The sequence below is a fragment of the Pan troglodytes genome, chromosome 8, assembly GCF_028858775.2.
Source record: "Pan troglodytes isolate AG18354 chromosome 8, NHGRI_mPanTro3-v2.0_pri, whole genome shotgun sequence".
NCBI lineage: Eukaryota > Metazoa > Chordata > Mammalia > Primates > Hominidae > Pan > Pan troglodytes.
The window spans coordinates 91,591,855-91,695,687 of record NC_072406.2 but is presented as its reverse complement, the minus strand read 5'-3'; the positions used below and the strand labels follow the sequence as shown (position 1 = coordinate 91,695,687).

General features: G+C 50.4%; 1 protein-coding gene across 1 annotated transcript; it reads left to right on the top strand.

Annotated features, from left to right (window-relative positions):
- Window positions 1-37,312: 37,312 nt before the first annotated feature.
- On the top strand, window positions 37,313-101,077 carry ZCCHC24 (zinc finger CCHC-type containing 24). The gene is made up of 4 exons (XM_507867.7): window positions 37,313-37,742; window positions 50,187-50,387; window positions 88,926-89,090; window positions 96,923-101,077. Exons 1-4 carry the CDS (start codon window positions 37,497-37,499, stop codon window positions 97,034-97,036), a joined length of 726 nt encoding a protein of 241 aa, XP_507867.2. The 5' UTR covers window positions 37,313-37,496; the 3' UTR covers window positions 97,037-101,077.
- Window positions 101,078-103,833: the final 2,756 nt, after the last annotated feature.

Here is a 103,833-nt window from a genome sequence, read left to right as displayed (position 1 = left end):
CTGATTTTGTTGTAATTTTGGTTAGAGCCATTTTCAGGATTCACATTTATTATAGTGTAAACACTATCGACAGCTGAGACATAAATTATATCACAGTTACTTTTTCTCTTCCAAACAGTATTTTCTCCTCTGGAATTAATCATCATCATTTTGTTCTATTTTTTTTAATGTTTTGTAGACTTCATTTTATCTGCCAAAACACTAATTCAGCTGTGTAAATCTCCTCTCAGTGTGTTCAGCCCTAATTGAGAATCTAGCATTTCTGTCTTTTTAGAAAAATTCCTTCTAGGCCCCTCTGACCAGCTCCTCTTTGGCTGCCTGTCTCCAGGCTCACTGCACAGTTGGCCACAGGGATCTTCTTTCGCCTTTGTTCTTTGTCTCTCTTGTGTTACATCTGTTTTCTGGATGCCAAGTCTTTCTCTTTCTTTGTTTACACCCTCATTTTGGGTGGGGCGCTTCTTCTAGTAGCTCCTGCAAGTGGGGGCTGTTGAGGCAAATACCTAAAAATATTCTTATTCTGCCCTCACACTTGATTGATAATTTTGCTGGACATAGAATTTGAGTTTGAAAATAATCTGCCCTCAAAATTTTGAAGGCATTCCTGCACTGCCTCCTAGCTACTGTGTGCCTGGCAAAGTCTAATGCCCTCGCAATGACTGATTCTTTGTATGTAACCTGTTTGTATCTCTGTCATCTTTAAGCATCTTCTTCTTCCTCCAAATGTTCCAACATTTCATCATCTTGTCTCTTGTTGGGGATCTATTTTCATCAATTGTGCAGGACTCCTGCTGAGTCTTTTTGATCTGGGAATGGATGTCTTTCAGTTCTAGGAACATTTCCTGAGTCATTTTTTGATGACTGTCTTCCCCAGCATTCTCTCTGCTCTGTTTCTGGTGCTTCTATTGGTCAGATGTTGGACCTTGAACTTGTCCTTTGATTTTCTCATCTTTTCTTTCTTGATTTCAATGTCTATATTTTTTTCTCTACTTTCTGACAGAGTTTCTGAATTTCATTTTCCTTTCTAATGAATCTTTTTCTTTCTTAAACTTACACATTCTTGTTTGAAAACTTAACAGATTTTTTTTTTTTTTAAGACAGAGTCCTGCTCTGTCACCCAGGCTGGAATGCAGTGGCACAATCCTGGCTCACCGCAACCTCCGCATCCCGGGTTGAAGCATTCTCCTGCCTCAGCCTCCCAGGTAGCTGGGACTACAGGCGCGAGCCACCAAGCCCAGCTAATTTGTGTATTTTTAGTAGAGATGGGGTTTCACCACGTTGGCCAGGATGGTCTTGATCTCTTTACCTCCTGATCTGCCCACCTCAGCCTCCCAAAGTGCTGGGATTACAGGCGTGAGCCACCACTCCTGGCCAGCAGATCTTCTTTCCAGAGCAGTTTCAAGTTTCCAGACAAATTGAACAGAAAATCTAGAGCTCCCCCACAGCGCCTCTTCCTCCACACACAACTTCCCCAATTAACATCATGCATTAGTGTGGTACGTTTGTCACACCTGATAAGCTAGTATTGCTATATTATTATTAACTAGAGCCTCTAGTTTACATAAGGGCTCACTCTTTGTATTGTGCATTCAATGGGTTGTGACAAATATATGTCATGTATCAACCATTACATACTTCATGCAGAATATTATATTTTCAATCCCCTGAAAAAATGTGTTCTTCCTACTTATCCCTTCCTTCCTCTGACCCCCAAACTTTAGGCAGTTGAAATTATTAGCTTCTCTATAGTTTTGTCTTTTCCAGAATGCCATATTTTGGAATTATATTGTATGTAGCCTGTTCACATTGGCCTCTTTCACTTAGTAATATACATTTACGGTTCCTTCATGTTTTTTCCATAGCTTGATAATCATTTCTTTTTATCACTGAATAATATTCCATTATATGGATATACCACAGTTTGTTTATCAATTCACCTATTGAAGGATAACTCAGTTACTTCCAGTTTTTGGCAATTATGAATAAAGTTGCTGTAAACATTCGTATAAAGGTTTTTGTGTGGACATCAGTTTTCAACTCATTTGGGTAAATACCAAGGAGCTAGATCATATGGTAAGCTCATATGGTTAGCTTTGTAAGAAGCTTCCAGATTGTTCTCCAAAATGGCTATGCCATTTTCCATTCCCACCAGCAATGAATGAGAGTTCCTGTTGCCTCGGTTCTCACCAGCATTTCAGGTTGTGGTGTTTGGATTTTAGCCATTCTAATAGGTATGAAGTGATATCTCATTGCTATTTTGATTTGAAATTCCCTAATGACATATGATGCTGATTATCTTTTCACTTGCTTATTTACCATCCGTGTATCTTCTTTGAAGAGGTAACTCTTCAGGTATTTTACCCATTTTTAAATTGGGTTATTTGTTTTCTTATTATTGAGTTGTAAGAGTTTTTTGAATATTTTGAATATAAGTTCTTTATAGGATATATGTTTGCAAATATTTTCTCCCAGCCTTTGGTATGTCTTTTTATTCTCTTAATCTAGTGAGTTTTTATTCTTATTGTGTGTTTAATTTCCAAGTCTATTTTTGTTTGCTGAATATTCATTTTTACATTTCTTTTTGTTTCAGGTATGCAACAATTTCTCTCGTCTCTCTGAGGATATTAATGACAGTTTTTCTTGAAGTTTTCTTTCCCCTGAACAGCCTCTATTTCTTCCAAGTTGTTTTTCTTTCTTAATAGAAGCTTTCCTCAAATGACAGGTGATTCTTGAGTGTCTTCTTATCTGAAGAAGACACCAAAATATCTTACTGGATTGTGTGTGTGTGTGTGTGTGTGTGTGCGTGCGCGCACACATGCGTTTTGGGGTTGGGGGTGCTTGGTGACTGAGGGCTCCTCTCTAGGGTAATCAGGCTGAGCATTTTGTTAGGGAGGCTGCCTGTATAGTCCTTGCCCAGACCTTATAAGCCTGGCTGCTCATAGTTTGGGATTTGAGTGGGGAAACAAGACTGGAGGTCTCAACATCTAGTAAGTAAACATCTATTTATTTTTATTTTAAAAAATTTTTTAGAGACCAGGTCTTGCTCTGTTGCCTAAGCTGGAGTGCAGTAGCATGATCACAGCTCACTTCAGCCTCCAAACTCCTGGACACAAGCAATCCTCCTGCATCAGCCTTCTGAGTAGCTGATACTACAGGTGCATGCCGCCATGCCCAGCTAATTTTAAAAAAAATTCTTTTTTTTCTGTAGAGACAGAGTCTCACTATGCTGTCTAGGCCAGTCAAAAACACCTGGCCTCAAGCAATCCTTCCACCTTAGTCTCCCCAAATGCTGGGCAGGCATGAGCCACTGTACCTGCCCCCATTATTTTAAAATTTTTATTACTTTTTAATTGACAAAACTATATATATTTATGGCATACAACATGATGTTTTGATTATGCATACATTGCAAAATGGCTAAAACAAGCTAATTAACAGAGGTATTACCTACCATACTTATCATTTTTTTGTGGTGAGAACATTTGAAATCTAGTACCTTAAAAATTTTCAAGTATACCACACATTGTTATTAACCATAGTCATCATGTTATACAATAGATCTCTTGAACATACTCTTCCTAACTCAAATTTTGTATTCTATGACCAACAACTTAATCCTGCCAACCCCCAGTCCCTGGTAACCACCATTCTACCCTGCTTTTATGAGTTCTACTTTTTTAGATTCCACATGCAAGTGAGATTATGTGGCATTTGCCTTTCTGTGCTGGGCTTACACCACCTAATGTAATGCCCTCCAGGTCCATCCATGTTGTTGCAAATAGCAGGATTTCCTTCTTTTTTATGGCTGAATAGTACTCCATTGTGTATATGTACCACATTTTTTAATCCATTCATCTGTTGATGGATGCTTAGATTGCTTCCATATCTTTGCTATTGTAAATAATGCTGCAGTGATCTTGGGAGTTCAGAAATCTCTTTGACATATGATTTCATTTCTTTTGCATATATCCCGGGAAATGAGATTGCTGGATCACATGGTAGCTCTGCTGGTAATTTTCTGAGGAACCTCCATAACTGTTGCCCATAATGGCTGTAGTAGTAAGCCATTACTGCTAGTAGTAAGCCATTGCCCATAACGGCTGTAGTAGTAAGTAGTATTTAATTTATTTATTTATTTGAGATGGAGTTTAGCTATTGTTGCCCAGGCTAGAGTTCAGTGGCATGATCTTGGTTCACTACAACCTCTGTCTTCCAGCTTCAAGCGATTCTCGTGCTTTAGCCTCCAGAGTAGCTGGGATTACAGGCACCTGCCACCACACCTGGCTAACTTTTTTGTATTTTTAGTAGAGAGGGGGTTTCATCATGTCGGCCAGACTGACCTCAAACTCCTGACCTCAGGTAATCCGCCTGCCTCGGCCTCCCAAAGTACTGGGATTACAGGCATGAGTCACCTCGCCTGGCTGTAAACTTCTTTTTAATACGTATTTTTAATACTCCACACCCCTCAATGCTTGGTGTCTTTCTGTCTGTGCACTCCAATGTTATCCTTTCTAGATAATAAGCCTCTAGATTTGGCTGAGGTGGAGTGCAGATTGTTCCTCATCTGTGTGGTGAGGTGAACAGATCTGGGGTTTACCTTCTTCTTAGATTTTTTAGACTTTTGGGGACATAATATATTAAGTTTATTCCAAGGGGGAATTTTCACCTTCCCTCGGTGTTTTAATATTCTACAAGAATGACATCTAATGTCTTTTCAGTTTATTTGTGGACTTAAGTTTTAAAATTAGAAGTAGGGATACTATATACATATGTACTTACTCTAATTTCTAATAATCTATTTTCAAAAAATATAATGGAATTATTTTTATGTCATCCTAAGATAAAATTTACTAAAATTTATTCTTTCTGGTCAACTATTCATCCAGAGATCTAGGTTTATTACCCTCAATCTGTACTTACAAGGAATAAATTTGAGCACAACACTCGTACCAGGAATTTTTTTTTTTTTTTTTTTGAGATGGAGTCTCGCTCTGTTGCCCAGGCTGCAGTGGAGTGGCGTGAACTTGGCTCACTGCAACCTCTGCCTCCTAGGTTCAAGTGATTCTCCTGTCTCAGCCTCCTGAGTAGCTGGGACTACAGTCACCCACCACCATGCCCAGCTAATTTTTGCATTTTTAGTAAAGATGGGGTTTCACCATGTTGGCCAGGCTGGTCTTGAACTCCTGAACTTGTGATCCACCTGCCTTGGCCTCCCAAAGTGCTGGGATTACAGGCATGAGCCACTGCCCCTGGCCCAGAAAACACTTCTATATATTTTAGTGAAGTAGATTGTTCAGGGCATTCTGGGTTTTAGCTAGCATTATTTAGTATTTGTTGTTTCTATTGATTTTTTGAAAATAAACTTTTTATTTAGTAGTCATGTCTCCTTAGCCTCCTCTTGGCTGTGACAGTTTCCCACACCTTCCTTGCTTTTGATGACTTTGACTATTTTAAGGAGTGTTGGTTAGGTATTTTGTAGCATGTCCTTCAATTGGGATTTGTCTGATGTATTTCTTGCGGTTAGACCAGGCTTGTGTGTTCTTGAGAGAAAGACCATAGAGATGCATTATATCAAGCTTACATACTATCAACATGACTTATCACTGATGTGCAACTTTGCTCACCTGGCCAAGATCGTGTTTGTCAGGTTTATCCTCTGTAAAGTCATTCTTTCTACCCCCCACTCCACCGCTTTCCACACTGTATTCATCACAAGGAAGTCACTATGTGCAGCTCACGTTTAAGGACTGGGGAGTTATGTTCTACATCCTTGAGGGAAGAGTATTTCCACAAATTATTTGAGATTTTTCTGAACAGGAGATTTGACTTTTCTCCCGTTTATTTATTAAATCATTATTTATATCAGTATGAGCTCACGGGTATTTATTTTGTACTTTGGATTATAATCCAATACTACTTTATTTAGTTGCTCAAATTGTTCCAGCTTTGGCTATTAGGAGTTCTTTCAGTATGGCGGTTTGACACATACCCATTATTGTGGGTGCATTGTGTGTGTGTGTGTGTGTGTGTGTGTATGTATGTTGTTGTTGTTTAACTGAGCACCTATTTACTTTCTGGTACTACAAGGTCATAAAAACATAAGAGTTTCTATATGTAACCATTGACATGGTATCTGTATTAAGCTAAGCATGAGTTCATATGGTTCACTCCCACTCTAAACCATTAATAAATGGATCATTCTAGCCTCTTCCCCTTGCTGATCTGTAACCTCCCAGTCCAACAGTGAGAAACCAGGCTCCAGCCACTTGCCTAATTGTTCAGTTCTGGTATACATACAGAGCAGTATCAAAATTGTTAGCCTGTGTTCCATGGGAAATAACTGGATTATAACTACAGTACAGTAATTATGTTCAGTTTTTTTCCTTTAGTGTACAGATTCCACTCATTTCCAAAATTACTTGGGTCAGCACCTTTTCCCCTCATCACCTTCAGTCAGCTTGGTTCCTGCATTTGTAACACAGTTAAATTGTTTTGTCACATTCTTCATTCCACTCTGGGATCTGCTGACCTCCTAAATAATTTTTTTCAATTTTGCATAAATTGAGGTTCATTCTTTGTGCTGTAAAGTCTTATAGATTTTGACAACTGCACCATTACAGTATCATACAAAATAGTTTCACAGCCCTAAAAATACCCTGTGCTTTACTCAACCCTTCCCCACTCACTGACAATCACTGATCTTTTTACTTTCTCTATAGTTTCATCTTTTCTAGAATATCCTACATTTGGGATCAAATAGTGTACAGTCTTTTCAAAATTGGCTCTTTCACTTAGCAATATACATTTGAGATTCACTCATGCGTGTTCAAACTTGATAGCTCATTTATTTTTGACAATGAATAATATTTGATTGTATGAGTATGCCACAGTTTATCCATTTACCTATTCAAGGACATCTTGGATGCATCTAGTTTGGAGTGATTAGGAATAAAGCAGCTGTAAACATTTGCATGCAGGTTTTTGTGAGGGCATATGTTTGCAAATCAGTTGGGTAATAAAACACACTTTTGACCAATGATTTTACTTTTTTGGATCCACCATCTTCAGCCCACTTCCAGAGGAAAGGGATACTGCCTGTTCCCAAGCTTTTTGGAGGTTCTGCAATATAAATGAACTTGCTGCATGGCTTTTCACCTACCCAATTATGATTCAGCTTTCTTTGGTCTACTGAGTCAGTTACACTCTTTTGTCATCGTTCCAGGCTGAAAAATTATGTTGCATAACTCCGTTTTCTAGTCTCACTGTTGTGTGGGTTTATACCTTTTCTTGTCCCTTTTTCTGTCATTTTAGTGGGATGGAGTAAAAAGCTAATGCCAGTGCTCAATCCACCAATTTCAACCGGAGGTATCCCCCTTTCCTTTCATAGAGGTTCAGACTTGAGCTCCCTCAGGTTGAGGTTGGTAGAGCCCGCATCAGTAAAGTCACGGCAACTGTGACTCCAAATCTCTCTCCCTGCACCTGTCCCAGTAAAGCTAGGTTCCAACCCTCTGCCCTTAGGGCTTTGAAGGCCCTAACCTATTGAGAAAGGAGAGGAATTGGCTCAACATTCTGAAATGGAGGCCCCAGAGTATGGTGGTGTCTGGATATGGCTCAGCCTGGAGAAAAGACACTGATGGAGCGACACGGAAAAGGGGCAAAGTTGGCAGGAACCCCAAGAATACACTTGAAACTAAATCCTTCTCCAGTCCCTGCTTGTCACCTCCACCCTCATTTCCCTAACAAATAGTGCCTCGCAGCAGACCTTCTGGAGGAAACAACAGAGGTGATAAAGATTAGGATTAGATAGAGTCCATAAAGAAAAGACTCATCATTAAATGGAATCCTCTCCCTCTGCCCACCCCTCACAGCCTCGGCCTTTAACTTTTCTCTCTGTTCACTCTTCTAGGCACCTTCTCCCTGGGTGGTTTCATCCACTCAGCGCCCTCGCTTACAGCCTGTATCCTAAGGACACTCTAGGTGCTACCTGCAGCCGAGTGCCCTGCCTGAACTTTAGCTGAGTGGAGATGGCTTGCCCTGGCTGTACCACCTGCCTCCTGTGACACTCCTTCCCTCTTCAGATCACACCCCTTCTGATTGGGGCTTCTGAAAAAGTCCTCAAAGTTTCTGGCTCGCTTATGGATCTTTTTATTTCTGAAAACTGCTATGTATTTATATGGTAGCTTTTCAATATCTGCTGTAGCTTCGAAGGCCATGCTATGAAGATTGAACCTCTATGTCTCATTGCTATGGTAACAGCAGTAAAAGTGATAGTGCTTTGTGATCTCTTTATTTGGTTGTTACAGCACATCAGGAGCTAGCGTCAAAATAAAATCATGATTATTATAAAGGAAACCTCAAAATTATACCTGCTTTTGAAAATGTGTTAAGAGGTTTAGTTTATGAGATGTATGAAGGAATTAAGTTCAGACTTGAAAATTCATACCTTTATGATACTACAGTATAATTTAAAATTGCCAAGAAAAGAGTTATTTCTTTTTCATAAACTGAACTCTAATTAATTAATTAATTTACTTATTGTTTTTTAAAAATAGGATCTCACTCTGTTGCCCAGGCTGGAGTGCAGTGGTGTAATCATAGCTCACTACAGCCTCAACCTCCCTGGCTCAAGCAACCCACCTGCCTCAGCCTCCCAAGTAGCTGGGACTACAGGAATGCACCACCACAGACAGCTAATTTTTAAAGTTTTTTTAGAGACGAGTTCTCACTATGTTGCCCAGGCTCTTCTCAAACTCCTAACTCCCAGTGATCTTCCCACCTTGACCCCTTTAGAGTGCTGGGATTACAGGGCTGAGCCACCACATCTGGCCCCAGAACTCTTGCTAATGTCTTCTTTTTTTCCCCTTTTAAATTTAGGATTGAATTAAATTTATTCATTTATGACTTCTTCTTAAAATAAGACATGCCCCAATGCCTTCTACTAGCTGGATATTTTATCTATTTAAAGTCCTTTAATTATTTTCTTCAAAATTATTTCTAACCCCTTAGTCTCTCTCTCTCTCTTTTTTTTTTTTTAAAGAGTCTCACTCTGTTGCCGAGGCTGAAGTGCAGTGCTGCGATCTTGGCTCACTGCAACCTCTGCCTCCTGGGTTCAAGCAATTCTCATGCCTCAGTCTCCCAAGTAGCTGGGATTACAGGCACGTGCCACCACACCCTGCTATTTTTTTATTTTTTAGTAGAGTCAGGGTTTCACCATGTTGGCAAGGCTGGTCTTGAACTCCTGGCCTCAAGTGATCCACCTGCCTCGGCCTCCCAGAGTGCTAGGATGTCAGGCATGAGCCACCGCACCCGGCCTAACCACTTAGTCTCTTAAAACTACTTCATGATCTGGACCTTGGAGCTGGCCTCTGCTGCATTCCCTGCCCCGGTCTGGTGGCACTGCTTGTAGTTCCCTAGTTGTTCCATGCTTTAGTCTGGAATGTCCTGCCTCTCTTCTTTGCTAGGTTCACCCCCACACATAGTTGAGTGTCTCTTTGCAAGGCTTTCCCTGACCCTGACGGCCCACTGAAACCTTGACATCCTTCCTGTGAGCTCTTGTAGCAGCAGGACCCAGTGGTGGTGTCTGTTGTAATACTTGCTTCCTTATATTGTAAAAGTCTGTCTCTGTATGTCTCCCCTATGAATAACTCAAGAGATTGGAAAAAATAAAAAAATAACTATCTTTGCTGCAATTTTTTTAGGTTTTGGGGGGTAGACAAGAAGGCTGTGTGACTTGAAATTGGAAGAGCTGTAATTTCTTCCCCTTTTCTGCAGTTCATTTTTGAAGGGCCTGATGGTATTTTGTCAGCCCCTAAACCACCTTCAGATGAGTGAAAATCCCTTCTTTGGGGAAGGATGATTTCCAGTGCCTCACCAGAGCACGGTTTAGGGTCTTACAGCCCCTCGGAAGTTTCTCTTAGTGTTTATTTCAACCTTCGATCTTCCTCCTACATTGTTGGCTCTTCTCTCCCAGGGGTCAACAGCAGCCTCGCAACTCTCTGGTTTCCTCTTTGAAAAATACACTGGAGGATTTGTTCCCATGGGAACAATGGGGTAAAAACCTGGTTCCAAGGATGACTCCACAGTTATGTAACCAAATACCCGGGGATTATGCAATGTTCTCACTGTCCCCAGACCTGCACCAGTAAACTTTTACCACCTACAGGACAGAATCCAAATGTCTTGTCCTATAATTCACGTCATCCAGCATCTGTGACATTAACCTTGTCTCAGGCTCCAAAGAGTCAGCAGCTGTCAGGAGTGTGGGATCTGCAGCTGGACCACCTGGGTTCTCATCTGACTCTGCCATATACTTTCTGTGAGACCTTGGGCAAGTTACTTAACCTCTCTGTGCCTCAGTTTCCTTCTGTGTAAAGGGATAAATGATTGGTAATAGTAGTATGTGCCTCAAAGAGTCTTTAGGAAGACTGAAAGAATTATAAGTGGAAAAGACTCAGGACAGTGCCTGGTGCTTGAAAAGTGCTCAGTAGATGTTAGCCACTGACCCTACCTCCCTCACAGCCCAAGACAGACCCTCCTTCCAGTCAGACCCGACCACTCCCCTCCCCAACTCTAAACTTCTGTTAGCTAAATAGATTGTCAAGGGGCTGGGTACAGTGGCTCACGCCTATAATCCCAGAACTTTGAGAGGCCGAGGCGGGTGGATCACAAGGTCAGGAGTTGGAAACCATTCTGATCAACATGGTGAAATCCCGTCTGTACTAAAAATACAAAAATTAGCCTGGCATGGTGGTGCGTGCCTGTAATCCCAGTTATTCAGGAGGCTGAGGCAGGAGAATTGCTTGAACCTGGGAGGTGGAGGTTGCAGTGAGCCGAGATCCTGCCACTACACTCCAGCCTGGGCGACAGAGTGAGACTCTGTCTTAAAAAAAAAAAACCGTCAAGTGCACAGATGAAATCTTCCTGTTACTGCTCCTTTCCCTCTTTCCTCCTTCTTTTCCTTTTTCTATTATCAAGAAGAGCTACCATTTATTGAACACTTGCTATGTGCTAGCTACTTTTCAAAAGTGATTTTCAAAATCTTCACAATAACCCTGAAAGGCTGGAAACATTGCTCCTGTTTTATAAATAAGACAGAAGTAATGTGTCAAATCACTTAACTGCTAAGTGGCAGAACTGAGAGTTGAACTGTGTCCCTCCTGCCTGACTGTGCCTTCTTCAGCCAGCTGTCACTCCTTCTCTCTTGTTTTTTTTTTTTTTTCTTTCCTTGAGATAGGGTCTCACTCTGTTGCCCAGGCTGGAGTGCAATGGTACAATCACAGCTCGTTGCAGCCTTGACCTCCCGGGCTCAATTGCTCCTCCCACCTCAGCCTCCCTAGTAGCTGGGACTACAGGCATGCACCACCATGCCCAGCTAATTTTTGCATGTTTTGTAGACATGGGGTTTCGCCATGTTGCCCAGGCTGGTCTCAAACACTTGTACTCAAGCATTCCTCCCATCTCGGCCTCTCAAAGTGCTGGGATTACAGGTGTGAGCCACCATGCCTGGCCTCTCCTTGTCTTATCATCAAACATTTACTGTTCACTACACCAGGCTGCAAGGTTATGGTTAGGCCACTCCGTGTTATGAATTATATCACTTACAATGCTTTTGTTTCCAAGTAATAGAAAACTCAACGCAACTCAAGCTGGCTTAACTAGAAAGGAAATTCATTGTTCACAATAATGAAACAGCTAGAGCACAGGCAGACTTCAAGGAAGGGTGGGCCCAAGGGTTTCTCGATGTCCCAAGGAGCCACTTTTCATGTTCTTTCAGCTCTGCCTTCTTCCGTGGTCCTGATCCCATCCTAAGGCTGGCTCCTATTACAGCTTAGGGCAGCCATCAGCACCAGTTCATGTGTCTCACATTAGAGTCTCCCCAGATCCTGAGACAAGGATATGAGGATAAGGAGTTTATTTGGAAACCAATTCCAAATAAACACCAGTTATTCAGAAACACCAGTAGGAACATGAGAAACTGATACAGGGAAGGAAAACAGCCCATAAAGGGCTATCTGGAAAATTACCTCTGTAAAACTAGAGTACAATCTTACTGAGGAATTTCAGGGACCAACATAAAACCATGTGTCAGAGCTGTCCCACTAAGTATGCATGGCACTTTGGGCCTGCCTTGGAGCAGGTGGAGTGGGCTCCAGCAGCCAGTGGGAAAAAAAAGCAAAAGCCAGGCCAGGTGCCTTGGCTCATCCTTGTAGTCCCAGCACTTTGGGAGGCTGAGGTGGGAGGGTCACTTGAGCTTAGGAGTTCGAGATCAGCCTGGGCAACATGGCAAAATCCTGTCTCCACAAAAAAAAAATACAAAAATTAGCCAGGCATGGTGGTGCACACCTGTAGTCAGCGACTCAAGAGGCTGAGGTGAGAGGATGACCCGAGCCTGGGAGGTCAAGGCTGCAGTGAGCCATCATCACACCACTGCACTCCAGCCTGGGTGATAGAGACCCTGTCTCAAAAAAGAAAAAAAAAAGGCCGGGCGCAGTGGCTCACGCCTGTAATCCCAGCACTTTGGGAGGCCAAGGCAGGCAGATCACGAGGTCAGGAGATCAAGACCATCCTGGCTAAGACGGTGAAACCCCATCTCTACTAAAAATATAAAAAATTAGCCGGGCGAGGTGGCGGGCGCCTGTAGTCCCAGATACTCGGGAGGCTGAGGCAGGAGAATGGCGTGAACCCGGGGAGCAGAGCCTGCAGTGGGCCGAGATCGCGCCACTGCACTCCAGCCTGGGCGACAGAGCGAGACTCCGTCTCAAAATAAAATAAAATAAAATAAAAAGCAAAAGCTGGTAATACAAGATAGGAGAATATGAGCAAGGGCACGAGCACGTCTGTCGCACCAGGGCATGTGCTTCCTCCGTCAGGCCAAAGACAGGGGACACTCCCTCCCACCATCATCACACACAAGTCCTGGGCCTTGCTCTGCTTCACCCTGCTGAGCTCCATGCCTCCACCGGAGCCAAAACCTGTGTCCCAGCGAATACTCTATCTGGACTGCCTTGGTCTTCAGGTACTGCCCACCCAGCAGCCACTGTGGCAAGAGATGTGGCTATGCTGATTGATTGAGGCAAACCAGGGCCTCCTCTAGTGCTGGGGGCGGGACCAGCCCCCCACCCCTCCCCACCTAGAACTGCATGGCAGCAGTTCCTGAACATTGGGAGGGTAGGAAGGACACTGAGAAGCCAGAAGCCATGTTCATCACATAATTTGTTTCCCTAAACCAAAAGGTGACAGTGGAGTGGAAATAAAGCTTGCAAGAGGAAGAGTATAGAAACCTGAAAAATCAGGGCTGGAAGAGGACTTCATTTTCTTTTTATTTTATTTTTTGGAGATAGGGTCTTGCTCTGTTGCCCAGGCTTGTGTGCAGTGACATGATCATAGATCACAGCAGCCTCAACTTCCCTCGCTCAAGAGATCCTCCTACCTCAGCCTCCTGAGTAGCTGGGACTACAGACACACACCACCACACCCGGCTAATTTTTAATTATTTTGTAGAACATTTTAAAACTTTCTATGCTGCCCAGCTGTTATCGAACTCCTGAGCTCAAGCGATCCTCTGGCCTTTGCCTCCCAAAGTGCTGGGATTATAGGTGTGAGCCACTGGGCCCTGCCTGGGAGAGGACTTTGAAAGTCTCATAGTTTAATTCACTTGTGTTGCTGTGATTCCTTCCTCATCTGTCGTCCACGGTGACATTCAATCTCAGCTTGTATACCTCAGACCAAGGGGAGCTCACTCCTCCAGAGTAACCCACATTCGTTCTAGAGACGTCTATAAGCCCTGGAAGTCTCTCTTCATATTAAGTCGGAACATTCCTTCCTGTGTCTTCTCCCATGGGCCCAGCCCTCTCCTCTGGGATATCCAGGACACATCTGCTTCATCTGTCCTAAATCTGAGTCCAACAGGAATGTGTAAACAGTGATTGCATTTCCCAAAGACTTCTCTGGAACAAACTGACCACTCACAGGCCTGTCACCTCAAAGATGGTGGTCACAGAAGGGCCCCAACATCTGGAGTGGGGAGCTGGGGAGGCCCTTGAGGAAGCCATCTTGAAGCTGGAGGGCATCCGATGAGCATCTTCCCTGGAAGCATTGGTCGGTCTCCAGGTCAGTCACAGTTTACTGCTTAGAAACAAATGGCCTCAGTCACAGGGAGGAGCCCCAGGCCCCTCACGCATGTGTTTATTGGAAGGATATGATCTCCCACACATAGAAACACTGCCTCCTCCCACCCCATCAGTTCCCACAGAGCTCTGCAGTGCCTAGGGAAGGCCACGTGCCCTGCAGCTTTAGTTCCTGAGGTCTAGGCTGCTCCCATCTGGCCATACACATCCAGTCCCCCCCATCTAGTCCCAGGCCTGATCCCCCACCACCTAAGAGGTCTGCAAAGGGTGGGGCAGTACACCATGATAGAAGGGGTCTGGGCTGGAGTCCGAGCCCTCCAGGGATCCTGCTCTGCTAAGTATGCCTTTCAGAGCCTCAGTTTCCCTTATCTGAAAAACAGTGAAAGGAACTTATTTGAGGAGGTGCTCGGGGAATGGGAAGTACCGAGCACATGGTAGCTTCCTAACAGGTGTGTGTATTATGGTATCTTATTGATGAGGTCTTCCCTACACCTTCCCTGATTTTCAGAATCCGTTGACAGGGTTTCAAATCCCATGTTCTAGCAATCCTGCAATTTGATGGCAAATAGTAACGTTCCTACCATGGAAACACTCCGGAAATCCTGCCTTCCTCCAAGAAGGCCTCACATGTTGATCAGACAGGCTGGTGGTCCTATGCTCTCCTCACCCCCTCTCCCCAGCTTTTATAGACCTTGTAGTAGATGACTGTAGTTGTGCCTTCCCCTCCCCTTCTTGGAAACTGTTCCACCCCATGCACATGCCTATAGAGGGGGCCCTAGCAGTATTATCACCCTTCCCCTGGGGCTTCTTTGACCTCAGGACAAGCTGGATTAGGCAGAGTTCTTCCCTCGGATTCATTGGGTTGGAAGTGGAAGAATCCCAATCCTTCCTTCTCCAGGGTATGCAGGTCTGGAGCTGCTGCCAGTGTGCAGTGCGGGGACAGAGCTGACAGGGAGGGAAACAGAGACAAGAGACGCAGCATATTTGAGTTCCTGGTTTCTGTGTTCTTCAGCCCTGTCTGTCTCCTGCTTAGTGACACAAACCATCCTTAGGATCCAAGAGGAGCAGCCCATTTCCAGCCTCTTCTGAGGTCCAGCTGATCGGACTTCGAGTGGACGTTTGACCAGGGAGAATTAATCCAGAAGCCAGGCAGGTCCACTATCCCCTAGAGCTGGAACATAGAGTGCCAGGGTCGGGTGTTTCCAGGGCTCCACTGGTGAGCCACCGATAAGCAGACAGAACCTTCAGACTGGTCATGAGGATTCTTACATAACAGAGAAAAACAGAAGTCCCTGGAGCCTGAGGAGGTTGGGGCAGAGACAGGAGGGAGGCTGGGAGAGGGGCTGCCTGGGCTCCGGCCAGCTTCCCCCTTTGTGTCTTCACTGCCTTGCAAGTCCTGCCCTGGCTGCCCTCAGGTACCATCAGATATTTCTGCATCTATCTGGCAAATCTTCCCTTTTGCTCAAGCTACTTTGCCAGGGCTCTTGTTGCAGGTCCCTGGCTATCCTGTCCTTCAACATGGAGGCAACAGAGTCTGTGATCCCCCATAGGGGGCGTTGGAGAACAAGTTCTCACAATTGACCAGGGAGTTTACAGCCTTTTTTTTTTTTTTTTTTTTTTTTGAAACAGAGTCTTGCTCTGTCGACTGGACTGGAGTGCAGTGGCTGCAACCTCCGCCTCCCGGTTCAAGCGATTCTCCTGCCTCAGCCTCCTGAGTAGCTGGGATTACAGGTGCACACTACCACTCCAGGCTAATTTTTGTATTTTTTAGTAGAGACGGGGTTTCACCATGTTGGCCAGACTGGTCTTGAACTCCTGACCTCAGGTGATCCGCCTGCCTCGGCCTCCCAAAGTGCTGGGATTACAGGCGTGAGCCACCATGCCCAGCCTGCAGCCTTCTTTTGTTCAATTGAGATATGATTCACATAACATATCACTCACCTTTTTAAAATACAACATTTAGTGTTTTCTAGTGTATTCACAGAGTTGTGCAACCGTTACCACTATCTAATTCCAGGACATTTTCATCACCCCGAAATGAAACCCCATACTCTCTAGTGGTCACTTGCCATTATCCCTCCACCCTCCCCAGCCCCTGGCATCCAACAGGCTGCTTTCTGTGTCTACAGATTTGCCTATTCTGGACATTCATATAAATAGAATCATACAAAATTTGACCTTTTAAGTATGGCCGTTTTCACTTACCATAACGTTTTCAAGGTTTATTTATGTTGTAGCATGCATCAGCACTTTACTTTTTGTAATGGCTGAATAATGTTCACATTTTTTTGTACCCATTCATCCATTGATGGATATCTGGGTGATTTCCACTTTTTGTCTATTGCGAGTAGTGCTTCTATGAGCATTTGTGTACAACTATTTAAGTACCTGTTTGTTTTTAGTCCTTTTGGGTATAGACTTAGAAGTGGGATTGCTGAGTCATGTGGCAATTCTCTGTTTAACTCGTTGAGGAGCCACCAAACTGTTTTCTTTTTTAAAATTTTTTTTAATTTTTTTTTTTTTTTTGAGACAAGACTCTCCCTATGTCACCCAGGGTGAAGTGCAGTGGCACCATCTCGGCTCACTGTAGTTTCCACCTCCAGGGTTCAAGTGATTCTCTTGCCTCAGCCTCCTGAGTAGCTGGGATTACAGGCGCTTGTCACCACGTCTGGCTATTTTTTGTATTTTTTAGTGGAAATGGGGTTTCACCATGTTGGCCAGGCTGGTCTCGAATTCCTGACCTCAAGCGATCTGCCTTCCTTGGCCTCCCAAGGTGCTGGGATTACAGGCGTGAGCCGCTGCCCCCAGCCCCAAACTGTTTTCTATAGTGGCTGCACCATTTTACATTTCTACCATCAATGTTTGAGGGTTCCAATTTCTCCACATCTTTGCCTATCCCAGTGGGTATGAAGTGGTATCTCATTGAGGTTTTGATTTGCATTTCCCAAATGACTAATGATATTGAGCATTTTCTCATGCACCTATTGGCCATTTGTATGTCTTCTTTAAAGAAATATTTGTTTTCCCATTTTAAAAATTGGGTTATTTGATTCCTTTTCATTTGTTTTAATTTTTTAATTTAATTTTTATTAATTAATTAATTAATTTATTTATTTAGAGACTGAGTATGAGATTGGCTAATTTTTGCATTTTTGGTAAAGATGGGGTTTCATCATGTTGCCCAGACTAGTCTCAAACTCCTGGGCTCAAGCCTTGGCCTCCCAAGGTGGTGGGATTACAGGCATGAGCCACCGTGCCTGGCCTTCTTTGTTTTTGACAGAGGGTTTCCTCTGTCACCCAGGGTGGAATCCAATAGCCCAATCATGGCTCACTGCTGCCTTGACTTCCCAGGCTCAAGTGATCCTCCCAGCTCAGCCTCCCAAGTAGCTGAGACCACAGGTGCCCATCACCATGTCCAGATACTTTAAAAAATTGTTTTTTGTAGAGAACGGGTCTCCCTCTGTTGTCCAGGCTCATCTAGAACCCCTGGGCTCAAGCAATCCTCTAGCCTTGGCCTCCCAAAAGTACTGGGATTACAGACATGAGCCACGACATCCAGCCTTTTTTTTTTTTAATCAATGAGTTGTAATAGTTTTTTTTTTTTATGTATTGTGGCTACAGGTCCCTTATCAGATATATGATTTGCAAATATTTTCTCCCATTCTGTGGGTTGCCCTTTCACCTCTTTGATAGTATCCTTTGAAGCACAAATATTTTATTTTAATTATTCTATTTATCTACTTTGTTGTCGTTGCTTGAGTTTTTGGTGTCATATCTAAGATATATGTCTTTTTCCTTAAGTTCACATTCTTTCCATCTGTTGAGTTCTGGATTCTGCCTGATGTTTGCAAATGTCTTTTCTACCACTTGCATTTTGAGCAAGCCTATCTGTCTCAGACTACAAATTTCCCCAGGGACAATGATCAACTCTGAAAAAAAAAACTAAGCCCACACTGTGCAATTAATCGGAACTTTTAATGATGAACACAATAATGACCCAGTGGCCACTAAGTCCTCCCTTGGGTGTAACCTCATATTGCAAAATAAATCCATTCTCTCTTCACAGGTTCTGAGGTGAACTTTGATGTGAAGGCCCCAGAGGATGGTAAGACCCTAGCACAATGGAGGGAGTCAAGAGTGGCTGCCCTGCTTGCAGCAAGACCACCAGTAACAGGGCAGTCCTCTAAGCCTGGCTTCCCACCAAGCAAGAGTGGCACTTTGTCCTAGGGCAATGGTGGTGGCTGGGAGCTGGCACTGCCTCTCTCACTCCATGGGAGAAAATGTACAGTCCCTAGGCAGGATCAAGTCCCTGTCACTATCAGGTCAGGCTGAGATAGTAACACAGGCAGGGCAGGCAGAAAACAGAGAACTGGGGAAGGCGGCTGCTCTGCTGCTGGTCTCCAGGGACACTCTGTGGGCTGTAGTGCTTTCTGGTCAGCCGACTTGGAGCTGACCGCTGTGGGAAGCTTGTCTCTGGGGATCTTCCCAGGCCAAACCAGGGCAAGCCAACCCCGAACCAAGCACATCTTCTGCCAGGAGACAGGGACCACAGCTGACCAGCCTCAGATTCCAGGCTGCCCACACCCATGGGCTTTGGCTGAACCCACAGGCACATTCAGACGGGTCATAGCTGTGAGAGCTCCCGCTGTGAGCCTGTACCCTGCTCCACAATACCCTCTGCCCTGGACCTCAGCACCAGGCCTGGCACACTCTGGGTGTCTGGGTTGGTAACTCTACAGTCCAACGTCCCTGCTAACTTCCTAGGCCACGGAAAGACTGTGGGCTTTGCATGCTGGATTACCATTTAATCCAGGTGTGAACTGGGGCAAGTCACTTAACACCTGTGAATGTCTCTCTCACATCTGGCAAAATGAGGTGTCTGGTGTCATAGGGTGGCTGTGAGAACAAATGAGGTAAGGGATATGCATTAGTCAGAGAAATGGAGCCAATAGAATATACTGATGCAGATATGTAAGAGGGGATTTGTGATGAGAATTGGCTCACGTGATTATGAAAGCCGAGAAGCCCCATGCTGTGCCACTGCAAGCTGGAGAACCAGGGAAGCTGACAGTATAACTCTCAGTCTGAGGCTGGAGGCCTGCAAATCTGCAGAAGGTACTGGTTTAAGTCCTGAGTATGAAGGCCCCAGAACCTGGAGCTCCAATGTCTGAGGGAAGAGGAAGATAGGTGTCCCAGCTGCGATAGGTGTCCCAGCTGCGGAAGAGAGAGTGAATTCCCCTTTACTCCACCTTTTTGTTCTATCGGGCTCTCAGTGGATTAGATGATGTTCACACTGGTGTGGACGATCTTCCTAACTCAGTCTACTGAGTCCAATGCTAATCTCTTCCAGAAACAGCCCCGAGGACATGCAGAAATAATGTTTTACCAGCTATCTGGGCATCCCTTAACCCAGCCAAGTTGATGCCTAAAATTAACCATCACAGTGTATAAGGGTCTAATGTAATACAGAACTGACAAAATGGGCTGATAAATGGAAAATATCGTCATCCTTAACCACAGAACCAATTTTCAGTCCTGATCTTCCTTTACCTGATGTCTTTCTGAATCTCTTCTTTAATCTCCTAAATGGGCATCTGTCAGCCCAATCTTTCTCCTGAAGATTTGACTACCCAAATGGTCCCATACACATGAACCAGAAGTCTCAAGACATCTCAAACTCAGCACACCCATACTGAACTCCTCATTTCCCCATGAAAACTTGTGTGTCTTCCCACATTTGCAGTCTCGGTACAGCCCCATCATCCAGCCAATGACCCAAGCCAGAAAACTGGATGTCATCCTAGAGCTTTGCTCTCCTGAATTCCCCATATCCATTCAATCATCAGACCCTCTTAAACATCTCCTGATTCTGCCCTCCCCTCTCTGCTCCTGTGGCTCATCCACAGCACAGGCCCCCCCATCAGAGCTCCTTGTATCTCTTGTGCCAACTCCAGTCAGGGTTTTGCCTCCCTCACTCCCCTCAAACTGCTTTCTTCAAGGTCCCTTGTGATATCCATGATGCTGAATCCAAGAGTCTATTCCTGGTCCTCATCTTCCCTAACCCTTCAACAGCATTTGTCACAGTGGATGGCTCCCTCCTCCTGAGATACCTTCATCTCTTAGTCTCCAGGACACTTCCTTTGCCTGGTCTCTCTCGAAGTCCTCAAGCTGTTTCTTCTCAGGCTCTTTTGCTGGTTCACCCTTATCTCTCTAAGTCCTAAATACTGGCGTTCACTACTACTCAGTTCTTAATGTGTATTTTCTACCTATGCTCACTCCACGAGTAATCTCATCCTGTCCCAGGGATTTAAAGACCATCTATCTGTTAATGACTCCTAGCTCTAGTCCAGAACTCTCTCTTGAATTTTTGTATCTAATTGCCTACTTGATATCTCAGTTAGGATGTCTAACAGTATCTCAAAGGAGCCGTATCCAAGACTGAGAGCCTAATCTTCCCTACAGACTTGTTCTCTGGCAGTCCATCTTTCCCACTTCAGTTAATGACAAGTCTATTCTTCCAGATGCTTAGCTTTAAAAAACATCGGTGTTATCTCTCATGCTCTATGAGAAATCTGTCAGGAAATCCTGTCAGCTCTACTTCTAGAACATATCCCGAATCCAATCATTTCTCACCACCTCACCAGCTACCTAGCTGTTTTCAGGCACAATCATCTCTTGCCTGGACTACCACAGTAGCTTCCAAAAGTATCCATACTTTCACACTCACTTGCTTCTAGTGTAAGTCAGATCCTGTCACTCTACTCTGAATCCTCCAATGCCTCCCCCTCTCCCTCTCCCTCTTAATAAAAGCCATGATCTTTACAGTGACCCACAAGGCTCTACATGTGCCCCCATTTCCTCTCTAAATCTTGTCACCTTCTACTCTCCCACAGATCACACTTAACAGCATATATTTTGAACTCAGAAGCTGTTAATTATAGAAATGTGCATTATCGGTCTCAACATCATTCTTCCTTTCCTATTAGAATAAGAACCCTGGTTGTTAGACGGATATATTTGACCTGGAACAAAAGTCTACATCTCCCATATTCCCTTGCAATTAGGTATGGCCATGTGACTATGTTCTGGCCTCCAAGTTATCCTAGACATAATGGCTGGAGCTCCAACGCCATCTTGGACCATGAAGTGACATTAAGGACAAAACTAGTGCATAGGATATGGAGCAGAAAGCTTGGAACTTAGGGCCGGGCATGGTGGCTCACACCTGTAATCCCTCAGCACTTTACATGGCTGAGGCAGGTGGATTTCTTGAGGCAGGAGTTTCAGACCAGCCTGAGCAACATGGCAAAACCCATCTCTATCAATAATACAAAAAATTAGTCAGACATAGCCGTCAGACACGTTAGTCAGACAAATGCCTGTTGTCCCAGCTACTCAGGAGGCTGAGGTGGGAGAATCACCTGAGCCCAGGAAGTCCAGGCTGCAGTGAGCCGTGATTATGCTACTGCAATCCAGCCTGGGTGACAGAGTGAGAAAGAGAGAGAGAGAGAAAGAAAGAGAGAGAAAAAGAAATAAGAGAAAGAAAGAAGAGAAGCTTAGAAATAGGGCCCCTGATGACACATGGAACTTTCACACTGGCACTAGAGGCCTATTTCCAGGTTGTTTTTATATTAGAAAAAAACTTCTGTATTGTTTAAGATATAATTAGTTTGAGGTTTTCTCCGATATGCAAATGGACCTATTTATAATTGATAGGGGAGTTGTAGTAGGCCCCTTCAAAAGATAGCCACATCAAATTCCTGGAACCTCTCTGTCTGTCCTCAAATCCCTGGAAAGCTTCTTTGCACATATAATTAAGTTAAGGCTCTTAAGGTGAGATCATCCTGGATTATCTGGGTGGGCCCTAAACCCAATGACAAATGTCCTTTTAAAAGATACACAAAAGAGAACAGACATACAGAGGAAGAGGTGATGTGGCCACAGAGGCAGACTGATGAGGTCACAAGCTTGCATGTCAAGGAATGTCAACAGCCACCAAGAAGCTAGAAGGGACAAGGAATGGATTCTCCTGTGGAGCTTCTGCTGGGCAGCCCTGCCGACACCTTGGTTTCCATTTGTTATAGCAGCTACAGAACACCAATACAGGATTCACCAACGCAAAGGTCATTGGAACAATGAAACTGGATAAGGTACCTCTGAGAGATTTCAGTATCCTGAAGAACCAACATTTAAGGCTTGGAAGAACAAGGCCTGCAAAGGATATTGCCAGGCAGTGGTCAGAGAGGAGGAACTGTGTTAGTCTGTTTGCATTGCTATAAAGTAACACTAGGGACTGGGTAATTTGTAAAGAAAAGAGATTTATTTGACTCACAGTTCTGCAGGCTGTACGTGAAGCATAGGGCCAGCATCTGCTTCTGGTGGAGACTCAGGAAGCTCATAATTGTGGCAGAAGGCAAATGGGAGCCAGTGTGTCACACGGCAAGAGAGAGAACAAGAGGGAGCAAGAGATGGGGGAAGGTGCTAGGCTCTTTTAAAACATGAGATCTCACGTAATGAGAACTCACTCATTACCACAAGGATGGGACACAGCCATTTATGAGGGATTCACTCCCATGATCCAAACACCTTCCACCAGGCCCTGCCTCCAACATTGGGGATTATATTTCAACATGCAATTTGGAGGGGACAAACATTCAAATTGTATCAGAGGCCAAGGCAGTTCCAGGCTGAGTGAACAGCAGTGTCAAATACTGCTCAGGTCAGAGCTGGTGTGGCCAGTGAACTGGGAAATTTAACATCAGAGGGGGCAAACTTGACTTTCCTCAAAGCATTCTCAGTGGAGTGGTAGGAGTAGGAGTGAGGTCCAGAAGATTTGGGGATGAGTGAGTGGCTGAGATGGGAAAACAGCAAGTGTAGAAAACTCATACAAGTTTGGTTGTGAAGTGACAGAAAGAGTAGCTAGAGAAGCGGAAGGATTTTCCTTAGCTGGTAGAGATCCAGGGATGCTCCATTGCTTATGAGGGGACAGGAAAGAGGGGAGGGTTGAAGATATGGGTTGAATGACAGGGAAGAAAGCATTCCCAAACACAGAGGAGGTCCCCCAAAATGGATCCTGATACAGGTAAGTGGAAAGGTTTGTGGCAGAATGTTGAGAAACCATCCATTCAATGGCTTCTGTTTAGTCTCTGATATGAAAGACAAAGTCACCTGCCCAGATGGATGAAAAGATAGTGGGATAGAAAACTGTAAAAAAACAAAAAAGGGAAAAAGGTTTGAAATAGCCTTTGAGAAGCATGAAGAGAGAGCTGGAGGCTTGCTGAACTCTGCTGAGAGCCAGTGGAAGCTGGAGACTGATAATTTAATGGCCCCAGCCTGTGTGATTGTGCAAGGTTCTCCAGCAGCCCTTGACAGCCAAGGCCAGTATGGAGAAGGCAGAGAACGGATGAATCTACACTGGACATTTTCCAGGCAAGTGGGGTGGCTCCTCTAGGCCAGGCCAATGGGACTAATGGGATGCTGACAAAAGAAATTGACAAAATGTACCAAGACATGTAGGGTAAATAAGAAAAAAAAATATTTTTAAATAGAAGTAAGAGGAGTTGGAAGGACTGGAGTTATGATCAAAGAGAGATGTTTGCATTTTTCAGTGTCAGAGGTGGGGCGGTTCTGCGTGTGGCCAGGAGTACTTTGAGGACTGGAGTACAGTGGAAGTAACAGTCCCTAGAGATGAGGTAGTTAAGGAACTAAGAGGGCAAAATGGTGATAAGTCATCATATAATTTATTGTCCACTTTTGAAAGTGAAAGGAAGCATTATTAATTGATCATTCACCCCAGAATAACAGGCATGAGTCTGGACTGTCCTGAGCAAACGAAGACATATGGTAATCCTAATGCTTAGCCATTCGGGCTGATTGCAAGCCTCAAGGTGGAGAAAATGACAGTGCCCTCGTGTAAAACTATAAGGGACTGACGGGGCTTGTAGCAGTTGAGCGCAGAGTATGGGAAGTGGCGTGGCCAATGGCAAGAGGCTGGCCAAGCAGGGATTCTACAAGAGGGTGGGGGAGCTTTGGTGGGAAGCTTTGCTGGGGCAGGTGGAGGACATAGGTCCCATCTCCACATCTCCTGGAGGTTGTTAATCTGCAGAATGAGAGTTGCTCAACCTCATGCATGCGTCACACTTTTTCCTACTTTCCCAAGCACTTTTATTTTTCCTAGCCTCCTAACTTTCTTGAGCGTTATCTACTGTGCTTCCCATTTTCAGAAACTGAAACCAAGGCGGAGGATAGTTTAGGTGATGACCCAAGGCAAACTGAGGAAACTCCAGAAGCAGAGCTGCCAGACAAAATACAGGACACCCAGTTAAAATGTAATTTCAGATAAACAACAAATAACATTTTTTTGTATAAGAATCTCCCAAATATTGCATGGGACACATTTCTACCAAAAAAAGTTATCTGTTGTTTATCTGAAATTCAAATTTAGCTGGGCATCCTTGTTTTTGATTTGTTGTTGTTGTTTTGCTAAATCTGGCAATCCAAAAAGAAAGGGGGCAGGCCAGAATGGCTGAATAAATCAGAGAGCCTTCTTAGTAGCCTCGGAGGCTGGGAGGGCAGGGACAGGCTCAGGTGCTCTCAGCTATGCTCAGGCGTAGCTGAGAGAAGACTTGAATGGCTTTACTTGTATTTAATGTTTTATTTTTATGAGTTCGTAATTGGTGTTTACATTTGTCAGGTACATGAGATATTTTGATACAGGCATATAATGCATAATTATCACATCAGGGTAAAAAGGATATCTATCCCCTCAAGCGTTTATCATTTCTTCGTGTTACAAACCTTCCAATTATGTTCTTTTAGTTATTTTTAAAAGTGCAATAAATGATTGTTGACTGTCATCACTCTGTTGTTCTGTCAAATACTAGATTTTATTCATTCTAACTATATTTTTGTACCAATTAACCATCTCCATTCCCCCTAGAATGGCTTTCTGCTCATGGCCATGTCACTTGCAGGTGAACAGATAGAGCCTCAGAGCCAATAATGAAAGTCCACATCCTCTATTTTAATTAGATCCTCATCCAGCTCTGGGAAGTAGGCACAGCATAGACTCCTATACTCAAAGGTTCCAGGAGAGATTTGCTGAGCTTCTAGAGTCAAAGCCCACCAAGGAAGGGGCCTTAGGGAAGGACGCCTGTTCATGCATGGTGGGTGAAGGTGCAAACCCTGGAGCCCACCCAGCAGGCCCCATGGAGCATGATGCCAAGACTGCGCCCTGGCACGGGATCAGCAAGATTGGCCTTCTCACTAATAAAGTGGTAGGCAGGGTGCAAGGAGAGGGGAGTCATCACTGTGGAAGGAGGGAGAGGCAGGGAGAAGAGAAATGACCAAAGCTTATGTCAGCTAGTAAATCATTAGCCTTCACCAGAATGCAGAAGCTTGGTAGATCATTGCTATAGGATAATTAAATGAAATAAAAAACAGCAAAAATAGACCAGGCCCAGTGGCTCACACCTGTAATCCCAGCACTTTGGGGGGCCGAGGCGGGCAGATCACTTGAGGTCAGGAGTTCAAGACCAGCCTGGCCAATATGGTAAAATCCCGTCTCTACTAAAAACACAGAAATTAGCCAGGTGTGGTGGCATGCACCTGTAGTCCCAGCTACTCAGGAGGCTGAGGCAGGAGAATTGCTTGAACTCGGGAGATGGAGGTTGCAGTGAGCTGAGATCACACCACTGCACTTCAGCCTGGGCTACAGAACAAGACTCTATCTAGGAAAAAAAAATAAAAAAAAAACAGCAAAAATAAAATACAACAAAGTAAAATAAAATAACAAAACAAAAGCAGCCCCCAACCTTTTTGGCACCAAGGACCGATTTCATGGAAGACAGTTTTTCCAGGGACAGCACGGGTGATGGGTTTTGGGATGGTTTTGGGATGATTCAAGCACATTATTACATTTATTGTATACTTTATTTCTATTACTATTACATTGTAAAATATAATGAAATAATTATAGAACTCACCATAATGTAGAATCAGCGGGAGTCCTGAGCTTGTTTTTTTTTTTTTTTTTTTTTTTTTTTTGCTATTAGACGTCCTATCTGGGTGTGGGATATGATGAGGTTTTTCTTCAAATAATCTGATCAATCTTTTATTTTTTAATTCATATATTCCTAACATGGGGGTGATAGGAGACAGTGACAGATCATCAGGCATTAGATTCTCATAAGAAGACTGCAACCTAGATCCCTTGCATGTGCAGTTCACAAGACGGTTTGTGCTACTATGAGAATCTAATGCTGCCACTTATATGACAGGAGGCAGAGCTCAGCAGTAATGAGAGTGATGGGGAGCCGCTGTAAATATAGATGAAGCTTTGCTTGCTCTCCTGCCACTCACTTCTTGCTGTGCAGCCCGGTTGCTAACAAGCTATGGATCGGTACTGGTCTGTGGCCTAGGGGCTGGGGCCTCTGGCTTAAGAAATACATCGTATATCATGATCAGGCATACTAAATATGTATACAAGTGAATGTCTTTTTTTAAATGACACAAAAGTATCACAAACAATACTTGTGTGATGTATTCTGATAGACTCAATTCTTCCATTTAATTCAAATAAAAATCTGATCATGACCCATTAAGTTGATTTCACAACCCACTAATCAGTCAAACCTACAGATTGCACTGCTTTAAAGATACTATTCTCGCTGTTGGGTATAAAATACATTGTGGAGGTCGTGGGGGTAGGCAAGAGAAGAGGCAGGAAGCTCAATGAGGAGGATATTGCACAAACTCAGGCACAAGCAGATAGCAGATTGGAGCAGGATGTTGGTGGTGGGGGCAAAGGCCGGTGGGCACTCTGTGTTTTAGAAGCAGAATGTACAGGACTTATTAATGAATTAGATGAACAAGAAGGAGGAATTAGTGATGACTTCGTTTTTGGTTTGGGTCGCTGGGGGAACAGCGGTGTTGATTACTGACATGGATTAGCCTGGGGAAAGGAGCGGATTTGCAGGTAATTGAGAGTTCTGTTTGGGCTGTGTCCATTTCAATGCAATCTCACCCATTTTAATTGTTCCTGTTCTAGTCTTAGAGTCAGCTGGAGATAAGTACATAGCACGTAGAGAAAAAACCCACAGTGAAATGTTAAGGAAAATAGAAAACTTAGTTACCATCTACTCAGGGCTTACTCTGTACCAGGCAGTGTTAAAAGCATTACACATATTCATTTAATTCTCAGGATAATGCTATGAAATAGGTGCTATCGTTGTCTATGTTTTACAGAAGAAGCACAGAAAGGTTACTTTCCTTGTCTTCAGTCGCATAGCAAATACATGAGCTGAGATGTGAACCAAGTCTGCCTGATGATGAAATGATATCGGTCTGTCAGGGAAAGAGGTACTCAATCTCTTGGAGTAGAATGAATCTTTTTTATGAATTTTGACTTGGAAAGATGTTCACATTATATTGCAGAGTTGAAACACAAAAGTAGGATTCAAATCAGAAAAAGCAGCTTCTGATCCATTTTTACAGTAAAAGTTAAAAACATGTCTATGCATAGATAAAAGACAAGAATTATGTATATTACAAAATTAACACGGGTTCTCACTCACTGATGGGATTAGATAGCTTAAATGTTTGACAGTGATCATATACAGCCATTGTAAAATAATATATTTTAAAATAGAGAAAGAAATGGAAACAGTGTTCGGCATATCTAGCCTGTCTGTGACACAGACTCATGGCAGCAAAGTGCCTCAGAGGACAAGTGCGCATTGTGGTGCAGGCCACTGAAGATGTGGGCAGTCATCCTGGTACTCCCTATCTGCGGATCACTGTGTGGCCTTGGGACCACAGGGTCCTCAGAGTGGTATCTCAGGGAAAGTACCTGCAGCAGTGGTGTCTTGGTAAATCTTTAACCACCAGCTCTCTAAAAAATAAAACATCCTTGATTTGCAGTGTTCGCTGATTTCTATGGCATAAAAACTACCAGTTTCAAGTGCAAATTGAGAAAAGATGAACAATAGTACACAAGTATATGGTATTTCCACCATGTAAATACAATATGTAAATTACCTCCAGAGGATAGTTAACAGTAAAATGCAATAAAGTAAATAGGACATGATGAGTTAGGAGTGTTTATTACTTTTAAAAAAGTATAAATTATTTAGTTGCAATCTCATATCATCTAATTTTTAATAATGACTGTGTTTAACAATTGGCTTACAAGATTCCCCGAAATTTAGCAATTGGCTCTAATGAGTCAGTATGAGCCTGCCCCAGCACACCACTGCCTCAGAGCCTTTTGGGCTTTGTCCAAGATGAGAAGGAGCTATGTGCCTGCTGAAGCAACTGAAGGAGGGAAACTCACCGCCGGCTCCTTTGCCCCACAAGGCATCTCGGCTTGAATCTCAGTCCGGAAGGAGAGAGAGGAAGGAGCATAGGAGAGGACTCCAACCAGGAAAGCCAGTGGCAGGAAGGGCTGGCAGCATCAATGTTATCATGGGAGCTGTTTTTCTCTGTCTTATCAATGGCAGAGACAAGGGAAAACAATACCTCTGACTTGATATCACTTTGCGAGCCAACAGGAAAACCCCAGAACCATGGGTCTGCAATGGCTTTGCCAATCTGGGTGGGTCAGGATTCCTTTCCCAGCTCTGAGTTCTTGCCTTCTGCCTGTCTCTGCTTTCTATGCTCCAATATGCTGATTACATAGCTCCGAGTCTCAGTTTCTCCTCTCTGAAATGGCCCAACTTGGCAGGTCCTGGAGAATTCAGGGGCATAGCTGCCTGTCTCTCACTGTGAAGACCATGGCAGAAGCAGGGCAAGCATTTCTGCTCCTTGGCTCTGTGTGACCGTCCTCGACACCACCCAGTTTCCATATCATCTTCACTTTGGGAGCTGTGTAGGCACTGAAAACATCATCCTCCATCAGCAGATTTGGAAACTGAGGTCCAGAGAGGTCACGGAGCCTGTTAAAATGGCAAAAGAACCAACTGCACACACATTTCATAAAATAAAAAAGTGGGAGATCAAGTGTTGCAGAGGGTGTGAACCTATAGGATTTCTTATGCATTACTAGAGAACATTAGTAGTATCTTGGAAAGGTGAACATGCATATATTCTACAATGTAGCACATACACTGAACAGATATTGTTGCAAATGTAGGACAGGAAGAGTCATAGCAGCAGTGTTCACAGTTGCAAGAACCATCAACAGGAGAATAGTTGAATAAACTGTGGTTGAGTCACACAACGGATGGAATACAGGAATCTAAATCTAAATGAACCAATGAATGAATTACAGCTGCATACCTCAATATGACTAAAATTTAGTAGTATGGCCAGGTATGGAGGTACATACCTATAGTCCAGCTACTCAGGAAACAGGTGGGATTGCTTGAGGCCAGGAGTCCAAGACTGTAGTGCACTATGATTGCACTTGTGAATAGCCACTGCACTCCAGCCTGGGCAAGATCCTGTCTCTAATTAAAAAAAAATAGCAGTACAAAATTAAGTGAAATAAGTAAGTCATAAAGATTCTATACAGCATGATACTCTTTTAAGAAAGTTAAAGAACAAATTAAAAATATCTATTTTTAGAATGCATACAGATTAGATACAATTAAATAAATATGAAAGCAAGGGAGTGATTCCAGATGGTGATTATGTCAGGTTGGGGGAACCTAGGAGATGGGCTAGGGATAGATCTCATATGTAGATATAAGTTATTGTCAGGGTTCTCATTTTTATGGTGGCTGGTTTGTACAGGGACTATAAGCAAACAATTAAATAAAACATAATATTATGAAGAAGGATTATGGTTAACTCCCTTCTGTGCCCCTGGGCTGGGGGGAAGAAGAAGGCTGGCATTGAGAATCAGACTTGGCTGGTGCCACTGTCTGGTTTTCAGGGGGACAACTGAAAATCACAGAACCAGAAGTCATGTGCTTTCCCCTTTCAGGCCTCAGTTTTCACATCAGTAAAATTAGGTTTTGGGATCAGGTCATCTTTGAACTCCTTTATTAGCTGAGATAGAGCAGGCCCTGCTGCAGTAACAGATAAGCCTCCCCATCTCAGGGGCTGTACACATCACAGTCTGGGAGACCACCCTGGTCAGCTCACCTACAACACTGATTTAGAGATCCGGACTCTTCTGTCTTAGAGTCTTTCACCTCATGGATGGGAGAGAGAAAGCGTGGAGAACCCACACCCACTCTTGCCAACTCCCAAGAGTCACGCTGTTCCTACTCACCTTCTTGCTGAGAATGCACAGCCCCCACCCCACTGCAAGGGAAGCTGAGTGAGAAGGGAAGAGGACTTGCCTGCTCAGGGAACACCAACCCTCCCTGCCCGAGCTCCCTGCGTGTCTGTAATCCTCACAGTCTCCGGGATGTTCCAGCCCAGATTCGACAATCTCCTGTTTCTGAGTCTACAAACCACAAAGGCTTTCTGAGTTTATTCATTCATTCCTTAAGTAAACAGAGGGCCTGCTCTGATCCAGCACTGGGTTAGGCCAAGGAGCTTATCACTCCTTAAAAAGCTCATAGTCCGGGGGTGAGTGCTGGTGGGAATGGAGGAGAAGGGAGGACTGACCATTTTACAAATGTCATCACATATCGTGTGAACGCCCCATAGTCAAAGATAAAAGAGAGAATATCTAATGGGTGTGTGTGATGGGGGAGGAGGTTGTGATCACAAAAGGCTTCTTTCAGAAAGTCAGTTTTTCAGCTGGGTCTCTAAGTGTGAGAGGAGACTGCCAGGAAGACTAAAAGAAGGGGCTCTTCCCAGTAGGGGAACAGCAAGTGCAAAGGCATGGAGGCAAGGAAGGCCTTGCACGCATGGGAAAGGCCAGTTATTTCATTTTGCCGAAGGTGGGGTACACATGGTGTAAGGGTTATGGGGGTAGGTTGTACCTGCCATTAGGGTAGAAGGGTGATCAGGAGTCAGATGCTGAAAGGCCATGAATGTTTTGCCCAGTAGGTGTTTGGATTTCATCCAGTGGGCCACCATGGAAAGGTTCCAAGTAGGCAAGGAAGGCTAAGGGATGACTGGAGTGGCAGTTTCAGCCCCTACCAAAGTCTCCATTAGCCAACTTTCCTTCTATTCTTTGATGTAAGCAAGGCTTTTCTCAGAATAATGTAGAGAACTTTGCACATTCAACTTACAGCGAGTGTCTTAATCCCATCTCCCAAACAGATATCCCACTAACCTAAATACATAGAAATTCCAGAGCCATTCTCCTCATCACCCACAAGAGGACAAGCTCATATTTTGATCACTGGCTGCGACCCACTAGGCATCATGTGGAGTGACCAGTTACCCCTGGAGGCCTGGAGTCTCTCCGCAGGTTGAGGTTTGCTAAGAGGCTACTGATAAAATGTACAGTAGTTCCCCCTTATCCGTAGTTTTGCTTTCCATGGTTTCAGTTCTCTGCAGTCAACTGCAGTCCAAAAATATTACATGGAAAATTCCAGAAATATACAATTCAGGAATTTGAAATTGCGCGGCATTCTGAGTAGCGTGATGAAATTTTGTACCGTTCCACCCGGGACGTGAATCACCCCTTTGTCCAGTGATCCACGCTGTGGACGCTGCCTGCTTATAAACATTGTCCACTCCTGACATCCAGTCATTGACCTCGATAGGGCTCGATGGTCTAGTGTCACCAGAAGCAGATGAGCCTCCTTCTGACATGTCGTCAGAAGGTCAAGAGCGGCCTAATGCAACATCATAATGCCCATATCACTCACCTCACTTCACCTCATCAAGCAGGCACTTTAACATCTCACATCATCATCATAAGAAGGGTGATACAGTACAAAAAAACCTTTAGAGAGAGAGAACATGTTCACATAACTTTTATTACAGTATATTATTATAATTGTTCTATTTTATTATTGTTAATCTCTGCCACTACTTTTTTTTAGATGGAGTCTCGTTGTGTCACCCAGGCTGGAGCACAGTGGGGCAATCTCAACTCACTGCAACCTCCTCCTCCTAGGCTCAAGCGATCCTCCCACCTCAGCCTTCTGAGTAGCTGGGACTATAGATGCACAATACCATGCCTGGCTACTTTTTTGTACTTTTTGTAGAGAGGGTGGTTTCACCATGTTGCCAGGCTGGTCTTGAACTGCTGGCCTCAAGTGATCTTCCTGCCTCAGCCTCCCAAAGTGCTGGGATTACAGGCATGAGCCACCACACCTGACCTGTTAATCTCTTAATGTACCTAATTTATAATTTCAATTTTATCGTGGGTATGTATGTATGTATAGGACAAAACATTGTGCGCGTGTGCGCGCGCACATGTGTGTGTGTGTGTGTGTGTGTGTTTCAGAACTACCTGCGATTTCAGGCATCCACTGGGAGTCTTGGAATGTATTCCCCATGGATAAGAGGGGGCTACTATGTGATTGCTGCCCGTAGCTCCTATATGACATTAGACACCACTTTTCTGAGGATGGTTCCTCAGGGAGCAGGAAGCCCACTAGGCCTGCTCCAGTGACTTCTAGGTCCAGGGTGTTCTGCCAGTTTTCCCAGACCACACACAAACCCTAGGCTCCTCACACCCAGGCTGGGACCCCTCATGCCCATGTCATACTGTCCAGCCATGAAACCAAGCAGGCATTCTCTTAGGGCTTCCAGAGGCCAGGGCCCTCAAAGTGTCTCCTGCCTCCCCGTGTCATCTGGGATTCCAACAGCAGTGGGAAGATTTTATACACTAGGAAATGGTCCAGGGGAGGAGACTCAACTTGTCAGTGTCACACAGCCCAGGAAGTGACAGTCTCCAAAGCTCCAGGCACTTTCCACACCTCGGAACCTGCAAGGAGCGGTAGGCTGAGTTTAAGGTTCAAGGACCTACCCACCCTTTGCTGCTCAAGATAAACTTAAAGGCTACTCAAGAGCCTGTGGGTGGGGCCTGGAGTGGTCAGACTGCCCTTATGGTTTTGCCATCTGTGCACTGCACAAAGAAGTTGGGGGCTAGTTGGGACTGAAATCTGGTTAGTGTAAACAGCGGGGCTGCATCCATGGAAGGAGGAGGTACTCTGTGTGTGTGTGTGTGTGTGTATGTGTGTGTGTGTGTGTATGTAAAGGTGCCGAGAGAGAGAGAGAGTGTGTGTGTGTGTGTGTGTGTGTGTGTGTGTGTAAAGGTGCCTTGAAACCTGGATTTTAGCTCACTGGGTTGGTTCTATGGCAAAAAGAGCAATTACTTTTGCACCAACCTAATAATTCTGCACAGTCACCATAGGGTTTAGAGAGCAGCCTGGGAAGGTGGATATAAAGTCAACATGGCAAATAATTTGCGTCTTCAGGGCCAATTCCAGCATCTCATTAGTGGTGACGTGGGGTGCTGTATTGAGCAGGAACCTGAAGTCTTGCCTGGGAAGGGGATCCGCACTCAGAGAGGTCTGTCCTGGGTGGGGGATGGGGCAGTGGTGCCTGTAAGGAGAGTATTTGCCATTTTGCCATCTCTGCTGTAAACTGACACCTTCTGTGTCAACACACAGTCCAAAGGAACCCAATGCCCAGCCCTGGCCTAAAGGAGAGGCAAATCTTAGCTTTGTCAGTGTGTGCTTTGCTATTTATTCCTGACACATGGAGTGTGGGTGGTTTGAAGAGGTTTAGGGGTTCCTTCACATGATAAATCACCATGGGGCGTTTTTTACAGAAATGAGAAGCATCAATTTGCACAGGATTGTGAAGCCCCATCTTCTGCCCCTGCTCATCTCTGCTTGCCTCCTGGGCTGAATGTGAAGGCTGACTCCCTCATAAAGACCAACTGCTTCCTCTTCTTGCCCAGGTTTCTCCTGCTTCTCTGAGCTCAAGGCTCTTGGTTTGATACTCCACCAAACACTTACCAGACCTGTTACCTGGGCAACTTTAGGAGCAGACTTTTTCCTACTTGTCCCCTCCTGCCCACATTTCTCCAGATAAATTGAATATTACTGTTACTGAAAGTATCAATATCACCCTCCCGTCACGCATGACTGCCTACTCACTCAGGGAACAGCAAAGCTCCTTCCTCTTTGCATCCTCCTTGGATCCTGTCAGTCACTGTAGAAGTTGGTAAGGATGGGATCAACATTCCCATTTGATACCTGGAAAAACTGAGGTTTACAGAGAGGGCAGGCCTACCCAAGGTCACTGGGCCAGGTCTTTCCTCCAAATCTTGTGTTCATTCCACTGACCCATTCTGGAGACTGTGGGATGGCTGGAGCCACTGGATAGGGAAGGGGACAGGGATGTGAGCCTCACCTGGGTGCTCCCTCCTGCCTTCCAGTCTGAGGACAGTATATGGGGCCAGAGCTGCCACACCTGAATGCTGCCACACTGGGATCAATGAAGAGAGAGCTGGGAGGTAGTAGTGGGTTAGGAGCAGGTGGCTTAGCTATCAGGTTTACTGAGAGACCCTGGGATGGTTCTTTTCCTTCTCTGGGCCATGGTACCTCCTCCTTTGTAAAGTGAGGGCTTGGAACCTCTGACATTTTAAACGCAGAGTTCCTTAGTGTGCACATGATAGGGCAAGAAGGTGCAGAGTTTGGGCGTGGCCCGGTCTTCTGGCCTGGTACCTAGGCCTCTGATACCCATCTGGTCACTCTCACCTATTACCCTCTCCCACCGTACACGTTGTTTCAGGGGATCCTGGAGCATGCATTCCCAGCAGCTGGCTGAGGGCTGACCTTAGGTCAATCAGTTGCCATCCAGGCAAACTGCCTATAGGATGCTCATATTTATTAGTCACCTACTGGGTACAGAGCCCACATGTTGAGCAGCTGTCCTGTGGGCAAGGAGAGGGAGAAAAGTACAAAACCAAAGAAGCCACTCAGGCTTCAAAGAGGAGCAAAATCTGGGCATCCATGCATCTCTCCACCTATTCATTCAATCATCAACCCAGCAACTATTTCCTGATTATTTACTATCTATGCTCCAGGCTCTGGGTAGAAACTATGTTGGGGAGAAAGAGGCAGAGGCCATCGGTGTGGTCACCAGGTATGATAAACACCTTCTTGGCATCAAATCACTCTGAAGGACACAGGGAAGGATCAGAGGTTTCTCTAAGCAGGTGTCAGATTCCTAGTTATGTCCCCTCCCTGAACAGCAGTTTTCTCTATAAAATCTAGGGAAGGTCTTTATCAGTGGTTCCAAATCCTACCTCCATCCTTGGAAGCTCAAAGACAGCAGCAGAGTTCCAGAGATAATCCCAACTATTTCTTTTGGTGTGGGGGAGGGGGTTCAAAGTTTCACTCTGTTGCCCAGGCTGGAGTGCAGTGGCATGATCTCGACTCACTGCAGCTTCCACCTCCTGGGCTCAAGTGATCCTTCCACCTCAGCCTCCTGAGTAACTGGGACCACAGGCATGCGCCACTACGCCCGGCTCATTTTTGCATTTTTTTGTAGAGATGAGGTTTTGCCATGTTTCCAGGGCTTGTCTGGAACTCCTGGGCTCAAGCAGTCTGTCTGCCTTGGCCTCCCAAAGTGCTGGGATTACAGGTGAGCCATTTGCAAGAACCGTGTACCTACTCTTTAAACAAATAGGTTTAATACTGTTTAAAAATATAAAGGGTACTGTATAGATGTGTTCTTGATGAATGAAAATATGAAGACATGATTGATACATATGCTGTCGTTTGTATTAATAACTGCAAATTGATAGACAAGATGGAGATCTGAGATCCAAGGGCCTCTTGGTTGGTGAAAAAGGGTGGCATTTGGTCATTACTGAAGGCCTTCGTGCTGCGAGCGACCATAGATGTGGTTAGGTGCCTTGCAGGTGATGTGAGTAACTCGTGGAGTGGGTGGCGGGGAAGAGCTGTCCTTTACGGAATATCTTCCGCTTACCAAGCCCAAGCTGGGAAGCACACAAACGTCCCCAGCGGCGGGAGGATGACTGCTCCCATTTTACAGAGGAGAAAACAGGCTTGCTCGCAGAGGTTAGGCGTCATGCAGAGGTCATTCCGCTGGACGGTGGCCAAGCTGGCACTCCAACGCTGGGCGGAATGGCTCCAGAGCCAGACTGAAAGTGGGAGAGGTGACTCGGTCCCAGCCAGGCGGTGAGTTCCTCTGGGCTAGGTCCCCGGTGCTGGCGCAGCAAAGACCACCCGGAGAAAGAGACGGTGAAGGCCCCGGGGCTTCCTGGGGCGTCAGGCGGAGGCGGAGGCGGGGGCGGGGCTCCCTCCAGGCAGTCTTGGAGTAGCTGAGTTGTCCCAGCGAGATGGGTGACAGCCGCTTTCCCGAGCTCCCCCGGCCCAGGCTGGTGTCCTGGCGACTCGCCAAGGCACCGGGGCGGGCTAGGGCTGGAGCCGGGGTGGAGGGGAGGGTCGAGAAGCGAGGCGGGCCCAGAGCAGAAATAGGAGAAGGGCGGGGGGAGGGGGCGGGGAGTCTTTCCTGGGGCAGGAACCCGGGCCCCCCTTGGCGCAGCCGGCCCGCAAAGTGATTCTGCAGATGGAAGGAATTAAGTAGGAGGGGGAGGGTCCGATGGTGATAGCGAGAGGAGGGAGTTAGAAGTGTGTGCGTCTGTGTACACGCGTCTGAGAGAGGAGCGGGAGAGACAGGGAGAAACATCAGACCAGACGGAAATAGAAGAAAGGAGACAAGAAGAGTGAGAGAAAGAGAAGGACATACACACACACACACACACACACACACACACACACACACACGGAGGGCGCCACATACAAGGACGACGGACACAGGAGACTAGTACTAGTCTAAGAGAGAGAGAAAGGAGTATGAGAAAGGAGGGAAAATAGGAAAGGAAAAGTGAGTGAAAAACAATTGCAGAGGATTTGGAAAGAACGAGACAAGAGCGCTGACGACAGAGGGAGACGAGATTGATTAGGCCGGGGCTGCACTGAGCTCCCGGCAGCTCGGGGAGCTGGGTTGGCCGGGCTGGGACGAGGTGGGGCTTGGGCGGGGCCTCGCATGGGCGGGCCCGCGCCGTGCTGCATATGCAGATGAGCCTCACTCCCCTCTCTCCCCACCCCTGATGGTTCATATTCAACGAGACAGCCAATGCACGGCGAGGACAGTGCCAGGCGGGGCAGGGAGTGGGCGGCGGGGCATCGTGGACCCCACCCCCGGAGCCGCCGCTGGCGGGGTCAGCCGCGAGGCAGATAGCGGATCACCGGGCGGGGCGGGACGCAGTGGGCGGGGCGAAGGGGCGGGGCCAAAAGTTTCCTGCCCAACTTTCGCTGCCTCCTTCCACCGCCCGCGCGCGCCGGGGCCGCAGTCGGGGGGAGGCGGCGGCAGCGGCAGCGGCTGCGGGCAGCGCGCGGGGCGCAGGGCGCGGGGCGATCACCGTCGGGGCTCGGGAGGCGGGCAGTGGGCACAGGCTCCCCGGTGCCCGCCCCTCCGCTGCGGAGGGGGGCCGCGAGCGGGCGGCCGGGGAGGGGCCGGCACCGCCGCCGCAAAATGAGCCTGCTGTCGGCCATCGACACGAGCGCCGCCTCGGTGTACCAGCCCGCCCAGCTGCTCAACTGGGTCTACCTGTCGCTGCAGGACACGCACCAGGCTAGCGCCTTCGATGCCTTCCGGCCCGAGCCCACCGCCGGCGCCGCACCCCCGGAGCTGGCCTTCGGCAAGGGCCGCCCCGAGCAGCTGGGCTCGCCCCTGCACTCCAGCTATCTCAACAGCTTCTTCCAGCTGCAGCGCGGAGAGGTGGGTGCCCCCGCGCGCCCCCGCCCACCGCCCCACCGCCCCACCGTGGCGGGCCGTTCCCTGTCTGACCCGCTCTTCCTGGCCTGGCGCGGCCCGGCTCCGCATTGCCCGGCCCGGCTTGGCTTGGCTTCGTTCAACTCTGCCAAACTCGCCGCCCGAAGTCCCCGGGGTGCCGGGTGCGCGTCACCTCCCGGCTGAGCCCGGGCTGGAGCAATGCAGGCCGGGGCGGAGCTCTCCCGCCCCCTCTCCCTGCCAGGGCAGCCCTGCTCCAAAGGGGTTGGGGGAGGGAGTTGAGGAGGGGTTGTCTCCGGATTTTCTTCAGACAGCTGGGGTGCGGCCTGGGCGGGGAGCCCCTTCGAAGTGTCCTTCTCACGCCCAACCCTATCCTCGTCCTGGCCACCGCGGGCTGGGACCGAGAGTGCAGATTCTGCTCGGAGCTCCTCTGGAAGGGCCTAAAATCTTTTCTCCGACCTCTGCGGTTCCCGACCCGAAAGGCACCCTGGAGAGCAGTGACTGCCCAGAGGGCTTCTCCTGCTGTTCTCACTCGGGGACCCCAGATACGTCCTCCAGCTGCTCGCCCTCCCCCAGCCACATAGGAAGTGGTTTCTGAGGGCTTGACCCCACAGACTGCGCTGTCCCCAGCCCTCCCAGCCTGGAAGGAAATGAAAGGGAAATCCTCTTGAGCTCTTGGGAGGGGGGCTAGAAAGGGGGAGAGGTTCCAGCTGCCCAGCGCCTTCTGCAGAAACCTGGGCCGGCTGTGTTGCAAAGTCTGCCTGTTTGGTAGATTCAGTTACAAAGTTGACTGGGCAGCGCCTCTTTGCCAGCAAGATAAATACACAGATCGCCACCACCTCCCAGCCCTTTTTGAAGAGTCTCCAGGGCCTGCCCAGATACCACTCCTTTCCGTGGGCTGGACTCCTCCCCTCCCTCCATTTACTCCTGCCTCATTTGGGAATTTCAGACACCCATCTGTGGCCTTCACTTCCTCCCCTTGTGGGGGTTTTCTCTGCAAAGATGCAAGAGGTGTGTTCGGGGGAGGACACACATGGGGGTCACTTTCCTTCCAGACCTGGGCACACCGGTGAGTTTTAGGAGAGTCAGAGTCCTGAATGGGTTGGGGAGGAAAGCCTATGTATGCAAGGGTGTGCTGGGGATAAGAGAGGGAGGCAGAGGGTCGCCCTTGAGTTCAACTCTGCCATTATTTACTAAGGGAGGCATGGACATATAAAATGCTGGCCCAAGGCCAACACTACCCAGGCTGACCTGTTGACCTGGGTGGGTAGAACAGGCGTGGGAGGGGGCTGGGTGCAGAGGAGGAAGATGAGTCTGAAAGTGCACCCTTTGGTGTCAGGCAAAAGCATTTCTATGCCAAAGCTCTTTGTAAACTGTAAAGCATTCTCTCCACGTGAGGAATGGTTCTTGGCTGGGGATCTTTCTTTCTTGTAAGAGACTTTTCTGCCTCTTCAGGGAACTGGCTTCAGGTGACCAGTGACTGGAGGACCGTTTGTGGGGTGTTTCTTTGGTGCACGCGTCTTTTCAGTTGTTTGTTCTCTTACCAAACATTTGTTGAGCTCTGGGCAGGCCCCGGGGATTCACAGCCACAGGCTAGTGGGGGCCACGGATGAGTAAACAGACAAGGTGATAGAGGGTATGAATGGTGGGTGATTTGATGGGGGTGCTTGTGGGAGCCCCACGGGAGTTTCTCACCCTGGGAGAAGGGTGAACATGACCCACAGGTCAAGTGTGGACCCCTAATCAACCTCTTCTAGCCTCCCTCTGCTCCCCCTACCATGGTGGCATTGTTCCCCACCTGTGGGTCTCCCCTGAGAGGACCTGGGAGTTTGGAACCATCAAGAGTACCCTGTAAGAATAGGATGTTGTGCTGCTTTTTGAAAATTTCTGGCATCCAGGATCCCAACCGGAGCTCAGTGAGAACTGCCCTCTGTCACTTCATTGCTGCGTACCTCAGTTTCCCCGTAAAGTCACACAGTGTGAAAGGAGCAGGAAAAGGTTATACTGTATAGTGCAGTGGTGGGGAAATGTCTTTCACAACCTGACTTCAGGGAACTCCGTCTCTCTCTGGGCCTTAGCTTACCTATCTGTTAAATTTAGTCTCTGCTACACCCCAGGATGGTATATCTATAGTATTTGAGACCTGTTCAAACAAGAGAGGGCTTGGGGAGTCAAGAGGGGCTTCTCTGATGCTCACAGGCCAGTGGCTTCCTCGGAGGTGATGGAGGGCTGTGCCTGCTGACTTCCGGAAGGCTCTCTTGGCTTCAGGCTCACTCATCCTCACCCCCCACCCACTTTGCCTCCTAAACCCTCTCAAAGCCTCAGCTGTGTTCCTGAGGACAGGCCTTTCCTGCGCCCAGGGCTTAGCTGGTGACCTAATATGGCTCCAAAATAGCAACTGGCTGAGAAGGCAAGAAAAAATACCCCCCACCCCAATGCCACCAAGGGGCTGGTCGGAGAGGAAGCAAGTCGTGTGTGGGCCGGAGGGGACTCTACGGAGGGACCCAGGGGGCCCAGGAGCATCACCATTCTGTGCGAGGCCTGGCAGGCCCAGTGGCAGTGCCTGCGGATGTGACTTGCATGCTGACCACTGACCACGGCCTGTCTGCGCCAACCCCTGTGCCAAGAGCCCACCCCCTCCTGCACCACCCCCAGGCTGCTCCCACCACAATAGCAAAACACCATGAATGCAGCTGGGATTTGAGGGGGGGTGAGGACATGGGGGCACAGAAGCCCATTGTGCCCCTGGAACCTCAGCTCTGGAAGCTGAAGATAAGCCAACGGTTCTGAGTGGCACACTGGCCCTGAGAGCAGAGAGAGAGATGGCAGAGTTCACACCAGAGTTCCTGGTGCAGGAGCAAGCACCAGGAGGTGACTTGGATTCTTGTGGGGACTTCCCAGCTTGTGGTGAGGGTGCCAGGCCAAAGCGGACACAAGCACCTTGCACAGTTTCTTAAAAGGCTTCTGGGTCTACAAACTAGGCCCCGTGAAACCCAGTTTCAAAAACCTGATCTACGGCAACAATGATACATTTTTGGAAAGGGATTCCTAAGGCCCTTGGCTGAGCCCCTTCTCTCTCTCCAGGTACCCAAGGAAGGCAGTTCTTAGATGGAGTGGGGGCTGGGCTGCATGGGGTCTTCCCTGCCAAGTCTTGTTTGGAACTTAAATTCACAACCGTAAAGGGGCTATGGGAGTCATTTCTGGAAAAGCTGAGTTACCTCCTTGTGAAGATGGCCTCTTGGGCCCCTTGAAGGGCTGCCCAGAGCCCCTGCCAGGTAGTCCCTGTACCCTCCAGCCTCCAGGGAGATGTGGCTGTCTCACTCCATTCAGGTAGAATTCTTAGGGCAACTGTTCTCTTTCCCTCTTTCTCCAGGGACAGAGGTAGCTGGAAGGTGTGGCCCTACTGTCAAGAGACCCCCACTTTGTGAATGTTGGGGGAAGGACTTTGTGGTCAAATACATTTGGAAGACACAGTGTCCTTCCTTTCCCTTGGAAACACACAGTGCCCACTAGCACAGGAAAGGCCCTGAGAACTCCTGCAGTGCAAAACCTGTTAACCTTTCTTCAGCTTGACAGTTCCCACACCTATTTGAGCAGAGAACATTTTTGGCTCAGGACACCTGTCAGTGTCCTTCCTGGAAGACCTCTTCATTGTTGGATAGTTCCAACCTTTAGGAAGCTCTTCCTAGAGCATCAGCCTCTGCAGCAATGAACCTCCTCTTTGCTGCTCAGGTCTACCCATTGGAGGTTTGAGAACAGTAGCAGGGGTGTCACAAGGCTTAACAAATGGCCTTTCCCTGGGCCCAGCCCTTCTGTATGGACATGGCCATTAAAACCCTTAGAGGAGTACATACAGTGTCCTGCTTTAAAAGGCCCCAGTCTTGACAGTTTTCCGAGGGTTTGGATGTGCCTTCAACAGACGGAGATAAGCCCACGGGCTGCCTGACCAGTGTGGATGTGTGGAACAAAGCCACATTTCTGCCCAAGGATATGAGGTGCCTATGTTCGAGAGTGGGCTTAAGGAGCTCAGGTGGGTTCCCAGCAGCCTTTGTGGTGTGTGTGTGTGTGTGTGTGTGTGTGTGTGTGTGTGTGTGTGTGTGTGTTTAGGGGGCAGCTCCAGGGCCTGAGAGTAATGGCCATTCTATCCCAGCCCAGAGTTCGGGAGGATGCTCCCAGCTCTCTTGGCCACCCTTGGGAAGCTGAAGTGTTACTCAGGCAAGGAGGACCGTCATTTGAGAAGCTGTTGGCTGAGGCAACCTGACCCTCCCTCTGTCAGATTACGTTGACTGGACAGGCATGGGCTCAGAGGGAAGACCACACCTCGTGGACCTTCTGAGTCAGGTGGGAGGGAGGAAAGCAGACGGCATTAGTAATCAGTAAGTAGCAGTGGCAGGGAGCCAGATGCCGTCAGTACCCAGAGGAGGGCTCCGGGAGGAGATGGCCCTAGTGGAACAGTCCTCTGCTCTTGGGTGGTGCTCTATTCATGGCTTCTCTTTCCTCATAGCTCCCATTTTTTGCAGAAGAGGACACAGAGGCCTGGCAAGTCACCTAGCCAGTCAGTGGGAGAGCTAGATCTAGAATTCTTCTGCGTTCCAGCTACGGGTTGCATCTGCGACCTGTCCTGCAATTGGTCCCCAGATTTGCTCTCCCCTGGATCAGCCTCTGGGTCCCAGTGAGGGCAGGCAGCAATCTGTCTGGACGGGGGCATCCTATCAAGCCTCAGTGCCTCCGACATTTTGTCCCTGGTCCTCAAACTTTCTGGAATTGCTGAGTACTGGTCATGAGTACTGGGTTTCCTACCATGTCCCTGTTCCAGCCACTCCCCATCAACCCAGCATGGGGGCATGAGTCCAGGGCTGGCCTGCTTTAGGAGAAGGAGAGAAGATGGGCACTGAGCACTTTCTACTGCTTCTGCACCCATATCCTAGTCTGTGTGCAGCGTCCGCATTGTCTGGATGGGGAAACTAAGGCTCTTCTAAAGAAAGACAATGCATTCAGGGAATCAGAGGCAGAACCAGGACTCCAGCCTAGGTCTCAGGTCCTAGATCTGTTGTGTGTGTGTGGTGTGTGTGTGTCGTGGTGGTGGTGGTGGCATGTGATTCTTTATTCAGCCCTCCTCTGGCCATACTGGTCTACTTGGGGTTTTCGAAAACATCAAGCACTCCCCCTCCTCTAAGCCCCTGCACTTGCTATTGCTGCTACCTAAAATGCCATTCCCTGCCCTTGTACATGGACACATTCCAACTGGCTTCTTTATGACACAAATGGATGTCCTTTCTCTGAGGGGTTTTACTTGGCTGCCACTGGGAGCAGACCTCTTTCCAGCTGCTGTGAGCCTGTGAAAGATGAGTTGTAGGTGCTCTGGTAAAGCATGTCTTTTTTTTTTTTTTTTTTTTTTTTTTTGATGGAGTCTGGCTCTGTCACCTAGGCTGGAGTGCAGTGGCACAATCTCTGCTCACTGCAACCTCCACCTCCCCCCAGGTTCAAGAGATTCTCCTGCCTCAGCCTCCCTAATAGCTGGGATTACAGGTGCCTGCCACCATACCTGGCTAATTTTTTGTAAAGCATGTCTGAACGATTGGTCTTGTCCTGTAATAGCAATATGTGTGTCTGTCTCAGTAGTTAGATTGTCAGCACCCTGAGAGTAGGAATCCTGTCTTTTCTACTTAGTAGTCCTGGCATCTGGTTCTTAGCGTGCAGGACATGCTAGCTGCTTAGTTAATGTTTTCTACGTGGGTGGGTGTCTTGAATTGTAACCTCCCCTCCTCCCTTCCACCTCCTGACTTGTGAGCATGTAAGTACTCTCCTGAGCCTCTTCACCTTTTGTTTTGTCTCACAGAAAAAAATATTTATTGATTTCTTGATTCATTGGAATGAGCTGACTTGGGAGATAGTGAAACCTTGTCCCCTACAAGTGTTTCAGCAGAGGCTTGGGTATGCTGATGAATGGTCCTTGACCTTCTTTGGTTAGGGACCTCTTTGAGACTCTGAAGACAACTAGAGTTTCTGCTGCCAGCACAAGGCACAGAACATAAGCATGCGTGCACATGCATATACACATGTTTGCATGTGATTTCAGTGGCATCATGCACACCTTCATGCCCACAGTGGATCACAGATCAAGGATCCCTGCAATGGAGGCTGCAAGCCTCAGTGGTACTCCAGACAGAGTACAGTCTAGCTAAATATGCGGGTCCTTTCCAGTCCTGGGATTCTCATATTCTTGCTCTCTGCTTTCATTCAACAAATATGCTCTAGCAGTAAGAGGCAGCCCGGTCCCCAGTGCTTACACACTAGCTGGGCAGAGGGCTTATAGCTGTGAAACGTGAGCACCTGTCAGGTGAGTGGTGACCCTGGGCTGGAGCTGTTGGAACCAAGGAGGAAAGGGATCTCCCCAGGTCTCCTCTGCTTTGTCCTGCTGCCACTGTCTGCTCCCCCTTTCCTGGGTCCTTTCCCTATTTCTCTCTGCCCACTCCCCCACCAAAAATAACCTAGACTTGTGATTTGAATAAGAATCTTTTGCTAAGCACTGACTGTGTCCAGGGAACTGTGTTTTACATTTGCTGGGTGAATGGGCCTCCAGGAGGCAGTGGTGCCCTCTGGAGTCCTGGGTGAAGGGTTGCTGTGCCTGTCGTGGCCAGCCCAGCACTGTCCTGGCCCATGGGTCAGCTTTAGACCTGGGAAACAAACAGAGCCAGGGGCTGAGCACAGCTGAAAACCCTCAGTCAAGGTGTGGCCATGTTTTCCCATTGGCTCGCTTCCCGCCTTGCCCATGGGCTATCTCCTTGTCTCCCTGAGACCGGCTGGTGTCCACCTCTGTATATATCGGACATGTATGTGTTTGACCAGCCGCAGATAGATGCCTGGGGTGGAGGAAGTACAGATCCCCTTGGGAGCAGGGTGGATTCATTTGCGAGATGAATGGTCTCTTGTCCCAAACAGAGGAGTGTGGGTGCGTGTGTGTGTGCGCGTGTCTGTGGGGTGGAGTAGGGGTGGCTTTGGGATAAGAAAGCGGTTGTTCAGCTGATGAAAGGAACCCCTACAGAGCTAGGGACTCGAATCAGAGTTCCTCCTCCGGGGCCTTCTCAGGCCTGGGGAGCAGGACTCAGCCCTTGCTTCTGCCGTGCCTGGTAGCCTGGCCCAGACGCTGCCTTTTCCATGGTCTCACTGTGGCCATGTCCTTCCCAGCACATGCTGCTCCCCATCCTGCCTGCTGTCACTGCCTCTCCTATCTGTCTCCTGTCCTGTTTCTGTGCCCTCTTTTCTCCCTCTGGGCTGCCCTCTGCAGCTTCTACCCTCCTGCCCTAACTACTGCTACCCCTCACCTACTGTGCCTACCTACTGTCCTGCAGGGAAGGAAGAAAAGAGAAGAAGTCCCTCTTGTCAGGCTTGCTCCGGGGAGAACTGGAGTCAGCCTTGGAAATCTCTGCCTCTGCACCCCGTATTCTGCAGCAGAACCACCATGCCCAGGGCCTGCACCCCTCATGCAGCCCAGAGACACTGGTCCTTCATCTTGCCAGGGCCGAGGGGCCTGGCATATGATGTCACAGGGCCTCTGTGCCAAGTAGAGTGGTCCGCACCTGGCATTTTCCTCTGACTCCCCTTCCTATAGGGGAGGTCAAGCCTTGGAGGCCATGTAGAGGCTGAAATATAACAGGGCAACACGTGCTGGCTGCGTTACCTTGGGCAAATCGCTCAGCCTCTCTGAGCCTCAGTTTCTAGCTCTATAAAATGGGGCCAATAATGCCCATTTGAATAGTATTCTTGCCAGGTACGAGGGGACTAAGAAAGGTAAAGGATTTAGTCAAATATATGACACACCGCATGATCAGAGTAAACCACAGGCCGAGCACGGTGACTCATGCCTGTAATCCCAGAATTTTGGGAGGCCGAGGCAGGCAGATCCCTTGAGCCCAGGAGTTTGAGACCTGCCTGGGCAACATGGTGAAACCTCATCTCTACAAATAATAAATACAAAAAATCAGCCAGCCGTGGTGCCATGCACCTGTTGTCTTAGCTACTTGCGAGGCTGAGGTGGGAGAATCACCTGAGCCCAGGAAGTCTAGGCTGCAGTGAGCTGTGATTGTGCCACTGCACTCCAGCCTGGGTGACAGAGTAAGAACAGTAAGACCCTGTCTCAAAAAAAAAGTAAACTATAACGTCTTCCCACCTTCCTTTCCCCAACAGCCAAGCAAAAACCTTGGAGAAGTTCCAGCACTGGGCAGGAGTGTGATGCATGGTCCCCCAGATGCGGTGTGAGGGTCACATGCTTCCTGCTACCTGCTGGGGTCACTGACCTAGGGAGGAAAGAGAGGTGGCCTCTTCCCTAAGCCTGGTGATCTGGGCCTAGATGGCCCAGGGGCTTCCACTTACCCCATAAGTGGCTTTGCCCTGCACCAGTGCCCAGAGCAGCCTAATCTAAGGTGGGAGTGCCCCTCCACTCGGCCCATGGAAATGAGGAGACCGCTAGGGCATCTGTTACCCTATCTGTCAATTGGGCAGGCCCTTCCCTGCTGGTGACCATCGCACCCAGGGCAGGCTGTGGGGCAATGGAGGGTTGCGGAACCTTTGTATTCAGGGATGTCCAGCCTTGTGGGAGAGGTGAGGAGGCCTCACACACGGGGAGAGATTAGAGAGCAACTTCAGAGCTCCATTGGTCACTCAGGCGGGGCTGCGCCATGATCCCTGTGCCCCCTCCTGCCAACTGCAGTGCTGACTGGGCTACGCTGGGGTGGGAGAGGTCAGCAAGGCCTCTGGTGGGAGTCGGGGCCTCTATGGCCGGGGGTGCTTCAGGAGCACCTGGATCTGTGCTTTTCATGCTTTTCCTTGGAGCCTGAGGCCTGAGTAAGGGGAAAGGATGGGGTCAAGGCCACAACCCTGGAGTTAGAGCCCGATCTGGAGCCAGGCCCTGGAGGGGTTCTGGATGGACATAGAGAAGGGCATTCCCAGGCTGAGGCAGCAAGTGTGGGCTGGAGGGAGAAAGGCAGAGCTGCACGGTGGGCATGGTGAGAGGAGCAGGGTTAGGGCTGACAGATGAAGGCTTTTAGGGCCACTTTGCACTCCAGCCACAGAAGGAAGGCCACAGAACAGATGGTGCCTGTGTCGGCCTCTGCATGCCAGGCTCCAGGGGCGTCTCTCAGGACCCGGGTGTCTGGACCCTAGGAAAGCAGGACCACAGGGATCAGCAAGGTCACCCTTCTTCCCCCTTCCCCGCTCCATTTTACGCTGTACAGATGGGAAACCCAAGAGGCCAAGCCCCAGCTCCGAGCAGGAGGGGTTAGAGCTCTGTGTCCTGGCCTCTCTTCCATCCAGTCCCCACAGGCTGTGGAAACAACCAGGAGACTGATTTGCCTTTCACCTCCCTGGCCTGAGCTCAAACGGGGCCTCAGAGAGGAAGCAGCTCACTGCCTCACCCACCCTTCACACTGGCCAGCCGAGCAGGACTTCTGGCCCTGGGGCCTGGCTGGGTGCCCTGGTCTGCGTCCCTGTGCCCCTGTGGGCCTCAGTTTCCCCATCTTTCATGTGGGAATGAGGTGGGGTCAGCTGACGGTCTCTACCCTTTCGGCTCTAAGGTAGCGTTCGTCTGGAATTAGGGCTGGGGGATGGGCCCTAATTCCCTGGAGACAGGCTGGAGGGCACTAGAGGTGGGAAGGCCATGAGGAGGGGAAGCTCTGGCCTCACTTCTCTCACTGCGGAGCTGCCTGGGGCAGGGGCAAGGCTGCGGCCCTCCAGAGGGTGGGGTGTCGAGCTGCCAAGGAGAGGGCACCCGCTTAGAGGCCTCTGGCTGCCCAGGGATGCCTGTGGGGCCGTCCGTGGGCAGGGGACTGTGGCCGCAAGATGGGGGAGAGGTTTTTCAGGGTGTAATTAGTGCACTTTCTGGCACCCACCAAACTTCCCCTTCCTCTTGACAATTTGCTGCCAAACAGCCTGATTCCTGTGGACTTGCTTAAATCTTATCCAGGGGAAAAAAAAAAAAAAAAAAAAACGAAAGAAAGGAAGAAAAAGAAAAAAATATTAAGAGAGTTGTTATTTGTGAAATTGTGTTTCCCAGCCATGAGGGTGAGTCACACCATTTGGGGCTTCAAGTTTCTTGTTTGGATGAACTTTTCTCTGGGAGGCTGGGGCGGATTTGGAGGGGGAGGGGGCCTTCTGGTGTGGGGAAAGTCTTCGAGTCAAGATAAGGGGAGACCCTGATGGTTGGGAAGTCCAGGTGCTCCAAGGCTGGGTGGGGCTGGGCTGGTTGTACCTGAATTGCCTGGGGGAGCTTGAAAAATACAGATTGGGCTGCAGCAGGCGGGGGCGTTGTTGTTTCACGGGGATGGAGTTTCAGTTTGAGAAGATGAAAAAGTTCTGGAGCTGGACGGTGGCGATGGCTGCACAACAGCATGAATGCTCTTAATGCCACTCAACTATACACTTAAAAATCATTGAAATGGTCAATTTTGTTGTGTATATTTTGCCGCACACCTAAAAATACAGATTTCGGGCCCTCGATTCCAGGTGGCTGCTTTGGTAGGTCTGAGGTGGGGCCCAGAAAACTGTTTGTTATAAGCTTCCCAGGTCATTCAATACAGGTTGGGGCACACTCATGTAATCTGTAAAATGGGATAGTGACTCATAGAGTTGTGGGCAGAATCAGCTATCTGAATACGTGTAAAATTTCCAGTGCTGGGGTCACAGTAAGAGCTTGGTCTGTGTCACTGTTATCCTGTGATCTGGTTTTTATCGGAACTCTCCCCCATGCCGTGGAAGGTTGACCCCCATTGGCTCCCACAGCTCCAGGGACGGGGGACCCTCTGCTTCTCAAGGTGGACTGCTCCATCTTGGATTCATCTGAGAGCTGGAGTGCCCATCAGGCTGAACGCAGGTCAATGTGGAATCTTCCACTGGTCCTGGATTTGGTGGTCGGGCCAGGCAGTGATACAGAAGATACAGTCAGTTGGACCCATTGAAATCCTTCCCAGTCACTATAGGTGACTGTGTGCTGGGCTGGCCTGCCCCGGCTGTGGTGTCTGTGTCTTTCCTTCCGCATCCCAGGCTCTGATCCAGATGCACACGAGAGGGAACAGAGTCCCAGAAGGAAAGGGCTGTGGTCACACAGCCGTGTGTCCTGAGGCACCAAGAACATCAGTGGCACCCATATGATGAGGACCATGTCGCTAGGAGGGGAGTGGCAGATGCCTGCAGATGGATACAGTTGGGTGGCTGGGACACATACTTGTGCAAAGTAGGATCTGCTTCAGTTGGGGGAGGCAAGACTGTGCCCTGTGCCCTGGGGCCAGCTTGCAGCTCGCCTCCCTCCCCTGCCTATGCTAAGGGAACACAGAAAGGACTGTCCCCAACCTGGGCTTCTGTCTGCCCCATCTTTGTAAGGGAGCCTGAGGCCCTTCCTTTCAGAGGCCCTGCTTCCCCTTCAGCCTGGAACTCCCCAAAACAAATCCTTGTCTCCCCATCAGACACAAGGCCCCCCAAGGTCCGTAGCTTATTCCTGCAGTTCTTGGGCACCTGTGCTGGGGCCAGGAGATACTCAAGCCCCAAGCCCAGATTTGTTGTTGACCCTCCTGGGGAGGCCGCCTCTTTCAGCCTTGGCCTTGCTCCAGGAAAGGGGGACCCCTGGCTGCTCCCTGCCAGCCCCACCTTCGCTAAATTCCAGTATGCAAGGCAGCCTGGAGCCCGTGACTCCTATAAATAGAGGCTGTATATACCAGGAGGGGGCCTGGGCCACGTCTGCTTTGAAGCTAAGCAAGATGTCTGGTTCCTGTCATCTGGAGGTGAGAGAGATGGACCACTTCCCTCCTTGGGCTTCCAGAGAGGTGGTTTGGGGCCAGGCTGAGGGCTCCCCACACACAGACTACACAAGCCTCGGGCTGCAGGAAACCTGGCAAAGGGCTGGGCTTCAGTCTTGTCTAGTGTGAAGCGGGAGCAATGCCGCAAGCTGACATTCCCTTTCCTTACAAGGTGGGGAAACTGAGTCAGCAGTGACTTTCCTAAAGTCACCCCACCAGTTAGTGGCAGAGCCCCAAATCTGACAGGTTGCTTTCTACTATATGTTCTTACCTCATGGCAGTATGTTAAGAACTAATGGTAATAATAATAGTAGCCATCATCAACATCATTGCCATTTACTGAGTGGTTCTGAAGTGCCAGGCATGAGATAAACTACTTTCCATTCATGACTTCATTTTAGCCTCATAGAAACCCTAGGAGGAGCTGTTACTAGGACCATTTTGCAGATAGGGCCACTGAGGCCCAGAGTAGTTAACTGGCTTGTCCATGGAGACACACTAGTTAGGATTTGAACTCAGGGTTCTGGAGCCCAGAGCCCTCGGGTAGCTGAAGACTCAGTGTGAATCCACGCGTGTGTTTGGGCGGGGGGTTATGGAACTTCTCCCAAGGCAGAGGCTGTAGTATATGTGCCTCTGTCTCCCACAGGCGCTGAGCAACAGTGTGTACAAGGGCGCCTCACCCTATGGCTCCCTCAACAACATCGCCGATGGCCTCAGCTCCCTCACCGAGCACTTCTCAGACCTGACCCTCACCTCCGAGGCTCGCAAGCCCAGCAAGCGGCCCCCACCCAACTACCTGTGCCACCTGTGCTTCAACAAAGGACACTACATCAAGGACTGCCCCCAGGTAAGGCAGCCCTGGCCCAGGGGGTGCTCTTGGGCTCCCCTACTGACCTGTGGACAGGCTCCTGTGGGTAGGGCAGGCGAAGTGGTGTCCCCAGGGCCCCTTCCACCAATGAGTGGCCCTGTGATCCTCTGGCCTCTACCCTTTTGTCCCTGCTGGGATTTCTGAGGCAAGGCTGGCTGGTGTGGTCAGGACAGAGGCCCATCTTGGGCCCACGCTGGTTGGTCAGCAATCTGGGTGGGGGATTTTTGGACTCGAACTGGGCCCCCAAAGGAGGTTCTGTGCCTTTGGGTCTCCACCAGTCTTTTTTGCTAGGTGGGGCCTGTTCTGAGGGGGCAGTCTCCTCACAGCTCCCTGGAGGCCCCATCTCATCACATTCATGGGGAAGGAATGCAGGCTCTGGGCCAGGAATCCAGATGTGCACCCCCTCCCCTGAACCCCACCTCTGCCTCCTCAGCCTGTGAGGGAAGAGGGGAGGGGCCCTGCCCCACACTCTGTGCTCCCAGGATAGGGCTGGGGGAAGGCTTCAGGCACTGCAGGGCGGAGCATCTCTTTCTTGGAGTGAGAAGGGAGGGGCGGGCAGATCCAGGCCCCCACCTGATCCAATGCTTCAGTATGACAGAGTGGGCCTACCGTGCCAGCCCACCTACAGGATGGTCCCTGACCCACTGATAGACATGGTTTTGGGATCCTGGGAAAAGAGGGTAGTAGTCATTTTAAGTACAGCATGAGATTATCAGTGATTTTTTTTCCTATTAGTTTTTCCTATTTTCCAACTTTTTTTATAATGTGGCATTACTTTTATTTTACGTTTGTAATGGAAATGGAATCCTGGAAACTCTGGAAATGCATGTAGTGTTCCCCTCCAGATGTTGGAAACTGACGTGTGGTTGGGTGGGGCTGGGTCCCTGCAGGACCAGTGGGAGGCCAAAATGTGCTGTCATTCATTACATTCCCAAACTCTGCTCAGAAACAGCCACACCACGCTTCAGGTTCTTGCCGCTTAGAGTACGGCCCTGGCAGAGATGCATCAGTGCCTCCAGGGAGCTATTACAATTGCAGGCTCTCAGAGCAGCATCTTAGCAAGGTCCCCAGGTGATCTGTGTGCCCCCATCCCAGACTCTGCATACATAGTGGGAGCTGACCCACTGACGACTTTCCTGCAGACCCCACATCTCCAGTGGGTCCTGTCCTCCCCCTCAATATACACAGTAAGCAGGAGGCTATTGGCTCCCAGCAGAGAGTGAGTACCCTCAGCCCCCCTGGGGTTCTCTGGATAGAATGAGGGGCAAACAGGCAACTGAGGATCTAGTTGGTCCTTAAGGGCATGCTCATGGCCTGTGCAGTCCATAGCCTGTTGCACTTTGTCCAGCTGAGCCCCAGCACAGGGGCCCCCAGCTCATGTGCACACAGCCATCCACAGCAGCCCTCCCTCATCCCCTGCCTACAGCCTGGGAAGTGGGCAGAGCCAGACTGAGCTCCGTTAAGGAGACAGGCACTGTGCTGAGTGCTCTCCAAGCAGTATTTCATTTAATGAAACTACTCTATGTGTTAAGTGCTCTATTTGCCTCATTTTCCATGGGGAAACAGATGCTTCGAGGGAGGAAGGGACTCACACAGGATTATTGAGCTATCAATGGAAGAGCTGGGATTTTAATCCAGGCAGGCAGGCGACACTCAGACATCAACAGGGGCTCTGGAGCCCTGAGGAGGTATGCTCACTCTGGGCTGGTAGTCTGGGAATGCCACCAGGAGAAGGGCTTTGGAGAAGGGTGGCAGGGCCTCCCCCAGGGTGACCAATATCCAAAGGCAATGGATGTGAGCCAGAGGCCCGGGGATAGCAGAGGGTGTGTGTGTGGTGGGGGCGGGGGGGGCTGTGAGTGTATGTGCACATGCATGCACCATCCTCTCCTGACAGGGCCAGCGCTCTTCTAAATGCTGGGGCAGAAGGTCCCTGGCACCTTCCAGCACAGTGCTAACGTGGGATCTTCCTTCATAGAGATCATCATCTCATATTGGACTCTTAACTCTATGGCAGAAGGAGGAGCAGAGGCCTCATTTTACAGTCTTGGGGAGGTGGAGAGGGCAGAATGTATACGAGATCCCCAGTCTCAGGATTTCTGTATTCTTTGCCTCCTTGAGCTCCATGTCACTCCAAGCTAAGACCTGCATGGTCTGTGGGGCCTCAGTTTCTCACTCAAGCTGATTGAGGCCTTCTCCTGGCTCCATCCCAAACTTGATTCTGTCCTGGACTCGTGAAGGCCCAAGCACCTTCTTCCTCCCTTCATGAGTGGTGGGAGGACAGACAGAGGCTCGCAGCATCAGTTTCGTCGCCTGTCCCATGAGGCTAAGGAGAGCACTGACACCCAGGGTATTGTGAGGACATAGTGAAACTATGCATGGAAGGTGCTTAGCACAGTGCCTGGCACACAGGAAGTGCTTAGTAAATGTTGGCTAGCATTTTTTTCTCCTTTGGGTCACTATGAAGAGTGCACCCATCTGGCAAGGCACTAGGTATTTGGGCGGGCTAGAACCTGATTGGATGCTGTCTACCCCTCACGTGGCCATAGCTCCAGGGGCAGGTGCTGGGCTGGATTCATCTCTGTGCTCCTCACCATCTGACCACGCCAGCTCAAGGGACCTCACACGCAGCGGTGCTCAGTGCAAGGCCCCCTGAAGGGAGGAACGGGTTGACAGGGCTTTTATAAACCACAGAAGGAAACCTGTGTCACAAATGAAATAGTGTGTTAGAACCTAACTTCTATAATATTTAAAAGTAGAAGGATTTTCTTGGGAACAGCTTTATGAGATACAATTCACTTCCCATATAATTCCCGTTTGAAGTGTACAATTCAGTGATTTTCGTATATGCCTGGAGTTGTGCAGCTGTCACCTCAATCAGAGAACATTGTCATCACCTTGAAAAGGAATTTCATACTCCTTAGGTATCACCTCTTTTTTTAATTTTTTTGAGACAGAGTCTAGCTCTGTTGCCCAGGCTGGAGTGCAGTGGCATCATCTTGGCTCACTACAACCTCCACCTCCTGTGCTCAAGTGATTCTCATGCCTCAGCCTCCCGAGTAGCTGGGAATCCAGGTGCTGCCATCATGCCCGGCTAATTTTTCTGTTTTTAATACAGATGGGGTTTCACCATGTTGGCCAGGCTGGTCTCAAACTCCTGGTCTCAAGTGATCCACCTGCCTCAGCCTCCCAAAGTGCTGGGATTACAGGCGTGAGCCACCTCTCCTGGCCCAGATGTCACCTCTTGATCATCCATCCCCTCGCATCCATAACCACTCATCTATTTCTCTCTCTGTAGATCTGTCTATTCTGGACATTTCATATAACTAGAATCATGTAACATGTGGTCTTTTATGACTGGCTTCTTTCACTTAGCATAATATTTTCATGGTTCATCCATGTTATAGTGTGTTAGGAAGTGTTCCTTCCTGTTGTATTTTCTGGAAGAGTTTGTAAAGTATCAGCAGTAATTATTTTCCAGATGTTTGATAGAATTCACCTGCGATGCCATCTGCACCCGGGCTTTCTTTTGTGGGTAGATTTTTGATGACTGCTCTGAACTCTTTACTCATTATAGAGTATTCTGATTTTTTTTTATTTCTTTTTGACTCAGTTACTACAGTTTGCATCTTCCTAGGCATTTTTCCATTTTATCTAATTTATCTAATTTGTCTAATTTGTTGGCATACAGTTATCCATAGTATTCTTTTATAATCCTTTTTATTTCTGTAAGGTCGTTAATAATGTTACTTCTTTCATTTCCGATTCTTGCAATTTGAGTCCTTTCTTTCTTCTTGTTTAATCTACCTAAAGTTTTGTCAATTATTTTGGACTTTTCAAAGAACAAACTTTTGGTTTAGCTGATTTTCTCTATTTTTTTCTATTATTTATCTCATTAATTTCCACTTTCCACTTTACTTTTAAATTATATTTAAAATACATATGGCATAAAATTTACCATCTTAACCATTTTTAGCTTACGGTTCAGTGGCATTAAATACATTCACATCGTTGTATGACCATCACCACCTTCCAGCCACAGAGCTCTTTTTATCTTGCAAAACTGAAATTTATCTTGCAAAACTGAAATACTGTACCCATTACATAATAATTCTCCCTCCCTGCCCCCAGCAACCACCATTCTACCTTCTGTCTCTGAATTTGACTACTCTAAATACCTCATATAAGTGGAATCACATGGCGTTTGTCTTTTGGTGATTGGCTTAGTTCACTTAGCATAATTTCCTCAAGTTTCATCCACATTGTAGCATGTATCCGTTTCATTCCTTTTTAAGGCTGAGTAATATTCCATTGTATGTATATACCACATTTTTTAATCAGTTCACCCATCAATGGACAACTGGATTGCTTCCACCTTTTGGTTATTGTGAATACTGCTGCTGTGATCGAGGGTTTATAAGTATCTTTGCTCGCTTTCAATTCTCCACTTCAATATTTATTATTTCCTTCCATCAGCTTGCTTTAGATTTAGTTTGCTCTTCTTTTTCTAGTTTCTTAAGGTGGAAGGTTAAGATACTGATTTTATATCCTTCTTTTCTTTTCCTTCCTTCCTTCTATCCTTTCATCCTTCCTCTTTTTATGGAGACAGGATTCCACTCTGTCACCGAGGCTGGAGTGTGGTGGTGTGATCATAACTCATTGCAGACTCAAACTCCTGGGCTCAAGCAATCCTCCCATCTCAGCCTCCAGAAGTGCTGGGATTACAGGCATGATCCATTGTGTCTGGCCCCTTCTTTTCTCAATGTAGATAATTACAGCTATGAATTTTCCTCTGAGCCCCATCCCATAAGTTTTGGTATATTGTATCTTATTTTCATTTATCACAGGGCATTTTTTTTTATTTCCCTTGTGATTTCCTCTTTGACTCACTGGTTATTTAGGAGTGTGTTGTTTAATATCCACATATTTGCGTGTTTCCCACACATCTTTTAGTGATTTCTAACCTTATTCCATTGTGGTCATAGAAGATATTTTATATTATATTAACCCTTCTAAATTTATTGTGGTTTGTTTCAGAACCTAACATTATGAGTTATTCTGGAGAATGTTTTGTGTGCACTTGAGAGAAATGTATTCTGCTGTTGTTTGGTGGAGTGTTTTATAGATGTCTGTTAGGTATAGTTGGCTCATAGTGATGTCTATGTCTTCTCCTGCTTTGTTGATATTCTGCCTAGTTCTTTTATTATTATTTTAAGTGGGGATATTTAAGCCTCCAGAAATTATTGTTTGTCTATTTCTTTCTTCAATTCTGTCAGTTTTTGCTTCATGCATTTGAGTGTTCTATTATTAGGTACACCTATGTTTATAGTTGTTGTATCTTCTTGATGGATTAATCATTTTATCCTTATAAAATGTCCTTCTTTATCTCTAGTAACTGTTTTTTTTGTTTTAAAGTATATTTTGTCTGATATTAGTATACCTAGCTTTCTAATAGTTGCAGATTACATGACAGATATTTTCCCATCTTTTATTTCCAACCTATTCATATATTTGAATTTAAAGTGCATCTCCTGTAGATAGCATATAGTTGATCTTGTTTTTTGTTGTCTAATCTGAAAATCCTTGCCTTTTGATTGGATTGTTTAATCCACTCACATTTAATGCTCTTTTTGACGTAGATTTAGGTCTGCCATTTTACTGCCATTTGCTTTCTAAATTACTCATGTCTTTTTTATTTCTCTATTCCTTCTAAAGAATAACACAATAAATTGCTTTCTTTTGCATTGATTTTCTAACTAACATTTTAATTTCTTTAATGATTTTTTTCACTATGTTTTGTGAGTTATTTTTTTAGGGTTGCTCTAGGGCTTATCTTATACATTGTGTCTTACCAGAATGCCTCAGATTTATAACTTGATTCCAGTGAGATAGAGAAATGTTACTCCTATGTAGCTCTATTCGCTCCTTGTTTTGGCTTTCAGCAGTTTTACTATACTGTGTCTGTTTGTGGATCTCTTTATGTTTATCCTGCTTAAAGTCTGTTGAAGTGCTTGGACGTATTGTTTAAACTTTTTCATCAGATTTGGAAAGTTTTCAGCCATGATTTCTTCAAATATTCTTTCTTCTCCTTTATCTCCTCTCCTTCTGTGAGATGATTTTTAAATGATCTAAATGCTTTAAAAACCTTTAATGGTCTAACTGGGAGTAAAATGTGCAGAACACGAGGCCCACCCTGCCTAGGTCCTGAAGCTGCCCATGGAGCCCCCGGGGTCTGAGGAGGGCAACAGTGAAAGCAAGCTTAAAGCATTCACTGCCACGGGAGCCAGGGGTTGGTCACTTATTACTTGGTCCTTTCTCACCTTAAGAGTAGGATAGAGGTGTCCAGAGCTCAGCTCATCAGACTGATGGGGCCTCTCACATATCCCCAGGGCAGTGGGAGGGGGATTGGACACTGGCAGGAAGACTGGGAAACCCCAAAACAGAGGGAGAAGGTGCTAGAAGCCAATTCTGAATGTCACCAAAGGGCAGTCCATTCTTGTGGGGTGAGGCTGTGCCTAGGCCATGGTCTAGCCATGGTCTAGCCATGGTCCAGCCAATGTCAGCACTGAACCAAGGATTAGGACTCAAGAGTGTCTATCATTTGCTTCTTGAAAAAACAGCTGCTATTGTCCTCATGCAGTGCACCAGCCATCCGGCCCCAAGGTAATAATAATATCATACACTATACAATAGTAATAGCTTCTAAGCACTGAGTTTACCACTGGGTTTAGCATGTTCTATGTATTAGCTCATTTAATGCTGTCAAAAATTGTCTCGGTAGGTACTATAGTGATCTTCAATTGCCAGATGATAAAACTGAGACCCAGAGAAGTGGAGTGACTTGCCCAAGGCCACACAGCTAGTGAATATCAAAGCTGGAATTGGAACTCAGGTGCTCCTGATTCCAGAGCGCATACTTTTTCAATATCATCCTGCATCACCCTTGGCATCCAGACTTTGATCTCAACTATCATTCTAAGAAAATCAGGGTTCTTTAAAAAGATAGATGACTGGAAGTAGAGAGGGTCAAGGACAATGTGGGCAGAGGCCATCCCAAGCCTGGTCTGGCCAAGTTGGTGTGCCTGGTAGTTTCACCACCCAGCCTCAGGGTGTCTGCTGCCCCAGTTTAGTCAGGCAGATCAGGAGTGGGTTGGGATTGCCAGCTCTGGTGGCAACAGAAAACCCACTGACTGCAGGGCGGCATGGTTGATATCTGCTGGGCCTTCCTGCAGGGTCGCCTGGTATCTCGTTTTGGCCTCTGCACACTGATGGGTCAGGACTCTGAAGGCCTGAGCAGCAATGTGTTGCTCTGAGCCAGCTGCACTTGCCTGTAGGGGTCTGTGGTGGGGGCCTGGCGCAGTGCCACATCTGTGCCCAGGACACACAGTCTGTCCAGGACAGAGCAGGGCTCCAGACGTGTTCCCATCACCCAACCATTCCTGAGAGTTTCTTGTGCACCAGGCCTGTGCTGGATAAGGCCCTTCCCCTGTCCTCGGTGGGACAGATAGATAGAAAGAGTATTGGCCACTCTGGGAGACCAGGGCTGTGGTGAGGTTTACTGTGCAGGCCCAGCTCAGCCTGGAGCTTCGTGGGAGGCCTCAGAGAGGAGGAGCTTGGATTTGGAGTGGGGAAGGCTTCCAAGCAAGCGTGTAAATAACAGGAATATGCTTTCCGGGCACTGTGAGCCCTGGGCCACAGCAGGCGCTCCTGGGGGAGGAGTGGGGGTGTGGCTGGAACAGGTGATGAAGGGCTTGTGTGACAGGCTGTGCAAACTTGGACTTTATCTGGAGGCCAGGGAGAAGGGTTTTAGGTGACATGCTCAGATTGGCATTTTGAAAGATCCTGCTAGTGGCAGGTTGGAGGCTGGGCTGAAGGAGGCAAAAATGCTAAGGAAGCCAGCCCCTGAACATGGATAGGGACTGATAAGACTGGACACAAGACAGCGGTGAGCAGAGGCTGAAGGGGAGGGAATGGATTCTGGAATGGAAAAGTACCATCTATGGGCCGTGGTGCCCAGTGAGAGGGAAGAGGGAGCAGGCAGCAAGGAGGGCTACCAGATCTTTACGGTGGCTGCCTGGGCAAATCAGCTGCCAACTGGGATACAAATACACGTGCATAAACAGGTAGGCTCGCCTTCCACTCTGCAGTTATTTATTGAACATCTACTGTGTGTCAGACACATAGCAAGCATTAGAGGACACCACAATGAGCAAAACAGGAAAGGCTCCCTCTGTCTAGGAGCTTGTGTTGCAGTTGGTGAAGTCAGGCAGTAAGTACAAATCAGTGGGAACATAGGGAACTATCAGATCAGATGAAGAACACAGAAGAGTGCTTTCATAGTGTGCACTGGGCTGCCTTCTCCTGGAGCAGCAGGAGTTAGTAGTTAGTAGCATGTATGCTTAGGCCCATGATACTTTTAGGGTCCACAGATATGTTTCTTTTTTTTTTTTTTTTTCAGACGGAGTCTCGCTCTGTTGCCCAGGCTGGAGTGCAGTGGCGCGATCTCAGCTCACTGCAACCTCCACTTTCCGGGTTCAAGCGATTCTCCTGCCTCAGCCTCCCGAGTAGCTGGGATTACAGGTGCCTGCCACCACGCCTGACTGATTTTTGTATTTTTAGTAGAGACGGAGTTTTACCATGTTGGCCAGGCTGGTTTCAAACTCTTGACCTCAAGTGATCTGCCTGCCTTGGCCTCCCAAAATGCTGGAATTACAGGCGGGAGCAACTGCACCAGGCCACAGATATGTTTCTATTTGCCTATTTGTATTTATTTTATAACCAGACGAGAAAATGGGTATAATAGTGAATATATAATTATGAACGCAGCCTGGAGATTTGTGTTTACACCAATGCAGTCAGAAAAAATATATATATATAAAAAATATATATAATATATATAAAATATATATATAATATATATAAAATATATATATTATATATATAAAATATATATATAATATATATAAAATATATATATAATATATATAAAAAATATATAATATATATAAAATATATATAATATATATAAAAAATATATATAATATATATATAATATATATAATATATATAAAATATATATAATATATATATAATATATATAATATATATAAAATATATATAATATATATATAAAATATATATAATATATATAATATATATATAAAATATATATATAATATATATAATATATATAATATATATATAAAATATATATATTATATATATAATATATATTATATATATAATATATATATTATATATATAATATATATATAAAATATATATAATATATATATAAAATATATATATTATATATATAATATATATATAAAATATATATATTATATATATAATATATAATATATATAAAATATATATTATATATATAAAATATATATATAATATATATATTTTGTTTGTTTTTGTTTTTTTGAGATGGAGTCTCACTCTGTCACCCAGGCTGGAGTCCAGTGGTGCCATTTCAGCTCACTGCAAGCTCTACCTCCCAGGTTCAAGCTATTCTCCTCCCTCAGCCTCCCGAGTAGCTGGGATTACAGGCGCCCGCCACTACGCCTGGCTAATTTCTGAATTTTTAGTAGAGACAGAGTTTCACCATGTTGGCTAGGCTGGTCTCAAACTCCTGACCTCAAGAGATCTGCCTGCCTCGGCCTCCCAAAGTGCTGGGATTACAGGCATGAGCCTCCATGCCCAGCCAGAAAATAAAATTTTTAATAAGGTTTTATGCAAAAAGGGCCCACAAAGGCAAAAGTGCCTAGGGTCCACAGAAGTCATAATGAAGCCCTGAAGGGTGTCTGGGGCAGCTTTCGATTGGGTGGCCACTGTGGGTCTCTCCTATGATAGGACATGAAAACTTCACGTACTACCACTCCACTAAAGCTCAGGCAGGGGGAGGGTCCACATGCCCACAGTAAGGATCCTGATGTTGACGTGGGTGATATCTTGTTGAGGTCAAAGGATACAGCCTTGAATTTTTAACCCAAAGGCAACTTTTCCTAAGCTCTCTCTTTGCCCTTCACGGCTGTCAGGCCCAGCCATGCCCAGCCTGACAGCCACCCTTCAGGCGCTGACCTGGGAGCAGAAGCTCTCTAGAACCCGTTTCCATCACTTCTGAGACATTGTTAGTGGTACTCGTTACTCCTCTGAGGGAGGTCTGAGGGGTGTTGTCACCTGTGCCTCTTGTGTCCAGCTAAGAACCGGGCGCCGCGAGAGGTCTGGGAGGGCCTGAGCCCAGGGGAACTGCCATTCCTGAGTCAGCATGCCCAGGGCTGCTAATGAAATCCAGATGTTAGACAGAAAACAATCATCGCCCCCACCCATCTGGCAGCTCGGGTTTCTTGGAGATTGCAAAAGAAGAAAAATAGAGCCGAGAGAGAATGGAATCCTAGAGCAGCTGAGATCTTAGAGGCAGGATGTAAATAGTCTCAGGGTCTTGCTGGGGAAACGGCAGGAGACAAGGGAAATAGGGGGCTGACCCAGTCCCCCTTCTTCCTCACCCAGGTCTCTGCAGCCCTCGGACCCCAGCCCCTGCACCCCTCCCCAGGCCAGAGCAGGCTGGTCCTTGAAGGGAGTAGGCTGTTGGAGGCAGCAGGCAGGGCCGAGGCCCCCAGCCCATGTCAGACCCTTGCCTACAGCTTCCAACCCCTCATTCCAACCCTGACCTCACTGCAGGTCTGGATGTCCTCTGGGACCAGAGTGGCTAGAGCCCAGGGAGGGGACAGGCCAAAAAGGACTGAGGCTAGGCAGAATTGTGGGCTGACTAGAAGCTTCTCCTCAGAACCCCAGAGCTGAGTGGCATAGGGATAGAGGATGAGGGGTATGGTGGGCCAGCTGGGGGACCTAGCCTCTTCTTCCCACCAGGGTAGCCTCACACATATCCACCTCACATGTTAGGGAGCATGCGAAGGGAAGGCTGTCAGGCTTATAAAGTTTAACACCATTGATTAGTTCAGACCCATCAACATACTGGTGGGGAAACTGAGGTTTTTCTCACAACACTGGGGCTAAGGACTGCCTGTCATAAAAAAATGTATAGAAGGCTGGGTGCGGTGGCTCATGCCTGTAATCCCAGCACTTTGGGAGGCCGCGGTGAGCAGATCGCCTGAGGTCAGGAGTTTGAGACTAGCCCGGCCAACATGATGAAACCTCATCTCTGCTAAAAATACAAAAAAATTAGCCAGGTGTGGTGGAGCACACCTATAATCCCAGTTACTTGGGAGGCTGAGGCAGGAGAATTGCTTGAACTCAGGATGTGGAGGTTGCAGTGAGCCGAGATCGCACCACTGCACTCCAGCCTGGGCAACAAGAGCAAAACTCCATTTCTAAAATAAATGAATAAATAAATATAAAAAATGCATACAGGGAGGGGCAGAAAAATAACACCACAGACAAAAAGCCCTTTGAATGTTAGACAGTGGAATTAGCAAAGAAAGTGTTATACTGCCACCCATTACTCATTAGCAAACATCCAGAAGGAAGGAAGGAAGGAAGGAAGAAAGGAAAGAAGGGAGGGAGGGAGGAAGGGAGGGAGGGGGAAGGGAGAGGGAGAAGAGGGAGGACAGACAGCATCATTCTGTGTTCCCACTGAGGAAGGACTGGGCCTAGGGCAGATGGCATAGCAGGGGATGGGTGCTGAAGGTAGCATTGCAGGGGGTTCTTCTGGAGCCTGGGCTGGCTGGCCGAGGGGCCTCAGCTGAGGTTCTTCCAGCACTTGGCACAGAACCTGGAATGTCGTGAGCACTCAGAGAATGTCAGCTGAGATGGGTGTTGCTGGGGGTGTCGTGCCTGCCATTTGGCAGGTGGTGGCTTTGGCATAGATGCTGACGTTAGGGTAGTGCCCCAAACCCAGTGTCCGGGCCTCGAGGCTCTCCTCCTTGCCCTGCCGAAGCCCTCTCCTTTCAGTGAGGTGCCTTCGAGCACAGCCCTGAAGCCAGCCTGCCTGCGTTCCACCCCTGGCGCCGCCTTGTAGCAGCAGTGCTATGTGCCTTTGGGAAAAATTCATTCAGTCTTTCTAGGCCTCAGTTTCCTCCTCTGTAAAATGAAGATATTAAAACATCCTACTTCATGGGATGTTGTGAGCTTAACCGAGTTATTTTATCTGAAGTGTTTATAAGAGTGCCTGGCACCTTGCTTGCACTGCAAGTAGTAACTCTTAGGACTGTTAATTACTGTCATTATTATTATTATTACTATTATTATTATTTTGAGATAGAGTCTTGCTCTGTTGCCCAGGCTGCAGTGCAGTGGCATGATCTCAGCTCACTGCAGCCTCTGCTTCCCGAGTTCAAGCGATTCTCCTGCCTCCTGAGTAGCTGGAACTATAGACATGAACCACTACACTAGGCTAATTTTTGTATTTTTAGTAGAGACAGGGTTTCTCCATGTTGGCCAGGCTGGTCTCAAACTCCTGGCCTCAAGTGATCTGCCCGCCTCGGCCTCCCAAAGTGCTGGGATTACAGGCGTGAGCCACCATGCCCAGCCTACTGTCGTTATTATTATGCCTCAACTCCACTGTTTCAAACTGGCTTGAGAAGTCCCAGGGTTCTAAGAGACTGCTTCAGCACTGTGGGGATCCACAGAGGTGGCTGGAGCCCTCCCTTCCCACCCTCATTCCCTAAGGGAGGGGCTGCCTCTGGGAGGGGCTGCAGAGAGGCCAGGTGACAAGGCTGTGCTTTCTCAGGGGTCTTGGGGAGGGGACAGGGGAAGGCCCAGATGACTTTGAGTCCCCCAGGTTGTGCTGTGGGGACTCTGCTGTGCCCAGGATGGGTGCTGTGGGAGGAGGGGCGATGCACAGCTGGAAGGTGCCCAGTGCCGCCTGTGGGCTGTCAGTTCCCCTATGGCCCAGGGAAGAGGAATCTCTCTCCAAGTGCTCGCCTAGGAGCAGCTGCTGGGGGTGGAGCAGGGGTGGGGGATTGGAGGGGTGGGGCATGGAGTGTGAGGGCTCATGGGAAGCCACTTTTATATCCTTCCTGCTGCCTCTTGCCTGGCAGGAAAGAGCCTAGGAGGGCCAGTTTCACATCCTCAGCTGCCAGTTCTGCTTTTAGAAGAATTGCAGATGATAATTAGGAGTCCCCAGGAATCTCGATGGGTCAGTGGCCTCACCTTCCCAGCCCTCTGCTTCTGAGCCTTAGGGAGAGATGTTGGCAGAGCCTAGGAGCCAGGACCAGTCCTGGTCTTGAACTACCTGCAAGGCCTAGTGAATGGAATGCTGGAGCACAGCAAGTGCATCCTTAAGCTGAATAGCTCCAAGTGTCACCTCCTTTGGGAAGCCCTCTCTGATTTCTCCTTTCCTCCAAGCTCAGAGGGACTGGCCTCCTCTGAATGCCAGAAAGGCTCACTCACTCACTCATTTATTCCTCACCTGCCAAGGGCCTCCAGTGTGCCAGGCCCTTGGCCTGCCCCTCTCACATGGCTTTCCTTTGTCTTGGAGTAACTCAAGTGTCCTTTGCTGTGAAGACTCCGGGGAAGGTTCTGGCTGGGACATCCCTTGGTCCCTCAACCTCAGTAAGAACAGGAGAGCCCCAGGCAGCGGAGTCTCACTGAGCTGGACTCAGAGTTCACTTTTGCTCTTTCCCAGCTGTGTGTCCTTCGCCGTGTTGCCCACCTTCTCCCAGGCATCTGTAAAATGGGTTCACCATCCTTGCAGAGTGTGTGTGGGGAAAGCGTCTAATGCAGGGCTTGGCATCCCACAAGCACTCAGTAAGTAAGTGGCAGCCCTCACTGTTGGTATCACTTGTTAGGCCGTGGGGCTTCCTGAGCCAGATCTGCCCTCATTTGTAAAGTGAGGCTCATGTACCCGATGGGAGGGTTGGTGTGAGGGAGATGAGAAGCAGCCGGATACCTGGGAAGCAACACGCACCGGAGCCCCTCTCCTTCTCCCTGACCCACCCCTGCAGCTGCTTAATTTCATGCATGCACGCACAGACACATATGTGCACACATGCAAACGTGCGTGCATGCACACACCCCTTGGGCTCTTCAGCCTCAAGGCCTTGCTCACACTGTCCCCGAGTCTGCAATGCCTTTCCCGAATCTCTTCTCTCCTATCCCCCTTTCAGAGCCCAGCTTGAGCCCATCTCTCTCAGGGAGTCTTCCCCAACCATCCAGGGCCTCAGAGCTCTCCTCTCTGAACCCTAACTTGTCAGGACAACACCCCTACCCCAGAACCTGGTTTTAAGGCCCTCAAGAGGTAAGAAATCTCAACCAGGTTTCTCATCTTTCCCCCATCCCCATCTGGCCCCTAGGGGTCAGAGAATGCCCCTCTTTGGGTATGCTTCACTCTGCCCTGCCCCAGTCCTGGAAGGTAGCCCAGCCTGGGCCGTTTGACCTCTGCTCAGCCTTCTCATCCCCACTCCACCTGTGCTATGGCCTCAGCCAGTGACTCTCTCATCTCCCCCAGGTTCAGCCCAAACACATCCTCTTCCATGGTGCAGCCCCTATGCCCTTCTGTGCCCTATGTGCTCCTGCCTTGGTGAGCCGTGCCTAGCCCAGGGCCGGTCCTGGCACAAGCCTGTCTCCTACTTCCTGAGGTCACTTCCCAGGCGAGGTCTGTGTCTGCCTGGCAGGCAGAGGGAGCATGGCCTTGGGGTCAGAAGGCCCGAGCTCTCATCCCAGGGCTGTCTCTCTAGCTGTTCAACATTGGCCAAGTTGACCTTACCCTTGGGCCCCCACACCCCCATGCATGAAGTGGCATCAGCAATGAAGCCTGTCTCTCAGGGCTTCTGTGAGATCCAGAGGCGATCAGACAGGTGAACGCGCTTTGAGAACTGTGAAGTTATACCATTTGCTCCACTGCCCAGCGAGCAGCCACATTTGCTGAGATGATCAGAGGTGTGCGAACGAGGGTGTTTAGGCCTTGGTGGCTGCTGTGAGCCGACCCCTGCCTCAACTGCCATGGGGTCTTGGAGGCATATTTGTGAGGGCAGCATTTTCCCTTTCCACCATGTCTGGGGTGGCTGCCCATGGTGGAGCCTGTGTTGGGTGCCTCCTGCTCCCAGTGGCTTTGTGTGGAGTGGGAGGTGGCCCAGCTGGGGCAAGGTGGCCAGATCCCAGCCTGTGGGTTAAAGGACTTGGCACCACTGACCTGGCCTGACTTGGAGACATGGCTCCTCAACACACCACCCCCACTCCCTCCCATTCCAAGGCTCAGGGCTCAGAGAAACGGGGCAGCAGGTACAGGGAAGAAATGTGCATGGAATGGGGGTGAGGAGCCCGAGGACATCAGGCCTCCCTCATGCCTGGCTCACGGAGCACCTTCGTCTCATTTGCTGGCTGGGTTCTTACACTCACCTGGATGTCATCTGTGGCCCATGTGCCCACTCTTCTTCTCTTTCTTCATCTCTGTCTCTCATCCTTTCTTCCTCTTTTCTTTTGTAACAGATTACATAACTTGCCCCTGGTCCCACAGCTGGTTAGGATCAGGCCAAGTCAGTCTGACCTTAGGCCGTGCCTTTCCCACTGCTCCCTCTGCCCACAACAACGGATGGGGGTCCGTCCTCTAGGACATGCTGTAGACCTGCTGATCTCCGGCCCTGACAGAAATCAGGCTGCAGGAGGCACTGTGAACCCAGGCCTTCCTCCCTGCCTGGCTTCCTCCAAGTTCCCTGGCTGTGTGGGAGCCACGGGTCTCTCCCCGACAGGTTGGGGTGATGGTGAGGTGGAGGGGTGCCCCCAAAGCAGTAGGCATGATGACAAGGGGTAAAACCCAACAGGGACCCATGCTCCTCCGCTCCTTCCTGGGGACTGTGAAGCTCAAACAGAGCCTTGTGTCCCTCCCTCTCACAGGCCCTCTGAGCCCTCCCCATGCATCAGTCCTCCCTCTGTGTTCCCAAAACACCCTGCACAAACGGCTTAGTATTTTGTATTCTCTTTTGATTGTGATCCCGGGGAGGGGGAAGGCTGGCAGAAAATCACTTAGCACAGCACCTGGCACATAGTGAGTGCTCAGCAAGTGTGAGCCATTGCGTTGCTGTGGCTTCAGTGCGCCATCCACAGTGTCTGCCGTGGTGCCCACTCTGAGCAGGGCCCCGGCCATAAGGGAAACATATTAACAGCACAGCAGCTACACACCCAGGGAGCGCTCACTGTGTTCCGGGCACTGCTCTGAGCACTTTTCACCCATTGACTCCTCTAATCTTCTCATGGCCCTTGTGCTGGACACTCTTCTTATCCCCATTGCACAGAGGAGGAAACTGAGGCACAGAGAGGCTAAGTGACTTGCCCAGGGTCACACAGCTTGGACATGTTCCCCAGCAGTCTTGCTTCAGAGGCTGTGCTGTCATAAATATGTGCAAAAGAAAGGAAGAAATGAACAAGACTCAGGATGTGGAGGAGGAAAGAAAGGCAGGGAGCTAATGTTGACTGAGCATCCTCCACGTACCAGCACATCACTGATGTCTTCAGAGACGTCAAGGGATTCGCCCAGGGTCACACAGGAGCCAAGGGCATGGCTGGGATTTGAGCCCTGGGTGATTTCTAATCTCCTCCTCCCCACCTTATCCCACCAGCTCAGGCCTCAGAGAGCCAGCACAGTTCATCAAGGGCCCCCTGGACACCCCCAGCAGCCTTGGACCACATAGTTGAGTTGGAGGCAAGACAAGGAGTTACTCAGTGAGGCCACTCATTATCAACGCGTTTGGTTCTAACCAGCCATAGGTGAGGAGTTTAGAGGAAGGAGCAGAGCCAAGTGGGTGACCTTGAATAAGCCCATTGCCCTTGCCACACCTCGATTTCCCCTTCTGTGCAGTGGACCCAGCAATATGCATCCTGTCCCTCTAGGCTGCCGTGTAGGTCTCATGAGCTAACAAAGCTGGAAATGACGAAAGCCAAGCTGAACAAAAGTTAAGAGCTTTGTAGGAATAAAAATACTTTTATTTATGAACATCTAAAGGCTTTGCCTAAAAGTGTGGTCAGTGGACCGGCAGCAGTGGCAGTACCTGGAGCTTATCAAAAATGCGCAGCCCGGGGCCTCAGGCTCCGCCCCAGTCCTGCTGGGTCAGAGTCTGCATTTTCACAAGCTTCCCCCATCACCCATGGGAAACACTGGTCTAGGAATTTCTTGCTTCTCAGTTCCCCATTCCCGGAGGCTGCCTCTTGGGCCTTCTTTCCATAGCCTACAAGGGTTTCTTGGCAGGAAATTCCCATCTCGTTGGAGAAAATGCTGTGGCCCAGCCAGACCCCTGCCCTGCTCAACTGCCTAGGAGATATGAGTGCATCAGAATTAAGCTGAAGTTGGGCAGAGGCTCTAACAGCCTCTGTCACTCCAACAACCTCTGATGAGACCATTTGTTGGGAGTGCAGCTGCCACCAGAATCAACAAGGCCTTTCAGACCTGGGAGAGGGTGCAGGGAGGAGTGAGGGGGTACCCTCAGCCTGGGCTCAGTAGGGCTAGGGGTTTCTTCTGAACAAAGGGCATTTGTACCAGATATTCTCCACCTTCACCCAGGAAGGCAAAAGGTTGAAACTGCAGTTGGAATATTCCAGGTTAGAAATAAGAAGCAACGCCCCAACTGATCAGGAGCAAGCCAGCCAAGGACACTGAAGACTCCATCCCCTTAAATGTGTGGCCAGTGTGTGTGAGGTCAAGAGGCAGAGCTGGAACGGATTCCCAGAGGCCCTCTGCCCACCATCCTGCCCTGAGACCATTTTGACCTCAAGGGGCCAAGGGACTCACCTAAGGTCACATAGCAAGGAGCCCTGGGTTCTGATTCCCTGTGCCTGGGGCCCCTCTTCATTGCAGGCCTTCCTGGAGGCTAGGGAGTGACCTTGATGACCTTAGCAACCTCCCTTGAAGCAGCCTGGAGGTTTTGAGCATGTCAATGGGAGGACGGGAGGGGCTGGCTTTGTGAGCCTAGCAACCCTGTGTGTCTCACTCTGTCTTAGCCTTCATGGTACCCAAGATCATTAGGAATACCCCAGGGGCAGAAGTCCTCTGAGACAGATGCGGTGAGTCAGGGACAGGAACCCTGGACCCAAGGGGTCCAGGTAGAGGAAGCAAGTAAAGGCTTGGGAGGCCTGACATTGATGAAGAGCCTGGGGACCAGTACTGTGTATCCTTAGGCCAGTTACTTGCAGTCTCTGTTTCCCTATGTGTAATATGGAGGAGAGGTTAGACAAGATCAGTGATTCCACCTCAGGCTTCACATTAGAACCACCTGGGTTTTTTTTTTGTTTTTGGTTTGGTTTTTGGTGCTAGAAATTTGAATTCAGTAGATCCAGGGTGGGCCTGGCCAAGGGCATATTCCTAGCTCCCCAGGTGATTCTGACGTGCAGCTGGGCAAAAGCACCATTGCCAGGTCTGAGATGGTGGGGTGCTCTGGCAGCTGTGGTGGCTGCAGGTGATCATAACCACAATTATCCTCCTGAGGTCCTGGGAATGCAAGATTACAAGGTTCCGGGAGACTCCCAAATGAACATTCCAGAGGTTCTAGATATCCAGAGGTTCCAGATGTTCAACCTCAGATTCCCTAGGTCATGTGACTGCAGCTTTATTATTCTGAGAAGTGAAGCTTCCCACAATGGAGGATTCTGACACTTGAGTGTTCTGGTTTTGTGACTTTAAGAGTGTGAGATTCTATAATCATTCTGTATACCTCAAGTACGTGCTTCTGAAACCTTCCGTGTGTTTCTGTGTTCCAACTGCAGTTATTATTCTTCTCTAAAATGAAGATTCTCCATGTCTGTAATTCCAACACATTCATTATCCCAAATTCTAGAGACTCCAAGAACTTAAGCTACTGTGGCACTAATATTTTTTAAAATTCTAAATTCAGCAACTCTGTGACCTGTCATTCCATCTGGGCAGTTGGCCGCCAAGGCTTGGGCCCAGACTTTGTCTCCTTGAGACAAGGTGGTGATTGTATAAGCTGGGACGCGTGCCCCCTCACCTCCTTGGCCTGGAGAGCCTGTCTTGGTGGAAGGGGCGAGGGTGGGGAGAACAGAGACCCCACGGAGCTCTCACTTCTTTGGCTCTTCCTCCAACACTGGCTGTAGAGGACTGGAAGGTGGAGCAAGTGTGAGGGGCACATGTGGCCATGCGGCAAGGAGGGCAGCAGGTGGACATACAGCTACATCCCCGAATTGCTGCTTGTATCCACCCATCTCACAGCAAAGCTGTGAATTCTCTGTGTCAGACTGGCTTAGACATTAGAGGCTATCACATCCGAAGCACCTCCCTAAACTAACTCTCTCTCACACACACACACACGTGCACGCACATATACCCTTTTTCCACATAGGAAAACTAAGGCCCAGAAGGAGGAGGTGACATGCCTGATAGAGCTGGCATCCAAACCCAGGGCCCTGAACTCCCGGTTGTCATTGCATGGTCCTTTCCAGCTAGTCAGGCCCAGGTCTGGCTTTCTGCACAGAACCATCAGCTTTCTATAGCTGACTTTCAGGTCCCTCCAAGGGGACAGGGACCAGCCCGGTGACTCAGGATTACACATTTAAAGCCTGTAGCCTGGCGGATTTCACTAGGCCCAGGAGAGGCTCCCCCTGCCCCCGCATGACCTCCTGGCCGTTTCCTGCCTGCCTGACCACAGTCTTCCGTTCCACTCCCCCAGGACGGGTGCCCGCCTTGTGCCAGTGCACATCAGGCTCAGAGGCCAGGAGGCAGAGGCTGGGCTGGAGTCAGGCGTGCGGAGGGGTCCCGCCACTCACTCACTGTGTGACCTTGAAAAAGTCTCTCCACCTCTCTGGGCCTCTCCATGCTGTGGGCCGGTGGATGGTAATTGACAGAGTTACTGTGAGGATTAAATGAGACCCCAGGGGAAAACCCAGCATGCTGGGAGGGGAGCAGCAGAGGCTGGTCACATCCACCGCCCACTGGTCCCCTCAGCACTGAACCCATTTTGGACGAGTGGCTTGTGTTTGTTGAAGGTGTCTGGGTAGACTTCCTTATAATCCTTCAGAGATAAAATGATGGATTGCAGACTCTCCTGGGCTTTCAGAAGGTTGGCTGGTAGAGGAGATAGAGTCCAAAGGCCTTGGACACCTGAGATTTAGGCAGGTGTCCATAAAATGGTGATGATGATGGTGATGGTGGTTATTGTTAACTGAATTCCAGCCATGTGCTTGGTACTCATGAGCTCCTTAAAGCTTCTCGACTGCCTGCCTGATCGATCTTATTATCCCTACTTACATGGGGAAACTAAGGCTCAGAACATTTCAGAAACTTGTCGAAGCTCTTGCCGCCAGTAATGGCTAAGTTGGGATTCAAACCCAGGTCTCCAGGACCGCACAGCCAGAGCTCTGTTTCACTTCGTACTCAGCTAGAAGAGGGGACGCAGGGCCACATGATGGATGGTGGCCATCTCTCTACGTGGCTGCAGGCAGTCCACGGCCAGGGAAATACAAAGACATTTTCTAGAAGAGATGCTAGTGGTTGCCTGTTTTCCTCCCTCAGTGGGATTCTCCCAATTTTCCATGTGGCTATTTCTATCACTTTTAGAAATCTGGAGCTGCCTGTGGCTGCCCAGCCCCTGGAGATGGGTGGAACACACCGGGCTCTGCACGGCCACCCACACCATGTACGTACGCGGGCTGCCAAGGGGCGAGGGTGTACACGGGCATGTCCGCCCCTCACCGATGCGCCTGTGCACACTTGCACAGAGGCTCATGCCGCTGCAGGCTGCTGCCGAGTCCAGGGGACCCAAGAGCTTAGCAGGAAGCTCCTGAGCTACCTCCCTTGGGGTTCTGGAGCCGTGGGTCTGCCTTGGCCACTCACTTCCTTGTCAGTTGACTTAAAACGAAGTTGGCAGGTCATGCCACGGTGCGTTCCGCTCGCTCCCTGTGTGCATGCATGCGTGTGTGCATGTGCAGCTGCCGACCTGTGCGCACCCAGGCCCAGTTCAGGGCACAGGCTCAATGCCCCCTGTGGAGGCGTAGCAGGAAGTCCTTGCTCCAGGGCTTCTAAAAGCCAAGACTCCCCACGTGGTTCCTCCCACTCGCGAGATTCTGGCCTTCTGGGCTTCTGGGAGCCAGGGAAGGGCAGGAGAGACAGCCAGGGCTCTGTAAAGGGCACATGTGGGGTGCTCCAGAGACTGGGGATGGTGGACATGCTGGGGGTCCTGCCCTGGCAGAGCAGGCCTCTGGGGCTGAGAAACCTTCTCAGAGTGGGATGGCAGGGTCCTGGGGCTGAGCATGGCAGCTCCAGGAGGGGCCGAGGCCTCCTGGAGGTCTCCTGACCCTTCTTCTGTCCTCACAGTTGCTTCAGACTCTCCCTAGCACTGGCCTGGGATCCCAGGAGGCCTGAGCTTGGCCCTGCCTCTCACAGGCTGTGTGGGCTGGAGTCCCCTGGCCTTGGCCTCCTCCTCTGGAAAGTGGGGCTCCCGTGGGCAGTGGAATGCGACCTTGGCAGTCCTGCTCTGTGCATATACTGGGCACACTGAGCCCTGGGAGGCTGGGGATGCCTTTCCCTCTAGAATCTGGTTCCATCCTCTCCCTCCTGGGTTTTCTTCCGCTGTAGACTCAACACCCCTTCCGTTGAGTCCTCCTTCATGGCTCTGAAGAATTGTTTTGGGGCCCAGCAGGCAACTTGGAACAGTGGAGAAAGCCCTGGCCTGCCACCGTGGCCTGTGTTCACGTGGTTCCTGCTCTGAGCCTATTTGCTCACCTGCAGGGGAGTGTGTGTGTTTAATTATAGCACCATGCCAGGATGCCTGGCCACATTAGACTGTAAATCTAAAGACAGAGGTCAAGGCCTCTTTTTACCAGCCCCGAGGTGATTTTCAAATCAGCTTTAGGGGGGATCATACCCCCAAGGGCACCTTGAGCAGGCTCACATGACAGGTTTATAGGCGATTCCTGAGGACAGGAGCCAGGGCAAACAGTTATTATGAGGCTGCCATCCATCACTGTTGCCTGCTGTCCAGTGACGGCCAGTCCTCCTTCCATCCATCACTGCCGGCACAAGACACCGTCATCACCTTCCCTTGCTCCACCCTGGCCTTGTCCCCCAGTCAGAGCCAGGGCAACCATGGGCCAAGAGGGGAGCTCCTGCCTCAGCCCCCACAGCCCCGCAGCTGATTGAGGCCACACAGCTGGGAGTTGCTCTTGAGTCCTTGCTCTCCTCTCCCAAGGCTAGCCCAAGTGCTGCTGACTCAACCTCCTGCCATCTCAGGGGTCTCTCACTCTTCTCCCCTCTGCCATCCATCCCCAGACCACACCCCCACCACCTCTCCCCAGCAATGTGGCAGCACCCCCCTAACTGGTCCCCCCATGTCCAACCCCTCTGTCCACTCAGCAGCCAAAGAGATCTCACAATGCCAGGCAGACTTTCGCATTTTCAGCGCTTCCCTGGCTTCCCATACTCCTGGGCTGATATTCAACTCTAAGATATGGTCCAGGACCTGGACTGGCCTGGCCTCCAAGCCTCAAGCCCTCCATGCTTCCCGTGGTCCAGCCCTTTGCACAGGCTGCTCCAGCCCCACAGGGCCCTTTCCACTGTGACGTCACTCCTCCCCAGCCACGCTGGCCAGATGCTCCCAGAACATGGGGCTCCGCTCATCCTGAGCACATCCCAGAAGGCCAGATCAGTGTTCAAGCATGCTACTTTTGTCTGACTGGTCATCGGGTATTTATTGAGTACCTACTATGTGCCAGGTGCTGCTCCAGGCATGGGACATTCCATAGTGAACAAGAAAGATGAGGAAAGAATGCAGTTCCCAATCTTGCAGGATGACAAATAGTAAAGAAATTGACACCAATGGATATGCTATGGTGGCAGGTCATATTCAAAGACAGTTGTCAGGGATGGTGTCTCTGAGGACATGACAACTTGAGTAGAGACAAATGAAGCAGGAGCAAATGGTGTGGGCATCTGGGGGAAGGGTATTCCTGGCAGAGGGAACAGCAAGTGCAGAGGCTCTGAGTGAGGCACAGATGTGCTTGGCTTGTTTGAGGAAGAGCAAGAGGGCCAGAATGGGCCTCCTGACAGCTCCAGCTCAGAGGGAGAGTTGGCTGGGAGGGGAGGGGCGGAGGCACAGGGTTGAACGCATCTCCTGCCTTGCTCTCCCTTCTCCCGCCTCCTCCCCCAGCTGGGCAGCTCTTCTCTGGGGGACACAGATGGGTGCTTGTCTTGAGAGCCCCCGTCCTCCCCCTGCTCCTCCAAACACTCGCAGTGGGGACAGGAAGTGTCGGCCCTCGCCTTCCAGCTGCCCGGGTGGGACACCACTGAGCTGGGCTGGCCTGCTCAGGGAGGGACAGAGGCCCTATTGAGCCCGTTCCCTGGACCATCAGGGACAATAGCCACACTGAGGACCAGGAACAGCGACCAGCATGCTTGCCCAGGAAGTTGCCAGGCCGCTGCCTGCCCCATCCCCACACCTCCCCTACCCCTCTGGCTTTCTCCTCCAGATACTTCTCTCAGGCTGATAGTCATGTCCAAATGGTCACTTGTCCTTCACCTGCTCCCTAGAGCCCCCTGTCCTGTGCCAGACCCACGCTGGGCCCAGGGAATCAGAGGGGACCCCTACAGGGTCTCTGTCCCTGAGGAGAGGGCAGGGAAGGAGGTGACAGACACACGAGCTGAGAGGGGTGTATCCTAAGTGCTTCCTACAGAGATCCACAAGGTACAGGGGGTCCCTGGAGGGCAGGGGAGATGTCTGCTAGGAGTGCTGGTAGGGAAGGCTCCCTGGAGGAAGAGTCACAGTTCTAAAGAGCTTCCGCAGCCAGGGTTGTGCTTTGAAAGCCCAGCACCCAAGTGGCCCAAGCCCGGCAAAAACTAGCCTCTGTTACATGCCCAGAGGTGTGCAGAAGCAGTGGCCAGAACTTGGACTCTGTCCACTTCTCAAGCCTGTGTGCTGTCTACTCATGGAACTATTTGCATTGGAAGGATCTTTAGGGATCATCTAGGTCAGGAATGCCAACACAAGTCATGTGTGCCTGCTGCCCCCGGCCATGGCAGGGCAGGCACCACGAAAATCACACCATTCTTGCCTGTCGAGCTTGGATATAGCTGCAGAATCCTTCACACCACAGTACTTTTGTGGCAAGTTACGAGTGGACACACAGGGAGAAGTATTTGCCTTTCCTGATTTTACTTTATCCCCCCATCATGGACAGATGGGGAAACTGAGACCCAGGCAGGGAAGGGGCTTATCCCAGGTCACAGAGCTTGCTGGTGGCAGTGTGTAGGGACTGGGTCAGGGACAGGAAGGAGGTCAGAAACACCCACCTTTTGCAGTTTAGGCTGTGAACCGTCAGAGACTGGGAATGGGAATGGTTGACTGCCCTGAACAGACCTTCTGTATGGCTTCTCACTGTGAAGAGGGGATCCCCATTGTCCTCTGCCACGGCACCCCATTCCTTCATATCTCTCATCACAGCTTTAATGATCTGAATGGGATACTTACTTTTCTTCCGCGCCTGGCTGTAAGTTCATGGGGGCCGGGGTTGCATCTGTCTTGTTAACCACCCTCCTCCAGTGCCTTATGGGTGCCTAATTCATAGTTGTCGAGGGCATATGTGGAAAGGAAGTAAATGCACGTGGTGATTGGTGCTCCAAAGCCTTCCCTGCTCCCTGGCTGGTTGTTTGGCCTGCAGACAACAAGCGGGATCCCTGGGGGCACCTGGGATCCAGGCATCAAGCTGGTCAGATACATGCCAGTATATAGTAAGCAGCTGGCCTAACCTGGGTAGTCCCTGAGCTCCCTGCAGGGAAACTGAGGCCCAGAGTGCTATAATCATAAGCCAGGAGTCGTGCAGGCAGAGCAGGGAGCTAAGCTGGGGTCAACTGGCTTCCGTCCAGGCTTCTGGGCACCCAATCTTGCCACCAGCCTCCACATCTGTAGCTCAGGGGCTGACTTTTCCCAACAGCTGGGCCCACTGGGAGCTGTGTGTGTTGGTGCCAAGGCAAACATCAGTGGTGGAGGTGGGGGCAGGAGGTGCCTGCAGGCTCTGTGTTCCTTTGCCTTCCTGAACAGACAGGGCTGGAGCCCCTGAGCAGCCCAGCCTCCTGCTCCATGATCATTGTTCCCAGTGATGGTTTCCAGATGCTGAGGAGTCACAGGTTTGGGGCTGGGCCAGGAGAGCTAGGCCAGCCCTCCCCAGTACCCCGCCGCCACTGACACCACCACCGGGCTTGCTTTTAAAGAGATGGGCCTTTCTCCCCCAATCCAGGCTTTCCCCTCTCAAGCCCAGCAGCCTCACTGTCCTGCAACCAGCCCAGCTCCTGGGGTGAGGAGCCCTGCACTCCACTCCCAGCTCTGACCCTAACTTCCTGTACGGCTTGAGCAAGTCACTTGCCTTCTCTGTGCCTCAGTTTCCTGGGCTGTAGAATGGGCAGATGGGGACAGCGTGGAGGTGACAGTATCTGACTGTACTTTAACAGACTGTGACCAGTATCACTGGGGCGGTGGCTCCCTAGGTGGGTCCCCAGACCAGCAGCAGCTGCACCGCCCAGGCATTTGAGACTCTGGTTCTCAGGCCCTCCCCAGACCTATTGATTCTGAGACTCTGGGGCCAGGGCAGCAGCGTGCAGTGTACCAATGCCCCGATGGTCCTGTGCGTGCTCTCGTGAGCGAAGAAGAGCGTGTGCTCTAGAAGCAGGGGCTCAGGAATCTGGAATCAGAAAGACGAGCACAGCCGTATGGCTTCAGAATGAGCCTTCACTTCCTGCTGGGGAATGTGGACTGGCGCTCCCAGCCCTGTGTGTGGCATGGTTACTGTGCAACAGTCAGCCTGGCTCCCACACCACCGAGTGCTCCTCTGGGACAGGCGCTCCCTGGGGGCAGGTCTGCACCTGGCTGGCGCTCCACCCCATCAGCACTTTAAAGGCGCTGTCTCAGACCCTAGCAAAGAGGCCATATGTGCACACAGGTTGCAGGGCGTGTGTCCAGCTTGCCTTCAGCAGGTGTAGAGGGGGCCCTAGGGTGGCACTGTGGCACAGAGAGTGACAAGATGAGCCCTGGGGCAAGGGGACAGAGACCAGAAGGGTCAAGGAGGCTTCCAGGAGGAAGTGCAGCTTCCACTGGATTTGGTTGGGAGGCAGGGTGTGCCAGGTAGTGAGACTGGGGTGTGTAAAGGTGGGTATGAAAACAAGTACCACCAGCCAGCCCCTTCTCCTTCTCCTCCCTTTTCAGGGCACCAGCGGGATTATTGTCCTGTGGGGCTGTCCACAGACAACGGCAAGGAGGTCAGAGCTCAAGGTCATGTAGGAGGCATGCGGCGTTGCAGCAGTCAGTCAGGCCTGGGTTCAGATCCCAGCTCTGTTGTTTCCTGCCTGTGTGACCTCAGGCAAATCTCTTAACCTCTCTGTGACTTGGATTCCTCATCTGTAGGGGTTACAGGGAGGATGAAATGGCTGGTGGAGGTAACCCCACACATAGCAGGAGCTGTGAGGGTTTTAGAGCCAGGGAACCTGGGGCCCAGGCAGGGGAAGTGACCATATGGGGACACTCCATCATCCTGCTTCCTGCAGAGCTTCCTGCACAGAACACCCTCGCCTTTGGGGACAGTGGAGAAAGGTCAGTTAGGGAATGTCTTTCCAGCCCCTTGGTGAAGAAGCAGGGTCAGCAGGGGTGGGAAATGTGAGGCTTCCTTCCTCCCTGCGACCCCCCTGTAAAAGTCACATAAGAGCAGCTCTTCCTCTGCAGAGCTCCCCTCCACCCAATTGAAGAACAGGTGCCACAGGTGTCCTTTGTACCTGTCCATGGCCTTCTGGACTTCCGATATCTCACTCAGCAAGGAGGGAATTGGGCAACAGCGAGAAAGGCCATGGTTCGAAGCCTTCTGCTTATTTGCTTTGTGACCTTGGACAGGTGACTTAACCTCTCTGAGCCTCTATTTCCTCACCTGGAAATGGGATCACAATGAAGCTACCTACAAGTTGTGTGCGTGGCCAGCCCCAGCACGCAGGGGAGACTCAGCACTCTCCACCCCGGTCTGTGGTTGCCACAGTCTCCTAAGTGCTGTGAGCTCCAGCGCTCACCCAGAGATGGAAAGTTTGCTTCTCTTTCTACCCAGATGAGGAGATCGAACCCCAGAGAGAGGAGGTGATTTATGTGAGGGTTTTGCGAGGCTGGAAGTCACGCCCACAGCCTCTTGCCAGGCAGCAGTGGGGGCCTCAGCCCCCAGGCCTCTGCCAGAGTGGCCCCAAACTGCTGACTTCAGCATTTCACTGGCCAGGGCAGATCAGATTTCTTTTCTGGCACTTGGCCACCCTGCACACCCTTCCCCCATCACTATTTTGAGCTGAGCTCCCCTGTCCCCTCCTCCCAGGGCTGTGGCCCTCACACCCAAAGCCTCACTCCAGGCTGAGGCCTTTCCACCTCTTGACCCACCACCTTCCCTCCAGCCAGGGAAGGCTGGGCTGGTCACGGCCATGTCTAGCCAGGCCTTGCCAGGGACGCCTTCAGACACAGAGCCAGGGGCCAGCTGCCCTGTGCAAATGGCGCTGCTAGCTCAAGACAGCCGTCCAGGGTGCTCAGCGCTGCCCAAGGAGGCGTCCTGGGACTGGACAGAGCCCACGCCACGATCAGCCCTGGCATTGCCACCTCCTACCTGTGCGACCTCCACCCTGCCCTAACTTCTGCTGTCCACCTCACACCTCACCCTTTGCAGGCACTGCCACTCCTGGTGTCCCCTCCAGCTGCCAAAGGATTCTGAGCCCCAGCCTGAGCCTAGTGCTACCATAGAAGTGAGAGGTGTGGAGGGCGCACCTGACCGCAGCACACAGAGAGGCTTGTGGGAAACAAGATGGCAGTAGGGGAATTTCTTTTAAATTTCGGATGAAATCTCTGAGTTTGGCAAGCTGGAGGTTGGGTCAGGGCAGGACATGACCTAGGGCAGATCATGTCTCTCGCCTTTCCTGGAGCTAAGTGTGTGGTGCAAACCACAGAGTCCCCTGGAAGTTCAGGGAGAGGGCCTTCTCCAGGGCAAGGCGGCGGGTGGGTTCTTGTCTCCACACCAGCCAGCCTGGGACTCAGCAGTGGAGTGAGCTCCTGAGCAGGGCATTAGCCCTCTCTGGGCCAGGGAGACCAGGGTGCCCCTGGAGCTTGCTCTTGAAGGGTACATGGCTGTTCACTGGTGAAGTGTTGGGTACAGGGAACAGCAAGAAAAAGGCACAGATGGGCAGCATGTCACTTGCAGGGAGTGACTTTTCTTTATTTGAGTGTAAGTGCTGTGGGTGGAAGGTCAGCTGGGGCCAGAAGGGGAAGGGGCCCGAATGCCTTGCATGTTTCATCTCAGCTCTGCAGTGAGGCCCAAACCTGAAGTGGGACTTCATTTAAGTATTTGGGGAGACTCTGCCTGGCCCAACTCAGGCGGTGACTGCAGCAGGAGAGAGAGGTGCTGTCGGAAGAAAGGTCTTGCTGAGCAAACAGGACCCAAAGAGGGATGTGCAAGATCTGGAAACAACAAATGGTTTTCAAACTCAATAGTCCCCTCCAGCAATAAGCAAACAGCAGGGTGGCTGCAGATCTTCCATCCACCCACTAAGGCAGCCAGCAATCCCTGTCTCTGCAGTGGCGGAGGAAACCTCTGTCTTTTGCAATCCCTGTGATTCGGAAGCTTTCCACCCCTCTGGACCAGCCCCTCTTCCCCTCCCGCCCCTCCGCTCTGATCCGTGTGGTTTGCTAAGGGAGGAAAGCCAGAGCAGGAAACAGATAACTTAGGGAGTGGCTGTTCATGTGATTAAAATGTCTTTGCTTTCCAAAAAGTTTTGCCTGAGATTACTTCAAATCGCCTGGCTGGGGTGGGATTTGGAGAGGGGGCTTCTTGCTGCCTTCTGGGCAGCAGCGCCTCAGGGCCAGGCACAGGGCTGGAGGCACAGGGTGTTGGGGGGCTTGGCACTTCTCTGGGTCCTGGAGGGGCTCCTTGGCCTCTGTGGGCCCCGTTCCCCCGAATGTCTCTGTCTCCCAGCCCTTTTGGTTTGTTTCTGCATCATGTCTCGCCTCTCCTGGGCACCCTGTCCCCCCTTCTCCTCTTATCTGCTCTGACGGGCGCTCTCTCACTCCCTGCCCCTCATTCCCAACATCGTGTCCTCACTCCCTGTCTCTCCAGGATCTCTCCCTCATCTCTCTGTCCCCCGCTTGTTTTCTCCTCTCTATCTCCCTTCCCTCCTCTCCACACCCCCACTCCATGCCCCCCTCCCCAGGGTTTTCCTGAGGCCTTTTCCTGTCCCTGTGAAAGCTCCCATTGTTCCTTGCACTTTGACAAACCCTAGTGTTGTGGAATCAGGATGGCATTTTTGTGGTGGCTTTGGGCTGGGAATGGGGGTGGGAGGGGTGACAAGAGGCCAGGCCTTCTGGGCCCATGCTGGGCTGTAGCAGGAACCCAGAAGAGGGGAGGGGGCCCTGGGCAAGGAGGCGAGGACGGCTGTGCGCAGACAAGGAGGCCCTTGAGGCTCCAGAGGAAGCCCCGGGTGGCCTCTTGCCGCGTCCTTCCTCCCTCCCAGCATCCTGCAGGCCGCGGCCCAGCCCACCTGTCCCTCTGACCGCCTGCTTCCTCCGGGGCCTCCGTGGAGCCTGCAGCTGCCCAGACCAGGCTGCAGGGACGCAGCCCTTCCACCTGCCTCCCCCGGCCGTGCATGTGGACATGTGAGTGTGGAGGTCTTTGGTTGGTCCCTAAAGCAGTACCACAGAGCACAGAGGGGAAGGAAAAGCCAGGGGCTCGGCACTTGGCAGACTTGCTGCCCCTGTCTCGAGCCTCAGTTTCCTCATCCGTCATTAGGGTTAAGAGTGCTGATTCAATGAGGCCGTGGCAGTGATCAGAGATAATTTCATGTGGTATGCATAGGTCCCATGCCTGTCACTTGGGAGGTCTGTCTGGCCTCTGCCTGAGGGTGTGAATCCAAGTGTGTTTTCACAGGTGTGAGTCCGACTTGGGCTTGAGCCCAGGAGTGTGTGGCTAGGGGAGTTCGCGACTGGTGTGGGTCACGGTTGGGGAAAGGGTCACAGGGCTGACTTATTTGGAAGGCCTTGGACTGAGAGCTCCATGAAGACAGGGCATTCTTCATCTGTCTTGTTTCCATGTTTCTGGAATTTTCCACAGAGCCTGGTGCAGAGTGGGTGCTCAGTGTAAATTAGGTGAACAAATGAATATTGAGGTGGTGGCCAGGGTCGGAGGTAAGAGGTGCGGCTGTGTTCCTAGGAGCAGGCTTTTTCTTTAATTTTCTCTCAACCATCTCACGGAGAGGCCGCACATTCAATGGAGAGTGTCGTTTTGGAGTCAGCAAATTAGGTTTAAGTTCTGGCTCCATGGCTGTGTGGCCTTGAGCAGGTTGCTTGGCCTCTCTGTACCTCAGTTTGCTCTCCTGTTAAATGAAAGAGCTCTGGAGAGCCAGGTCAGAAAGCGTGTGGCACATTGTAGGTGCTCATTGAATGCTAGTGTCTCCAGCTCCACCAGAGCAGCCCCCTCACATGGAAGATAGAAAAACCAAGGCTCTGGCCGGGCACAGTGGCTCACGCCTATAATCCCCACACTTTGGGAGGCCGAGGTGGGCGTATCACAAGGTCAGGAGATCGAAACCATCCTGGCTAACACAGTGAAACCCCGTCTCTACTAAAATTACAAAAAATTAGCCGGGCGTGGTGGCGGGTACCTATAGTCCCAGCTACTTGGGAGGCCAAGGCAGGAGAATGGCATGGAACTGGGAGGTGGAGCTTGCAGTGAGCAGAAATCACGCCACTGCACTCCAGCCTGGGTGACAGAGCGAGACTCCGCCTCAAAAAAAAGAAAAAAGAAAAACCGAGTATCTAAGACAGGCGTGGGAGAGCCAGGGCCCAACCTGGACCTCTGACCTCTATCCCCTGTTTACTCCGCACTGCCCCAGGCTCAAGGAGAGACACTAGGGAGAATGACCAGGGACCTTCTGCCTCCTCTGGTAAAGGCCTCCAGAAAGGGCCAGCAAGGCCACACAGAGGATCCTAGGCTGGGGTCGTGAGTCCGTGGTCAGCCGTGCGCCCCCTCTGTGGACTAGTTGCCCCACCCCTGTGGCCTCTGTTTCTACATCAGTGGAAAGTCTTTCTCGAACTCCTGAGACCGGGGCTCTTCCTCTCTGGGAAGGTAGACTGGAGCCCAGGGCCACCTCAGCGGCCAGGCTGCAGGAAAGCACGCAGACTGGGCAGACCGGGCAGGACAGGGGCCAGCAGGCAGCCCATCTGTTCTTTATTTCCTCCCCCTGCTCCTCTTGGCTCCAGCCAGAGCCTCTCAGCTGGACGCACGGTGGGGTCGGCCTTGTGCTCCATGGGAGGGCGGAGCGTGAGTGGGCTGCCAGGCACATGCTGAGTTATGGGCCTCCTGGGAGGCCAGTGACCCTGCCCAGCGGTCAGTCCAACCTCTCATTCTGGAGATGGGAAAACTGAGGCCCAGAGATGGGGAGGGATGCCCCCAGCATGCCAGGACCCATGAGAACAGCGGCCCCTTCCCGTTTCTCACCATCCCGGCTTGGTGGGTCTCTTCTTTGTGCAACCCTGGCATGTTGTGTAGCAATTTAGAAAGTGAGCCCACGTTAGGTGGCTTGGGCTCGGATCTGGACTGCCCCATTTCCTGGCAGCGTAGCTTGGGCAAGCCATGTAACCTCTACATGCGTCAGCGTTCCCATCTGAAACCTGGGACTAACCGTACTTAGCTCATGGATGGTTGTCGGGACACAAAGAGTGCCTAGCCCTGACCAAAAATACCCAATGTTGGAGCAACAGTGATTTCTCCATCCCAGGGTTTGGCAGGGCACAGGCCTGAGCCCCTGTGCAGATGGGAGTGGCAAGGCCAGGTCTGGGGGTGAGGCACATACCTCAGGCTAGGAGGTATCGAGGCCTATAGCTGGAACCCATATCCAGAGGGCAGAGGCCGTGCATCCTGGGGCGCAGTGCAGCCTGGAGTCATGGCGTGCAGGGCACAGCCTCAGGCTCTCAGTGCCCACCCTGCTCTCCTCCTGGTCCCTATGATTCTCTGCTTCAACAACCAAAGGCCACAATGTCACCTCTGTGCAAAAGGGACTCATTGTCTAAAAGGGATGGGGAGATCAAGCTTCACCCTAAAGGATCACTCACTCGTGGTGGGACTTCAAGCACCTGGAGGGGAGTGACCAGTCAGGCTGTGGTGTCACGTGACAGCGTGTGGACATGTCTGGCTTCCCTTAAAATGGAAGGAGCAGAAGGGACCCAGGGGTGGGGAGTGCATTCCACGGTTGGGGGGCTAGCTCTATGGACATGAGTATGATCCAACAGAACCAGCAGCCTGAAGCCAGCCAGTGCCCAGGCCCCAGGGTCCACACCTGCAGGGGCAGGAGTGTGGCCACAGCCACCATCTCTGTGGGGTTTCTGTCACCTTGGGAAAGCACAGTGCGCCCCCTAGGGGGCAGGAGAGGCCTGCAGGCCAGGGAGTGGGCTGGCTACCATCTTCTTCCAAGCCATACCCACTCATTAAAGGCAATTCATTCATTAAGACAGAGCATAAGCTGCAGAAGTAAGATCATCAACAGTCCTGTCTCTCAGCCCTTGTGGCTGCTTTCCTGCCAGTCCTGTTCTTGTGCAGCGGTTATCTTCGGTTGCTTATCCTGCTCTCTTTATAAGTATTTTCCCAAACCCCGAACAAAAATCACCATAACTATTTTAATGGCTTTATTGTCATTCATCCAAAGGGTATAACGTAATTTAGGGAACCCAGGCATTGTTGTTGAATGTTTTGCTCATTCCAGATTTACATTGTCCTAACTCATGATGTAATGGACATTTTTGAACACCCCTTTTGTCCGCATGTCTGATAATTTCCTTGGGATAGTCGCCCAGAGATGGATTTGCTTAGGATAAGGAATGCACATTTTTTTAAAGTTTGAAGGCTTACAGAAGTTTGAAGTTGTCCTATAGAAATACAGTAGGAAAATATACCTGTTCAGCCCCCACCCCAGCAGCATCTCAGAGTGCCTGTCTCCACACCTGCCTGGTTGGCCTTTACCAGCTGCAGGGGTTGGGAGGACTGTAGAGTTGGAGTGCCTCCAGAGTCACCAGATCCACCTGCCTGACCAGGGCACAGGCCCCCTCAGCAGCCTCCCTGATACTTGTTCTCTCAGCCTCTGCTTGCATACCCCCAGTAAAAGGCAGCTCACCACCTCCCAGCCAACCTCAAGAGATTTCACGCAGGGATGGGAAGAAAACACTGAACCGTTCTGAAGAAGTGCCCAGAGAGTGTGAGCCTCCTCCACATCTCTTCCACAGCCGCTGGCTTGCCTGGGGGGCCCCTCCCACTTCCCCGCCCTGCAGCACTGCCTTCTCTGCTCCTTGGCTTGGCTCCTCCTTCCCACCCCCACGCTGGCCACAGCTTCCCACTTCCCAGGCTGCCGTCGTGTGACGATCCCAGCCTCAGTCTGGAAGTCAGAGGATCCTTCCCTCCCCCGAGCTCAGTCAGATTTACTGAGTGTGTCCTTGAGTGAGTCCCCTTGCCTCTCTGGTCCCCAAAGGGCCTGTCTGTGCTACAAGGAGTGGTTTCTGAGCTCCAGTGAGCTTTGCCCAGGCTCCTGGCAGATGTGATCCCCCAGAGGGGTACGTGGCAGGGGCCTGGGTCAGGAGAGCCTGGTCAGGCCTGGCATCCTTCCCAGCCGGGCGGGTGGTGGCCCCTGCAGTGCTGTCAGCAGTTACCGTCTGTTTCATGCTGAAGTTTATGAGAAGAGGCCGTGCCTTTCTGGGAGGAGGCAAGGGGGGTGTGTGGTGAGTAGAGAAGCCTTTGTTCTGTTAGAAATTCCTTCTCCCCTTGGCCCTGCCCTCATTTGTAAGCATAAACAACGTCGGGACTGAACCCTTCCAGGAAATGGCTCCTTGCTGCTAAGAGCTGCCCACAGTCCTTCTTCTCCTCCATCCACTGTCTTTACCCCTGCCCTGTAGGCCACCTCTACCGAGGTCACTGCCAAGGCCTGACACTGGACTGGGCTGAGGGGAGGCCCTAGGAATTTTCTTATAAAATTCCTGCTAGGGGGTCTCTCCCAACCAACACAAGCCTCCATCATGGTGGGGACAATTTTGGGGGTGGCAGACAGAAGAGGTGAGTCAAGTGTGGCCTTGTGGAAGAGCCTGCTGAGCCTAGCCTGCTGCCCTTCACGCACTGGAGGCACTTTGGCAAGTCCCACCCCCTCCCTGTGCCTCAGTTTCACCATCTGTTAATAGGTTGATAATGTCCCCTGCCCCACAGGATTCTAGGAGAGTTGGCTGGGGGCCTGACGGGCTGTGGAGTCCTAAGCATAAAGCCCAGCACACAGGTGGTGCCACACAAATGCCAGTTCTCTTTCCTCTTTCCTCAACCTCTGCCAGCCGTGTCCCCAGAGCTTCTGCAGCGTGGTCCTTCCATGAGAATTCTAGAAAGCGAAGACGCCTGATGCTGTTTCTTCTTTTGCTTGCCAGTCCATTCCTACCCAGGGATAGAGAGCTACCCAGATATCCCTCCCAGGTTTCCCTCCCATCTCTGGAACCATCCTCCTGGGACTAATGCCTGTGGACCTCAGCCCTAGCCTCTGCAATACCTCAGACACCTCTGCTCTCTCTCCTAGTGCAGGCAAGGAAGAAGAGAATCACCCTGAAATAGCTAATGGTGACCGAGCACTTGCAGTGTGCCAACCACTGAGCTGAGACCTTTACACGCATGAATGTGTCAAATCCCAACAGCCCTGGGAGGCAGGTCCTTTATCATCATCCTGGTTTCCAGATGAGGAAACCAAGGCACAGAGAGTTTGAATAACTTGGCGAGGAGCTCCTTGGATAGTCACAGGCAGAGCCAGATGTCATTGCAGGCATCTGGCCCTGGAGACCACAATTGGAGCCACATCCCATGCAATGGCGTGTTGGAGCCGGGCCCTCCCAGTGCCTGGCCTGACAGCAGCCGTGGGAATGGTGCGCTGAGGATGTCTGGTCCTGCAGGAGGCTGGGGCCCCATCCCTTGCCTGCCAAGCAGCCCACACGCCCTGACGGACGGCTCCAGACGGCTGCTTTTCTAATTACATGGTGCGTCCGTGCTTCCTGGCTCACCCCTCGCTCTTCTCTTTCATCTTCCTGTTCCCTTCGGTTCTCACTCAGTGTCTTCTTTATCTGTGTGGGTTTTCTTCCCGTTCATTTCTGAAGCAGGGGCTCTGGGAACAAATTCCCAGAGTCCACCTCCAGTCTGGCCCCAGTCCCCACGCTTCAGCCTGCCCAGTGTCCTGGAATGACTTGACCCCTCCTTCTGGTACCTTGACCCCTGTCCTTTGCCCCAACTGTGTGAGGCCAGGCACCAGGTCCTGTGAGCTCTCTGAGCTCAGAGGCCTGCAGAACCAGATCCAGAGTGGGCCTGGCTGGTGAGAGTCCCCAAGTTCCCACCTTCAATCAAGGAGTCTCAGACCTCAGCATCAAGGAGGCACCCATGCCTGCCCCCTCATCCCCTCTGAAGACGTAGATGCTTCTGGGGAGACATGGGGGAGTGAGTTCATCCAGTGCTTTATTTCAGATAATGGAAGATGAGGGGTTGTGATAGAGGGGGTGGCTTAGAAGTCACAGGTTCCAGACCCCAGGTGAAGGAGAAGGTAGCACCAGAAACAGTCAGAGGGACATGCACTAACTTGAGATCAACAGAGCTCAGTGTGCCTTCAGAGGCACACGTTGACCCCTCTATTACAAACTGACTGGCCCCGGGCCCTAGCTGCCCACTGAGCACTCCCCTGGGTGTGGCTGACCCCTTTCTCAGATCTGACCAGTGCTGAGGGCAGCCCTGCCCTGGAGCTCAGGCTGAACCTTCTCCCAAGAATGTTACAGCTGCCAGGAAGGCCACTGAGGACCCAAAGACGTTAGGCAGTGGGCCCAGGAGATCAGGGTGGTGTTGGTGTCACTTTCTAACTTTAGATCTGCGCACTCAGCACGTATGTCCCCTCTTAGTGTTTTGCCTGAAATTCTAGCAGGCTATCACCAAGTGGTAGTAATGGCGCCTGGGACAAAGAGGCATGATTACTAAAGGAAGAAACTATGTACCAATTTTATATACCACTTTTTGTTCTACATTAATAAATAACAATGGCACTAATATTCCTGTTTTGTCTTCTGTGTGCCAGGCACTGTTCTAAATGTTTTGCATTTACTCCTCAGCTCATTTAATCCTCAGAACAGTCTTATATGGTAGTTACTATCCTTATCCTTGTGAAGTAACTTGCCCAAGATCACAGAGCTGGGATCTGGATCCAGAGTGTGTGCCCTTAACCATTACGCACCACTTCATAAATGGGCAGTTCCCCAAGGAAAGTTACTATGGCAACATCATCTCCTAGCCCAGCACTTCTTTAACGTAATGGCATATGAATTCCCTGGGGCTCTTGTTAAAATGCAGTTCTGATTCTGCAGATCCAAGGTGGGGCTCCAGACTCTACATTTCTAACAAGCTGGTGGTGCTGCCACTGTTGGTCCGGGGACCACACTTTGAATAGCCACTGTAGAGAACCTGCATTTAAGCCTCTCCAACTCAAAGCCTGCGAGGGCCTAGTAGAGAACGTAAATTCAGCTCTAGCTGGTGGGAGCAGAGGTGATGTGGAGGAAGCACGTGCATGCAAGCCGATGGGGCAGCCACTCCTTAACCTCAACCAGCAAGGATTCTAGACCAGTGTGGTCGTATTGCTGTGTGAAATCTCCCATTTGCAAATATTAGGGTAACTCATTCAACTTTTAAAAACACTTGCAGCTTGCACGTGAATGTTCATAATAGCATTATTCATAATAGTCAAGCATTAGAAACAGCCCCAGTGTCTATCATCTAATAAATGGGGTAATAAAACATGGCATATCCATACAGTGGAATATTATTTGGCAACAGAAAGGATTGAAGTGCTGACATATGCTGTAGCATGAACAAACCTTGAAAACATGACACTAAGTGAAGCCAGACACAAAAGGACAAATGTTGTATGTTTCTACTTATATTAAATACCTGGAATGGGGAAATCCAGACAGACAGAAAGTACATTAGTGGCTGCCTAGGGCTATGTGGGATAAGGAAGTGGGAGTAGGATGGGGAAGGACTATTACTGGGTATAGGGCTACTTTTGGGGGGGCAATAAAAATATTCTAAAATTAGATTGTGGTGATGACTGTATACTCTGTGAATATACTTAAAACCAATTGATTTGTCCACTTTAAATGGGTAAACTGTAAGATACATGAATTATGTCAGCAAAGCTGTTAAAATAACACTGTGTGGGAGACAGCTAGTTTCTTTCATATATAAAATGCAGTTACAAATCAACAAGAAAAATTAGGCTATTCCTGCATGAAAAAAGAATCACAAAAAGTATGAACAATTAGTTCACAAAGGAAACACAAGTGATTCTTAAATGCATGGCAAATTCACTCTTGCTCATAATAAAAGACATACAAGTCAAAGCTCCTCTGAGAAGATTTTATACCTTTTAGATTGGTGATAATGAAAACTCTGTTGACGCTGATATGGAATGTTAAGTTGGGATACCTGCAGTATGTGGGAAGGGGCAGTGGCAATTTGCTCTTTAAAAATTAGTGGTGCTCATACCCATTGACCCAACAATTTCACTTCTATATTCACAAATACACTCACACATGTGCAAAATGATACATATATGAAGTTATTCATTATAGCATTGTTTGTAATAATGGAAGAACAGAAACAAGCTAGATGTTCTAAAATAGTAACTGGTCAATGCACTACGGAGCTTGCACGGACTTATACTGTGTGCACCTGTTAAACAGAATGCAGTAGCTCTATTTGTAGTTATGTAGGGAAAACTCTAAGATGTATTATTCAGTAAAAAAACAGTAGCCAGGCACAGCTGTATGCACCTATGTAGCCCCAGCTACTCAGGTGGCTGAGGCAGGAGGATCCCTTGAGCCCAGGAGTTTGAGTCCAGCCTGGCCAATATATCGAGACCCTGTCTCGAAAAAATAAAATAAGATAAATTTTTAGAATGGAAGATGCAGAACCAGGAAGATGCAGAACCAGATGGATAATCTGTTTCCATTTTCATGAGGGAAAAGAATGTATGTACGAATGTGCATGTCATATGCATCTGTAAATGCAGGGCCCGCCTTTGGAGTGGTGTGAGGGAATTTAGATTGCCTCCTAGTAGGGGAGCTGACTGGGTGCAGGGAGGAGGAAGACTCATTGGCACTGCCACCAGTTTCCGTGCTTGTATTGCCTCTTCAATGACCCTTTAAAGCACACTGCTGGGTAGGCCAAAGAGTGCCTGTGTGTAGGCCCATGAGACCAGCTGCCCTTGATGACGTGTGAGTTAAGGAAGTAATTTCCAGCCACCATTGAGTACTTTACTCCTTAAATCTAGAAGAGACGTGCACCATCTCCTCTGTTTTTTCACCATCTCCTCTGTTTTCTGTTCCCTATGTGCCTCCCAGCCTTCAGATTCCCGTCTGTGCTCTGGGGATGACCCTGGTATTATCTAGACTGGGGACAAAAGGTGCCTGCACACATGGACACAGGACATGAAGACTGAGGTGGAGGCCAGGGGAACCCTGTGGGGCATCATCTTGGCCTTTGGACTCCAATCCCCTGTGTTTGCTTCCTGCCCTGTAGGCACGCCCCAAAGGCGAGGGCCTGACTCCATACCAGGGCAAAAAGCGCTGCTTCGGCGAGTACAAGTGTCCCAAGTGCAAGAGAAAATGGATGAGCGGGAACTCCTGGGCCAACATGGGGCAGGAGTGCATCAAGTGCCACATCAACGTGTACCCACACAAGCAGGTGAGCCGGGCAGGCTGGGGCCTCCCACACAAGCAGGTGAGCCGGGCGGGCTGGGGCCTTCTCAGAAGGACCGCGGGAGGGCAACTTTTCCCTTACCGGACCTCAGTTTACTCCCTCCTACAAGGGAGATCTCTCTAAGTTGACCCTTTCTTTCCTTGTCTCATCTGAAATGGGAGGGAAGGGAAGGGAAGGGAAGGAGGATGATGGGGCAACTGCACCAAGATCTTGAGACCAGAGAACCCCAGGGAATTGTAAAACTAGTGAACAGGGTGTGCTGTTGTGAGACAGAGATGTGCGGACAGCAGGAAGCAGCAGAAAACTCAAATTTCCTTCCTTGATCCATCCAGTCGGCCAGTGTCAACAGGGTGGCTGTGTGCACCAGGCCCGGGCATGTGGGAGGGGTAGGGCCAGCTCCTCCTAGGAAGGTCTTACCTCAGGCAGCTGCACAGGGAAAGCCACTCAGAGGAGCTGATGCTGACTTGGGGACCTGGAGGATGGGGGGAAGCTAGGCCTATCACAAGTGGGGGGCTGGCCATCCTAGGAAGGGGGCACAGCAGGTGCAAATGCCCTGAGGCTGTAAGGACTTGGGGTGCTTCAGGCCCATGGTTCAGTGAAAGCGCAGGAGAGGGCAGCAAGAGGCTTGGGGTAGAGGGCTAGATGGGGCAGTCACAGAGCCCTGGGGGCACTCGAGGGACCCAAGAGCAGCAGGGCTTTCAGATTCATTTTAAGTCAGTTACTCTGGTTGTGTGCAGAGATTGACTGTGGAAACCAGTGGGAAAGCCAATAGCATAGCCTCATGCGAGCTGGGAGGGGACTGAACTCTGGAGGTGGCTCTGGAGCTGGATGTGACACCAAGCATCACCAGATCAGTGGTGGAATGTGGGGGAAGAACAGGAGCCCAGGAGAACAGTCCCACCCCAGGCAGGCTGGAACACCTGAATGGATGGAGGAGGTCGTTCCTGAACTGGGCAGCCTGGGCAGGACACAGATGTTGGAAATGAAACCAGGGGTCCTCTGATACAGGTTACATTTGAGATGTTTGCAAAAATCCAGTTAGAGATGTCAAGAAGGCAGTTAGATCTGTAATTCTGAAGCTCATGTGAGAAGTCAAGATGGCCCAAACGTAAGTGGGTGTCATCAACCTAAACGTAGTAGGGAATGGATTTGAGTTCCTGCAGAAAGAATGTAGACAGAGTAGAGAAGGGATTCCCTAGACCAAGTGATGCTGAATCCCAGTGTTTGATGGTCAGATAGAGGAGGAAGACTCAGTAAGGAGAAGGAGAACCAGGGGGCGTGGAGTCCTAGAAGCCTGGGGTGGGGTCGGGAGAGTGCTGTTGGAGGCTTGGCTGGTGGCTGGTGCTCAAATGTCAGGTATAGAGACCACAGAGGAGTGCCTTGGAAATTTGGCAATAAGGCGATGGTCCTCAAATTTTACAAAGCAAAACAAAAGCATTACTTTTACATGGGGAACTTGAACTACAACCAAGGTTTGAGAAGCACAGAAGCCCGGCCCGTCAGGCATGAGGGTGAGAGTGGAGGTGCTGATTTGTAGCTGGCCTGAAAGTCAAGGCAGTGTCCATGGAGCAGTGTTAGGGGAGGCTGGTGTGGATCTGGCTGCAGAGGGAATGCCTCATTGTCCACTCTCTTGAGGAGAGTTTGATTGTTGAGAGAATCACAGCAGTGGCCGCAACTGGGAAGGAGCCCTTGGGCTGGGTGTTGTGGAGATAGTAGAGCTTGGAGCCCAGTGCAGTCTGGTGAGAATGATCTAGAAGACAGCAAAAGGCTGATGGTGCAGGGGCAAAATGGGGGATGCTTCACCCATCGGCACAGGAGGGATGGAGAAGAGGGGGTAATTAGGAAGGTTCATGGGTTGGATGGTGCAAAGAAGAACCTCACATCCAAGGCTTCTGTTTTCTCAGTAAATGGGAGATAAGCGGGCTGGGGCGGGCTTGAGGAAGGATGAGCAAGGAAGCAGCCTGCTAGGGAAAGCTGGCTGGACCACCCAGCCGCATCCCAGGCCCAGGGAGGTGTGCAATCCTAATGCAGTGGCAGGCATCAGCCTAGTTCTGTGACTTGCTCCAGCACAGCTCGCCTGGCAGGTGCAGGCCAGGCCTGGTGTACGGAGGGTCCACGGGGCAAAGGTTGGCTGGGCGAGCACTCCAGAGGGCAGATGTTTGGGGAGTGGGCCTATTTGTAAAAGTATGATGGCCGTGCTTCATCGTGGGGCATCAGCAGGGAAGGGAAGCTAGACAGGACTGGTGGAGAGGGAGGCCGGGTGGGCCTGTGGACTGGGTGGAGTCTGGGAGCCAGTGGAATGGAAGGAGAGAACGAGGGGGCAGAGATGGGTGGTTTCTGAAGAAGCCCAAGTCTAGGGTGTGGCTGAGGGGTGGTAGGAGGGAAAGGTCACTGTCGATGAGGTAGTGGGGGATGGAGGAGCCAGGGGTGGGGTGGGCCTTCCATGTGTGCTGAGTCACCGCAAAGGACAAGCAGACAGAGGAGGCAGGAGGGGAGAGGGCTCCGGGAGCTACTGGGGGAAGGCTCCCCTGAGGGAGAGATGTAAGACAGAGCTCTGATGGGGTAGAAGGTCAGTAGACCGGGGGCCCGGAGGATAGCTTGGAGCCTGGAAGGGCAGATAAGTGGCCTGGGAGGGAGCAGGGGAGGAGGGAAGGCAGATAATGGTGGCTGGCTGGGGGCAGGAGTCAGGAACAGCCCAGTTTCTGCAGGGCCTCAGATGTATGGGGGCTGCTGGGGTCTGTGCTGACAGTCCTGGGGGCTGGGTCCTTACGACCCCCACTGTGACTTAAGCAGAGAGACAGGGCCCAGCCTGTGCACCAAAGCCCCACAGGAACCCAGTCTCCGCAGTGGCTCCAGCCCTCAGCCCCTGCCCCGATACTGCCCCAGCATCTGGCTGGGCAGGGCTCCTCACCATGCCCCTTCCACAATGCCAGGCCCATTCCTGGCTTGTGTCACCATCCCCAAGCTGGCAACGGCCCCACCTGCCTCGCCATCTCCATCCTGCCAAGGTCAGTCCCAGCACAGCTCCCTGACCACCTGTCCCCCATCTCCACATTCAGGATCAGCTCTCCCAGGACCCAATCTAAAGGATCCCTCAAGAGTGTGTAGCTGGGCCCTTCCCCTCTTCCAGTCATTAGGCCACTGTTGAGCACCTACTGTGTGCACTGGGGACACTGAGGCCCCAAAAGGAGACAGGACTTGAGTAGTCAAGTGACCAGTGACCAGTCAGCTGGTGTCAAGGGGCCCTGGAACTCAGGTCTCCCACCGCCCAGGGCTCTATCTCCTCTCCTGAGCTCCCAAGCTGGGAGGGGGTGTGAGAGTGGTGCCTCTCTATCCCCCAGCTGTCGGGAGCCTTTGAAGAGCCCAGTGGCAGTGCTCCCCATGTTGCCCCGCAGTGGAGAGGGCTGGTTTATTTCTCCTGCCCCACAGAGCCCTGACCTGTGTGGCCTCCGTCTCTGGAGAACCCCCCACTTCCCCACTCTCCTGGCCGCCACATCTGCTTCCTGTCGGCCTCCAGCTGCAGCTCCCCCTACCGGCTCCGGTCCCCTCAAGAAGAAAACACCACTGGGCCTTGCCTTGCTGCAGGGAGTGGGGGAGGCCCTCCACCACGGTCAGCCCCAGCTGCAGAGTGTTTTCCGTCTGCCAATGGGAGTGTCTTGACAGCTTCCCCAGGCTCCTCGCCCAGTGGCAGGCCAAGCGGGGCTGAGCAGTCGGGCCAGAGCCCGGGCCCACAGAGGGAACCCCCACCATGGGGTCATGGCCAAGGAGGGGGCACAGCTTAGATGAGCCCAGGAGGGTGCTGGCAAGGATGTTTCAAGATCACTTCACCCGGGACTTCGCTGTTTCCCCTGCCCCCATGCTGCCCCTAACCCTATATAACACATGATACCAATACTGGCCAACATTTTGAGTGCTCTCTATGTGCCAGGCACTGTTCTAATCCCTTTGCATAGACTAATTTACTCTTCACAGCAACCCTATCATGTAGAGTTAGCCTACAGCCTTAGCCCCCATTTTATGGAGGAGAAAATTGAGTCCCAGAGAAGTTAAGTGATTTGCTAATGGTCACACAGCAATCACTAAGTCTTCTGGAGCTTTTTATGGTTATAAAATACTTTAAGACAATCATCTCAGCTGGGCACAGTGGCTCATACCTGTAGTCCCAGCACTTTGGGAGGCCAAGGTGGGAGGATTGCTTGAGCCCAGGAGTTCAAGATGAGCCTGGTCAATATAGTGAGACCTCGTCTCTATAAAAAATTTTTTTTAAACAATTAGCCAGGTATGGTGGTGCATGCCTGTGGTCCCAGCTACTTGGAAGGCTAAGGTGGGAGGATTCACTGCACTCCAGCCTGTGTGACGTGACCCTGTCTCTAAAAAAGACAGTCAGCCAGGCGCAGTGGCTGATGCCTGTAATCCCAATACTTTGGGAGGCCAAAGTGGGTGGATCACTTGAGGTCAGGAGCTCAAGACCAGCCTGGCCAACACAGCGAAACCCCGTCTCTACTAAAAATACAAAAATTAGATGGATGGTGGTGTGTGCACCTGTAATCCCAGCTACTTGGGAGGCTGAGGCAGGAGAATCACTCGAACCCAGGAGACAGAGGTTGCTGTGAGCCGAGATAGCGTCACTGCACTCCAGCCTAGGCAACAGAAATGAGACTCTGTCTGAAAAAATAAAAATAAATAAAAAATAAAAATAAGACAGTCATCTTATTTACTTCTCTATCACACACACACACACACACACACACACACACACACTAGGAAAAAGTCAGTGAATGTTATTAACCTCTCACCCAGATCCCAAAAGGGCAAGTTGAGGTTGTGGAGGAGAAAGATCCTTCCCAACAGCCCTTAGCTGATAGGTGGCAGAGCTGGCATGCAAAGCTCTGTCTATCTGACTTTGGTGATATCATGTCATATGGAGACGTTGCAGAAGACACCAGACACAGAGTTTTCCAGAACAGTCTTCAAAACAAGCTGGCAATGACCCCTTCAGTCTCAATGGAGGTTCTACCCTCAGTCCTGGGCCTGCAAAACCTCTGTCAGCCCCAGAGATGAAGACTCAGAAGGCAGATGCCAGTCAGGGTGGGTGCAGCCGGCAGGTGCCAGTGAATTCCCAGGGGAGAGCGCTGTGCCTGTGAAGACACGTTCCCCTCCATCAAACACAGGAGGGTGCTGCCCTGGGGACAGAAAGCTAGGGACTCAGACGGGCTGGGAGGGAGTGCTGCAGTCTGGGGTGGGCACTGGTCACAAACTGGCCCTGAGCCCCAATACAGTGTAGCCAGTGGGGCCAGCTGCAGGCGGTAGGCAGTATGTCCCTGCAGTGCAGGGCTTGGAAACAGCATGTGTGGCTTTCCAGCCACCCTACCTACCACCTCCTCACTGCAGGCCCCAGGGATGTCCCTAACGTCTTGGGGCCTCAGTTGCCTCATCTGTGGAAACTCCCTTCCCCATACATCTGTGACCTGTTTCCTCCCTGTGCCACTCACAGGGAGGTGGTGACATTAGGTGGCCTGACTTAGGTGGCAGTACTTTGCCACATAATGTGTAAGCCATGGGGAGTGAGGGTTGTGTGGGGCCTGCTGAGTCTGGCCTTTCTGGCCTGTCCTGGAAGACTGGGTCCAGGAAGAGGCCCTGGCCAGTCAAGGGGGTGGGGGCTGCAAACCAGCTTTGTTTTGGTGTGCTGGAGGGGACACTTCACAACTGTACTAATCGGACCAACCTTTGGGAGCCAAGCAGAGTCTGTGTGGCTGGGATCTCCAGGATGAGGTGACAGGGACCCAGATTCTAACTCAAGGTGGGAAGTCTTCTTATAGTGCAGGCAGTAAACTGAGCGGTGGGCTCTGCCAGCAGGCAGCTCTCCAGCCCTGAGGGCACCCAAGCCCCAGATGGAGGAGCTGTTGGAGGTCTCCCTGGGACGTCCAGGAAAGCAGGGAACGTGCCCTTCCTAGGTCCTTTCACCTTGGGATCTTGGCTCAATTTTGATAGCCCTCCACCAGCTGGTGTCCCCCTCCCACCGATAAGACAAACCACAGACAGCTTCTGCATGCCGGGCTGTTTGTATTCATTATCTCCATTGAGTTGTCTGGTGAGAACAAGCCCATGAGAAAGCTGTTATCAGCATCCCTGTTCACAGATGGGAGCATGGAGACCAGAGGGGGCAGGTGGCCTGCCCAAGGTCACACAGCTTGTAGGTAGCAGAGCCGGCATTCGAGCCCAGGTCTGACAGGAAGTCCAACTCCTCTCTTCCCTGGCCAGGACGAAAGCTGGACAGGGAAGCCAGTCACCTGAAAGCCTCTTGTGATGTGGTTGACGTGCCTGTCTTTCCCTCCAGGCCTTGGCTTTGTGACTTTAAGTCTGGGAGCACAGGGATGGGTTTTATGACCCCTGGGCCAGGGGCAGAAGGGTGGTCCTGGATCAGAACCCTCCCACCACAGTCTCCCCACCTGCCTTCTAGAACCTTCTGACTCTTCCATTCCCAGACCGCTCTGAGTGTCCTCTTGGGGCCAAGACTGTGGATTGGGTGGAGAAGCCAGTATACTACTTTTGAGCCATTCACAGCCTGGCCAGGGGGACAGAGCACACCCTCTGCTGCCCTCCCCTGTCATCCCGGGCCATGGTCTGCAGTCCAGGTTCTCCTGCCCCCTCTCCTGGGCATGTGGCCCCTGGCTGGCCCTGACCAGCTTCCCGTGAGCCCCCCATGTCCATGCAGGGGACCCTTCTGCAGGCAGAGGCTCCAGCTGAACAGAAGGCAGCATCCCCGTGAGCTGGCCAAGAAAGCATCCACTCAGGAGCTGTTCCTCATGGCCTCCATAAATTCTCCAGGGAAACAAGTCTTCGCCAGCTTTGGAGAGTCAGGAGGGGAGGAAAAGAGCGAGCAGGGAAGCTCCCTCTCTAATAGAAATGTGCTCGTCTGTGCCTTCCGCTGTCCAGTTGACACACTCCCAGACGTCTCTCTGGATCCTCCCAGTCCCCTGCAAATGAGGCACTGTGAATGGCCCACTTCACAGATATGGAAACGGAGGCTCCCTGCGATCACCCAGTGAGGACAGGCCCGGCAAGTCACCTCCCTTCTCTGGGCCTCAGGTTCCTTGTTAGAAAACTGAGGTTTCATTCATGCAGCCTCAACAAATAGGGCACTGGGCCGGCCCTGAGATGTGGGGGTCAATCAACACTCATGGAGCTCGCTCACCACAAGCCCGAAGCGCTGTGACTGTGCCTGGGTTAGGCTTCCCTTGAGTTCTGAGGCCACACAAGCAGGGCTGCGAGTGGAGAGTGGCCAGGGAAGAGGCGCCGGATGCTGGGGTCGGGAGATGTGGGCCCAGGCCTCCGTTGCTGTGGGCCTGGGTTTCCTCATGTGACAGGCTGCACCCGTGTCCTGCCTCTAACCTGGACTCACGTGAACTTCAGGTGCTGGCTCCTCAGGCAGCACTCAGGGCAGAGCAGAGCAGAGCAGTACACATGGCCAGGGTGCCAGGTACAAGGCCCCTCCACAGCCCTGGCCCAGCCTAGGGCCCCACCTGTGTGCCCCAGGACTCAGACACCTGCATGCGGGCTCAGCAGGAGGGCCCCGGCACCGTGGCTGAAACAACCTGTGACCACAGGCGCCCTCTCCCCACCCCTCATCGGGTGTGTGTCTCTCCCTCACTGTGTCTGTCAGTCTCTGTCTCTGTAGAGGTGTGCCTCTCTGTCTGGTCCCCTCCCCGTGTACCTGTCTCACCTGTCTGTCTCTGTGTGTCTCTCCCTGTCTGTCTCTGTGTTTCTGTCTTTCTCTCCCCTCACTCCCCTGGGCCCCTTCCTCCTTCTCTCTGCAGAGACCCCTGGAGAAGCCCGATGGCCTGGACGTGTCCGACCAGAGCAAGGAGCACCCGCAGCACCTCTGCGAGAAGTGCAAGGTCCTGGGCTACTACTGCCGTCGTGTGCAGTGACGGGCTGCCCGCCCGCACCCAGAGCCACCCCCCGCCAGCCCGAGGAGACGCTGCTTCCCTGTGCTACTCCGATGGGCTGCGTGTCGCCCTGTGCATGGGGTGCCCTCGCAGGCCTGCGGGGCTGGGCCGGGGGCTCTTAGCGTCCTTGTCTTGTGTGTGTTGACAAACAGTGTTACTGACATTGCTGCCCCCAACAGGCCAGGGAAAGCAGGGAGTCTGGGGCTTTTTGCAGGCAGGCCTGGGGTCTCAGTGGAGGGGACAAAGGCAAGCAAAAGCCCATGTCCAGGAGCCCTGGGTGTCCCCACAGGCTCTCCTCTGAGAGCCTCTTTGGGGTGAGCAGCCTTGTATTGGCCACAGGTGCACTAAATTTACTGTGAATCCCAAACCTCCCCAGACCAGACAGGCCGCCTGCCCCCACCCAGAACCTTCCGGTTTGCCCTGTATGGAAAGCCACTCTCGGAAATCCCTCTTTCCTGAGTCAGCAATCATGGCAAGGGGACATGTGTTCCAACAGCTGCTGGGGAGTGGACCTCTCTGTCCCTTGCCCACCTTAAGCCCCAAATCCGGACCCCCTCTGACATCACTGGCATTGCACCTGGGTGTGTCCCCCTCCCCACCCTATGGACCCAGATAGGAGGGGTTAGGCATAGGGGAGGCACAGAATGCTGGACAGATGCGTCCTGGGGAACGTGGGGCAGCCCCTCCCACAACCCCCACCAGACTGCCTTAGGTTTTGTCAGCCCCACTCCCTTTCCTTCCCCTCTGCCTCCCACCCACTCTGGGGGTCCACATCAAGATAGCTGGGCCCAGTGTGGAAGCCCAGCGTGTCTGTTCTAGCAGAAAGGACACAAGCCTGGTGTTCTGGAGACCTCGGCTCAAGTCTTTGCCCTGCTGCCGACGCATTGTGTCACCTTGGGCAAGGACTTCGCATCTCCAGGCCTCAGTTTCCCCATTAGTTAAATGACAGCATAACACTAGAGAGCAGAGGGCCCATTTCAGCTCTGTTGTTCTGGGATTCAGGCTGGCCGGTGCTGTGTCCTGGAGCTTTATTTGGGGAGTTTCACCCAGAATGGTGGGAGAAACCTCCCAGGTGCCAGGTACCCCGCATCGTGACCCTTCACTTGGTGTCTTAGGAAGTCAAGCTGAGGGATGCTGAGTCCTCCCCTGCTGGCCCCTGCAGCCCCAGCCTTGCTTTTCATCCCCCACCCCTGCAAACATGGAGGAGCCCCCTCCTTCTCACCTTGGTCTCCTAGCCCCTGACATGGAGAACCCTGAGACAAGCCACAGAACCCCTCTTTTCTAAAATGGAGACAATAATTTCCTACCTCCCAAGGGAGCAGAGAGGCCTCGTGGCACGTCCCTGGCCAGGGAGCCCACTGTCCTGGCTGGCGGCGGGATCGTGCGCTCCTCTGTCTCCCGGATGAGAAGCCCCGTTTCCATGGTCTTGACCCTTCCTTTCTCCCGGCTGTCAGAACTGGGTCTCTTGATTTTGCCCCTACATTATGCCTCTGTGGGAAAAAAAAAATCAGACCAAGAAATGGGCCTGAAATTCAGTGTTTACCATGGCTCAAGGATGCCCATCTGGTGTCCAGTTGCCTTTTGTATTCAAATGAAAATGCTTTGTACAACTGAGGAGTTACGGTGAAGTGTTAACCAGGGGTCCAGGGAGCGAGTTGAAAAGATGGAGTGAGTGTATTTGCAGCCAGGGAGCTGCAGGGTGGATTTGAGGGGCCATACCCTCTGAGCGCTTAAAAAAGGTATTTGCTCCAGGCCAGGCAGCAGGCTGTGGACACCCTTACCACCACTGGGGACTGCCACTGAGGACTCCCCGAGCACGTTGTTCCCCGTCTTCTCCAAGGTGTTGAGGTGAGCTGGAGTTGGCCCCGGCCCAGGCTTCTGTCCCAAGGAGAAGCTGCCACTGACAGTCATCCTACCGCACTGCTAAAGAGAATGTTCGCAGTGGTGGGCGGCGTGCCTGTGCCAACCCTTCCAGGGACCCGGCCGTGGGGGACCTTGGCCCAAGGATGCCTGGGGCCTGCCAGCTGTGCTGCAAAGGTGGGGGGGCCCACACCCTAAAACTAACCCAGGCCCCAGACCACTGGAGGCCAGGGCTTCCCTGCACGGGCTAAGGGGAGTTGGGATATCACCCCAAAGTGACCTTGCCAGTGAGCTGTTCAGCAGGTAGCCACTGCCCTGCCATCTGTGCAGAGCCAGCCACCTTGGGGGCTGGGGTTCCCGCTTTGAGGCCCACCCTCCATACTCCCCTTGACTCGGCTCTGGCTGAACTGGGGAACTCTCTTGTGGTCAGCAAAGCCCCTGCCATGCAGGCCAGGTGCCATTGAGAATTAAGTGCTCAGAGGGCCAGGAGCCCAGGGGACGGGAAAGTGTGTGGTTTTAGTACGTTCAAAAGGGACAATCGCTTGCAGTTGGTAGATCTAGCGATCTAGTTGGGAGATAATGGTGTTTACCCCATATGAAGTATTCAATAGTTCTACTTGTGAATTTGTATTTATTTTGAGTTATACTTGACACAGAATTCCTTTTTTAAAAAAATATGTGTGTATTTTGGAAAAAAAATTCATAGATGTTAAAATTTCTGCATGGTTACCAGTTTTTCTCACAACACTGAATTTGGTAGCTTTTCCCGAAAAAATCTTCACAGTAATTTTTTGTCTGTATATATTTGAGGGCCTTTTTTTAAAAAAAAAAAAAAAAAAAGAAAAGAAAAGAAAAAGAAAATAAAAATATAATTGTTTGATTTTTGAGATTAAAACAAACAAAAAGAGAGGCATTTTCAAAACTTCAGAACTTTCAGGAGGGCAAGAGAATATCAAACAAAGATTTCTGGAAGTATTTTGCCAACCTTCTGGTTGAGCTGCAAGAAAATATTTATGGTGAGAACTTTTCTGTTTCCCGTTATTGGGTTTTTGGTTGGTTTTTGTTTGTTTTTTACTATGCTTTGGTCTGTAAAAATATGCAACTGAACTACATTCAGAAGGAAATATTGTCTACATAGAATATTATATGAAGTTGGTACATAATTCTGATGAGGAAAAAAAATCTTTGCAATTCTTTAAGCCATATTGTTGTTTTTCTGTGTTGTTTTTCCTGGATGAAAATATCAGTATTAAGTAGACAGCATATTATTCAAGTGTTTAGACTTATTAATATGTTCTTGTCCTGTATTTATACATATGTGTATTTTGGAAAGTATTGCCTTTTTTAAGGGAAGCTATAATTCGATACATAGTGAAAAAGGGAATGGTGACCCCTTTGTGCCTCTTCCACTGAGGATAACAAACAGCATTGTAATCCATTCTCTTGCACCTTCTTCTTATTATCTTGTTATTACGGTTTTATTAATTTTGTAGAGGGGCAGGGAGTGGGCAAGGGGAAGAAGCAGCTTGTTTGACTAACCAGCCCCTCTGTGGTCCACCAGCCTCTTGGCTTGGTGGGAGGGCTCTCAATCAGCAGGGCCCCAGGAGGGCAGAAGAAGTGGGGCAAAGCCTGGCCTCGCCGCTCGGGAGCTTTGCCATCTGAGCCACGCCTCCTCCAGGCCATGCTCCTTGAACTTGGAAATGTCAACCGGAGCCCTTACACCAGCCCTCCAGCATCTAATAGACTTGAATCTACTCTAAACGAATATTTAATCCAACCTCACTACATTGTAGCTCAGTCCAACGACTAACCCTGAAATGGGGGTGTTCCAGCCTTCAGCGAGATGGCCAAGCGGTCCCCTGGGGGCTGTGGCAGCGGGCTTATCCTTCTCTGTTGCCAACCTTGCTGTCCGACCTCCTCCGCCCCCATGCGGTGACCCCGTCCGTGTCTGTGTCTGTCCATACGTGTGAGTCCAGCTAAAAAGACAAAACAGAACCCGTGGGCCCAGCTCGGAAGGTGCGTGGAGAAGGCTCCGACGTCTCCGAAGTGCAGCCCTTGGGATGGCATTCCGTTGTGTGCCTTATTCCTGGAGAATCTGTATACAGCTCGCCTATAGAAATATAGCCTCTTCATGCTGTATTAAAAGGACTTTTAAAAGCAAAAGAGGCTCACAGGTTTCCTTGTTCACGCAAGCATGTAGGGAGGCTGGACTCTTTCAGAGGCAGGAGACGGGGCAGGCATCAGAGAGACTTGGGGCTGGCCTCAGCTCCCCTGGGTCTGGGTCATCTTGTCATTGCCCTGCCTCCATGCCATTGATTTGCCTCCTCCCAGCCTCTCTGCCCCCAACTGTACACTCTCCAGGGCGACGGCCCTCCCCAAGTTGGCCCCAGACTGGGTGAGATTGTCGGCAGATGAGGTCACGCGTTCACTCAGCGGGGGGACTCCCGGGTGACCATATATAGGAGTGAATCTGCCTCAGAGACGGCAGCCCTGGGCCACTCCCACTTGGCACACTCGGCCAAGATCAAGATATGGGCCCAGACAGGGAGCATCACACAGTGAACAAACAGATCAGTCCAGGGGAGACGGGGCAGGGGCCCCTCTTCTGACCAAAGCCTGGGCTGTCATGAGGTGGGGCTCCTGCTGAGGGTCATGGGGAACCACAATGAAGCAAGACTATCAGCAGCCACCCACCTGCAAAGCCCAGCATCGGCTCTTGCTGTTCTCAACCTTGCTGCTCACCTGAGTCACCTACGGGGCTTTAAGAACATCATGCCTTGGTCCCACCCCAGGGAGGCCAAGGAAGTGGTCCAGGGTGTCTGAGTTTGTAAAGCCCCCCAGCTCAGTCCATTGTGCATCCAAAGTTGAGCAGCACTGGGCTTCAGATGGTCCCTAGTGTTCCTGTGGGACCCACGGTGATGGAGAGGAGGCAGGGGGCAGAGAGTCCTGTCAAGGGGGCGCCCGGTCCTCAGCTCCAGCCAACTGTTGCTATCTGTGAATGTTGTTGCCTGGGGAGGGAGGGAGGGGCAGCGGAGAAAAACTGGAAATCCCAGTTGTTATGTGAAATTTTCCATGTTTTAAATTTTGGCAACGAGTTAAAGAGTTAACTGGATTTTTGAATAGTGTAGAAGTCAAAGCACATCCCTATGGGCCAGCCCACGCCCCCTGACTGTGGCCTCTGAGATGGAGCAGAGAAAACAAAATGCCAGTCCTTGGGGTCAGGGACCATGGATGTGAAGGGGGAGGGACAGGCAGGAACAGAGGCCACCAAGGCCAGACCTCCTGTCTTATTTGGGGTACAGAGCAAATCCCAGAACAAAGCCCCTTCCTGCTGATTTGCATCTAGAGAATTCCCTGCACGGTGCCTGCCCTCAGTGTGTGGAATGGCCAGAGTCGCTGGCCTGAAAGCAGGTGGCTGCCAGTCGGGCCCAGCAAGGGAGTGGAGAGGGGACCCATCTCTGCCAGGGTGAGAGGAGAATGGACCCCCTCCTCCACACCATGCCATCTGCCAGCTCAAGTCCTCCAGCAGCCTGGGTGGGGCTATTGCTCTTCTTGGGCAGATCTGAGGAAACAGAGCCGGTGTCTGTCTCAGGGTCCTCCTGTCCCCTTCAGCACTGCCGCCAGGCCAGCCCTGCCACCCCAGCTGTGTGACACTGGGTGGCTCTCCCCTTCTCCAAGCCCCAGCTCTCCCCGGGGTGTTGTGTGGATAAGACAACCCACTGAACACAAGACAAAGCGCACTGCTTGCACCCAGGAGGGGCCCGGGGAGTGTGGGTCTCCTGTTCCCACTGTCTGTGGCTCAGGCAGAAGCATCCGACCAGTGATCACACCAGGGATTCCGCAGGGAGCCAGGCCTCGAACCCAGGGCCCCATGTGCTTTTGTGCACCCAATAAGCATTGACTGGGCACCCATGCATGTTGAGGCTGGGGCTTCAGGGCTGTTATTTGATGACATGTCCTTGTCTTTGAGTGTGTGGCAGTGTGCATGCGCCTGTGTGTTTGTTTTGTTTTGTTTTCTGTGGAAAGAACACAAACCCAAGGCAAACACAGCCTGCATTTCAACATCTCCTGGAGCCGTGGAAACCAGTAACTCCCTGGACAGGAAGGATTTCCGGTTGGACTCAGTGCCCGTTTCCAGAGGCAGCTGGCTGCTGAGGACCCAGGAGAGAGCAGAGTCCACCAAAGAAATGGCCGGCAAGGGATCCAGAGAGGGTGGCCCTGCTCTGGGCTAAAGCTGAGGCCCCACCGGGAAAGGTCTCACCTAGCACACTCACCCAGCAGGCAGGTGGCAGAGCCAGGATTTGATTGAACTTGTAGTTCTCACCTCCCAGTGCAGCGTGTCAGGGCAGAGCTGGGACAGAGACAGAGTTGCAAAGGTCAGACCAGGAGTGAGGGTCCAGGGCTGGGTGGTCTCAAAGGGCAAGAGACCAGGCAGGAGGAAGGGAGGTGGGGCAGGTCAGTGCCAAGTGGTGATGGTTGCCAGGTTGTGAGGAGCCCCCTTGGCATCTGCTCCAGACACAGAGAGGGGAGACCTGGCCTGGGGAGAGACAGCAGGAGCTCAACCGCCCGAGCACCAGAGACCATCAGGAGCCCAGGGCCCCCCTGGCAGGACCCTGACAAGGCTCTACTTGGAATGTGTGACACAGAGCCTCATGTCCTTATCTGTAAGCTGGGGGCAATCAGGACACACTGAGTGGCAGGAGACACCTGGGCAGCTCCCGCACACAGCCCTGGGGTGGCCACCTCTCTCCCACCACCCCCACTGTGGTGCTGAAGCTCCCAGGCTCAGGCCACCAGCCGGCTTCTGCGCTGGACTCCGGCCATAGGCCGGAGTTCCTCCCGGTTTTCTGGCCTCATGCATCCTCCTAACAGTCCTGGCAGAAGCCAGGGCAGAGAACAACATGTCAGTATGTCGGGTG

Coding starts and splice junctions, on each gene's coding strand:
- ZCCHC24 (XM_507867.7), top strand. CDS start 37,497: ATGAGCCTGCTGTCGGCCATCGACACGAGCGCCGCCTCGGTGTACCAG. Junction 50,388..88,925: donor ACATCAAGGACTGCCCCCAG/GTAAGGCAGCCC, acceptor CCTGCCCTGTAG/GCACGCCCCAAAGGCGAGGG. Junction 89,091..96,922: donor ACGTGTACCCACACAAGCAG/GTGAGCCGGGCA, acceptor TTCTCTCTGCAG/AGACCCCTGGAGAAGCCCGA.